The 121,896-nt window shown below is 40.3% G+C and overlaps 1 protein-coding gene and 1 long non-coding RNA gene across 3 annotated transcripts; one reads left to right on the plus strand and one right to left on the minus strand.

The window, feature by feature from the left end:
• Positions 1-27,189: 27,189 nt before the first annotated feature.
• Positions 27,190-117,550, minus strand: LOC148817600 (ski oncogene-like). 2 transcript variants are annotated; one of them, XM_088937908.1, is made up of 7 exons: positions 116,216-117,550; positions 38,154-38,273; positions 37,542-37,657; positions 35,720-35,883; positions 34,911-35,215; positions 33,726-33,956; positions 27,190-31,431 (listed from the first exon to the last, which is right to left on the minus strand). In XM_088937908.1, the coding sequence occupies exons 1-7, from the start codon at positions 117,119-117,121 to the stop codon at positions 31,252-31,254; spliced, it is 2,022 nt and encodes a 673-aa protein (XP_088794034.1). In that variant the 5' UTR covers positions 117,122-117,550; the 3' UTR covers positions 27,190-31,251. The 2 variants fall into 2 exon arrangements, with proteins under 2 accessions (XP_088794034.1, XP_088794033.1); XM_088937907.1 differs by having other exon boundaries at positions 35,720-36,006.
• Positions 32,329-37,650, plus strand: LOC148817601 (uncharacterized). Its single transcript, XR_016094579.1, has 3 exons — positions 32,329-32,402; positions 34,992-35,175; positions 37,523-37,650. It is a non-coding gene; the product is annotated as an uncharacterized LOC148817601 (long non-coding RNA).
• Positions 117,551-121,896: the final 4,346 nt, after the last annotated feature.

The raw sequence follows: 121,896 nt of genomic DNA on the forward strand, positions 1-121,896 counted from the left end.
ATTTTTTAAATGAGATTTTTAGTTAAGCTTTGTTTAAATAAGAAGATGCCAGCTTCTTCACAATTGCTGTAAAATACAGAATACAGAAGGAAGACTGATAATGAAGCCCCCACCATACACCATTACTCATGATTCACTATGAATAACACTGATTGCTGAAACTGATATTACATACTGTAATTGATTCTCCTGTCCACTTTGGCAGAAATACAGTGTATGCCGTAGTTTTGCTTGTAACCCTTCCACACCTTCACTGCATATTTTCAGTAGTAGTTACATTAGGTCTGTTTGTACTTTGAGTGCATAACTGAACTCAAGTTCCTTTCTGTAAACTCTAACAGAGTTAATGTGGAGAGTACCATATTAAAAATAATGCTGTAATGCTGCAGGTGCTTTCTTATTAAGTCTGATTACGTTTCACTCTGAGCTTGAACTACCTCTCCTACCAAAAATCTGGCTTAAAGTAAACGGCGAAGCAGTTTCTCATTTCTATGCTATATGTGCTGTGTGACAGGGCTGGTGGCACAGAGTGGCTGCTGCCCATCACCCAGATGAGCATGGCATTTCAGTGGTGGGTAAAGGGAGCCAGGTTCCCTTCATCCACATATTGCAATATTAGAGGATGAAAAGTGTTATACAAGTGCAAATAATCATTATTTTAAACACTCGTATCCCTTCAATGTCTAGCCTTTGACAACTAAGAATCACAAATGATATGGGTATAGTATGGATCACCAATCCATTATTTTATCCATACTTTTTGTAGTTACTTTGTAGTGGTTTCACTCCTTGTGGAGAGTTTGCCACTCTCCTTTCTTATATGATCTGTGAATTTCACTAGTCTGCCATCTGTACCAGAAACGTAATTAATAACACAGAGCGGCTAGAGCACTGAGCCTACAACGGATCCCTTCTGCACTGCTTACATCTTTCCAATTAGAGGTTGTGTCCATTAAGATGATGTGCTGTTTCCTGTTTGTTAACCAGTTCTTGATCCATGTGCACACATTACTGTGGATTCCTGCAGCTTTTAGAGAATTAAGCTTTTATGAGGGACCTGGAAGTTCTAACATACAGTATCACATTGTATGTTTTGGTTTTATTAGCTGCCCTTTCTGCTTGCTTAAGTGATTCTAGTAAACTTGTTAAACAAAACTTCCCCTGTTTTATCCATCTTGGCTGTCTCTTAAAATGCCATTGTTTCAAAATTATTCTGCTAGTTTAGCGTTTACTGTTGTTTCCATAGCTTTACCAGAAAAAAGGCTAAACTTATTGGTCAGTAGGTTAGCATCAGATTTACAACTCTCCAATCTATTGGGACAGCTCCCATCTGAAATGAGAGTTGAAATACTGTATCCTAGATAGAAGACTGTGAATAACATTCTTGGTTTCCTTTAGTTTGACTTAGAAAATAACATAAGGCCCCAGCAATTAATTAGCCAGCCTGGTTCCTGTAGAGCCCTAATAATGCTAATATTATGAAGAATATATTTTTTATTTGTCATTCTTATGATCATATCTATTTTTTTAATTATCTTTTAACCTTGACACTCCTACCTCATTTTTGTATTAATTTCAAAGTAAAGAACCTGACTTTTAGACACAAATGATCATTCCTATTTGGTCATATTCAATGAAAATCCGGTGAAGATCTCGTCCAATCATGTCAGTCCCGAGGTCAGCGAGTAAAATGCAGTTTGTGTGTGGGTGGTTGAGTGTGTGTGTAAAGGGCAAGGGCTGGGTTATAACCAAGGTAATGGTTAAGCAATCACAGCTAAGGGATGGGTTTTAGCTCTTTCTATAGTGCTTTTCATCTCAAAGGATCTTTAAATGCTTTACATACAGTACGTGTTGCATCTGAAAGACAGCAGCTACTAGCAAATCAGGGATGGAGCCTCCCTTCAAAATATGTTTATTAACCTTGATGGTTTTCTACACCACTTCAGGAACCCAAAATGTAGCTCCCTGTCAATTTGTATAAAAAATGTCAGGATGGCTAACATATTGCTGAGAGAGCTAAACTGCAATTAAGATATATTTGTACTGTTAGCCCGAGGTATACAGAAGAACTAAATGAATGCCTGGTGTGTTCTTCTCTGTAAAGCAGGTCTGATAGACCTGTCACAGACCTTCCTATGGACCTAATTAATACTATCTTGAATCAGCAATGAGTTCACAATGTTTTACTGCATTCCAAGTCAACTAGTCAAGACGATACGCCACTCTTTTTCTTACTGAAACCTAATCAGAATTATGTCAACAGACAGACTTATTTATTCTATATTATGACATTTTTTCCATAACATGCCTTAACAACACCCTTTGGGATTAAAGTCAATTTTGGCAGGGACATGCATTTGTAATTTCAAACACTTAAACACTTAAGTGCTTCCTGGCTGAGATTGCAGTGTCTTTTAAATGAGAAATCAGAGGCGTTCTGACACCATGGCTCTGAACCTGCATGAATTTTGGAAACCGACCCGTATATAAATCTTTTGGCTACAGATGTATGACTTCACACTGTAAGGAGTGGTCCTTAGCTTGTCATGATAGATACCATTTTCCCAATGGAAATTTTTTGTTGTGTATGCATAAGTACCTTGATAGTGCTGTTGACAATATTTCAAGTGCACAGTATAATATACTGTAGGTGTTGGTATTTTAGCTGTATACACTCCTTTCCCTTAGCCTGCTCATTACTTCAAGTAAACACAGTGCATACATTCAGTATTGCAAGTAGTTGACTTTTCACTGTCATATTTTAAGCATTTCCCTTCCACCACTATCTTTTAGTATATACTGTGTAATAAAATACCCCACTATTTTATATATGTATGTCTTTATACAGTACATGTATATGTGCATATTGCTACGGTATATACCGGTATATGAATATGTCTATGTGCAAATGCACAAATGTTGATTAAATTTGGCACTTTAATTTTTAAGAAATGGCATATACATTGTGAATATGATAAATTACAAAAAAAATACAAATGAGGAGAATGCTATAAATTGACATGTAATATGTTTTTTGAAAAGGGCATGCAAAAGTGACTGGTATCTATTCTGGCTGCTATAAACAGGAACTGTATTCTGTTTGGATGATGTTGTCAGGGTATTCCCTTGGAATCTTTTTATTATTGGCAAATTAATTAACATTAATCATTACCTTGCCAAAAGCAAGAATATCAGTGGTGGATGCTTAAGGTTGGGACAGGTGCCTTCCTGCAGTGGACATTCAAAAAAGTAGAATGTGAGTGAATAATGTTGGTCATGAATCACTTTATATAGTGGTCAATTGAAGCTTGCTGTCTTAGCTCTCAGTGGGCAGACATGCCTTATATCAGTTCAGTAATGTATAGTCCCTCTTCACATTTCATGGTGTAGATTTGCTACAGCTGGCATATATGATTTCACTTACAAAAGATTGTGGTGATGAACTGTGGCTGTTTCCGATCATTGGTTATGATGCTATTTGGCCAAAGTTATCCCAGTGAGCATTGTGAAATTAAGCTGGCCTCAATTTATATTAACAAGAAAGAGGCCCCTCCCAAATCCTGCCAAACTACTAATAAAACAAATGATCTAGTTCAAGAGATAATCCAGAACTGTCAGACTGGACCCAACTGAGCTTGAAACTGGTTAAAATCCAATGTGTTTTCTGTGGCTTTTAAAGCTCTTCCAGAAAAGAGTTCCAACAGAACTGAAGTTGAATGACGTATTCCATAATTCTTGATAAGACTATTGAGTGCTGAGAGAGCTAGTAACAAATAAAAAAGGTGCTGATCTAAAGGTATAGTAATTCCCATTTCACGCAGCAGAAGCAATGCAAATATGCCGCTTTAAAAGAAAAGGGGGGGGGTAGATACTTTTTGACTCAAAGTCGGTCGTAAATAGATAAGTGTGCACGTTTCTATTTTCATTTGTAAAAAGAAAAATAAAACCAAAAATTGCCTCTTGTTGGCAGCCAGTGGATTAGTGCTTTTGTATTCATTAGAAACACAAATGGAAGGAGGGAGGGCAGTGGTTTACCAACAGGCAACCATTAAAAACCAATTCAGGCCACGCTGCGTGCACATGTAAGAGCCCAGTCCATACACCTTCCTGTATGTGGTTAAAGGGAGGGATTGCAAATTGCTGCTGTCTCTTTTGTCTGCAGCCCCTCCTACTGTGTTTACGTTAATTGACCCTATTCAGGTGAGTTCAGAGCTCTCACCCAGGTCCCACCATAAACATATACACATAAGGGTGTCTTTTTATTACTTGCACATGAGGCCAGCTATGTTTTAAAGCCCTCATAGTAACAGATCACTGCTGGCTGCATACCACAGTTCTGAATCAGCAGTGCCTCCATAAATCAGCATAGCTGGAATATTTGCGGCCAGCTCCAGTAGATTTATGCAGGAGGTAGATCAGGGGCCGTCTATGGTTTTCTGGGGGAGAGGGTGCTGAAGGTTAGAGGTTAGGGATTTGAAGTGGAGGGGGTGGTTGGGTTTGATGGCAGATTTGCAGGAAGGAAGGATTTATATTAAAAGAGGCAGCAGCAGCAGCAGTCAGCCAAGAACTTGACAGAGGTGGAATTTTAAGAGACAGTGCCCCCTGTTAAATCAGTGCCATCACTTTTTCAGCCCAAGAAGTGTCAAGCCTGACTGGAGATAGTACAGCCAGGCGCATCTCTTCTCCATATCCATGTTCTGTCTGCACTGACAGAAAGCCTGCAAGAGGTTCTTAACTGCACATTCCTTGGGGCACCTTCAATGGTTTTTCCTGCCCTTATTCATTCTTTCCAGTATCTAGACTTCTTATATCAGATCTAATTTACTGGATGCTTCCTAGATTTGAAATAAATTGGTGCATGTGAATGTTAATGCAGTGTTAGGCAGATAAGAATTGAAAATGAATTAAGTGGTGATAGGTCAGAAACCTGGAAAAATGAGGTTTGAGGTTGGGCAACAAAAAACTGGAGCTGACAAAAGTTCTTGTTCTTGTTTAAGTAATTTCTAAACAAGTGTCAGTCTCTGAGGAAGCAAGTATACATTATTACTATAGCCCTAGCTCTGTTTGGGTTCTCAACCTTATTTTTTACTAATGAAAACATTTCCATCTACATGGAATGTATAGATTGATTTAAAATAATCTCCTTTATTTATTAGCTTTAAATAATTTCATTATATCTTTTCATCTTAAATAAAAAGGCATGTGTAGTTCAGCAAACTAATGCACAGAAATGCTTTAAAAACTGAAATCCAAGCCATACCGTTTAAGAGCATATTACCCATTTTAGAATACACAAAAATCTACAGTGCCAATAGTGAAAATTACTATAACATTATTAAATAGTTTTAAGTAAGACATGATGGTTTTTTTGGTGACATGAATCTTGAGGGCACTGTATATTGATTGCTGTCATGCTACACGTTGCGGATAACCTTTTGTTTTTCCCTCTCTCAAACCTTGTCAATTGCATTTTATATCCTACTAATCTTCAAGTTCTTCTTGTGTAGCAGTGTCAAGGAACATGGAGGGGTGAGGTGCATAGGGTTTGAATAATCATGTAGGCTATATTGAATTAAAAACCTTCTCTTACACATTCATTTGATTCCATATGTTTGCAAAGGAAATTTGTCTTCAGGAAATTAAACAAAATGGCAATTACTGGCAAAGTCATGTGACACATTATCAGAGAGCCAGTGCAGGAATGGCTCCATATGCCATTTCACTTATTTTAATTGGATTGCTTTTGAACCCTGTTTATGTAGCGTGCCTTCATTTCATTGAAAATTAAACACTAATACATTTAAACCTGTGTCATATTGGCAGGTTAGATTCCTTACATGAGTAAATTTATTAGGTTGTCGACCTCTTTCATGATCGCAGGAAAAAGCCAGATAGAGCTAGCAATGGGTGATGAGAGTCAATCAATTAACAAGCAAAGAAAAACTAGATCTAAAACAACCTTCTCATATTCTACTTTTTTTTCAGGTGGTTGACTGGTCCAAGTTGCTTTTTTTTCAGTAAATCCTGGGACATTGTAAGACATGCAACTGAAGCTGTTCTTTTGAGAGAACCCCCTCCAACCGGACAAACCTGACTGTGCTGTCATGCTCTGAACAGTCACTTAAACTTTTTTTGAGCTGGACAGTCAGAACAGGGCAGTGTATGTGTGTTGGGGAGCATAAGTCCACCTTTTAAACTATGATTTAGAAATGGCTCACAGGGCTGCAGCTACAGTTGAAACAATTTGACCATGAAAATGTAGAGAATGTTCATGCTGTGGTGGGTAGGTAAGATACAAAAGAAAAAAAAACCCTACAATTATTCCATGGTGCTCTATTTTACAGGTTATCCTTCTCCAGCCGGAGGCTAGCAGACAGAGGTCTGCTTTCCATCATTGTTATCACAGGGTCATCCATGTAAAGCACTGCTAATGCATTTTTGGAAACAGGTAGTCATATGCCCTGCAGGCAACAAACCCTCACACTGACAATTTCCACATTACAAGAAGTACATTAATCATGTTGAGCTTGGGCACCATCACTGTTCACCTTGTGCTCTGCCTGACAGGTTAAAAAGACCAAGATGAAGCGTAATTTATGCGTGCTAGACACTGGTTCACCATGGCTGCTGAGCTCTTACATCTAACATACACTCATAGCAATCTTTGAAAAGCAATGAAACTCTATATCTTATATTTTATTGGATCATATAATATGCTCATATGCATGAATATGTCTTTGCTACCAAGTGTTCTTGTTAAAATAGAATTTACCTTTTCTTTTTTAAAGTGAAAGTCAATTTCATTCTTTGAGAGTATTTTGTGGTTCTTTTGTTAGGTGGAACCATTTGATTGTAACAGGTGATTTCAACAAAATATTGTAGTTTAAAATGGGGGGTAGGAGCACATAATTAGAACCTTAATTTCATGTTTATGCAGCAACATTGCACTACTACATTACCACTTTTCCACTTTTCACTTTTCATCTTCAGTCTTTATTGATCCTGTGATGGATGAAGGCCTACACAAGACTCTGACAAACATTTCTCTTCAGCTACTCTCATCCATCTCTCTCCTGTGGATCTGCTCTCTTGCCATCTTATAAGGGTTTCCTTGGATAGAAATGTACAAGCACACACATTTCTACACTTGTGACCATCCTGATTGATTATATTTTGATTTTTATGCACTGTTCTCTACCCTGCCAAAATTTAACCCTACATACAAACAATACTTGGACCTTCAATTTTTAAGAAGGCGCCATTTGGTTTGGATTTGCGAAGACCATCTCGCTGGTCCTTATATGCTTGTTTCTCAGGAGTTATGATCTTTCTGACATTTTGTCACATTCGGTCAGGAGTGCTTGTTTACGTGCCCATTCACAAGAGATAGTAAGAAAGTAATGATTAATTAATGAGGTATGTATCAGGTTAAAATAAGCATGCTTGAAATAGAAAAGGTGTGTCACACAACACCAAGCATGAGAGTGGAGCATACTTAAACACAACATGCAGAGCCTGGAATGTCTACAGAATGACGATTCAGGTATGACAGAAAGGGGGAGATAGTTCGAAAGCAAAAGCAGAATTGGCAAACAAATTAACACCCTGGCCTCTCTCTGCTTTTAAATGCCGTTGACAACAGGCCATGCCTTCCTATCCCATCTCTTGAAAGTCCACGCAATTCATTCTGTTCAGGCTGTTGGCCAGGATTGTAAGCTAACTAGGATGAAAGGAAGAAAAGCAATATTTAATTTTAGCTGTAGTGCAGGTTCATTCCTGCTAAAGTGCTTAAAAGTGAAGCAGCACAGTTCGTTTATAGAAAAGTTCATTGTTTGTGGGGCTTTTTCTATCAAGCTGACAAAGCCTCTAGAGTCATGGAAGAATGCGAAGATGTGCTATAGTCACACTGGACACACATGCCCCCAAATAAAAAAAAAAGCATGGAGAAGTGTCACCACTTAGACAAACAGGTTTTGTGTTCTTTCAGCCAACAAGCTCAACAGACAAGTTGTATTTGAATGAGACTTTTCTCCCTGCCTGTTGCTCATGTAGCAGATTTGAGAGTCTTTTTAAAGTAAAGAAAACCCACCTGCTGAAGAAAGGATTATCTAGTCCTCATCTTGGAAAGTGGGCTAGCTCGCAAATAATGTCTTATAAGACATACAGGTATGGAAAGCTCACATTTAACCATCCTTTTGTTATTCTCCAATCAGAGGAATATTATAATATCTTTAGCAATGTAGAAAGAATCCTTAGGTATTATTCTGGGCTTCCAGAATAACTGTGTTTTCAGGGACCAAGGTGTTCAGTGATGTTTGCTATCCTGTGCATCACGTGTTTAGAATAAGTCTTTTTTTGGGAAGAAAAAACAAATGGTTGTTTTTGGGATGAATTCTTTTTTTTCTGGGTAGATGAACTCAAATTGCCATTTGTATAAGAATAAAGATATTTTTGGATGTTTTAAAACGTAACCACATAGTGGACCAAATGGTTTCCCAAGCAGTGGACAGTGTAACAATGTTTTCAGACCCGGTAGCTTGAAATGATGAATGCGCTTTTGCAAGGCCAGAAAAACATGTGTTTGACTGTGGTTCATGGGCTGCATATTGGATGTATTTTTGTGGTTCAGAGCTTTTCAAAGCCTTCTTTGACCGCACTCCCTTTTAACCTTTGCTGTCTGCTGTCCATTTGCTCATCCTGTCCTCCTGGAGGATTTCAGTGGTCGCTGTTAATTTTTTTTCTTACTTTATTGAGTTCTTGATGGTTCTGGTGATGGACTAAATTGAACTTACTTAATAACACGAAGTGCATCTTTCAGCCTTCCTGAGTAATGCATGTTAACCTGTGACCTGGGCACAGGAGGATCTCAACAGCAGCAGCAGACAGGTTGTCACGGATCACCAGGGGGGATGACAGTGAGCCAGTGATAAATGACAGGCACTGATTTCTTTAGAAACCTTGTTCTGCCTTCATAATAATCGGGACCAAACTGTGGAACACAGAGAACTCAAAACTGGTTTCATCTGGACACAGCTTGCTTCTTTTAAATGTCTTAACAGAGTGAGGTTTCTTCTTTTTTCCTTCAATGCCACATAAGAAAAAAAAATCAATTTCTTTGGCAACTAATGTAAGCCACAATGCCAGAAGTGCTACACAGCAAAAAAAAACAGCTCTTTCCACTCAAAGGCAATGATTCTTCGGTTTCAAGATGTGACTATCACTTGCAGAACTAGGGATAGTCAAAAAAGGAAAGCCAACTGAAATTAATATTGACTATTTTGAACAGGGTTTCTTTGTTCCTTTTCTTAAAATATAATATCAAAGGGCTCCATTGTTACATACTGTATCAACTAAGACCATATGTCTTTACACGATATGTCATAATATGTCATATTATGTCTGCCCTTTCCACCAATGTATTATAGCAAATGGAAATCAGAATAGATGAACTAATAGTTATTTTGGAGGGCTTACTGCTATACGCAGATAAACCCAGCAAGCCCTTTCATAACTACCCAGGCACTGAGTGAACCAAAATCATTCTACTTTCATGCTTTTTTATAGAAATTGAAGGCACCTCTATCCTATTTTATTTTCCTGCATGTTACAATTCCAAGAACATTTGTATCGACTCTAATACACCAGATTAACAACATATGCAGGACTTGCGATTGGGAAAACAAAAACCCTTTGCAGTTTAACTGTAAAATATGTGTAAAATGAGGAAAAAAAATGGATCTTGCTGATTCGCAGTACTTATCATTTCTGTACCCTTTAACAAGCCAAGATATTAATAGGGCTTGTATAGAAGAATGTTCCATCAACTGCTCCACTAAAGGCAAGGCCTGGAGGTTCTCCTAAATGAAGTGTATAATCCAATTCATATCACTGGTGAAATCACTGTAATGAGGCCCAGACAGATGTAGCTTTACCCGTTTCTATGGTTTCCATGACTGGCATGTGCTGAAAGTCTGACCTTAGCAATTAACACTGAAAGACTATGTCTGGAGCAAGAATGAACCGCGATTTGTGCTGAAAGCAAAGCAGGGAAAGAGAAAAAGAGGGAGGCATGGGCAGTGATGTTGTCCTAAAAGCAAAAGCTGGAATACTGAGGTCGAGCTGGTCACAGGAATGCAGGTGCTAATGACTGCTTGTGTCAGGAACTGGCTGCTTATCCCGAACTTCTTGGTGCCTCAAGGTAAATAGATACTATCCTTGACATGTTCATTGCAGGATCCTGTCACTGCCACACCTGCAGTTTCTGTCCCTTTATGCTGGTTAGAATTGACAAAATTTACCAAGGGTGGGAAAGGAATGCATAAGTGAAATGAATGAATAAACAGATCTAACTTTTATTTTAGCCCAAGTGAATTTATTGTTCACCATCAGCCAGCACTGATGTTGCATTAAGAGTGCCAGGACACAGTTTCAGTGTCATGAACATGCCTTTCAAGGCACCCACTGATATACAGTGCTGGGACTCCAACAAAAAAAAGGATATTTTTAGTAATATAGAATAATGACTTCTGTAGGTTCTCTTTCTGCCAAAGTCGTTGGAATACTAACTTGAAATAGATACAATCCAAGATCCCCCGAGGCTAATAGAGAAGTCCACTTTACTTTATTTTCTTAGATTTCAGTCCTTCAAGAAAAGTGTCCATCATCTGGTTTCTAATGCGGTGAGTGATCTCAAATGAGAATCTGAAATCAATTGGTTCTTGACCTTCCCTGAATTTTGGGGGTAAATTGGATTCTTTAGATCTTCTTGCAGAGCTTGTCTCCTGAGATCATATCAGAACTCTACGTTCTCATCAATGAGAACTTTAAAATACCCTCTTTACAGCAATTGACCCATGCAGTTACAGACTTTTAACAAACTTCTGATTTCATTTATTAGTCTTTTGGGAACTTTAGAAATACATTTGTCAACAGAACAATAAAGCAAGAAAAGGGAAGAAAGTTTAAAAAATGCAGTGAATAAATAAATGTTATGTTTATACCATCTAATGGGAATGATAATGGATTCCAAAGAATATAAATATCTTAACAGCTGAATATTATAAATTAGTCAATTGTGTACCTTTGATTTGTACAAAAATATTTGCGTTTTAAAGGGATGTGTTCTTTTTTATATGACGTAAAGTGAAATAAAACATTATGACGTTATAACCAGTTTTAGGTACGTAAACTTCTGTATGTTTGCTATGCTACATTTTCTCATTTCAACACTGGAAAATGTCTTTAATAATCATTTTTCTCTATGAGTGTTTGCATTACCATGAAGATAACTGAAGGATAGAGGTTTACTTTTTAAAACTGGGTTCTTTGCCCTTTTTTGGCAATATTGCTATTTATCCTAAACTCAGGTGTACCTGTAATGTTCAAAGTGGATTGGAACACTAAATCAAACTCCTGTACAACTCTTTATCAAAGCTTATTATTCTGTCAGAATGACTTGGATATATACAAAGTCATCTCCATTGTGAAAGTTTTTATTTTGCGTGGGTTTGTTTGAGATTTTGCTACCTACGCCTAAAATGAGAGAAAAGGTTCCCTGAACTCTCTGAATTGCTCGTGTAGAAGAAATATCTGTCCTTCCAGTAAATATTCTCTAAATATGTCCAACCTGGGAATCTAGTAATGTCAGTCAGGCAAGTGGAAGCCAAGGTAGCATTGCACAACATGTAATGATGATATGTTCTTTTCTGTTTTTAAGGTTTTTTTTCCTCAGCTCTGTTTTCTTTTCAACAAATCACTGTTACCTTTCACTCAGCAATACATAGGGGGTTATTTATGGTTTTCATTGGCACCGTTGTTATATATTGCTGTACAAATTCAGATCACAGTTTTAGTGTTTTCAAGAATTTGGTTTCCTGTTTCCTATTTAACAACTAAAAGGAACAGCCAATATCAGGCCTCCCCATGCTAGTGTACATTTCATATTCTCTTAAGCTGCAGAGCTGGCGTCCTGATCAGACCCAGTCTACAGGAGTGACCATCACTCTAATGGGGTGTAATACTGGCTCCAAAGAGTAATACTGGCTCCAAAGATTGACCTCAGCTTTCTTAACGTTTCAGCAACTAGCTGGTTCTGGTGTGGAACTTCACAGGTGCTGTTTACCTTTTACTCTTTAATTCCTTTGGCATTTGTTGCTAAGCACATTTATCCATTCCTGTCATTCTCTTCTGTTGTTTATGAAGGCGATCAAGTTTATTTGTTCTGCAGAACATGCATTAGCTATATCTCTCACCTCTGAATACGCAGAGCTGGTAGTTTTCTTGGATGGCACACAAATGCCTGAAATGGTTTCACCTGACAATGCTAAAGCCTGGGATTACAAACAGTGTAAATAAACCAACTTGGCCTCCAGACAAGACAGAAGCTGTAATTATGCATTAACATGCAATCCCAGGTGCCTTTTAATGGATTCTTTTGTGTTCAGAAAGCACTGGTATTAATATATTGAACAGCATTAAAACCTTCGTGAAATTTAAACAACAATAAAATAAAACTGTGCTCTCAGTTTTTCAATTCACAGATATTTCAGTGGTTCATTTCACTGTAGTATGTAGTATATCAACTTACCATTTTAATACAGGAAAGTCTCCAGATTACTTCAGCAAGAGGATCCCTTTTGTAGAATTATATTAGGTTTTTACATGTTTTCCTCACAGAGGATATGGCATATTTCACATTTCTGCCAAATCCAAACCAGTCACATATTCATATGTAATTGATATGTACTGTATGTATTAGTTCTTACTCTGTACGAAATGTGACATTATACTGAACTAAACTGCAGTAATATATTGTAAGAGTATCCATGGAGTTAGCCTGTAATATACTAAGCATGAAGATTAGTATTAGGCCTGATATACTGTAGTTTCTGTGTGGCTGTCATGCCATATTAGGTTTTAAAGAACTGCAGATAAGAAGGTGGTAACGTAGAGTGCAGAGCACTGGAGAGGAAGGCAAAATGAAATTTAAAAAAATGTTTAATTAAAAGTCAATAGATTTGACCTTCATACAAAAAAGTTTTCCTTCTGTGCTTATCTGTAGAAGTGTCCTTAAATGTGAGATTGCAACCTCCCATTCAAGTGGAAAAAAAAAATTGTATTGGTTTATATTTTAAAAGGCATAAAAACATGTGCTCTCCCACCTATACGTCTTTATTCACATTCCAAATGATTTAGGCTTCTATTGCTGCTCTCAAAATGACTTGCTATAGCTTGAGTCTATCACTGAGACACGAGTTTAGTTAGCTACTCTGGGTTATGTAGCCCATGCATTCACAATGCTGTTAAATATGTTTCAGATCCTTGCATTTGACATTATCATTGGGAAGTTATATAATTTTATTTTGTACACCACAGTAGAATAGAAGTAACTGCAGATAAAGATCAGCATATCAGCATACATACAGATTTGTATACAATGAAGGATGCATTCAGATCTTGCGGAATGTATTAATATGATCTGAACAGAATCTATTGCTGCAGTATACGACTTAGATGAAGTCTCTGGTGTTCACATTTTCACATGAACCACTTGGATTGCATGAGTTCTGCTTCTGCGTGTGTTTAAAATCTTCATAGTAGCGGGTGGATACCAGCTCAGAGCTCGTAGGCTGGCAGAGGGAGGTGGGTGAAGTGTCTTCAAGGTAAAATGCACTATTTCCTGGCACTTGGAGCTGTGCGTGTCTGTGCGCTTGTGGGGGAGTGTGGGTGTGCAGGGAGGCTGGGGATTAATCATTATTGCACTGGCCTTAGTCTTGCTGGGCAAACGTTGGCAAGGTTCCAGCCTGCCGAGCTCTGACGTGGCGGCTGATTCTGTTAAAAAAAAAGAACAATCTGTACAAATGAGCTCCCAGGGCTGAGAGAAAAACATTGCATTGTAAAGAAATTTTAATGCCCTCTGCAAAACAGTTTCTAATACGTGTAAAACAAAAGAGCTTTATTTTCCTATTTACGTTGAAGACACTGTGTTTAGAACTGTTGAAATGATTTTATCAGTCACATCCTTAATCATGTATTTATTGGCAGGGTTCTAGTGTGTCATGCCGCATGTATGTGCAACTGTCCCTCTCTTCCAAAAAAAACTATTTGAATAATAAGATTGAGGCCAATAAGTTTAATCATTCTGAATGTGGGTTGTTCAATTTTGTGGTGAAAATCTGTTCTGAAAATTGATTGGCTCTAAATCAATTATTAATAGGCAAATAAATGAAAAATAGACAAAAAGTAAAAGTAAGGACTAATGAACCAAATTGTTCAAATCAAATGCATTCAGTAAAAGCTCTATAACATACTTAGCTCTGTCAGGTTCTACCTATGCAACAGGTGTACTTCACCTTTCAAAACAGGGAGATGAATTACACTATAAAATCACAGTGACTGGCTTTTTTTTTTACTGTATGACATTCCATTGCTTTATTAATTTTTCCTTCACCCACAAAAGACATAGAGAAAGACATACAGTACATACATAATAAATAAAAGAAGAAAACTCGGCTTGTTTTGTTTTCTTCCCCAGGAAAGTATAAATAATAAATACCGTAACATCACCCCCTACTCCCTCACACTAAATAAATAAAAATCTATCAATTCCCTGTGAAGTGAAAAAGGGGTCATTAGCTGAGCTGTGAAATGCATTCAAAGATATGTGGAGAATCAAGATGTCACTCACTCAGGTTAATTAGAGAGGAGCTGGGAGTGTGCACGTGTGACAGTGGGAACAGAGTGACTGACATCCTTTCATATATGCTGTAACGGCCTTTCAAAACCAGAATTCTACCTTGTTAAGTTAGTTACAAGGGCCTATTCTTGACGGAGTAAAGAAAATCATAGCCTTTGATACATATTTTAATAGGCCCCTGCAGCTCAGATATGTTGCACAGTATTTTTTTATTTCTTTGCTATTTTATCGAACTGTATTCTCATTGCTCCCTTCTTCCTTCAGCTGCTGAATCCTTCCATCCAGCTTCCTGCCCCCGTTTCCTGCACTTTTAAGAAAGTGGACTTCCTCACGAAAGTCGAGTTCAGAAAGTAGTCCCAGCATTCTGAAAAAATGGCAGAAAAAAGTGTTAGAATTTCGTTCACGTAAGAAGAAAGCTTACTGGAAATGGAAAAATCAGAGTACTGTTTTTGATATTTGATATAGGGCCTCAGATTTAGGAAGTGCCCCACTGAACATCAAAAAAGTATCGATAAACACTGTTTGGCACTGAAATTATACAAATTTCCAATACATTCTAAGTCGTGAATGTATTGTTTTTGAAGTCCAATCTTGTGGTTTCAAACAGACTAAATTCTAAAAAAGGTTGCTGTTTCTGAAGGAATTTTGACCTCCTTTGGTTTATGCTACACTCTTTAGCAGACTGTCCTATAGTAGAGTCTCAGGTTGCTCTTCTAAAGCAAAGCTGTGTTTTTATTTGCTTTTCCTAAATGATAATTTCCTAAATATCACTTCTGTTAGAGGTGAATTTACAGTAGAGGTTTTATTAAACTTGTAAGTGCCTCATAGGGAAATACAATGTGGTTCGTTCTCATCCTGTCCCTTATACAAGACCGGTGCATGTTGACTGAAATGTTTTTGTAAGAGATGAATATGATAGAGTTGTGCTCTTACTTATTTGACACCAGATAGCTTCCTTCCAAGTTCTGTCCTGTAAGTATTACTGCAGACATGTAAGGAACATGATCCAGAAGCAGTATCCTAAGGCAGATTCTGATCCAGAAGCTTTGGAAGACCTTACCAAGCTCATAATTGTGATGTGTTCTCAGAGGGTGGAATTTTTTAATTCTCCCCTGTGGCCATTTGTGCCATCATAGGTACAGCACCTGGGAGTATGTGATGTTGAAAACATTGTATTTCAGGTTGCCCTGGATTAATTTGCTTGAGGTGTTCATCAGCCCTGAACACCTGTGTCTGTTTACACTCTTATGGTCGAGGAGACTCCTAGCACAATCACAAAAAGCTCTGACTAATGCAGACCCCGAGACCTTAATTTGTGGTTTCATATGTAATTAATATTCTCCCCAAACAGAAGTATGATTGCACCCCCAGAGGGGATCATTTCAAAGCATTTTAAGTTTACTTTAGGGACCTCAATGGCATTAAAGAGTGAAATGGTTGCAATGCCACAGAAAGCACTTTAATGTGCTATGTAAAGAAATGTTTGGAACGTTAGTCTTTATATGTATAAGTCACGCAGGCCTAAATTTCCACTTTTTTGCTCAAGTGCAGAACTTGCAGTTTGCTGTAGTGAATACAGTATTGTAAGGTATCAAAATGACAGTGAAAGCACATGTGCAGTACACCTCAAACACAATGCAAGAATTCATTGTGTTTTTTCTAAATAAGAAATTTCTTATTTAATGTTAAGTTAAAGAAAAAAGCTGGCGGCACAGTGGCGCAGTGGTTAGCATTGCTTCTGGGAAAATTGTGAGTGTGTGTGCTTCTGTGTCTGTGTTGTTGTGCGCCCTGTGATGGTAAGGGTGTACACTGTATTGCGCCTGTTACTTGCTGGGATAAGCTCCAGCTTCACTGCTACCCTGAATTGGAAGAAGCAGTTAGAAAATGGATGGAGGGATTCAGATTCATGGATTTTTACTCTTGCTGCTGTCCACAGAATGTTTGGTTTTGCTGCTAAGCCTTATTCAAAAAACCTTTCTGAAATTGTGGAGGTGGAATTGTGTGCACAGGATCCTGCCTAGAGGTTAGTACCCATTCCAGACAGTTTTAAAACTGCCATTAATCAGTGCCTTTTGATCGCCTAATGTTTTTGCTGAGTGATAAATCCAATATATTCTCCAGCAGTAGTATATTTCCACATTGATTTTTATTATGATGAGCAATTACAATGTTAATGTGGAACACTTTTACAGGTAACCATGTGACCCATTCTGGAATGACTGCCAGAAATCTATTACAGTCGGCTCACTTAATTATGAGCTGATTTATTATTTATCTAAGCCATTATTTATTTATGCTGTATGATGGTGATTACATAGTAAACTTTATACTTTGAAAACCTAGAATTTTAGCTTTTTTTTCCTTTGTGAAGGAAAATAAGGCATCTATTTCAATTCATTTGACAGCGTTACTACCAGCTGCAATAAGTTTCAGCTTTCTGTTTATCGAATAAAGTTTAGGAGTTAATTATATGAAACATAACAATAAAGTAACACGATGATTCATTTTAGAGGAATATGATCAAGAAATGCAGATGCCTTGTGTCATTGAAAATGACCTCAAGACACCCCTTTCTGTTGGATGAGTCAAGCAGGTCTGAACAGGCACTGAAGAATGGGACAGGTACACCTCCTTCGTTCCTGTATTCATTAAAGCAGTAAAACTAGCAATCCTCCAACGAGGTCAGCTACTTTCTCCCCCAGAATTCCAAGCAAACCCCCTACACACACTCCTCCTTATCTGTGGTTTTGTGTCCAAATCCCAGAGATTTTCACGCATTTCCTCTCCAGTGCTAGTCCCACATTTGTTTTATGGCACAAGCAGGAGGCATGCTGAGACCACCCAGCCAGGGGACATTTCATGCCACCTCGCTGTTCATTAGACTGGCACTGATTCCTGAGCTTCAGTTCGCACAGTCTGCCTCCCCCCTCCCCTTCCCAGCCCTCAGCCCTACAGCCTGCTCTTCCTAGGTGGAAACAGGCAGGGCAGCGAGGTGTCTGCCTGTCACATTGACAATGGAGCAAGGAAATTACATTTGGCTGGTTTGTAAAACATTGCCTTTGTGTATGAATCCGTGATGATTTTCACAGTTGGATGGGGCGGCTGTCCTTTTCTTTAATTTTTCGTACTTGAAGTAATTTTCCCTTGAGCTTGTTTTTCGCCTATTGTGGAGCTAAGCAGTGGGATTCTGTTTCTGTGGGAGATTTTTGTCCTTTCTGCAGGTTACAGTCAGCAGCTGAACGGCAAGCCCCTCAGCTCATTTCACATGGGGTTGCGTGAGCTTCGATGAATCCTCGCCATCAGGGGTGAAAGGTGACTGTGTTTTCCTGCACCACTGGTCATGATAGGTGACTTGTGCTGTCAATGGGAGCGGGGGGGTCAAGGGTCACTCCGTCAATGAATGCTTGTCTGATGCTACGTCTTTTTGTGAGAAAATGAAACTGAAGTCTTCTGTAATACGTTTGACCAGCAGGAAAAGCCAGCGGGAATATTGATCTATGTACACTGGTCCCGTTAACTGGAGAAGATTTGTTTAATGTACTTCAAACCAAGCTTCATTGGTGCTGCATATTATGGCGGAAACAACTTCCATGTTTGATTGTAACCACTGAGATGAACAAACAGTATAGCTTGACTTGGATCACAAACAGAGAGAAGTGTCAGGAGATTAAAATCCTATGCATTTGATGAATGCACTGCTTTGAGGGATCACCTGAAATTTTAAAATTTTAAAATTACTTGACACACATACTATGTCAGAGCAATATCAGCTGTGAGAACGAAAATGCTGATTTATTGAGCTAGAAAAATTCTAGCATGATGTCATCTTAACACTAGGCAGACACAGTTTGTCTTGGAATATAATTTAATAAGGATCAGATGAAATTCAATATTCACTTATACCTAAGCTTTTTGTGGGAGCACTCTGAAGTGTTGTGGTGTTACAGGAAATGCTGAGCTGTATTTCACTGTAGAGCTAAGTGAGGGACCGAGAGAACAAAGCAATGATTTTCTTTCACCATCTTACACTGCTAGTACCCAATTTAGCCTCACTGTTTTACTGATTTTGCTCTTTTCTTGTGGGGCAGGGGGGGGATTTACAAATAACATAAACTGAGTGGCACTGATGTGGAGTCTGTAAAAATAGTCCACTCAGAACATCACAGTTTCTTTGCAATGGAGAAGTATGAAAGCATCATGGTTTTTGAGGAACAGAGGCTAATAAAAATTCCATTACGCTATGCAACACAGCTGTGATGCCTTTGTTTGCTTTGACTCTGCTGCCAAGACTTACTTTACTTACGATGGCATCACCCGGTTCTCATCATCATTAACTGCGACACTCCCGGAAATTTCACTATTTCCACTTTTCCTACTCTCTTCCTTTGACTCTCTTCATACCAAGCAGATGTTAAAAGGAGCCAGCCAAAATCACAGGGGCGAGTCTTACTTTTTCCAGGCACAACACTGACCTTGGCAGTTCACACTGAGCCCCTTTTCCTGCCAGAGAGAGACGTTTGAAGGGTACTTTCTCAGCCACTTGTCTAACGAATTTGTAAAAGCACTATTGTTGTTTTTATATCAAATGTCCACAGTAATGACTGATGTAGAAGGAGCATGTCAGGGCAACATTCTAAATGAAATGTATTCTGTAGCCAATATACTCATTAGTTTACTCATTACTAATTATATTATCATCATCATTATTAGTAATGGTAATAGTAGCAGCATTTGAGCAGATTCTCAATTTGCTAGTAATAAATCTGGTCATTTCAGTTTCAATAATTTAAACCACATGGTAAAACTAGCTCTCATCTGAAGGGTCAGGTTGATGAAAGGGACAGCACAGACCCTACCACAGGAAACGGCCTGGTGCAACAAAGAGGAAAATGGGATTTGTGGATGGAAAGAAGCCACATTCCTCAGGTTTCTTGTCTTGTGCATCAAAATAAAGTCTCACAGAAATGTCGAGCCCTCATTTATCCATGAGCCGACATACAAAAGTGAAATGTTCTTTAAAATCAAATATGTAGAAGATGAAGGGTGTCCTAATTCAGGGTAAACCTTTTTTGAAGAGTTGGGGTATTTTTAGAGGAGACAGCTTTTTGCATTGATGAAAGTGTCTTCCCACACTCGATACGCTAATTAGCTCATTCTTTCAGCAGCAGCTCCGAGACGCAACAGATCTGACTGTTCTGGTTTCTGTTTGGCGACTGTCCCTCGCTCAGGTTTTCTAAGCAATGTCAAAATGACAGCAACTTTGTTGTCTGTATTAGTCTGACTTGGCTATGATCCACATACGCTAAGAGGATTATTATACTGGTTGATCATGCTTTACCTTTGTAGTAAGAATAGGGTGAAGTTTTATTTATATTTATCAGCATGCTTCTTCTATTCTGCAGTTTGCACATTTACCAATGGATAATGTATGTGTAACTAACTCAATTGGCACACAAATATAATATATACTGAACACTCAAAGAATGTATTATTTAAAACTGCAGCAAATTTACTTTTGATATTGTCAGGAAAATCCCGATCTTTTTACAACAGACGCACTGACTTGTAATTGAATAGATATGACATAGGTACATTTATTACACTGATTAACATTTGCCATCAACAGGGGATCTGCTGTGAAACTCACAAAGATTAATTGAGGCCAATACAAGCTGAACATGTGTGGTGTTTACTTACACCAGGTTGCAGAAGCTGTCTTATGGGATTCTGTCGCATTTCATGATAGATCCTGGGCCATTCGACTGTTCTCTGGCCTCTGAGTTCCAGTGGTCACACATCATCCCACCTCTTCACACAAATGCTAAACGAGGCTCAAGTCTGGTAATTAGGGCGTCTTCAGCCTCACTGTCATTTTTGTATCTTGCAACGAAACCATTGTTACGCAATCAGCATGAGGACTTGCTGGAAGGGCAGGAGATGATGGTCCCATGATCAGTAGCACCATGCTGTATAGTTGCCAACAAACTCTACAAGGGGAGTTTTATAACATTGTTATAGCCTTGCTCCGAACTTCACAAGTGGAATTGTGTTCTGTGTTTTACTTTCTTTATTTTTATCATTCTTGACATTAACAAGTTTAAATCTCTATGTACCCAGTGCCCCCTTCACCCTCTCACTAATTTAATGTAGTGATTATGCCACAATCAAATTCACTTGAGTGTATCCCTTTAAGTCATAAATGATTGATTAATCAGAATAATCCTGCAAATATTTAGTCATTATAAATTAAAACACACATGCATAAATAGTGGTTAATTTCTTTTGATGTTCACTATAGCTGATTTTATATATATATACACCTGACAATTGACTGCCGCTGGAGAATCAATGCAGTGTAGAGTGCGGTCTGATAAACAGCGTTCAGTTGGTATATCAGCAACAAAAGCTCTCATTTCTTTAATTTTTCCCAAAGGAAGCAATGGAGAACTGAAGGTTTAGCTACTTTGTAGACTTCCACACCTTATAAAAATGTATTTCTAAAGCCATCCCCATAAAGAGAATTGCTGTGGAGTAGGCTTGCTCCCTCCCGCGTGGCCCACAGATAACGGAGCTGTGATATGATCTGGGATTACATCTGTCTGGCCATTGCGGTGACGCCGTGCGGTGTGTGGCGAAGAGTCAGGTTGCTGCCCCATTGAGAAGGTCAGCATGTCTGTGGACACCTGGGTCGCACCAGCAGGTGGGGGGACTCAGTAAAGGGCAGGTCCCCCTGTGCTTGTTCTGCAGGAGTAGTGTCTGTGCATTGCCCCGTTGTGGCATGCTGGGAGGGAATTAACAGTGGGCCTCCACATAGCAGCCATTCTCTATCAACATCCACCCTGTCAGTGGGGTGTGTATGGGTCACTGAAGCAGGGTCAATAGGAATTGATTTTTCTTTTCTTTTCCTCTCGGATGGAGGAGCTAACTCCATTGTGGGTAAGCCACTTTGCAATGAAGGGGAGAGGCTGATCAGGACTAAAAACTGTGTCTGCTTTCTCTGAAATGAAGAACCAGGGAATTGTTCATAGCAGGGGATTGCATTGAAAACAGTCTGGACACATGGCCTCACACTAAATCCAGACACACTGTATTTATTTGTTCACACAGCAAAAAAACAGTGTAAAGAAAAGGTAACACAGTGCCCAATGCCCAAAATCATTTTACCTCTATTCAACCAAAGCTGTTTGTAATGTGGAGGTATAGGCCTGCATTCAGCAGAGCCTTCTTTGGTGAGAAAAAGGGATTTACTTTCTCAGAGAACAGAGAAGGAAACCAAAACACACAGGTCAGTTTAAAGTAAACTAAATTATTTATCAACAACATATAAATCCTTAGAATTGGCTTTTTCAAATGTCACTATGAAAAATTTGAAGAAGTTTTTTATGATTTATGGCTGTTCTTTACTGTAAATGTTTCCATCATATTATAGCTGAAGGACAGATTATGACCGTTTGGTTGAAGCTCATCTGTCTGTGCCACTTGGCACCCCACACTGGCTCATTTTCTCCCTGCGTTGAGCTGCAGACACAGTGAGGGATAAGAGGATGGGAGATCTAATCTGAGCCAGGCAGACAGTAATCCTGGTTCACTGACCACCTGTAAATGTGAGCAGAGAAGATCACAAGTGGATCTGAGTATTCGAAAGTCCTTTAGGGCATTAACAGAGTCAGTACAGGAACACGAAGACAGAGGACACGACAAATGGAAATGCTGAAAGCAAGAGGCCATTTTAATGAAGCCACCACCCCAGCTTTTTTCAAGAAACAGCTGGATGAGATCTACAGATCAATAAGCTACTAGCTACGAAATAGGCTAGTAACCATCCTTATGATCACGTTTTAAACACAACCACAATCACTAGACTGGACTTCATGGAACTGCAGGCTGTTATTATGTCAAAGAGGCAGAAGCCGAAGTTAATGGCTATACATTCTCCGCGTACCACACAGTGCATGAAAATGTATTCGTTCAGGGGGTAGGATCTATGGGGTATGTCACCCACAGGATTGAATCAAGTCAGTCTGCCAGTCTGTTAGTCTTTCAGAGGCAGCATAATGAAAATCTGCATTTATCCACTTACTTCTTTAATGCTCGGTGGCAAAGAAGCTCAGAACGGCTTTGCATGTTGGGCCTCCATTGGCAATTCCTTCTGTTTGAGTCAAGAAACGGAAAGCTAACAAGGTCTCTTCTTTATGTTTGCCTACGCTTGTTCATGGTTACCCTCTGTTTATTGCATACAGTATTCAGTAATCTTGGGATTTTTCCAGTTTTACATTTACAACTTGCCACAAGCTAAAAATCTCTTTGTGTGCAGTTTTCACTGGAGAAGGGAACAGCATGTGAAAAGGTAGAAATGTGTGTGTGGGGGTTAAGACATAAGTTTAAATTCTATTGAAAATACAACAGGAAAATCAGCTCTTCAAATTCACATTTCAGAAGACATTGTCTTTATATACCCAGGAAACTCAGGAAGATCATTTGCATGATTTGCATTGTGGAGTGGTGGGCTGAAACACTCACTGGAAAGTGGTAAACCATATCACATTCTCAGGTCTGAATGGAGAAGTAGAGCACTAAGTCCCTCAATTTGGAAATATGTTATTGAAAATGAAATAAGGAAGAGAAAAAGAGGTGGAAAAGAGGTGACAGTCGAGCGCCAGTTCTCTGTCTGAAGAGATAACTGCAGGCAGATTTTCCCTTCCATGTGACGTTTCGTAATTGGGTCATTCAGTAGCCTGCTTGCTGGAGAGGAGTTAAGTGCTCTGTTTGATGTGAATCTTCACAGTTGATGTTGATGTGGGGGCACGGAAACAGGCTCTGTCAGAGCAGATGCACAGGGAATTATGGTCTGAAGCAGGTCAGACAAGCTGTCGACTAAGCCAACCTGAGCTGCGATGAAATCCGTGTAGCTTAAGCTGGAATAGAGGGAGGAATGAAAAACACGTGAAAATCACGCGGAGTGAGCCAGATACTTTTCCAAGAGGAAACTCGGCATATGGAAAACAAGCATTTGGTCCTGACATTCTCATCAAAGGTCGTTATTAAAACCTTACTGTAAACGAAATGTTATGGTATTTTCAGTACTTTCCTGTTCTTATAAATACAGTAAGATGTTCCTTTGCAATCTCTTCAGTTCATATAATGCTATTATTATCAATGCACTTTTGATTTCTAGGTTTTTATTTAGGTTTAGTTTAGGTTGCAAAACAGATTTTTGGGGGTTCTGTATTTTACTTTTCTCTTCTCAAGAAGCCAAGCTTTCCTGTCACCAGGTGCAGGTATTGGCTGACGTTTCACGTAAGATGTTTTCAGTTAATGCCATGAGTCCCTGTGCTGAGAATTGTAAAGTGAATGAAAGGGAGGCCAGAGTTGTCCAAGCAATGCTAGAGTTGGGTGCAACTGAATTGCCAAAGGTGTCCTCAACTCATTCCAAAGCATATGTCAAAAGGAATATTGGACCACAAATTGGGCCGAGAAAGTTTGTTGAGTTTTTGGTCATAATAGACTTTGTTTAGGCCTCTTGGCTGAGGGCAACCTCCTGGCCATTGGATAATGAAGGAGGGATGAAGAAGATGAATTTGAAGGAGAAAAGGGTCTTGCGTATAGTATACGTACAGTAGCTTACACCCAAAGTAGGCTCCACAGCCGAAACGTTGTGTTTTCTTTCTTGTCTTTTCAACATGGAATAAACTTATTACTTGTTCCTTTACATGTAGAATATACATTTGTAAATGTAGGAAATAATGGCAGGAATTATTATAATTTAGGGCAGATTAGGAGAATTGAAATAGGATGCTGTCATCCCTCTTGAACTTTCATTGCAATGAAAAATGATTTCATTCAAATAATATGATAATTGTTTATTATCATATTATTTCACTTTTAAATTTTATTAAATGCTTTTACTGTGTTTGGTAGAGCATTAGGCTTATGCAAAACATTACAGATTTAAATTTATATTACAAATAACTGCAGGTTCCTGACTCAATTTTCAAATACAGAACCAGTGACTGAAAACTTTTCTTATTGTGTTTGTTGCGCAAGCACTGCATTACGCCTTTGCAACCATGTACTAGATGGTGGCTTTCAGTTGGCCTGAGCCGCCTTCTTGGTTTTCAACTCACGTTCAGGTATTGGTTTCGGAATTTGTGATTATAGGTGGGTAGAAGTCTGTATTTAATTTAATCTAAGCCTGATCACATGCATATGAATTCTCCATGGGATGAGACACAGACAAAATAATCACCAGGCCATCAATAATCCACAAGAGTTTAAGGCTTGTCTTTGATATTGCTTACTAAAAACCATTTCCCAACTGACATGCATTGTACACTGTGGTAAGATAATGATTGAATTACAATGTGGAGAGATGTTATATACAAGGAACAGCTAACAGTGTCCTTTTCCCTTTTTCAGTGTGTTTTCTGTAGGAGTCAAATGGAGTTGAGTCCATTGCTCACTGAGAGTTGGAGAAGGACAGAAGCAATGTACTGTATCTCTGTGTTTCGGTTATTGACTGCAGGCTTGAACAATGCAACCTCGATGTTCCCATAGCGACTGTAATATAAAACTGCTCTCAGGTGATTTTTTCCACTTTGTTGCCATTTAAGACACACACGTATGTCATCAATTTTATGTTTTAATAAGAGACATGCATCCATATGTCTTTTTTAAAAAGATCTTCTGTACTGCAGTATGTAATTTTCAGTAGTTCAGTCAATTCGACCAAACCAGACAAGAAATATAAAGGGATAATGCACTTAATATTTTGGCATAAATTCACCTAACTGAGGAAATGGCAGTCCCAGCTGAAGTCAGAGCAGTCACAACCCCCAGAAGGAACTATTGGACCAATATTCCAATAGTTCGAATATAGAACTATTGGAATTGGAATAAGTTGGTTCAGCAGCCAATTTTTGCAGCATTGTGTGAATGGAGAAACGAGGAGGTGGACTACAGCATGGTGTGAATGAGAAGACCGCATGATGCAGGCTAGAGTGTTGTTTGATCAAGTAGATTCAATAACACAAGTCAGCAAACAGGTGGCAGTACAACCACCCTAGCCCACTTGAGACTGGAAGTCAAATGGCCGCATATAATTGGAGTTCCAGGGATGGTGAATGACATCAGGGGGAAAGCATGGCAGGAGGAGAGGGCTGGTAGATGTAGATGATGACTTCCACAAAACCTTGACTCATTGGGGATTTGGATGTAGTGTTGGCAAGTCTATCTCAGGTTTTGCTGCAGCATACTTGTATCATACTTGCTGCATATTGGTGCCTTTCTGTGATTTTCACCAGTCATCTTGAAGAAACATGAGAGGAAAAATCACATCATCACCTGTGGCCAATGAACTCTTTCATAAGTGAATTAATTTAGTCACGGAAGTGTATTACAGTCAGTGGTGAATGAAAATTATGCCAAAAACATTTAATCCATTACCGAAATCTGTAGACTTTATTTTTCTAAATCAATATCCCAAAACTGTGTGCTTTGGTTTTTCAAAAAAGACCTATAAATAAACCGATTTTTTATGAGATTTGTAGAACAGACCAAAATGGCATGTTTACTGACTGGGATTTTTTAAAAATCTCACCAGGTGAAATTTTTGAATCATTTACTAGCATTGACAGTATTGATGAACAAAGGGTCTTTCACATTATTCTAGTCATGTATTCTTTGTTTCCAGTTAGGAGTTCAGAATCTTTTATTTTCTGTTTTCTTTTATGTTTGTAATGCCTTTCATGATATTTCTGAATTTGGTACAACGAATTAATGTGTTTGGTAGCTTTTATCTGCCCCTGTTAATAAATATGAAGGAAGAAAGAACTGCTGCAGTTAAGGTGGGACTCATGTGTTCCACTGGAACACATTGCAGTGCAGATAGTGCTTTGATTTCCTATTAGAACAAAGTGTATTACAATTTGGCACAATCTTTTTAATGTCATTCAGATAAATGTATTATGGAATAAGATAGATATTCTGAGTATTGAGGACTGTGGCTATTTACAGTACAGCACTTTACAGTAACAACTAAATTATACTGGCTTATTGGTCCTTCCAAATTCCTGGATACATACTGTACAACTAAGAGAGGGAATATAATACTGTTACTACTATAAGAAAACTATGTTTTCTGAAAGCGAACAAGTTTGTTTTAACCAAATAAGATTCATAGATGGCCCTCTGTGGAGTTGCTCAGTAATAAAGACAGTTGATGTTTTGAGATTGCGATTCACAAAGTGGATGTGATGATGCAGTCTGGGTTAAATGTTATAACAACAGGGGAATCGGCACTGTGAAATCGAGACACAATGGGAGCCCTTTTCTTTTCCAGGGTGCCTTCTTAACTTCTTTTCTTAAATATTACATGCATATGTTAAATGAAAATGAATAAACCCTTAACACAATATTCGAAATAAGTAAAGTAAAATTGTTCTCTTTCCGTTCTCAGCATGATGAAAAGAAAGACAAGAGGAGTAAAGAAAATGAAATACGTGGTCTGGACAAACAACTTTATTTCTGGTAATGCATCTATACACTGTACATTCAGTCACTGTGGTATATAAGCATAGCTATTTTCAAACATAATCTCATAAAGTCCTTTATTTTACAATATAGTCCGTGTCGTGACAGAGGGAGGAAAGGGGAGGGAAGTGGAAAAGGCGCAAAAAAAAAAGACAAGGTCAAAGGGCAAAATAGATAAATAAGCCAAGCTTTTTTTTTCATATATGCGGCATTAATAAACAAGAAAGCATACATTTATCTCTTACATAAAAATAGTTCTAGAATTGTAAAGTTTATATACTATTAGCAGCAGCATAGGGCTAAAAAGATATATGAGGATGAAAAATTATCTGCTGTGTGGTGGTATTTTTTTAAAACTGTTGTGTGACCACTGTTGATCAAAAGTACGTTTTTCAGCAATTTGTTAAAATGATAAAAAAAAATATGTATAAATGGACTGGTGAATAAAAACGATAAAAAAAGGTTCTACAGTGGAATAAAAGCCAAATAATGGGGGAAAGCTATGTTTATGTAGGGAATATTCACTAACGCACTGCAATAATTGTTTCGAAACTTTTTCTCTATGTTAAAACACAACTCATAAAACAAGACAGCTATTGTGTAAGAAAAGAGTTCTTTTTTGAAAAAGTAAACACCATATACAGTTATAATACACTTGTGTAAAATGAAAAAATATTTACATGTGTAAATTTATTTTTTTTCTTTACACTGGCTAGCTTGGTGAAATGTCAGGTAGCAGATATAGCTGTTCTTACTGTAACCTGTTATTGCTGTTTTATTGTCTTCCATTTAGAAAACATTTTTTGTGTGTTTAGAAAATAATCATGTAATTGATAACAGAACAAAATATTTTTTGAAAAGGGGAGAGTAAAGAGCCTATTAACACCTCTTCTCCCTTTCTTCCTCTAAAAAAATGTAAAGGAAACTAAATGTAAGGTTTTCTTTTAGTGTAAATGAACATCTAAAAATACAGCTTGGGTTCTTCTGTGCAACTACAAGGATACAGAAAATTATTTGCACATTATTTGAGACTTTAAATACCACTGCCTTTGAAAATGGAGAGTCCACATTGAGGTTTGATCTTAATGCCCTCTCACGATGTTTCTTAGCCTGAGATTATGTTTGGTACAGAATATTAGTCTGGTATAAAAACATCAATTCATATTACCTGGGCTTCCATATTTCTACACATCTAGCAGTATAGTTCGATATTAATATATTTAAGTCCCTGGAGTGAATAAAATGTACCTGTCATTTTTATCGATCACAATTCATTTTGCCACACATTCAGTATAATTGCATCAATATCTGAAACTTTTTTCAGAGATCTTTTGGCTGTACCATAATGTTTTTTTCTTTCACAAGAACTGTTAATGGAAGTTATACCAGAAGGTAAAGCAACCAATAACTAGTAACAAAGGGGGAAAAATAAAAACTTTGTACAGCCTAGGAGGGGAAAAAAAGGTGGTTTTGTCAAAATCTTTTGTTGTTAAGTTGCACAGAGGAGCCCAGTTAATACCGAGATAGAGGCAGCCAGTAGAAGATGCCACTTGATCTACAAAACCATTTACATGGCAAAGTAGGCATCACTCAGACAATCCTAGTATATCTGAGGCATCTTAGAGGCCAGAAACGCAAAAAAACCCCAAACAAATTAAAGGAAAACAGAAACGTCTGACAACTTCATTTTCCCTACTCTGGAAACCTTATGCCAAATTCCAGGCACTTGAGGTTGTCCAGCATTGTATTTGAACATTAAGCTATTATATATATGCATATATATAAAAAATAATAAAATATGTATTTTTTGTCTGAAACATAACATTAATGAGGTTTAGTTTCCTTTAAAAAAATGAAAATTGTTTGAAATACAGATTTTTTTAAAAAGACAAATTTGCTTTATATTGCATAACACAATAAAACCCTTTACATATACAGTATTAATGCCCAATAATGAATATACGTATGGCAGAGTTTTCTTAATTTCATGCATGTGAAAAAATATATATACAGAAGAGTTTGCTACTAAAAACAAACATACAGACAAGCAAGAAAAATGTCCCCACAAGAAAAAAAAACAGTATAAACACAACAAACATTCTGACTGTGTTGTACCCGCAGTGGATCTGGAGCATTTGGAAATACATATAAATAACCAATCAGCCTTTTACAACCAAATCTGTAGGTCATGTGTTCTGTCACATTTAATGTTTATTTAATGCTTTTCCCTTCCTGTTTCTTACTGTGCTGCAGTAATGCATTTCATTGTGTAAAATAAACTTACTTCTTGGAAATAGTAGAATTTTAGGAAAGACAAGTACCCAGTATTGAACATCTATTGTCCTGGGTTTTCAAGCTTTGCACCTTTTATAGCTAAGAAAATGCGGCAATAAAATGAACCATTTCTTTTGCAAATATTCCAAAATGTGATTTAAATGATAAAAAAAAAATCAAACACAAAAAAGCTTCAATTACAAAACCAAATCGTCAACTGATTTCCAGAAGCAGCCCACAAGTTTATGTGCAGACAACTGTCTAAGCAAGCAAACATATAGACACCTTTTTTTGTGTTTTTATTTACAATATTTAGCCTTTAACATGTAATTACATGGCATTTAAATGAGACATACTGATGAAGAAAAGCTTTTTTCATTTTTGTTTTTCTAAAAAGCACATTTTTTCTTGAAAAGAAAGGCAAAGGACAAGAGTGGGAGTAAAATGCAGTATACAGTATTTTGGACAAAGTGCGATTCATTACTGTAAAGTTTTAAGAAATTATACATAATATCAGAATTAAAAACATCATTTGCGTGGTTCTTAATAAAGGCTCGGCTTCCAGCCCTACAATTATTGTATTTAAAAATGGCCTTTTAACTTTTAACAGCAGCAAGGTATGTAAAGATTTTAGTATTCAAAAGAAAAACATTAAATGTAGTCATGCGTATTCTAGCACTGATTTCTTTTCAACAGAAATAAATTGATAAATACTGTATACAAAAAAGCATTTGTAAAGAAGGTACACTGACAAATTTCAGAATGAGTCCTATATGTTTTTGCTTCTTACACACAAACACACACAGGTGAAAATCTATGTGTCGGTGTGTATTTATGAGAGTAATATTCTGCATGTAATCTCTTGGACATCCTGCAGACCATATCCCACTGAAGTGCTCATTTGTTTAAAGGGGGCCCTGAACACGATAACTGATTTTTTTTCCCCAAAATAAGTATGCTAGGCCATTTCTAAAACTCTTCAGAAAGTAAAGCCAGACAGCTGCAGTTCTCCCTTCTGTTTCTGGTGTAAACCTCATGTTTGTATATTTTTTTAATAACAAGAAAAAAATCCTTTTATCCAATGTCAATGTTGGATTCTTCTCTTCGAACCAAGAGTTGGAAAATGGTGGCATTGTTGGGAGTTTGCCTTGCTTGTCAAGTGTTTTTTTTTTGAGGCTCTGTCAACACAAACGAACAACAAAAAATGTCTTTTCTATATATATATAAACTCAAGTCTCTGATGCAGTCTCTTAAATAGCTTATTACAAAATTAAATCCTCAAAATGTTCAGAAAAAAAAAACAAACAACGACGAAGAAAAGAACCAGCACTGAAGGCCCTCTTAAAAAGTCTCAGCCATGTTGTCTTGTGCCTGTGACTCCTGTTTTACTGCTGCACTTCTTACACTGTGCTCCACGGGGGGCGTTTGAATTTCTTTTCATGTTATTATTGTAATTAGTTATTCATAGAAAAGTCTGTATCCAAAATTCATTTTTTTTTCAGTGAAAATAGGCACAACAAACTTCTTGTGCTATATATAACATTTTCGTGCCATGGATTGAACTTTGTCATTTTTAATTAGAGGCGCGTCTCAGTGCTTATGTTAGTAACATGTTTCCTCCTGGTACTGTACATGTACAAGTCTCAATATTACTTTTCTGTGTGCGGTGATGCACACGTGCGTATGCACATTTTGAATATATGTTTATGCTTTGAATATCATATTAAACTGCGTTTTCTTGTCTGGCTTCCGGTTTAGTTGTCCAAGTCCTTTGCTGCCGTTTCCTTGCTCCCCACTTTGGGCCACAGTTGTTCCTGCAGCTCCTTGACCACTTTCTCCAAATGCTCCCTGGCCTCGCGCTCGTGGAGGAGGTCCGCTCTCAGCTGCTCTCTGTCCGCCTCGGCGTGCTGGAGCTTCATCTGCAGGTCTTCAATCTGAAGGGAGAACAGGGGGTTTCAATCTCACGCTGCAGCTAATGCTAAACTGGTGCCGGCTCTCTCTTGTGCCCGTCGTGCCATTAGAGATATGTGCACAAACACACCCTCACCCACCCCCTACCTCCATGATCTCTGAAGTCCCCTTTGTGAAAGTTACATTCCTGGTGTAAAAACCCACTCACCCCATCAGCTGCTGTCGTAGTGGCACAAATGCACTAAACTTTAACTCGACTGCACACTGCAATCAGCTAAGGGGAAATATCCTACTGAGCGGTATCCACAAAAAAAAAAACAAGACCAGCATGCTCACAGAGCCTGAGTCCTTTTTTGAAGGTCTATTTTCCAATTCAAGAAAATGGTCTAAGGCTTAGTAAACACTGGTTTTGAGGCCCACCAATTAATCCAAATATTACAACATTCATTTCCCCAATTCAATTCAAGTTCAGTTTTCAGAAAGGGGAACTTTCATGGCTGTCTAAAACGAGGTTTAAAAGTTGGCATTTTCTTCGCTTTAATGTACAGGAACAAAAAAGGTTTAAGTTTTATTACTGCCACCTGCGCTGTGACCTTTGGAACTGCCAAATCTTTTTTAACAGCAAGTTTAGGGATTGGGGTCAGAGACGCGTTTGGCTCGGGGCGAGTGCCTGTGTTGTAACGTGCAGAAGCCATGTGCGTGTGTAAATATTCTGTTCTTGGGCAGGGTGAGGAAGGCGCTGTCGCAGGTAAGAGTGAGCGGCTTTCTTTCGCCACAGACGTGAGTGCTCTTTCGCAACCTAGCGCCGCGTTTGCTGAGTCAGTCTCCCGCTGGGAGCTGAAATGGGCTTTCACTGAAAGTGCTTCTCTGTGAAAGGGCTCTCCAGCAGCCTGCGCGCGAGCAAGCCGGAGAGGGTTGTTGTGGTGACAGGCGGCGCGCGGGAACGATACCGAGGCTGCTGGCAGGAGGAGTGTGCCAGATCCTCCGCAGATGGGTGAGAATGAGAGGGTGGAAGGACACAGCAAACATGAGGGGTGGGGGGAGGTAGGGGTGAGAGCGAGAGAATGAGAGGAGACAGACTACTTGCTCTCATCCAACTCAGGCAGTATCACTATGAATGGCAGAGTGTGTGTTCACAGTCCTGCTGTGTTACAAATGACTTTGTTCAGAATGACAGTTGAGGTCCATCTCAATAGTGATGTACTTATATGGAATTTTCTAGTACAGACCCTATCAGACAGTTCATATATTATAAATATACCCTTCATAAACATGATTTCATGACTTAAATGTAAGCAGATATGTAACTATAAAAAAACGACTCAAATGCTAAGGGCTTATAGTGAATATTTGATGATTAATACTGTGTTTAATTAGTATAGATGCTGTAGAAATATTGTAAAATATTGGACAGTGACTGGGTATTTTTTTTTACCTAATTCATTTTAAAGCAAACTTTTAAAGCAAATTCGTCTAGAAACACAGGGACTGCGACAGTTCAAGAATATGTGAGTGTGACTTGCTTGTACTTGGAAGATGTTGCTAAAACACTTGTCTCACTCGCCTTTCCGTCTGTCTGCCACCTGTCTGGGAGACCGAGTTAGCGACACACCCAGCGTGCGGTTCCCTCTTGGCTCTTGTTTTGTCTCGTCTGCTCTTATCAGTAAGGCTTCCCATGATGCATACAAGGAAGTCAACTTCACTTCCTGTTTCCTCTTTAGGTTGCTGTTATCGCACATCAGTGTTCTAAAGGCGACACCCTTTACTTCTTTCCAAAATTGAAGGGAAAAAAAGCAACTGGCTAAGAAATGAAAGATTCTTTAAATGTGTTATTTTGGGGAAAAAAAGGTAGCACATTCTCCTTTGAGAATAAAATGAGAAGAGCAAAGCCATCTATTCCTTCATCCATTTTTAAAACAGCACTTAAGTAAAGGGTCAGCTCTGTTGCAACACTTGGAAGCCTTGGTGTATTTTATAGAACACTCTACATCTGTTTCCTTTTCATGTTTACAAAATCCAAGTTAACATGGCAAAGAACAATCGGATATGGAAAGTCTCCTTTTGTAAAATTTTAAATGTTTATTTAGTCATCATTTGTAAATTTGTAAATACAGTGTTTTTTTTATTTTTCCTGAGGGCACAATTTGCTGTAAAGGCCTTGAGATTTCAAGCCTGGACACCTGCCGTTTGGAAATACTGCGAGTGTGTGTGCGTGTGCGGTTAGAAGCACCTTTCACACCAATCTCACAGTGTACCAGCAGAGCAGGGGCCTTGCTAGCACGTGGTCACTGTCTCTGTTTGTGAGTGTAGTTCTTACCTGTGCTGAGTATTTTGCCCGCAGTCTTCCAGCCTCACAGCCCTTGTCGCACACCCTCAGCTGCCTGGCCTGCTCCAGCTCCCTCTTCAGACGTATCCGTGACTCATTCGCCTCCTTCATTTTCTTCTCGTTCTCCGCGCGCAGTCGCTCGATCTCTTTCCTCAGGTTGCGCTTCGCCTCGGTCGCCTCTCTCAGCTTCTCCTTCTTGGCCACCCTCAGAAACTCCAGCTCCTGCAGGGGGAGGGCAGAGGGAGAATGAAGTCACCTCATATCTGCGGTTGTTTTGTTCTGCAGAGAGGTGCTTTGAAATAGTCACCAAAGGTGTCAAAACACACGACCAGTTTCGAAATATGCCCAATTTGAAAAAAAAAACATGTATGGTTGTGTGGAGATGAACTGAAGTTTAAAACAGTTAAGGTGTCAAATTTCTTTGCAGTAATACCCCAGCTGGTATTCTCATTTCAAGGTTGCTCACGGATAGAAATTCAAAATCAATTTTTTGGCTATTCCTTTTACTCTTATATATATCCTATGGTTTAACAGTAAACACCAAAGAGTTAAAAATCTTCTAGAAATTGACACCGAGACCAGAAGTTGGGCTTCCTTCCCTCCTGAAACCAACCAGCTAACAGCTTGTTTCTTTGTGGTAACACCCTTGGCCTGCTCATGGGAAATCCTTTAACAGGACAAGAGCTTCTGTTGACTACCACAGTTTCACAGCACCGTCTTCAACTGAACAATAAGGCACTTGGCTTTTTTTTTCTGGCAGGCGTGTCATCTTGTGGGTGAACACTAGTTTGAAGTGTTCTTCTTTTTAGCTTACAGAGGCAGCCAGCTGCCCAAAGCTAACTGTAACCTTTCACCTCTTCCCCAGCCACAGCTTTTCTCTTTCAAATTAACTGGAACTCTAAGAGATAATAGCCACCAATCCCTTGCACGTCCTTAATATGTATTTGGGTGCATTTTAAATACCCTGGTACTTGCAAGTTCTAAGTCACATAGCAGATCAGCTTATTAAAAAAAAAGCTTTAACTTGGTGCTGAAAAGTAACCCATAATCACGCACCTGGTGTATATATTGCAAGAACTGTAAACAAGTGTTATAATCAAACAGAGCACATGCCTGCTTTAGGCCTCCATTGGAAATATACTGTGTGTAAACACACGCAACAGATGGGGGCCTGACCTGCTGGAGGCTGCGCTTGGCCTGCAGAGCAGAGCCCAGTTTCTCCTCCTGCTTCACCCTCATCTTCACTATCTCGTGCAGGAACTTCTCCTTGGCCTCCTTGGAATCCAGGCCACTGTCCAGGGCCTGCCTCAGCGACTCCAGCTCCGACTCCAGGCCCGAGCAGTGGGCCTCGCTCAGCGGGCCTTGGCCCTCAAAGGCCAGCACCACTGAGGCCGGCGCCTGCATCCCCGGGGAGCTCAGATCCTTGGCTGAACTCGAAGAGGTGAAGGAAGGGGACGAGAGGGAGGACAGGGAGGAGGTGACTGCCGAAGGCAGAGAGGAAAAAAAGAAACAAAGTTATGGCAAAGTCCTGGGGCAGAAAATTGAGAAAATACATTATATATGTATGCTGTGTTGACTCCAAGGATGTAACAAAACTACTTGTAACTGGAATAGGTTTCTTTCTTTGTTGGTAAAGATTTTATGCTTCTGTGATTTTAACTCTAGATGAACTCCCAAAGAAAAGATTGTATTTCTCATCAGCCATGAATGAAATGTGTGTGTCTCCTGCCAAAACATTTTATTTTTACAGTCCCGGTACTTTCTGACAGACATTTTACGCTAATGTTCGAAGGAAAAATGGCCTACCATTAAGTTTTCTTAAACATCTGCTGGCCAAGGCATGTTTGAGTCAAACAAAGTGGTGCAGAAATGAATCATGACAGAACTGAGGCTAAAGCTACCCAGTTGTGATCAGTGTGGCCTGGACTGAAAACTCCAGTCTGGGTTGAGAGCAGGGATGTCTAGAGGACCTGAAGGACACTCACATTCCTCACGGCTCTCCACCTCGATTTCACCCTCGGAGTCTTTGTCTTCCTGAGGGGCAGTGCTCGCTGGGGCAGTGGGGCAGGGCAGCTCCGCTGCCTGGTGGCTCTCATCAGTCAGCCTTCTCTTCCGTGGTCTGGAGTTGCCGGTGTCACTGGGGGCATCGCTGCCATTGGCATGGGAGACATTAGGTGTGGACGGGGAATGCTGCCCTACTTTCTGGTGAGGCAGAGGGGTCAGAGCCACGTTCGGCGCCACTGAGCTCTCTATACTTTTATAATTGTAAAAGCTGTGTAAGAAAAAGAGAAATTTCAGTGTTAGAAGATGGGAAAACAAACGAGGTGCCATTAATCTTCTACTGAGAAGAGGTCTGAAAACAGGTATGTGCTTTCTTTAAAGACATAAGAGAATGTCATTTTCTATGTATAACTGATAAGAAATTGTTAAACTACACTATATGAAAAAAAAGTTCACCCCACAACGCAGTGCTGACTAGCACATTTAGATAATTTTATACAATGTCCCAAATATATATATATATGTGCAATACAGTCAGCTGTTAGAATGTCTGGATTTCTCAACATCTCAAAGATCTGCTTCTTAGAACCTAGGAGAGTCTGTCAGTGAAAGCTAAATAAAAAACAAGCAAAGATGCCAAAAAGCTGTTATCTCATAAAATGTATTTTCCCCCTTGTACATCTATTTTTCTGGCAAACACTAGAGAAACTTAAAATAGAATTCTGTCTAAAAAGAGATTTATTTTTTCCGAAAAAAGTTTCAATTTATCTTCTCAGTGACCTTCCAAGAGACAGCCATATGTTAGCCTCTCCCGGTAAACAACTTTCTTAAGCATGCAAATATTAGACTCTCTTTCACTTTTTAATTGATCTTCAGTTAGTTGCAAGGGTCTATTTCTTTTTTAAAGAGAGATGAGAGTATCACAAGTATCATCACAAGAAAAGGTTTGTAAATAGACTGAAGATTGCTTGTGATCTGGGGACAAAACAAACATGACGTAACAAGTTTTGGTCCAAAGGAATGTTGCATTGTGGTTGTGTCTGGCATGAGAAAGGCTGGACCTGGACTGACTTTTGACTCCGTCTGATGTTCCAGACCTCAGGATTCTGCACTCTCTGCTCAGGTTCTGTTGCCAGTTAGGGAAAACTTTTCTGTTCTTACTAAAATGCAATGGGAGTCTGGGACAAGACTGCCCAGCCATGCGGTTAAAGGCAATAACCTGACTACTTTCCAGAAAAGGCTAATTGAGATCCAAATGTCCATTAGCTGCTACCAACCCAACAAGCTACAGTATATGAACTGAATGGTCTCATCCTTCCTTATGTTCTTAAAGGACACTTCAACAAATGAGCCCAACAAGTTCATTTTTTTGGAATACAAGAGCTAATGGATGAGTAACGCAGTGTAGGAAGATTATTCAAACAGTGCCTCAGGTCTGCAGTATTGACTATGTGGCTTTCCTAGACCCAGACGTATGTGTGGGTTCACTTCACACTAAATCCTGAAAGTCGGCTCCTTGCTGGGTTGACAGGGTTCACCTTCCGCCTTTGCATGCTGAAGCTATAGACATCAGTCTCTCTAACACTGCTGGCTTGGAGACCGGCTTGGAAGCTGCCTACACTGCACTCCACGGGAATGAATACAGATATGAAGGTGTGTGTTTCAGACCTATTTCAACGAACTTGCTAGAAAAATAAGCACAGAAAACAACTTTTTGCAAAATTTTATTTCTTGTGATATGAAGACTAAAAAGGATGATAATATTTATATTTTGTGTTTGCCTACAGCGTGTCTGCTCTCCCTCACCTGTCACGGAGCACAGCTGGAAGGTGTGCAGAGGTTTCCTTCTCGCTGGAGGAAATGGTTGGGGACCAAGGCCGGAATGCAGACGGGCGCTGCCTGGGGTGGATACAGCTGAGACTCTGATGTAGAGAGAAGAGAGCAGAGAAGTTGGCACTCTCTCTACTTTGTGCTAAGGACGCCATTTTAAAATTTAATCAATCAAAAGGATTATTTAAGAATCACATTTACCTCCTTTCTGTAATTTGTGGGCTAGCCTTAACATACAGATTTCCTGCTCATCAAGTCATATTTTCTTATTCGTATTGCAAGAACATCCTATTTTTCCCCCAAAGGAATACATCTTATCAGTAGAACAGGAGTTAAAATGTTGGCTTAAAATCAGAATATTGCACCAAAGATGTGAAGCCCTGCATTAGAAAAGGATGCCAAATTCTGACCAAGGTGTCATTTTAGAGCTACTGCCATTGAATATTAGAAACTCAAAAAATACTGTTCATTCCACTGATCCAAAATTAGCTGTGGTGATCTTCAATTTGATGCAGAGAGTACGTCATGACATGAGTTGGCTAAGGAGAGCGAGAAAACACAACTAGGTCTTTTGTTTGAATGCTTTACCTTATTTGCAGAAGAGGAGAGAGATCGTAGCCAGTCAGGGTGTTTTTCCTTATCAGTTGAAGGTGACTGAGAAGTGGGATCTTCATGCTTGGATTTCTTGGCTGGAATCGCATCACAAGACTGAAAGAAAAAAAAGATCTGTATTTTGGCAAAGGAAAAAATATGTATAGATTAAAAAGTGACAATTACGTGGCTAATTGAAAAATTGATTAAATAAAATGTTAAGTTAAACATACTTTGGAATATAAATGGTTTCTAATTAAAATGGCAAAAGTACCAAGCTTGTTTCCCATATCTGCATCTGAAGACAAGCCTTAATCAATGCAAAGTCTTACAGCTCAGCTTCCTGGCAGTGCTGCCAGTCTCAAAATGTCACTGAATTAAATATGAACCCATAACTGTCTGACGCCCCCTTTCAATTATCTATGTAAAATAGCTGAGTATAAATAGGAAGCAAATCTAAGATAACTGCTGAGACAGGTATATGGAAGACATCCAATTACTAAATTTGTCAGCGCTAACCTCAAAATGAAGTTAGTGGAGGTGGAGAGGGACAAATAGGGGACATATCTTCCTCTATTGTCCCAGCAGTGATATGGAAGCCTGCCAACCGACACTCCCATTTATACTCCAGACACGCAGCCTGAAGTCTTCAGCATTTCCCACACCTACTCCAGCTCTGACACTTCCAGTTAATAGGTCAGCTGTAGTGCTTTAGACTTGCCTGACTGTCATTTCTGAAAAGACTCTGCTTAAATCTGCTGAGAACAAACCGAATGGCTTGTGTCAGAGACTGCCAGCAGCAAGAAAGACACGAGTCTGGTGTGCTAAGGCACCAGGCAATGAGAGGAGGCACGTGTGATTCGGGGACAAAGGATCAAACCAGTGCCCCAGTAAGAGGTACATCAAGCTGGAAACAAGACTGCATTTTGAAAAGAAGGATTCAGGCCCACCAAAAACCATTTCAAAAACCGGCACTTTCAACACTCCTATTTAAACAAAGGGACATGGCTCTGGGGCGATGTACAAGCCTGCTTTTCTCATGCAGCAGTCAACAATTTCCTACTGCAGCACAATTTGGCTGCGCTGCTGATTGCTGATAAAACAGGGCCTTGCAGCTTACAGTACATCAATGCATACACGGCTGTGTTAGACACTGCTGTAAAATGCAACACATTTCAACTGCTTCTCAAAAGAGAAGAAAAACAAGCGATGATAAAACTGACATGATTTCTTCTGTGGGTCCACACTGGCAGGACCTTTCTATAAGACAAGAGGGGATTTGTTGTACGTTGTTTATCGCTGCTAGTATTTGGATGACTTCAGTATCTGCAGCTGTGTCTGTCGACAGACACGGGATTCAGCCTTCTTTTTCTCTTTTTTTGGCCTCGAAATGCTCGTCAGACATTTAAAGAGATATAAACCTTCTATTTTTTTTAGAAGTTCAACTAGACTTATTTTTTTTTTAAATTGTTCATTCCATTTTTTTTTTTGCCCTTTAAAAATAAACCCATTTCAGAGCAAATCACTTGCTGGATGCTGTAGGAATGTAAACTACTGTATATCTTGAAAAAAGTTTGCACTTACGTGCAGAGGCAATAGTTATTAGAAGAGCTATTAAATGTTATTCTGTTCTATTGCAAGAAAGGGCCTCCTTTACTAGTTAGCAGAAATATATACAATATATCAGTACATGACTATGATTAGACTAGTTTGCTATGGTACTAGGATTGAGGCCTATGGAGCTGATCTCTCTAAGGACTTGAACTGAATTGTGACTATAGAACATAACACATTTAGACACACCCCTTGTCTGCTATTTTAGTGAAGGGTTCCCCTTCGGAATTCCAAATACTAGAGCAGGAATGTGACTCAAACAGTATGGCAAATGTTCCTGTTTTAATATTCCTTTTCTCATGCACTAAAATATATCAACAGCATGTCAGTGAACGTGACTGGAGCTGGCATGTTATTTTGACAGATGCCAGTGTCTGGATTTCATGCGACTTTGGGAGACCAGACTGGGTATAACACGGTTAACTCAATCTCCAGTCTCTGGCACAGGGCTGGTGACTGCAGCAGGATGGTATTTGGCAAGTTCTTGCTGACATCCCCAGTCTGTCCACTCTTGGGGCAGAGGGAATAAGAGAGTGTGTGTGTGTGTTCTGAGGGGGGAGGATTTGGAATCAAGCAGAAGAGCTGCAACAGGTGGTAACATGCTCTGAGGGAAAACCAGCTCTCTCCCCCTGCCCCCCTTCCCCACTCTGAACCATTACCTCGTCTGCAAGCAGTGCATTTTGTTTAGGCAGGGAGCACAGACGACCATTTTGGGACCTAAATCACATGCTACTATAATAGGACTTGTACTCTGCAGGGCAAAGTGTAAAGACAAACGCTACCGGCCTAGAAAGGAGATTTAGCACACCATTACGGCATTGACACATTTAAAGAGATATCGATTTCATTTAATCGTTCACAGAAAGAACACAGAATGAATTCTGCAGCAATAGTTTATAGTCCCGTATCTTTAGGAGTCCGGCCACTAAAAGTAAAGAGCTAGTCTTGAGTCTGTCAGTGCAGAACATCACAATCGGTTGCTGTTGGTTGTCAGCAGGAACAGATTAGATAGCGAGCTTGTACCAGGGGCACAAGATTATAGCTTTCAATCTGGCAAATCCTGCACTAATCGGGGATCGAGGGCCCGAGGGTTAAAACACCCCAGCTGCAATTGAATGATTTTAAGGGGTGATCATGCCTTCCCTTTCTTGTCGGTTCCACGACAGATCTGATTTACATGGTTGTTAAAACAGTGGGATTTCAAGTGAACACCATCCTTACCTTGAACATGGTTATTACAATTTAACCCCATGCTGGTCTATTCTTTCCACTATGTTCCCAGAAACTGAAAACAAAGGCAAGTGCAACTACCGTAACAGCTCCTCGAAGATAAAGCCTGACCAATGCAACCCTCTTAGGAAAGAGCAACGTAGTTCATGTGTAAGCAGCAGGGTAGACTAGAAGGGAAGGTTATTTTCCAATGAAAGCCCACGAAACAAGGTGTGCAGATGATTACAAGGCCACGGCTCATTGGTTGAGTTAGCACCGCATGCATGCTTCAATATGGGACATGCTGATGAGCAAAGTGTGCAATATGTGCAAAAGAGGCCAAACCCTGAACAAGTGCCAGGCAGACTCCATGGGGCCACTGGGAATGGCGCAAGAGGGGGAAGTAACATTTTTGGGTTGAATTTAAGTTAATGGAAGCAACTCATGGTGACAGTTAAGGTGAATCATTGAACAAATTTTAGAATCCCCAGTACTGCTGTACAGTAAGTGGTGAATCATAGATAGTTGTGTGTCTGTTGTCTGGGAGTTTTAAAAAAGGATACAGGGGAGTCAGTTCTGAGACTGTGGGAGGTACTAACCAAGCCTAAGGAGTAGGGACTGAAAGGTCAAAGGTCTTTGGCAGAATCACTAAAGATTCATGAAACCTTAATCATGTGCTTCACAGTGCTGTAATAAAGGCGCTGCCTTTTACGACAAAATCCGGAAATTGCTGCAGAACACTTCAAAGAATTAACTCCCACGTTCCAGCCTCATAAGCACCCTGTGCTTTTTGTGCCACAGATAGGACGTTACGCCCTAAGATAAGCTTTTCTTTAACTTAGAGGTGTGTGAGAGATATGTTTCGACTTGCAAAAGCCCACATAATTCCACAAGATGTACAATTTGGAACTGCATGCTATCCAACAAAATCTCTGCTAGAAAAAAGGTCTTGCATGCAAAGAATTTCTCATGCTCGCTTGTGGCAGTGAAGCGCAGAGGGCAGATGTGTTAGGGGGTGACAGTAGCAGGTCATGGTGGTTTGGTCTGGGTGGGCGGCACATTGCTTTCAGCAAGTCACGTCTGATCTGGACCAGGTACTCAGTTTGAAACCAGCAACTGACTTCACTTCTTCCCTTTTCAAATTCGCTGAGCAATGCGAGACGAGTGTGCAGAAAGCAGAGGGGGTGAGAGGTCATTTATGGCCATCCTGCCTGGAGATTGACACTGTGAGAGACACGAGCTACCCTTGAGATTATATCAGTGACCTGAGTGGGGGGAAAAAAGAAGCTTCTTGCATCACACGATTCACTTCTGCATTCTACAAGAAACCAGGTTAAAGTCCAGGGAACGAAAAATAAAATAAGGAAAATAATTGAGGCCTGTGATCCCTTAGGGAAAGTGGTCAGTTCTACACCCAGAAAGGAGAAAGGGAGGACTTGGAAAGTACTGCTGTTTTCCTGATCGCTAGTTAATTTCTGTAGGTCTGAGGAGAACTGACAAGCACAGGGCAGGTGCACTGACTCAGAAAAAGCAATCACTGCCTTGTTTCTTGCTTGCGGTTGGCAGACAATTGATGCTTGAAGGCCCAGTTGGCCATCCCTGACACTGTCTCTCTTCTCCCTCATCCTGTCTTTCTCTTCCTTTTTCTGCCTTCCCGTTTTGCTGTGGTCATTGGGGTCTGTTGCTATTGTCTTTACAACTGAAGGCTGAACTCCCCATTAAGATGGCAGAGTGGCAGACTCTACTTCCTTTGACTTAGATCACAGGATTTCCTTTGCTAAACAAATGCTATTCCACTGCAAAAAAAAAAGGAAAATGAAATGGTGATGGTGGCTCTCTAGTGACTCTAGCTTTAAAGGTGCATGCCTAAACACAGGTTGAACTCTATGATTCAGGCATTGTGGGTTTGAGTCATGTTATGTCATTAGCCACATTATCTGGGTCAGGTCACTAGCCAACTGTGACCAGGATTCTCCAAATGTGGAGCACAAGGGGCTCAGAGTCGCTGAAAGTACAAAGGAATCAGCTGAACAGGACTTTCTCAGCTCTAGCCAGTACAATGACCCTTGTGACTTTGACTTCCCAGGTGTTTCCTGACAGTGCTGTCAGTGAGGGACACACCTGTCCTCCAATCACCACTGAACCTCTGGTATGGGGATGTGAAGCCTGATATGTTAAAAGATGAGTGGCTTAAAGGTAGGGCTCATGAAACTGATGATCCTGAAGCAGATGGATATATGACAAAATATAATTGCCAAATCAAAATGTTCAAAACCTGATTTATAATGCTCTGCATTTCAGGGTACGGGGGGTCATGTTGTTCCAAAGAGTTCTGTAAACTCTCAGTTTACATCAGGCTAACATGGCTGCAACTTGTTGCATGCAAGGCAAAATGCCGATATTTTATATGATTCTACACAGGTTTCTCCCAAGTACAGTAGCACTGCAAGTATTCTCTGTCCCCTTGCAATAGCTGAGGAGGCAGCGTCTGGCAAAATGAATTTTTGGCCTACGCTGACTAGATAAAGGCCTCAGAACGTCCCTGAGAGCAGCAGCCCTGTCAACTCTGTGCAGAGTCTGGCTGAGTCTTTGATATTAAGAAGATAGACGCGCAGAGTGCAGATGTAACCGGGGTTTGAGCAGGCTTTAAATTTGCCTGTCGTGGTTAACGCTTCTCTTCTCCACCCTGCCCGTGACCTGCAGCTGGCCTTTCCTCCGAACGCTGCGGCGGGGCCAGTTTGCGGAAGGGAGGGTCTTCCTGTCACAAAGCTCTGCGCAGCAGCTCAAGGGTGAAAGAGATGGCAGTCAGGTTTCTCACTGAGCACTAACCGCAAAAACCTAGAACCCTCAGTCTCCTGCCTCTTCTGAGAAGCCTACAGACAGACAGGCTAGGATGTGCAGGTGTGAGACAAGATATTCAAAAAAGTATTTTAGAAGAAAGCCGTCATTTTATTTTTTTTTATCTTGAGGTGCATACCATTGTTTTCTCCACGGAAGGTATTTTAGTTATTGTTCTCCAAAATGTTTCAAAACTGAATGTGATTTCCCCTGCTCTTTAAACCTCCAGCCCAGCTGATTGGTTTTTAAATGTATCGCTCTAGTTGCTTGTTTCCAGTTTCGATATGTATTTTCACAAAACATGTTGAGTAGTGCAAAGGCCTTGAGAGCTGATGCATAAAGAAGCATTAGGGATCCTGTTTTTATTCTTATGTAGTAAAAGCATTCACTTCTGCAGTATACAGTTAGACACTTAAGAATCCTGTACTGCAGTATTTTCTGCAATATTTAGGATCTAAGCTCCTAACAATCTAGAAGCTGAAGTTTCATTTGTATTCTAAGAGAATATGAAGCATTAAGAATCACTGTGTTTCGGCATCATGTAAACTGCATAAACCAGAGATAAAAATACAGTAGCATTCAGTCGGTATGGCAACTGAGATTACTAATAAATTGGGGGAGTTTAGTAATGAGTGCAGTATGCTTGTGGGAGAGCTATGTTAATAGGCTGGAGACTTGAGAGTGTAGTTACTCACACCATAGTACAAAGGTGTACATAGTACATCAATTATTTGGTAGAGAAGAATAGGAAATGAATGTACTTCTATATATTGTAGAATAAATAAAGATGAAAGACCTGAATAAGGCTAGGAAATACTTTCACTTCTAGAGCACAGCCCCTATTTCTGCAATAGAAAAAATACACACATATGGATCTCGTTGACTCTGCATCCTTTACCAAACTGGCACCAACTTGGACAGATTTAATTTAGACATGGAACATAAAACATAGTTAAAATTAAAAAAATTCTGGAAGAGGTATTGTTTCTTCCTAGAAAGCTTTGCTGTACGTTGGATCTACAGGAGGATTAAGCTAAAGAGTAACATCTGCAAATTTTTCAATTTCTCTATCGTAACATCCAAGTATTGTAAGCATTTACATGGAATACACATTGCCTGGTGTGTTGCTTATGTTTATTTCAAACCGTTTGAAGTGCTGAGAGCTCATTTTCATTCACGCTGTTTGAACGGCTAACCTCGATGACTAGACAGCAGAAGTGATGCATCAGACGCTGCAACAACCATGTTCATTAGTGCGCTGTGTCTGAATCTTATCCTTCTAGACAAAACAGGAATTTCAAAGAGTCTGAGGCAGCATGGAGGCTGACACTGCGACAGATGTTCAGTTCTGCAGGTAGAGTGCTACCTTATGGATGATTATTCAAGACTGCAGAACAAAGCTGCTATTAAATATATCTGTGCACTCACACTGAGCAAAATGCCCATTTAGAAGCCCCCCCCCCCCCAACGTCGCCTCTAAATTTGACTAATTGTTAAATGCAAATTGTCTAGCTCCTTAGCCAAACAGAGCTTTTCCAATCAAACACTGCCTCTTTCCTAAGGAGCTCAATGGAAATCCCTTTTCTTGACAATTTTTTTCCACATTGGCACATTTTTTTTCCACAGAAAAAGCGTATTGACATACTCATACAGTTCTCAATTTAAGCACATCAAGAATTGTTTTAATATATTTTGTAGTAATGGATTTGCAATTTTCTTATTACTGACATCTTCCACCGCATGTCTAGTCTTTACCTGTACCTCCAAGACCAAAGGCAATGACTTCTGAGAAGCGTTGTGGGCAGTAGGATGAATCTCTCATTACTGCGCTACCACATTTGGTTTCCCAAAAAGGGCCGTCTAGTGTTGTTCCTACCCTGAGGTTTTTAGTTCCAGGAAGAGTCCAAGTGCTAGACATAACAGTCTTTGACTGGAGACACTCCCAGACACCACAACAAGGGCTTAGCCAGCTAAATCAGGCTATGATCTCAGCTGAGAGGAACACTGACGTGGTCCTCACTCAGAGCCACATCAAAGGCTGCATGGGCTCCACAGCTGGGCTCGGGAGTTTTGGAAAAGCGAAACAAGACGCACAACAGACAGGCTGTGCCGTACTGCCAAGGACAGAACTGCACAAACACCTTCACTTCTCCCAAGGAAATTCACACCACAGAACGCAGGAACAGGCACATTCAAGTACCTTTTCTTATCATGCTCAGAATCCCTAAAAAAGTACAATTAAAGCAAAAAAAAGTATGAAATTACTTAGTTCAATTATTACCATTTTAGGTGATGAAGATGTTTTTCTGTTTTTTAATAGCTTTTCCAGTTTTCCACTGTGTTGTTAACAGCTTAAAAGAAGTGTGAGACATCCTGCATGCACTGTAATTATATTACGTTAATTAAATAATGAAGGTCTGTACCTTCAAGAAATCTACTAATTTGTTTTCTGCTTAAATCACAGAGAAAAGAATTATAATCTTTGAAGCTACATGTTTGGCACCCTGAGTCTTAAGGCTCCTCCTTTTAATGTAACCGATATGCATTGCTGCTGTAAGAGGAGAGGATCCTGAACTGCTTTCACATACCGTAAGGAGGTATGGAGACCTCCATAGGAGGGAGAAAGTGTTGACCTTCCAGTATACAAGACAACAATGTTCACAACACAACAGGGACTGTGAGCTCCTTCAAAGTTCTGGCCTGTCTGTCAGTTACAGCCTCCTCCCCTCCTTGTAATCCGACACATACACACAAGCACACACACAAACACACACATCAAACTGGATGTGAGCCACTGACTGAGACTAGTCTAAACCAGGTCTGAGGGATGGAGTAAAAGGAAAGGGCCCCACTTCCTCTCCATGAGTTTGCTTTGGCAAGTGCTTCTGTGGGAACCCTGCAAATCCGGTGCTTGTATGCATATGTGCGTGTGTGTTGGAGGGAGGGGGTGTAGAGAGGAAAGAGAGGGAGAGGAAGAGATCTACCTGAAGCCATTGTACAGCTCATACTTTCCATTCTGAACTAAAACGGCGCGTTGAGACAAAAAACTCTCCTGCCCTGTACCCAACCTGCAAACGTTGTTAACAAACACAGCTAGTATGCTTTTAGGCCTCACCAAATGTGAAAGCCTATGATTTAGATTAAGGTTTTTGTTCTTTTTTTGTGATTATCCTAACAACTACAGATATCTTTAGTTCAGACTGACATTATTTGAAGCCATGCAGTAATTAGTGGCCGGTGACATGCATTTTTCCTTGGCTCGTGAGGTTTGAGGTTACAACGCAGCACATGAGAAACTGCCCTAGTTTTTCACACAGCGCAGCAACCGAGTTGGACTGGCAGCTGTGCTTATGGAACCAGTGGCACACCACTGAAGTGTGACCACCTCTGAATGGGACATGTTAGGCCTGTCCCGAAGAGACCCGCAAAACAATTGTGACATAGTTCTGTGTGAGACCCAGGAGCAGAAACTGAGCAAAGAAGAAGTCATCAACCGCAGCACAAAATGTGTGGATGAGACAGGACCATGGAATCCGTTCTCTGACCAAAAATGGCACAAAAGGATTTCACAGAAACTTGAGGGAATTTGCAAAGATAATCCCTAATTGTGAAATTAGTCATACATTTTCCTCAGTATTGACATGCAATTGTTTCCCCTTCATAACATAAAACGGTACCATTAAATCAAAGCAAATGCCTTTATGAGACTTTGCAGGCACAGTGTACACAGTTCTTGTGCTCCAGTTCATATGGTCATGACAACAGAGGTACCAGCCGATATAATACTGGAAACTAACTTGGGCATTTTTTGCAACAGGCAAATTCTCATTTATGACTTTAATGGTTATTTCATGTAGAAAAATATTCAAGTACCATCTAAAAGCAGTTGAATTCAAATGCTGCATTAATGCTTCTTCTTACACTAATGCACATGATATTGAGATATTGATCTGTTAGTGTCTCCAAACTGCAGTTATTTTTGCTGGGTAAATTGCAGACTCCTTTTTTTGTTTCACTCACACAAATAATGAGGGAAAATACAGAATATGAAAAACAAATATGAGGGGTTATATGCTGAGTATCTGGTGCAAGCACTAATCACACATTGGCAGTGTTACCGGAGTTTTTAAAGTTAAAAATAAAAATTGGTTGTGTGGTCAGCTTGTGATTATTTTGTACATAAGGTTCACAATTAATGTTGTGGTTGCCTCTAAGTTTAAATTCCAGGTTAAAATTTGCAAACGAAAAAGTATTTCTGACTTCCAGAAATTCTGCTATACATAAATAAAAAGGAAGAGGAGTTGATACTGTAAAATTAAATTAAAGCAAATAAAAACACTAGCTAAGCTTTGGAAATCCCTAGCAAATAGCAAATGGCAGAATGATCAATCTTGGCAATGGTCAAGTAGTAAAACACAGCCACATACCATGGGAACAGAAGGGCAGATTGCAGGATCTAAGTGACAGTTTTTACTGTGGTATTTTTTTTTACGAAAGAAGAAACACTTCCCCTACAAATGATAGGATGGCTGTCATTTTTGGAGAGTCTTTTCATTCCCTGCTGGTCATGAGAGTTCGGGAAGCCCCAGGAGCACAGATTTTACAGCCAAAATACTTTCCTTTGGCGTCAGAGAGGCCCATTATGTGAAAAGGGTCTTCGTAAAAATATTTAAAGAGGCAATAGCAAAAAAAAAGCCTGTCTTTATAGTTCTACAAAACCCTCTGATCTCCGAATAAGGAAGGCCAGGAATGAAACACAAGGTCCTTGTTTGAGAAGACATCCCAATCATGGGATCCCGCCAAACTAGGAGATATAGTACTGCATTTACCTCCATGTTGTTATGTTTTCAGATATTCATTTACACGTTTTGAGAAAAGGAGTTTTCTCTGCCTTTTTTAAACGAAGTAGGGCAACCTTCTAAAGAACAAGTTAATGAGTCCAACAGTCTAAAAGGAAAAGGTGATAACAGGAATGCGAGGCGTTAATACACATCTAAAAGGCATGCTCTAAAAATATTCAGTTCCTATTCAGTTTAAGATTTAAACTCTGAAGGAGTGTCTAGCCGGCTGTGTTTGCAGGGCAGCACAGATACGCAATGCCTTTTTTCCTTCACCCTGTTACTTACAGGGCACTGGAACACCAGCAGGCAGGATTGGGCTCCTTGACAGGGCAGTGCGCACATGTGTGGCCATGTGACAGTAATACAGACCCGGTGTAGAGCACAAAAAAAAGGAACTAAACCGTCAGGCTAAGTCAGACAGACGAGCCTTATCCCATCACAACAAATCACTATCAGGGCACTAAAAGGAAGCATCCAATGGTTACTCAGTGCCCTCTTAAAGTCCTAGCAACCAAGCTTACTTTAGAATTGAAAATGCACAAGAACATTTTCTGTCGGATGAAAAAAGCAGGTGCTTTATTATTTTCACAAATTGCTGCATGCCCCAGAATGCTTCAGTGAACTTATCACTTTCTGCATGCTAAATGAAAAATCAGGGGTGAACGCATTTCTCAAAAAAAAAGGATTATATAACCTTCACAAGTGCACATTTGAAAAAGGAATACCGTCCGTCCATATGTAATGCAGAGAATATCACAGAAAGTGCAGGACCTACCCTACATGGTACCCAATCTATTGCTAGACACAAGTTAGAGATAGACATTAACCTGGCCAGCATGTCTTTAGGAGATAGAAACCACAATGAGAACATTCAAAGTTCCCACAGCAGACAATCCAACCAGAATTGAACCCAGGACCTATGAGGTACTCGCTCTAACTGCCATACCACAGTACCACTCAAAACAGAAAAACCTTTTCTGTCACTATTTTCTAACATACAAGCCAAACAGGCTTTTGTAATACACAATAAAAAGTGCCTACAATTAATAACAATACAGGGAACCAAAGAGTAAGGCACAGGAGAAGAACTGTGCTTTGTGTCTGCACTTTAGGATTAGCCTTGACTTTGAAAATCCACACCAATCCTGCCTTCTTTAAGGAACTGTTATTACTTTTAAAACCTCCCTTGAGCCTGGCCTCGCAGGATGAAGACAGACAACCAATTACAGTCTTAGCATTTCAAAAGCCTCTTTTTCTGACTTCCTGATAAATCTCACGTGCCGCACGCAGCAGACAGTTCTTCCACGCAGAGTGAGAATAAGAAACAAAATCTCAGAAACACCCATGGGCTCTTGTGTTCTCTAAATTAAGAGGACAGGAATAGGCCTCCTCTGTAGCTGTGATGTGCTAAACATTGGGTCTTGCACTAGGTACCAGTTGAAACAATTAGAAGTGTCAGACAGTGGCACTGCAGCCAGAAACTCCACCCAACAATTAAAATATTTTTTGATTTGATCTTAATGAGAAATATGGGACTGTTGACAGGGCACATTCCTTTGCCTATTTTTTTAATGCCACCTCCAAACTATTATGCATTACGCTAATAGCAGCCTCTGCCGTTAATTCCTGTGCTTTTTAAGTGGTCTTCTTCGGCACCGATAAATGGAATGTGTTTTCTTTCTATTAAGTAACACAGTGAACACCACTTGACCCAGAAAAAAAGGAAATGCAAATCTGAAAGCATAAATGTATGTTTTGTGTCCCTGTAATTACTCAGTGCATGAAAGAAGGCTGAGAGCTCACCTATAAGGCAGATCCAGCGAAGGAGAGCAGCACATGTTGGGAGAGAAAAGACGACGCTCATTAGTGCTTCTGAAAGATTTTCAGTATCTTCGTGGAGACAGTAAAACATGGCTCTGAAGTAAGACATCCTGTTACAGAGTGAGCCTTACATACTCTTCCTATATCTTATTCCATGTCGGTGTTGGAGAGTTAACTGGCATTAGATCTTTTCTTTGATAGCTGTCAAAGGCTGCATTAACCGCATAAAGTATCAAAACAGTAACCAGATTTTATGAAGGAGGGGGTGGCTGCAGCAGGTCTCTGTGGTTTACCAACACCTTGACAACAGCCTCTCAAATGTGTTGCAGTCCATACGGAGTGACTCAGCAGGATTCCTCCATAGAGTCCTTACGGGTTTGAAAGTTTTTATTAATTGTGTGTTACTCTAATGCGTTTGTCCAAGGAGCTTGGAAAATAGAGCCTGTCCCTAATTTTCCCAATGGGTCCAGACCTTACACTGAGATAGCACAAGCATAAGACAAACCACTGCATGATCCTATTACCATCCATTGCAAAGAAAAAAAATCCAACGTAAAAACAGGGCTGTTGATTTCTTTAAGGCTGCAGAAGGATGCTATGGGGAGATAGCAATAAAATATACATTTTGGCTTTTTATTTGACAGGGTAGGCTAATGCCACTGACAGCTGGAAATCCTCACTCCTGAGCAGATGACAGGAAAAGAACAGGCAAGGAAAGGAACTCTGGATTTAAAGTGACAACTCAGCAGCTACATGAGTAAGTGCAGAAACTGGGGTGCACAACTGTATAGGATGCATTTTTGTCTAAAAAATGAAAATTTATTACTTCATATTCCAATTCAGTTTTATAAATTGGATAGAATATTTGATATATTACAAAAACTTTCAAAATAATCATTCTAGCAGTCATGGATTAATGGTGTCTAGCAGCATCACGCGAACTACAAAGACAAATTGTGGCACTTTCTGGAATGCAGAAAATCCTCTTTTTTTTCCTTTTTTCTTTTACGAAACTGTTTAAGAACAATAATCCGAGGCATTTAAACTGGAACACTCATCTTTTCATTATTTTTCAAATGCTGAGTGACAACAGGAATGTGCTCCTAGCTTTTCCAGGGCTTTTGTTTTTTAAAAAATCAATTGATGTTTATCTATGTAAACCAGGTGTTGAAACATGCCAAACGTGCTAGACACTTAAGTGTTTTAAAACCTCCGCATGGCGCTATACTTTGATTTTTATTTTTTTCCCCCTCAAAAAAAGTCACATTTTCACAGGTAGACTTTTGTTTTTTTACAAAGGATGTAAGATGTAGTAAGTTGTCCACATTGTAGCCGAAGATATGTATTGCAGCAAGCATAATTAACTGAATGAGCTAAGGCTCAGGAAACTGCATAGCAACAGGATACAGCAGTGTCATCTTGAGCCTTTCTTCTCTCCTATTAAAACCTTGACTTTAATCCAGATCTGCACACTAGAAGGATGTGCCAGCCTGCTTGAACGCACTCCTCAGCTGACATGAGATGCCCCTGGTAGGGGTTTAATATGAAGGAAACAAGGGTAGTGGCATGGCAAGGAAGGCCAAGAAGGGGCACTGGTGGTTCTGCTCCAATCACTCACACAACTGGTATTGGGGAAGCCTGGGCTCAGCTACCCTATCCTGATGCAAATACAGCAAATGACCTAGGCAGTATAATTAGCTCTACAGCCACTGGGGGTGAATTTCTCAGACTCTTGAGAGCAGACTGAAATAGAGGTCTATTATCGGAGCAGCAAAAAATAGAACACCCCAGCACTGCGTGGCATGTCTGTCTGAGGAACTGGCAAAATCAGATTAACTGCACTGAATGCTGTGCCTGTGAAGAAGAAGCACTATGAAACTGGCCTGTGTTTTTGCTGTTTTTGAAGTTTCCCCCCAGGAGAAAAGGTGCGGACCGGGGAGGAGTGTGACACCCAACACTGGGCCACACCGATGGGCACAGCACGGTGGAATTTGTCTCCCTCTCCTCCATCATAGTAAGACCCTGCTTCTCTACTAGTGTAAAGAAGAATAGAAAAAAATCCTGTGGATTCTACTACCTAGCAACAGGCAAACGTTTTGCAAGCAAGCATGTAAAATATGCTTGCCAAACCTCGAAATATCATCCATACCACACATCAGAGGTCACAATAACGCTGTACAATGAAACCGTGTGAGAGTCATTTCCTGTGGAAGTAGCAGTACTCAGGAATAATAACATTATTTATTCAGTGTCCCGTTTTAGTAGACTGAATAATTCTGCATCTCTCTTCCTCACCATCTGACTCCTATTACACTACAATAAAATGTAAACTGTAATTCTAAAGCCAAACCTTCACATTTTAGCTTGTTGTCTTCCACTGGATTAACTCTTTTTTTCCAGTATGACAAAGAATCCTGGTCCAGATTTACAGGATAAGGGATTGTCGGATTGCTGAGGCACTCTGTCTGCTTTTGCATCATTTCATTCCCAAGTTCACTTTCCCAGTGTCAGGGCGCCATTCAGCTGGCCTAGTTGTGCTTCACTTAAGCGCCTTTGGGATTGAGGCTCCAAAGGGGTCTGAGCCCTAACCAGGACTGACCCGGAGCTGTGGTTGTTAAGTCTGGGAGACTGTCTGTTCAAATAAAAAGAGGAAAATCCAGGATAATTAAAAAGAAAAGCATGTCACAAGACGTTCTTTGTGCTTTTCACCCATGGTAGGACAAGTCCGGTGTCAGCAGAGATATAAGCCCTTTTGTATCCTCTGCAGCCAAACAGTGTGGGAGTAGAGAGATTAAAAATATCAAGAGACTTCCATCCCTAAATCCACAGGCATATCTTACGTGTTTCCCTTTTCTCTGGTTGCAAATGTGACAGGACATCAAAGGGTCAGCTACTCAAAAGCAAAACAAGGATTAAAAAAAACAATGTATATGTTGGACTACAGCGTAGAATCCAATTCAGGTCAGACTGAGTAAAGTCACCTTCATTGTACTCTCAATAAAAAAATGTGTTCATTTGATAGGTAATTGAAAGGAATTCAGAGTCCAACTTGAAGATCAGGTATGACTGGTCTAATATTCCTTCCAAGAGCTATAGGTAAAAAAACTTCCTGCTCATGTCTATTGAAGCACAGTTCAGGGAGAACAACATTCTACCAGCTGAATTGGGTTAAAGCTGAAAACATTTCAAGGTGATATTATAAGTGTGCCTTGAAGCCCCATTTTATTGCTAATAATAATACTGCACAATGGATGATCCAAATGGTACCACATTTGCAGAGAAAGATCTCAGTGTACTGTGATCTCATCTCACACTGTAAAAAAAGGTAACTGAATAGGACCAGTCTTTATTTTCTGACCCTTATAAGAAAGTGAGTGATTTACAAACTTTACAAAATAGTAAGGATTGGCAGGAAGCAGCTTAAGAATTCTACAAATATATAACATTTAAAAGCAATGTAATATGTCATAATAGATGACTTGCACTCTATTACAATACAAATAAAAAGACCAGGGGCTTGTAGGGGTATCATAAACCACAAGAATGTGGGCTCTGTGGTTTGCAGTCATCTGAAACTCCTTATTTTTTATTATTCTCTTAATAATTAACCACACAACCCATCTGCTCTCATTTATATTATACAACCATTTTAAAAACCAGGGAAAGAACATAATTGGCCTAACTCAATGCTTAGGGACAATGTTGGAAACAAGACACTTGCACAAGGCTATAGTTCATAGCACACTGGTACCGAGCAGACAACAGAGATACACACCAGCAATTCAAAGAGCAGAGATACCTGTAAATCAAGAACTGCAGCACCTAGAATTCATGGTAATGAATCGGAAATCCAGACTAGGTAAACAAATCACAGCAGGAACTATGTCACTGATATTGTACAGTATGTACACTAAAAAAGTACAACGGAAACATTCTATTTTTAAATAACTACATTTTTTACCAAAATAATCCAATATTCACAAAAAATGATTGTGGAATGAAAGCAGCATCATGCCACACACAAGGGGTATTAAAAGACATTACCCTTGATTTCTGGGGTGTGGAAGATTAATGTGCAGGTTATATTTGGAAATTTATAATGTGTCCTTTAAATTGTACTTTGAGAGCAGAAGTGGACATTCAAAAATAATTCATAACATCATTCGTTGTTCTGTTGTCTTTTACAACAGTGCAACTTGCTCATGATACACATGGAAATAAAAACACATGTTAAAAGAATGCCAACATGAGCTATTGACTTCACGGCTATAAGAACATTTGCTTTTTTACTTCCAATCCAAAACCACAGCAGGCAAGCATGCTGGGGTTGCAGTTGTGTTGGAAATATTGCTTCTCATTTCAGTCAAGGGAATGTTAATGTGCAGAGGATTATCACGTGGACATACTTTGCTGTTTGTACTGGAAGTGAACAGCATAATTCCAGCATGCCTTTAGTTAAAATTGCTACACAGCACCTTTCCGCCTCTGTTAACATTTAGCACACAGCCCAGTCAATACCATTGCAGCTGTAGTGCTAACCTTACCCTGCCTGACGGTGCCAGACATGCAGTCGCTTGAGTGAAGGGCGAAAGTTAAAACTGAATTAAAAGTCTTTCATCTATTTCTGTCTCGTCAGACACTCAAATTGTGTGGAAATGATCAGGAACTAAGATAGGAGGGGGTGTGCAGCTTTGCATAGCATGGTATGGCACAGATATAAGATTGACTTTACAAAAGGAAGCCAAGGGACGTTGCAGCCAGAAACGACAACACCAGGATCTCATTTGCAAACCACTAGAAAGCGGGAGTAGTACGACTCAGACCCAGACAAATAAAATGAAATGCAAAACTATAGGAATTTATCAGGCAGGAAATTAGCAAATTAGCAAATCTGCTCAAATTGGAAGGGGGACCCGGTAACTATAACAAAATAAACACTTTTGTTTTCAACTTTAAATCCTCATATAAAAGGATTCTCTTTACAGTTCCTCTGCAAGCCTTATGCATGCATGAATCAGGCTCAGGATATTTTACATGTCTTCTGTCAGAGGAGCTCAGAGGCAGAGCTCCAGCAGGCAGGAGAGTTTACAGTGCAGTACAGAATTCCAGGCACAGTTTTTTTGAATACATATATGTGAAAAAGTTGGGGTCACTGCAAGGAAGACACAGCTATCCTGGCATTTTTGTCTAGGGAGGGAGAGGTCATCTTGTTGATGCATCTTATAAATGTAACATGGACAAGAGCGGAAACATTTGGTAGTAGCCATGCTTTCAAAAACCACAGTATGGCTATGTGACAGCAGCTCTGCACCATTTTAATCCATTTTACTGCTGCCCTATTTCCTTATATACCATGTGTTTGTTCAGCAAAATTACTTTGCCGCCTATTAGAAATGCACCTAATGCTGCATGAATATACTGTAGATACACCGACAACGGCATTGCATGGTATATTCTGGGATCCAAGTTGCTGCAGTTTGCTTCTCAGTTCCATGACAGAATTAGAAAATAAAAATGATTGTGGGGAGTTTTCTGTTGCATTTCTGTGTTTTTTGTTTCAGTTTACACTAGGGTTTTTCCTGCCCTACCTTGCTTTGTCTCTCCTGCTTTCCAGCACACTGCTGGTGCATAGTGCAGTAAATTATGATAAGGGCTGTGAGCTGTGCAGGCGCTTTGCAGCAGTGCTCTTGGCATGCTAAATTTGTGCTCACTGATAACTGCTGTCGGCATCTGTCTCCTGTACGACTGGAGCTGTGGGACTGAGAAGGCAGTGTCTGGTCCCTGTGGCATTTTTTCTCATCTAAATACCATACAATTTACCCTATCCTGCAGACAAGCAGTAAGCCAGCCAGCAGCCCCAGAGCATCCTCTTTAGATGTCTAAACTGTGTCGACTCCAGGAGGAGAAATCAAGCCCACTGCTACCTCCCGTTCCAGATTCACACCATTAACTACTGCACAAGGCAGCCTGGAAGTTGATGTGCACACTTGTGTCAGGAATGGATCAATGTGCACTGCTGCTCAACTGAGGCAAGGGTGTTATTGTTAATCAATCACAAGCCAATTCATTTCCATTGATATGATTAGCCTAATGTCATGGAGAAATGAAGTGATAATTAAGCTTTATGAAGGAAACAAGGTCGCTAGCAGTAGTGGTGTGGATTTTGCAATTTCTCAACCCCTGATTTGAAATGGTGAACATTTAGCCACCAGGGCTAGTCCAAAAACCATTAAACGTGGAATGAAAATGAAACTCTTCAGGGGTTACACGTGCAGAAATCTAGAGCTAAGATACTTATTTCATCCGAACTTTTTTCCTAACAATGACACGTACAAAAAGTCACAGTGCCCAAAATCTGCTTTAGAACAGATATTTTAAACCACAGGATTTGTAAACAGAGCAAGGCTCCAAATCCCTTATTTCTATTTGTTTTGTTTTTTGCTTTGAATTGGTCATTTTCATTATGTCAGTTGTGTATCCTTAATTATCTGTGTGGTGCCAAGTTGCTTTAGAACTCATGTTAATGGAATCCCAGTGGAAGTCAAAGAGGTTATGGAATTGAACTGCATGAATGCAGTCTTGCAGGTAGGAGAAAGCACACGAGGAATACAATCCCATACAGACACACAAGGAAGGAAAATCACATTGCAGTTTCACTCTTTTTGGTCCTTGGAAGTTCACGTGCAGAATGCTGGAACGTTAATCCAAGAGATTTCCAGTGCAGTGAGAAGGCAGATGGGACAGAAAGACGATTAAAATATCACTGAATAACATCTCTCCAACCCAAACAGTAGTGATTTTAAATAAGGAGGGTTAAGACGATTATATCACGTTTTTGGTCAAGCTGGATTGTCGAGAAAGAAAAACACACTGTAAATATATCTTTATATGGCGATTTATTTTTTTTTCCTAACCAGACACTTTCTTTTCCCCTTCCTCGGATCCACCCAATGCTGAAAACAGGCCTGGAAATTACAGAGCGGGGACAGAGTTTGAAGTTAACAAACGGGATACACAGCAGGCTATGGAATGAGATGAGGGAAACCTACACATCTGTCTTTCCATCCATATGTCTATTTATATGTATACATGATGAAAAAACTATGCATGTGCTAGGGACACATTATCCTGGGCTGGATGCAGTTACAGACTTTGTGAGTTAGGCAAGCTATGGTTACCAAATTACCTTCATATTTGGTTCGCTTTCTTATGGGATATAGACACTTTAATGCAAAGTGCATCATCATATGAAAAACTGATAAATCCCATATACCCCCGACATTATAGCTACTTTGGTGCACCAAGTCTCTGGTTGGTGTACGGCACCAGCTGGGCACATCGTTACTGCTGTCTCAATAGACTCCATATCCCCTTCCACTTCTTGCTGGAGCTGGTAGATACCTTACTTAGCCACGTCTGAATCCCCTCCAGTGTTACCCTAGCCACAGATGCTGTATGTAACTCTCTGGCTGCAAGTGTCCCACGTGAGTGTTTAAACAGCTTGTGCCCCGAAAAGAGGATTGGTGGTGAAAACTCTTTAAAAGGCACGCAATGAATAATGGGATTGCAGGACTTCGAACCACTGGGGTTCTGCTGACCCTCAACTCACAGAGTTTATATGCCCTGCAGCATAACTATAGGACCAAATCTCGCCTCCCAACCCCACACCCCCCCATAATTTTCTTAGATTCTTAGATTTAACCAGCACAAATCCAGCTGGGTCTGGAACGTAAGCAAATTAGATATGTCAGGTCAGGTCCACCAGACTCTCACCAAAAGAAGCAAGAAATGTAAGCAAATACACTGGATATAGTAAGGCTCCCGCTACTTTAGACCACTAGGCGTCACGTTCACCCAAAGGAGAAATCTGCTAATCTGTGTCTCAACAAGTCATTTTCATTACTGGCACCCTCTCATTTTTGGAGTTTACTACTCTTCTGGGAACTAGAAAATCAAAACTATTGATTGCTCGCTTATTACCCCTTGTGCCATGCAGTCTGGGAAGCGTGTCTGGTTATATATTGGTCATATGCAAATGCTACAAAATGACAGCAGGATTATTTATACTACTACTAAAAAATGGTAGTTTAGTGGTTGTAGCATACTAATTAATAACTAGCACTCTGCAGATAACATCCAGACAGCAGGAATTAAATTCCTTCTTATGAAATTTGAAGAAAGCTCGCTCCAATTTTGTGCAATTAAAGCTTCCAGAACAATCTTCTTAGCGTTTAAGCCCCCTTTAATACTTTGAAACAATAACAATGCTGACACTGATGTTGATTAAAGAAAAACGGACAGCATTCCTGCAACATCTCCATGAAAAACACACACAAAAACGAGCACGTATGGATCTATTTATGAAGAGGGTAGCACTGCATCTGTCGGCTGTGTCTGAGATCCTTTTAACGAGTTCCAGATATCTGGCTGTAAAAACTCCCCAGGTTGCGGCAGCACTTCAAATCTTTTTTTTTCCTTGTTTTTGTTTAGTTTATGTTGAATGCACATTGAATTTGTCTGTAATTCTCAGGGTGAACAGCCTTCAAGGATGACCAGCGAGGGCTAAGGAAGATTGCACGGTACAACAAAGCTCTTCATTCTACAAGAATGGCACTTCAAACACACTGAACTGCTGACAGTGCCTTCACCAGTCTCTGTCTTCTCTGCTCTCCCTCCTGCACTGCCTCCTTCTTCAGACCAGAAATCAATTATCTGTCTAGCCTGCGATAGAGCTGAGCACACAGGGGAGTGCAGAGTGGAGTGGGAAGGGGGGGTTGGTTATGTGCCAGGGCCCTGTAGGGGCAGCTCTGGGCAGTGGTGTCTGAGGTACGCCTCCAGGCTAGAAGACTGAACCTACTCTACCATGTGGCACTGAAATTCTATTAAATTGCTGGGCTTGGGTATGGATTAAAAACAGCAGACAACACCAATTAGAAACTTATCTCAATACCTCAACCCTCTCACTTCATGCAGGTGACCAGCAGAAATGATATCAGAAGAGGGAGCCCTGCCTGCCTGTTTGTTTCAGACACATCTGCACGTTTGCATCTCCCTTGCAAAACCCAGCACCTTTTCCAGACTTGCTGGCCGCAAACCCTCATACAGCCCCGCTCTTCAGCTGTGTACTGGATGACTTCATTGATATCGTACTCTTAGCAGGCTCGTTCTTTACCAAGGTGCCCACAAAGAAGCAAACCAGGGGGGAAAAAAAGCCTTGCACTAAAACCACATCTTTCTTAAAGATGCAAACCTTTTATTGTGTGTCTTAACCACATAAATTGAAGAGCAAGAACAGCTGGTGCACCTTGTTTGGTACGGAATTTCATTTTGATTTTCACCAGCTTTTCCAGTTCCCTTCAACCATTAAAACAGCCGCACAGCTGTCTAAAAATGTCTATTTTAATAATATTCATTGCACAGGCAGTACGGGGATCCTATTAGCTGAATAAGGTATTACAAGCAATGGGGAGGGCAGGTGGGAGGCCAATTTGTGAAGATGAAAAGAAGTGGTAGGATGAATGTAGGGAGGGGAGGGTGTAAAAGCCATAAAAGCTCTGTGAAAGGACAGGGTGAAGTTGGGGTCACTTTCTCCTAATGCAGTTTCATTTGGGAGAGCGATTTTGTGTCTGTCATGGGAGTTCACATAGAGGTGGGTGCCCAGACACCGCCGCCCCCCCGACCATAAACAGTCTGAAGTTTATAGCCACAATTGTGTTTGTTGTTCCTTGGCATTTTTCTGTCTCTCTGCTGCCCTGGATTAGGGACAGAGAAAACGTGGGAGGCCAATAAAAAAGACATGTGGCAAGATGACAACTGGCCACCAGATTCCAGTAGGCAGGTCTGCAAAGAAAGCAAAAGGTCAGGAGTAATACTACCTACTCCTCTGGCTGTAGATCCTTCCAGTCTTATCCTAGCACTAATAACAATAAGGATTTTCCACAAAACAAAGATTCCAAGACTATTGAGTCTTCAAGCTGTAATCTTATCAGTGTGTACTTCTTCACAATAAGAAGCAGAAAGGTATAAGTAGCAGGGTAGTGTGCTCATGTGGAGGGGTGGGGTAGTTTTTTGTTATCTGTTTTTTCCTGTCTTTTTTAAGAAGGTTATGCCACTCGTGAACCTCAGGGTCCCCAGCATTCATCAACAGGCACAGATCTGTTCGAGACTTGCGAACATTTCCATCCCAAATGACAGGAAGTGTCAGAGAAATAACAAGAACTCCCTGCAAAAAAAAAGACAGGATGTTGCGGTTGAAAGAAATAAAAAAGCTTGGAGCTTTACGCACTGGAATTTGTCTTAATTAAAAAGGATTGGTTTTATGTTCCTGCCAGCGGCAAGAAGGGTTTACAGAAAATGTGTTTAGAAATTAGGGCTTTTCTTTCCTGCTGACTTGCTAACTGGCAACTTTGGTTTAATGCTAACGATGAAAACTTAATTACTAGGTAGTTTGAGTTTGGTGAGAAATCAATTAATGATTGGGTAAGACTTTACCTTCTATTAATCTTGCCCTGTGAACATGAGCAACACCTCCTGCAAGTCCCAGGCTTGCCTCTGGGGCTGGAAAGGTTATTGGTAACATTGGTTTGGGCTGATACGTCCCCCACTATTTCTACTTCTGCAACAAACTGGAGCCCCTACTTCAAGGTATGAAACTTTCTCTTCTTTTCTTCAAGAGACACATGCTACAGAAAGGTGCTCTGGTCACAAAGAACATGGATCCTTAATGAAGGTCATATATAGCTGCCCTCTCATTTCCTTTCAAAGCATTTTATACAGGCTTCTTAGAACTGTTCACGATATTCTAAATTTTCACTTATCTTGTATTTTCCCTAAGGCAAAAGCAATGCACTAACGGATATATGTTCATTCAAAGCTAGCACAACTAAAAATAAAATCACAAGTACCGTTAGCAAATAGGGATGTTAACCGAGGTCTCCTGGCTAAATTCTACTCTGAGCTTTTACAGTCCAGCCTTCCTAACTGTTCCTCTTCTTTCAAGTGGTGAAGTCATTTCTCACGTCTGTGCCTGAACTGCAGTGAGACTCCTTGCACAGACTGGTTGCCACAGGTTATGCACATGGGGACTTAACTTCAGTGGTGAATGAAGTGGGTCCCTCCTAAATGCACAGATCTTTGAAATCCTTTGTGACAAAAATGCAATACAAATGTGTTGGAAATATCATTTTTTTCTTTATTATTCTTGTTGTTGTTGAATAATTGGGTTATTGCATGCAAATCTTATTGGTTGCTGTATGTACTATGGTTTTTATCAGTCAAATCTGGTGATTCATGAACACAGCTTGCATGCTAGAAAGCCAGTAAGCAGTGAATTATTTGGCTTTATCTTAGCCATAGGCAGAGAATTCTGTCTTATAAAACATACAATATATTCATGTTAGCAGCAACATGTGAGGCGCTAGAAATGCATGCTATCCCCTCTTTTTTATGAAGCTGTTAAAAATGCAACAAAGTAAAAAATAAATACTACCCGGCTGCAGAAAACCTCAACATGTTGTTAAGTTTATTGATAATAATTATGTATCCGTGTGTTTTTGAGGGTGATAGAAAGTTTCTGCAGATCATACCCACACTTGGTTTATTTGGGGCTAAAAGAAAAGAGCCACATGTTTTATCATTGCAGGATGTCAGGGCGAATCGCCAGTAATGGTCTTGCGTTCAGAACTGGAATGCTGTTGGGGATGCGTCTGGTGCGCTTATCTGAGGCTGGTTTATGAATGTGGATGCCTGTTGACCACCGACCTCGACCCCCCGCCCCCCCCAGTCAGTAAACAAGTTGGATCCTTTCCAATACATTATTGAAATTATAACAGAGTACCCCTGTGCGACTTAATTACCAGGAAATTCTTTTAGCAGAGACAGGGTGCTAACCCTCTGTCAGCACACCCACAGGATGTGGCAGGCTACATAAGCAGCAAAATCCCCAGAGAGAGGGTCTGCGTGGCCAAAGCCTGTTTATTAAGCTCTGAACGCTGTTTACATCTTCATAGCTGGCTTTCTAATGGAAACAGGAAACACACTTATAACATCTAAGTAAATTTGCTCAAAATGTCAGCTCCCAGCACATGCAGCACTTCATTTCACCTGTTTTTAAAGAATATATTCACTAAAATGTTTGCTACAAAGCCTAAAGTATTAGAGCTTTGAACAACAAGGTCGACTGGGTGGAATACCTCAGTTCTGAGAGACAGCCAAGAGAACACTGCCTTGTGGGGAGCAGTCTTGCTAGTAACAGCTCCATCTGCAGACCGAGGCCGACACCCATTGATGACTCCGTATTACTTATTGATCAGAAAGAGTACCCATAAGAATAGGGTCTCCAAAGTGACACATTCAGTATTATGTTTCTTTAATTTTCTATCCATTATTAAAAAGCCATGTATAAGCTGGATCTGGGAAACAAGGTGCAACTGCCAAGTTTCCGTACACAACAAAACCTTTTTTAATTCTTAAGAGCAGCTTCCTCTCTTTTTATCCTCTTCAAGTGTTTCACAGATCTCTACAGCAGGATGAATTAAACACAGCCGCTGAATTATGAAAAGGCAAAAGAGAGATGGGGGGGGGGGGGGGGATTTAACCAATGGCTGGCTAAACTCCAGACCAAAAGGATTCATCATTTGTGTCTCATATTGTTCAATTTTGTTTCTATTGTCTTTTTGCTGGTGTTGGGTGATTCTGGTTAATAGCAAGATTGTACTGTGCAGAGATGTTCTAGAATGAGGAAATGGTGCAGGTTCCCCAACACAGGAAAATGAAAGAACACCAAGCATATATGCAAGCACCCAGAAGGCTCTGCTTTTCTTTAATTGTGATTTGTGTTGGCAAGAGCTTCCTCACTGCTGTGCATTACACAGGTGAAAGTAACACACACTGCTCAAATATGTTGCAGGATAACAGCTATGGAAAACAGGAACAACCACTACTGACTTTCAAAGCAGCCACCTCTCCGAGCACTTGGACAAGAACGGGCAGATCACCTTTTTGGAGGTACGTGAAGCGTGAGGGTTTAAGTTAAATTTAAATGAAACAAGGAACAGCACTGACAATAATCATGCTCATTTGCACCCAAATAAAAGATCATAAGGGAGTCCATTGAGCTATAACAGCACTGTTTCACAACTGCCATTCATAATTTTAGTGCACTTTTTCCCCCCCAATACAATTCAAACCAAAAACATACACATGATTCTGAGCATCTGTACCTGAAAGCCCCTTCCTTCCTTTTGGAAATATCAGCACGGAAGAGCTTCCAGATAATGAGCCTTATGGCTTGTAATTGAACCCACTGGGAATGGAAGCAGTAAGGTGTTTATTAATGACACAGCATGCCTTTAATATGTTCTTGCAAATTAATGCTCCTAAGAAAGGCAGTTTCCCAAAAAGACTTGCAGAGTTGTGACTGTCTTCCTTGGGGGGGGGGGGGGTTACTTTTATAGCTCCAGGTACTAGTCAATGCCAAACTATATTTCCATTCAAGCACTTGAGTTTAATTTTTTAGGATTACAAAAAGTATTTCCCACCCTGAGACTGGAATCCAACCACACTGTGGAGAGGAATGGAAGGACTAGTGTGGGTGCAATTCCTCGAATCGCAAACTGAAGAGGAGAGGTAAGATTATAAACATCATACTTCATGTGTTTTAAGGCTTCTGGGAACTCTAGAGTATTGACGACGTTTTTAACTTGTTTCACTCACTATCTTGTCTGTACTGTGCAGAAATTAGTCAAGTGACTCACAGCAGCAACAGAAGCACTGCATCCCAGTTTGATTGTATAAGTGAGTCCATACAAGGTAAAACTAAGGAAAAAAAGGAATTAGTAAACTTGACTATGTGTAGCCAACCCCTAGACTAAACTGTTGACATTGATTCTAACCAGAAACATCCAGTTGATCTATCAGCCGGACACAAAAAGACTTTCCAAGAACAGGCCAGTGACAGGTCTCCCACGCCCTTTTGGAAAAGGCTTCTTACCCTACTAACCCCGGATATCTAAACTAGCCACATCTAACAGCCAAGCCACAAGTTTTATTTCTCAGGAAAAAAAGGAACTCTATCTGGCTGAGAGAAAGTAATTTAAGAGTAAAAAGAATCGTAATGTGTCTCACCAAGATCAGCTCAGCTACAGTGGTCGGCTATGGCTATACCTCTCTCCCTTTCTCCCATTCTCTCTCCTCAGTCTGTACATAACGCAAAGTGTTCACTGTCAGACTGTACTCAAGGCTTCCTAATACAGACATAACAGAACGAAAGGTCACGCTGTCCCTCTATTGTTGCAGCACAGGGCAAGTCACATCTTGTAAAAGGCAGCTTCTTGGTGGGTCTGGCGATTCCTCATTCCTATGAGCTCCTTGATCAGGCTCTTAGGAATGAGCATGTAGTGTAAAAGCAGTATATTTGTAGTATATAAATCTGAACCCCTCTACTGCAGTAAGCTATGAATACCTGGACAAAACCAGGCTTCACAAGAAAAAGGCATGCAGCTGTAGGCAGGACCAGTAGACATTCTATGCAATCTGCTAAAACAATGCTGTACAAAGAATGGCAGAGCAAAGATAAACATGCTTATTGAAATGCTGCTCCAGCCAAATAAAGGATGTGATTTTCTATGAGAAAGGGTTTGCTACTGTAAGAGTCCCTGCAAATCAAATTATTAGTTTAAATAGTTACCTGACTCCAAAGCACGTACACATTAAATTGTACGGTTCCTTAAGAAGTGATATAAACGTTAACACAACAGGAATATCACTCCACAAATCTTTAGAATTAGTATTTTTTAAATGAAAGGGATAAACATTGACTTCTTAGCTGGTATCCATACACACATTTGAGCTCTAAGCCCCTGTATAGCATAACATCAGAGGTCATGCAAAGGAGCTCGGTGAAAAAGCTATAAAGGAAAGGTTAGAGAGGGAAATACAATATCTCACATGCATTTGTCAGAGACTGGAGCAGCTCACTGCTGGAGCAGCTCAAATCTAAGCTAGTAGGAATATCCAGCCATGAGTAACCTGTTCACTTGTGCAGGAAGGGAACATAATAAAATTGCAGGGTCTGAACAAAAGAGAAACGAAAAGCAAAATACATGCTATTTTACAGAAATGTGACTACTAAGACATTTTTTCTACACATCCTTATAGCACCAACATTACTTGACTGGCTTCGCATTTGCAACAGATACAGCTGAAGAAACAGTGGCTGTTCACTCTGTGTTGTAAACTCCACATCTGTGTGCCTCAGCTCATACACAAATCAGCAGTCTGCCAAAGGCCTGACTGGTGGCAGCCTCCCCCTGCTTAAATAGGTGGCATTTCAGTGGCTTCCGCACGTTAGATTAAATGCACAGCATTCATCACATGTCTAAGTGTCATAACACCCCTTATCTTTCATTCATGGTAACAAGACAGCAAATGAGCCATAATTCATTAAATAAAGAATGTGATCAGGTCCCCCATATTACACTGCTTCCACAAATTTCCAAAGGACTGAGTGCCGTTCTAGTGGCTCTTTCTTGTAACTAATGAAAAGACCTGGGGAGCTTAGTCTGGTACACAACATCCTTCTGCACAGACATGATTCAGCTTGCTCTGCTAATGGCCTGGTTTAAAGAGTTGAAAAAAAAAACTTGCGGTAATATTACACATACCTGACACGAAAACAGCACTACAGTGAAGGGGGCAAGGGACCCCTGTTTATATTGTAGCTTACATTTTGCAGCAGCCTTTCTCTTTGTGTAACCTCTGTTTCAAAATCGATAGTGAAAACTACAAATATCTCTGTTATATATCTGTTGTATGCTCTGTTTGGTTGTGATCCATTCTTGCTTCTTTTGCTTTTGGCAGAGCTGTCGATTTATCTATGGACGGGGAGTTATAACCCACTTTACTGTGTCTGCTAGAAGATTATTTCTTTAGCTTTTCTTGCTGCTGAAGATGAATGTCTGGTTTTGCCCAGAAGTCTGATGCGCCAGACTAACTTATGAGATCTTTCCACTCTTAGGCATATGATGATTTCTGGTGACATAGCCTAGTTTTGTTTAACAAGGGGCAGTTATGTATCTTTAATTAAAAAAAAGATCGTTCTCATGGAATGGCTGAAGGAGGGTGTTATACTTCATTCACTCCAATGAGAAGCACTGTCTGCTTTCACGCCCTGAAAATTCTTGGATCAAATTTCTCCCCCCGTTTTTTCAACATCGTTTTTTTTGTTTCTTGTACTCTCCTGAATCCGGCGCGGGCAGTGTTTCTCTCCATAGAAACCGACATAACAGAAAACAGAGCCAACCTCCAGCTCGACAAACAGAACGAAATAAAATATCTCATCCAAAAATTTAGAGCAAGATTTTTTTTTCCTTTGCGCACACATGTGAGGGATTTCGATTCAGATGGGAAAAGTTTTTTTAGGAAGACGTCATTGCAAACCTCTACCTAGAAATGGATTTTAAAAAGAAAATAAATGAGTCATAAACTGCTGCAAAGCTATTCATGTTAAAGTCATATAAAGTGTTTAAATGCAATGACAGCTAGACTTCATTTCTCAGATACTGAGTTTTATTATGTACCCAAGCCCAGATAGGGATACTAAAGGGAAAATGAGGTAGTGTTCAGAGAAGATGCCTTCTTTTCTTTCTCAAAGTTGGTCACACTGACCAGTAAGGAGGAATAATTACATCTACCACTCTAGCTCTTAGATGTAGGATAATCCATTATAATATAGAAAAAAATAATAAGGCCAAAGTTACATAAAAGTCTCCTCTGAATGTTCAGTGTGCAAAGGACACTCAGCCTGTACATCAGAACGAGCAGATTGACCCAGGGCAGGATTACAGTTCCATCCTCCTGCAAGCCTGATAAGAAAACATTGTATAAGAGTGTAATCTGCAATCCCTCCCCTGCAATCCACAATGACCAATGTCACTCGTCACCTAGTACAAGACGCTACAAGCAACGAGCAGTTGCCTTGGATTCAATTAACGTACTTTAGTTGTGTTTTGGTCTTGAATCTTGTAGGAAAGAATCTAGAGGCTCTGGAAGCTCTTTGGGATGATGCAGACAGGATTTTTTTCAAAGCCTGTTTTTCTCCTCCAGGGCAAAACCTGCTCTAATTATTTCTCCTACCTTAAGTAAACTTAAGATTTGACTGGGATAATTTTACCAAAAGAGTTATGGGGCAAAAAAACGAAATGTAAAAAACTTTCAATGCAAATGCTATTGCATTTTAAAGGAATATCTTGATTTACTGAATATATAACAAGCTAAGAACTGATTTTAATATTTTTACCACCAGAGACCTACCTATCTCTTTATTAATTTTGATTTGCTTTTTAAAATTTTGCTTTGCAACGCCACTCTTGGTCTTGAAGAGTACTATAATCGGCTTGCAGTGTAATTAGAAATTAGAAATGGCAGTGTAATTTAAGATACATTTACAGTCAACACAGGCATTGACAAAATCAACCCAGAACAGTGAAACATGAACCAAATGACACAAACGGAAACTAAAGGGAAGTGTATTAAGAAGAGCAGGCACACCATTGCACAAAGGTTGGCGGGGGCATGGAACGAGATACTTATACTTGCTTCTTTCAAGAAGCAGCTAGATGCTAGATGAAATCCTTGGATCAATTATCTACTAACTACCAAATGGGCTAGATGGGCTGAATGCCCCCTCGTTTGAAACTGCTCTTATGCTCTCATGAAGCACCAACAGCTATAAGTGGGGCATGACTTGCCTCAGCACTACAGATGCAGTATGTGCTGTGCTCTGAAGAGCATGTGAAAATGCTCACCAACTGTGTGCTGAAGGCCTACAGTGGATTTGCAGGGATAGGGCTTAGAGTACGTCAGCTCTGCTGGAAACTCCAGATGGTCTTATGGCACTGGGTAATCCTGCTAAACTTTAACCAACTGATGTAACAGGCAGGCTTCATGTCTTCGGTTTGCCCGCTGACTGAAGAGCTTGGAAAATCCTGCTAGTGGAAAAAAAACCTAACTGAAGGCTACCGCAGCCTGTTCTCCTTTCAGAACTAAACTTCAAAAGACATCTTGACTCTTGGTCTCCTGTGAGATACAATAGAGAGTGCTGACATAGTAAGGCGATTAGGAGCGAGAATTACAAGTGTAAGCGTACAGCCTGTATTGCTTTACAAAGGAGATCGGGGCAGCTACAAGCCCGCGTTGACCCTCCTGCTTCAGCACATCTACATTCTTGGTCCCAGTCAACAGCACAATTACATAACATGATCTAATAAACAACTCGCCTCTTTATTTTAAACTTTGCCTGAGTGTTTTGTCTGGGGCAGCAGCAGCAAATTCCAGACAGACTTATCACAGACAGTTTTTATAACATACTGTACAGACAGCCTCCCCCGTCACTCATTTTTTTCTTCGCTTCACCCATCGTTTTTTTCCGCTCAAAACGAAGAAGGAAAGGAGACTGAAGATTTGCCTCTGCTTTCTGAGCCGACGCTCAGTGCGAATTTGACATCACTAAGTGTGGTCTCCTACCAGGCTGGGTGTGAACCATGGCCAACAGGAGGGCAAACACAAGAGCAGCAGCCACAGTCAAATGCTCAGCCTTGCAAACAGCTATCAATGTGATGTTACTGAGGCCTTTCATGTCCTGTCCTGTGCTCTGTCACAGAAGGTGCACCTAATTAGTGGTCAGGACAGTTGCAATCCATAGGTATTACAAGAGACAGGGTGTCTGAAACATAATTATTATATACAGGGTACTCAAGCTAAGTCGGGGTTCGGGCTAATTTTTGGAAGCGACCGACTGCATAGTTTATTGAGTCAAACGTCTTTAAAGAAAGCTGGATGTAATCAGCCAGCGGGGAAATAAATCTCCCTCAAAACTTAACAGACTATTCCTGCAGCTTTCACTCATGCTTTTCCGAAACACAAAGAATGACACTTTTGTTTTGTTTCTAGATTCCTTGATAAGGGAAGTGCAGAGGAACAGACAGAACAGCGGTGCTTCAGACAGCTTGAGAAAGAAGGAAATAGAAAAGCAGTCTCCAGAGCTAGGATGTACCAGTTTCAGTTGGCAGGAAAGAAGATTTTCCATTGACATGTTTCCCCATGGTCTGTGTCTCTCTCCCCCCCCCCAGCATCTCTACCACATCACCCTGGCCCAGCCATTATGCAGCTGGAGAGTGAGACCGAGAGAAGGGGAGAGAGAGAGAGAGAGAGGGAGCAGGGAGGGGGAGGGTATTTCCTACATTTTCCATTTTCTGAACATTCTTGGCACGCAGAGGGAGAGCGAGACTGGGAGACAGAGACTGGCTCTGTACCAAAAAGAAGATGGAAGAAGAAAAAGACAGAAAAAAAAATTAAAATAAAAAATGCATCAGCACTGGGACAGGAAGTAGCCTGTGGGCTTAAGTGCAAGGAAATTAACATCAAACTGTCTTGCTACAGCAACTCACCAGAACCATTAATGTTTATCCTTTCAGTCTACATTAATGGAATAAATTAAAAAAAGGTTAAAAAGTACAAACTGCAAACCAAGTTCAAGTCGGAATTGCACGTATGTGCTGCATTTTTCATATGCAGTGTGAAAATAAAATGAATGATGTTAAGGTTTCAGTTCTATCAGTCAAGGTTAGTTAAAAAAAGAGTAATGAAATGTTTTTAAAAACGGATGCTGCACATTATAGGTGCTGACAGCCACAAGTAAATGTACTCTTAACAGGGCTGAACCTGGTGGAATACTACAAAGACAGGGTTGCTTACATAATTCACACACCGAGTTCCAGCTCTGTGATCCTGAATAGAGGTGATTACACCTTTCCAATTCAAGCCCATAGCGTGTGGCACAGAAGGCAAAGCCTTCTCTGCACAAGTGAGCCTACAGTTTGAACAGACAGCTCTCTTACTTTGGGTCAGGCACTGTCAGCTTGTGAACGCTGCAGTCTGGCCAAGACCTTTCATAGTACAGAAAGGTCTCACCTAAACACTGCAACCTCTGCAGCTCACGATAAGGTGTTTATCTATCCTAATCTGTCTACTAGGTCCATCGTCCAAGATGCAGTGATAACACACCTGCCTGATAGTGAACAGCAGGACAGCTTAGCACAGTTAGAGGAAGGAGATTTTAATAAGCCACTCTGCTGCCACTCTACCTGTATTATGTCTGTACCACATTGGTGACCTAGACTACAGCAAATAGGAGAACTGAGAAGAGACTCTGGGCTGCAAGGCACACGCAAGGATGGCTGTGTGAGTTTGTATCACCGCAGCAATTAGGCATTCATTGTTCCATTAGCCTGTTTCGCCACAGGTGAAAATGCGGTCAGATTAAGAAACCACAGCTGTATACTTGTGGCCAGCACAAATGGACTGAAGCCATGCTGTAAATAAGCAGAGCCTCAAACTCTCACGTCATCAGGAGAAATGAGGCCAGGAGTTGGCCAGAGGGAGCCGAACAAGACAAAGGAAATTAAATAAACACTTCTAAGGATATCAAGGAGGGGTAGTAACAGGCCGTTTTCGCGGCTCACAAACTTTCAGGGGAGTCTAGAGCGCACTGAGAGAAAAAGGGAACCCAAAGAAAAATGATTTCCAAGGCATACCATCGTCATGGACAATAAATGACCCCCTTTTCTGTTTCTGAGCCAGAAGGACATATGCAGGCCTGACATTGTGCAAGTGCAATCTTGTCCAACATTTTGACAGCTGTTACTATTTCTGAAAAATATTTGCACCAGGTTTAATTGTAAACAGTGAGCTCCTTCCCCTTGTAGCTATTACCAATTAACATTTGCTTTACAATTAAAACTTAGGCAAGTCAAAAGCTTTCAGTTCATAGCTAACTAGAAAGCCACAGAATGTCCTAGTTTGGATGTCACATCTGTCACCCAGGTAGTGTTATGATTAAGTAGTATGATCTACTCTTCAAGCTGTGGTTTCTTATTTTGTTAAAACCCCAAACCAAGACACTTCAGCAAGGGTCTGCATGAAAATCAGCATGAAATTCTGTACCTCTGTTATACCTGTTATGAATATGCCATGGAACCTTTTCTGTCATAGCTGTATTTTTATTCATGACACCATACAACTTGTTTAATTCGTTATGGTCATGAACAATTGAGCCAGACTTAGTGACAGGAAAGAAATTCTGTCTTGTGCCTCAGTCAAGCACATTAGAAGAATATTTAAAATCCTGGGGCAGTGCACAGCAGGCCAGCTCGTATCCGATGACAACTGTACATCCATCTTTGCCCCTCTTGTACTTATTATCAGATTTTTTTTAAGACACATAAACCCCACTGAAGGGTTTTTACAAGAGGCTGAGCAAGCTGTCTCAAATTTAAAGGCTTTCCAAGCACCTGAAACTTCCTCCTCCATGCAGACTGCATTCTAATCAGTCAGAAAGAGCAGTAAAATTGTAACTCATTATAACTTTATTGCAAGAATGATGTGCAGGGCAACAAAACTGGGCTTGCATCAAATTCAAAGAAAGTGCTCTTGGTCTTTTTCATGGATACGGTTGAGTACATTTTCTTTTTTTTGTCGTTTTTTGTAGGTCAGTGCTGATGATGCCGAAGGGTACAGTGACCATCGTGTCCTTGTTCTCTACCTGGGTGCGCCAGGGGAGACAGGGTAGCTGACAGTGGGTCGCGTGAGAAAACAGACGATGTGAGCAGGTGGTGACCAGGTGGGGGATTGGAGAGAACCAGACGCCTCTGCCCTTTTATTGCAATACCATCTGCCTTGGTCTGCTTGTCAGCACTATGACTCACCTTAAAGCAGAGAAATCTACGGCACCTTTTCCCAAATGTCACCAGGCAAATTTTACTGAGCTAATATTAACATGTCTGAATGTCTGGCCACTCTGTGCAGAGAATCATCTGCTGCATTATAAAAGCTTTGAGAGTGAATCCTGAGTAAAACCATTCACTTTTTTTTAATTCAACAATTACAGCAAAATTCTTCTTTATGGGAAACTCATTTAAAGACAGCTCAGTTTATTCAATACCGTTACCCTTAGTTGTAAGCTTTTACTTGTTGGGAAAGAACAAATGCAGAAGTCTAAAAATGGTCCGTTTAGCCATGTTTTTACAAGCATATTTTTTAGCAGTTTTCTCTACAGTACAAAAGTACTTTTGTCTGTGTCTTTATGGATGCATTAGACAGTTATACATATTCCTATCCGGCACATTAATTTCTCTTTACATTTTGAGTTTAAATGGTTGGTTGTCAAACTGGAGCAATCAGGCCAATCAGCCTCAATTAATTAACCACCATCACCCAGCTACCTTGACGACAACAACAATAAGGTTATATATCCAGCACCAGCAGATACATGAGGCTTAAAAACAATACACTTGCATATGGTAGATTCCTCTGTAGTACACTTCAAGGTAGCAAATCTGTATGGGTTTCTACCCTTAAGCTAAATGTGTACTCCTACCAGGTTCCAACCAGCTCCTGGGCACATTTGGTTATCTTAAACTGACACTGGAGGCAGGCTAGACACCCTGCCTGCCCCTTTGTTAAGGCTGAGTATAGGTGTAACCTGGATATACTAGGGAGGGAAAAAGAAGAATAGATTAGATGATTTTTCTGTTTGTTTGTTTTTTTGTTTTGGAAACTGCACTATGGCAAGCAGCCTATTTTCATTCTCTTGGCCAAAACCACCCTCAACCTGCTGCCTAGCATCACGGACATGAAAACAAGTTTTCCTTTTTAAAAGAAGCCTAAAATAAACTTCCCATTTAGATCCTTTGGTTTCAGTTCTCATACAAGCCTATCTGCACACTCCCAGCTGCTACGATGGGTCATCTAACTGAGGCACACCTTCAGCTTTACAGTGTAAAACCCAGTTACAAATGACTCACCTTTGCAAATACTGTACATCTAAACTAGAAACAACACATACACGCAAGCCCAGATTAATAACTTCAGGTTACTTTTTCTGTTAATTGGCCAACTTGTTTTGTGTAATTAAGACATGATATAAAATGATACCCTACAGACTAGAATTCACACAAAATAACCAGATTTTGCCAGAAAAACCTCCAGGTTTTCGTTACCTAACACTTCCTCCATTGAGCAATGGGGGCCGTGATGAATCTTGGACACTGTGGTTGATAAAAAAAAACACCAAATACACCAGAGAGAGGAGATGTTTTTCTTTGTATTATTTTTTAAGCTACTTAAAGGGAACAAGTAAAAAAATAAATGGCAGACATCAGGTTAGCATCAGTACCCTCCGGACTAATGCCTGTTCTATGGCCTTAGATACCCAAGTCTTTCCTGACCTCCCTGTCTGAACATTAGAAAGCAAAGTTGAAGAACCATGGAACCAGACTTCAGGATTTTGTTTTCCTAAGCCTGTGGACGATTGCGGTCAATGTGACATCTGATATCAGTTGGGAGTTGAGCTTGGGAACAGGCTGGTCATGCGTGTGTGATCTGCTCTGAGACTTACGCTCTTTAAAGTGCTATCTTTTGTTTTGAAAACAGGGGTTATGAAAGGCAGTTGCTGGGGTTAAGGTTATCCCACTAGTCTTTCAGTTTATCATGGGCTTTCTATTATTCCCCCCTTCAAAATAGAGAAAAAAAAATGAAATTCCTATGCGCTATTTGCAAGCAAGGTCACTGTGAAAGGGCATGGCGGGCCGCCAGCTCTTTTTTTCTCTCTCCCTCCTCTCTCCTCACTCTCTTTCTGTCGAGCGCAGCGCAGCAGAGACAGGCGGCGGGGAGGGAGGGAAGGGAGGCTGAGCTCAGGAACTCAATAATAAGTTTCAGCAGTCTAGCCAGGAGGCTGGAGGCCCAGACTGCTGCTGTTCCATCCTCTCGCGCTCCCTCCCACCTCCGCTGCCTGCCGTCCCTCCAACCCCCCCCCCTTCCCCCCACCAGCCTGTGTCCGCTCCACAGAGCTAATGCATTCTGCAGGCAGCCTAGCTCACTTAAAGCGACAGAAGCCACATTTTTGCCTGCTGAATCAGTTCAATTACTGTGACCACTAACTCAGAACAGAGCCACCCTTTCTTTTCCAACCTCTCTTTCGCTCCTTTTTTTTAATTTCCCGGAGCTCAAGAGACCACTACAGGACGGCCTGAAATATCTTAAAAGGTTTTCAATGAGTCTTGTACATAATTCCTTTCTTTGAAGGCCTTGCCACCTTGTTAAAGTGCCTTTTGATGTTTTCTTTAAAAGAAGACCGAAAACTTGTCAAGAGCAATACACAGCTCTGTCGATCAAAGGAACTAAATTTCCTTATTATGATAATTTTGGAAACTGAGGCCTCCAAAGCAATCCAATTAAACACTGGAGACCAAGCTGAGGACACAAGGGTAGCTGCCTCCCTGAATTTGGATAGATTTGCGCTCTCTTAAAAAGCAATAGAGGTCATGTTACTGGTGCCTGGTGTGCCAGCGATAATTATGAATCTAAATGGAAAGTGCTCTTACATTAAACTAGAAAATGGAACTCTCTCCTTTTGCCAGAACAATATGGTGTTTAAACCACAGCAAACCAGCCAACACACAGGCTTTTGCGGAAAATAAACGCTTCTTAATTGCAGACACAAGCAGTTGCAAGACGCAATACCTTCTGTTTCCCCTGCACATGAATTGACTTAAACTTCATTTATTGTTGAAAACTTCAGAGATTAATGGCAGGCAGCAGTCAAACAAAATGTAAAACAGGTTTTGCTTAACTACTGTTGGAGCTCAGGAACATACAGAGCATTTTGATAATTGAGTTCTTGAGAAACAGTTAGCAGGAAGTCTACCTTGTCTCCCTTCCAAACTGTCTCTCGTTCTGTTTTCTCCTCAGTGAGTGAAAAGTCGAGCTATATGCCAGAGAGAGGAAGCAATTAAAAATTAATAGGGGCTGAGTGATACAGAAACCTGCAAGGGCGTGCCCACTGAACACACTTTCATTCTGTGCTGTCAGCGCTTTTCTTCCTCTTTGAACAATACTGATGGTGTGGGAAGCAAAGAGGGCATGAACTCAAATTCAGATAGAGAGAGAGAACGAGAGAGAGAAATTCAGCCTCCAAAACAACTTCCTGAAAGGAAATACGGAAACGCATGTCTTATGTTCTGCTACAAGAGAATAAAAAACAAGGTTGCTCCTCATTCCTCTTCGTCAGGTGTGAGAAATGTTGTGACTGTTTTTTCAGTATTTCAATAATCCTTTAAAAAAAACACAGCATCTTGTATTTCATGCTCGCTCTGCTGCTTTGTCCTAACAGTAGACATTACACTGTAATTCTTGTAAGACCTTCAGCTTCAAGTAAAAGAATGAGGAGCAAAAAAAAGTCAACACAGAGAAAAAACAAAGTGTTCAGTGGATCTCTGTCATCTTACAACACAACTCAGACAGGAGCTTGGCACAAAATACTCAGTGGTTTTCAGTTCTTATTTTATGAAGAATTAGCATGTTTTGACCTTTTTGTAAGGTGCTTGAAAAGCAACTGGTCAAGCTTGATCCCTCTAAAACACTTACAACAACTAATGGAACAGTAAACATACCAGCAACAATAATGCTGCTGGTGACTTCCTCGGTCTGTGGCCGTTATGCCTTTTAAAACGTCCCGTGACGACAGCAGGATGTATAAAAAGAAACACGGACTCCAAGATGAAATAATTCTTCCTGTTCTCCCAGCTGGTTACAGAGCAATGATGTGTGCGGTAATATTTGTTGTGCAGATTTCATTCAATGTTAATAGAAAAGCGTACTGAAAACTAAAGAGGGGATTCAAAGACACATCAACTCTTGATTCAAGATTTTCACAAAGGCAAACCCTCTGTAGCTTCTTTCTAAACTTCACTTGTCATCCATTGTGCATGTTTTGGGTTGGGTCAGTCTCTGTATTGACTGGGAGCTGCTGCGTTCACAATGTGATGCTCACCATCCCCCCCCCCCATACCTTCTCCCGCCCCTCCTCCCTCACCTCTCCTCAAGCTCACAGCCACCTCTTTTAACAAGGCTAGGCTAGGGTTTGCTCTTTGTGAAGGACGTAGCCTTTGACCCCCTATAGGGACCCATCACAATATCCCACGCCCTTAGGGACAAGCTACCCAAAGGACCCTCTCATTTCCATCAAGGATGCCTCTAAATTTGCCCCTGCCTCCTCCCCCCTCCCACCTCCTGTGCCCCTCATCCCCCTCTGAAGCCCTCCTGTTCCAACTCCCCCCAAAAAGGGTTTTCCTGACCAATGAATCTACAGGCTGATTTAATGATTGCCAGGCAAATTGTCCGAAGGGCACAAGAGCCCACAATCTCTGTCCGGCACCGTGCTATTTGAATTAGATGTGGATCTGCAATGTGCGCCACTCTGGAAAAAAAGCCAGTCAAAGCGTTTTTCCCCTGCGGAAAAAAACGTACTCTGAACTGAACTGACAATAAGAAGCTCAGTCCAATATTCTCTGTAACCCTTAACTCTACATGCCTGCACACCCAACAGAGTACACGAACCAATGTTGACAAGACTTAAAATAATAATTCTGTGCATTGAAATAGCACTTTCCATCCCAAGGGATCCCAAAGCAATTAACATATAGGCGGGTAAGTGCAGCACCCTCCTCAATGAGGAGAAACGGGCCAGCAGCCACACCAAACATGCAGATAAGGTGGAGAAGTGAGAAATAACGTCACCAATTGAATTGCGCGGGAACTTTGGGAAGGCCAGATAGTGTAAGCTCAGAGAAGTCAGTACACTGGGGTTGTCACTTCTACTGTTTTTTATCAGATCTTTGATGATCATGTTGTTAAATCCTTGCTTCAATGTCTCATTCCCAGGAAGGCACCTCATTCAGAACAGTGTCTCCAGCCAGTAAACTGGCAAACTGAACTCCAGAGGGACTAGCGCCACCTACTGGTCTACCAACACCACTGGCAACAGCAATCTGACGTTCTTTAGGCTCTTCCTCTTCAGTCTGGAGATCCGCTTGCTGATTCTGAGATTGGACAAGATCTGGCTACAAGCTGGCAATGCTGCTGCCAATAGTTGCCAATAAACAGTCAATTGAACCTTAGGTTCATCCAGGAAAACCATCACAATTATGAATAGATCTGTCTTTTAAAGGGAGTGCCAGACCTATAAGAAAACCTCTGCTTCTTATTGAGCCAATTTGCATTTAATTTGCCTTCATTGTCTGAATTACTGTCATTCTTGCTCTCTGGACTCCATATGGAGGCAGGGACGGGATCATAATCCATTCCTGCTGCTTTCTTGTCCAGAACAAAACGGAGAATAACATTTGAAAAAAACAACTGCCACCAGACGCTACACATTGACTGCTTTCCATAGGACGAACACAAGGGAAAATATCATTTGAGCTGCCATCTAGTGCAGCTAACACCTAGTGCCTTATACTAAAGGCCCTGCTTGGCGTTGTCAGCTATCTAAACTCATTACCTACAGCCTGATAGGGTGACAGCAGCCACTTCTTTGGCTACTACTATTTCTTGACAATTTGTAGTTTTTTAACAGCTCCCTATGCAGATCCTAGTAGAAGATTACACACACACCCAGAACTTTAAACCCTAAACAAGCATTTCAAGAGCTATCTCCCAGGCAAAGAACACACAAACACTGATAAGAGATAAGTTTCCAAGCACTGAGGCACTCTATAGCTGATGCATCCTCCTCCATTCTTTACAAAATCACATATTTACCATGGTCCCCAGGTGGTCTACATACGAATTGTAACTATTAACCTTCAACAAGTGTTATTTTCTTATAAAAGTGGAAAACCTAAAGAACAGGTACTCTTAAAAGTGAAGGTTTACAGCCTTTCAAGACACTAGCTGATTTTATTTTTCTCAAATGTCTTATGTTTATTTGGGCAGTAGATAAAACACCTTGTAATTCACATGTACAAGCAGGATAAAAACAAAACTATTTTTATGACAGCATAATTATGATAAGTGTGTTTTAATCCTTTATGGCTAACTAGTATAATGAATGTTGAACTTGTTTCAAGGAAACCTGTAACTGCCTTTCGGGTCATACTTCTAGGCTTAATTGGAACAAACAGAAGTTAGTTCTATGCTGAAAAGTAGAAAGATAAATACAGCAAAAGCTGTCTTCAGGTGTGAGATGCTCTTAATCATGTGGCAATATTCCATACCCAAATCATTAAAGTAAAAGGCTCTCTTCTAAGGTAGGACTGACCAAGCTAGGTATCTGCATCTGTGTTTCTTAAGGTAGTTGTGGAAAGTGCCAGAAACGCGTGGTAAACCCCAATCAGCCTTCTATCTGAGCTGCTGCGGTGCTGTAGCCCACCATTTTTAAACCAAGATCCCTCTTGCTGGGTTTTCGTCGCAGAACTGCGCGTGTGCATGTTACAAACCCCTCACCACATCGTTTCCGCTTCCTCCCTCGACTTAAAACACTTTTGAGAATTTTTTTTTTTTCGATTCTAAAATGCTCACAGTGTACAAGTGACTGAAATGGAGCAAAACAACACAGAGGTCTGTCACAATAATAACACTTACACTTAAAAACAACGTTTTTGGTATACGTATAACGCATCATACAATAATGTTTTAGAAAAATCCAGCATTAAGAAGCTTTAAAATGTTGATAAATGACATATATTGTATTTCTATGGTATATTCAATGTTTACAATCTTGGTTCAAATATTAAAAGATTAAATTTTAAATAGAGGGTAAGGAATATGAAGTTATGAAATTACAGTTAAGACATGGGAGGTGGATAATTTAGTGAAATAAGATTTAAAATGGCATGGCACAGTGCTACACTTAGACATACTGACTAAGTTAATTGTTGTCTCTCAAACAATAATGGATGGATGATTTCAACTGGTTACTGAGATTGCACAAAGCAACACTGTCTGCCATTCACTCCTAATGCTTGTCAACAGACTGACCTGACGTAGTCTGTGAATACTACATTGTAAATGAAAGATTGACAATTTTCAAACTTACCTGTTGTTGTCAAGATCCAGATTAAAGCATTTTCAAGGAATCATGGAAAAAAAAAGAAAAAAAATACTTTGTTAGAATAACAGCACAAATATTAACACCCAACTCAACAGCTGAAGAAAGGTTCTGGAGATGATTCTGCAAAATTTTAAGTTGTCATGTTTCTAAGCAGAACAACAGCAAAAAAGTACTGGAGTTCATAGGGGCAAGAGCTTAACACAAAGGTTTATTTCTCAGCTTGTAAAGAAATATGAACTGTGCAGACCCAGTCATATGTGAAGTAAAAGGTGCACCACATTACCTTTCTGGTATGTAGTAATCTATGATTTTTGTTGTTTTTTAGGGAAGTTTAAATAACACCATAAAGATGTCCAGTGAAAATATTCCTCTATTAAAAGCCCCCAACCTTTTCCACCCCACAACCCCCAAAAAAGAGAGAACCCCCAGCTAGGCTTAAAAGAGATAATGACCTCTGAGCTGGCTAATACCTTTCTCACATACAAACACACACACACAGACGTGCAAACAAAAAAAACCCTGGGTTTTGACTTTTTCAGCTTTGGATCGTAAAAAAGAAGGGTTGTGACCTTTTGAACTGAATAATTCCCCCCCTCCATTTAACAAGCCCGCCCTCCCACCCCCCTCCACTACATAACCATAGCCAGAGGGCCAGGGTGACACTGTTGATCTGCTTCATGAGCAAACCAGGGCCTGACTAATTAGCTGAAGCCTCACCAAATCTGTTTGCTTTTCACACCCCGTACTGTTAATTGGCTTCTACTTCAGACCCACAGTTAGTATAATCATCAATGGTGATACACAATTATTTTATATGCACGTCTTGCAATACAAGGTTAAGAAGTAAAAGGCTGCTGTGCACATATAATCGACAGGCTCTCCACCTCATGACATAGTTGGCAGCATTGAACACCCTGTAATTTACTAATAGGAATCCATACCACAAACACAAGCAAAAAAAAAATTAAGTAAAAATGAACAAACTTAGTTTTTTTTCAGACGAATAAAATAAAGGCAGGAATACAGCATACAAAACAAGTGCATGATCTTTGTATGCATGTATTGCAAATTTGGACCAGTTTATGTAAAACTATTCCAAGCCTGTGTTTTCCGTGAAGCAGGGGCTTACAATATTTTAATTAGCTAATCTGAACATTTGGAATAGGTATTACTGTAATGCAGGCACTATTTACACATGTTTCTGTGTTCTGGAAAGAATATGAGAAAAACTTGAGTTTTTTTCCTTTGGTAAGCATGGGTGCACACTCTATTGCTTTCCAAGAGTCAAAATGTAAATTAGCTTAGATGAAATATGTAACAAATAAATAAGTTCAAATTTCAAGGTGGATCACTGTCTTCAAAGGCTTCACTTTTCATGCAGATTAATCATTTAAGCAGATTGTCTTCTCTTTTTTTAAAGTTATGCAGCTAACAGGATTGGCCCGGCTAATGTTCTCTGCTTAACATATTTCCATCTAGCTGAAAAGTGTTTTCATATGAAGAGGGCAAAATCAGAAAGACAAAAAGAGATGATGGCTCGCAACTTTTTCTCTGTCTGAACAGGTCAGACCACCCCCTCTGCCTGCCCACTCTCACCACCGCAAGGAAGGGGGCAAAACTCTCTCTTTGGCAAAAGGATAATCTGTAATAATGACAAAAGGCTGGCCAACCCACTAAGGTTTTTGAGACACGACATTTATTTGCAATGCAAAACTAGCAGCAAATCACACTTCTGTCCCTCTAAAGTAACAATACACTGTCCCACAAAATATTACTAAGCCTGCCTGGCCTACAGTTTCTAGTCTTTTTTTGCATTCAGAATTATAAAGGAAATGTTATCCAGACAAATTTGGTTAAGTTTACTATATTTTCTCACAGCTTCATCGGGATTCTCTCCCTCTAACAAGGGAAACAGGCATCAGGGTTTTTAAGGGCATAAGCAATTTAAATAAAAAAGACAGCCTTTGTTTAATTTATCAAACTAACCTTTGCACTGTACTTGTCATTATTTATGCAAAGCGTAGTTATGCTACCACTGAGAAAGTTCACACATTTCCTTTCACACTGTCTTATCTGGCAGTCTACATGGTCTAGTCTAGTTAAATATGAAAGTGACGTTAAAAAAAACAGCTCTTGAGAGAAAGACACTCTACAAGTGAAGAGAGGAAATGCTGTTCTTGTGAATTATCTACCAAATATGTCATCAAAGCATTGCACCCCTTAAAGACTGAAAGTAAAATTTGAAGGCTCAAAGACAAGAATGTTTTATTAAACGTTGACAAATAGATATGCCTTTGTCGATGACTAGTTATTATTATTAGATGAGATGCTGATACTGGAGAGCCCTAGCTCTATAGGCTGCCTCTAAATCAGCAATATCTAAAGGCTTGGAACAAAATAACTGCAATCAATTAAACAAGCAGTCTGTTCAATGAAACAACTTAAAGATCATCTGTAACAATAATCAGAATATCCTACAGCCCTTAAGGACCAGTGTTCCCTTCACTGAAACATTACTTGCTGAACTGATCTATTGCTTAAGTAATGTTCCTAATCTTTAAATAACAGGTGATTTAGGTTGACCTGTATGAATAACCTCCAAGATCAGTGTCGGAGAACCTGCTCAAGAATTTGACTCAACTTAAAAAACATTTTAATTAAAAAAAACGAAATTATGCAAGTCATATTTGTTGCATATTTCTGCACAATAAGCCACGTGTCATGGATGTGCCTGTTAGTGCAAAGCAGCTTTCAGGCGTTGTTTAGCACTCTTATTTAGGGTTGGAAGTCTGCCTCCTAAAGCAGTTTTACAGCTTTTACATTCCACTCCCTGCCTGCTTACCTTCTCAACCGTCTCCCAACCCACATACACACATACTCAGAATGAACGAAAAAAAATAATAATAAAATAGAAACCCTGAACTTTTGACCTGCAGCGTGGCCATGCTGCTTTGAGAGAAGGTGACTGTTCAGGGGCACAGCTGACACTCCACAGCCTTTAACTCACCTCATGCTCTCTCTCACCCTGCAACCCTATTAAAGCTCACAACAAAGTAAAGGCTTACTACCCATTTTATGGTTGCCAGATGGTAAGAGAGGCCTTGTTGCCTGTGGACTCACCGCCACCCCTGTAAAATAGTGACCAGATAACCTCAACCACATAAAACTGGCATCTAAGACAACAAGACTCCACTGTTGAACTAAAACATACAGCGCTGGGTTGGTTCCCATAACCAGCTGAGTCTTTCAGCCATCCTATTTAATTCTGTGTGCTTTCTGTCTTTATTTATTTTGGAAGCCCCAGAAGCACCAGACACACATGATTGCAAATGTATTCCCGAGAATTCGTTTTCTTTTTTCATGTAGTGATAAATCCTGCTAAACGCCCTCTCCATACAGCCACCAATACATGTTTAAAAGCCAAGGCAGTTTCAATGGGTAATTTCCTTGTTTCTTTCATCCACTGCAGTGAAGCTGAAGAATATTTCTTTCACCCCATTGCCTCCCAGGCACAATATCTATTGGCATGAAGTCCATACTTGATTTACCTTATCCAATGCTGTACAGCGCATGAGTTTTTAAACATTACGTTTTGGTACATGCACTGGACACAGATGTATACATTGCACACAAAATTCTGCTATTCAAACTGGCGCCATTTGAAATGGTACTTCCTTTTACAGAATTCTTCTAGCCTAAGGTTAAAGGAAAAGTCACAGGATAACAGTCTCATCACAAATCAAATCCACATTATTCTAGGGGACCATTGTCTGGGTTAATGTTGAGCAACACCAGCTTTTCTTTAGTCACACATGAACACGTAATTTGAACTTTTGATGATATTTTTAGGTTTTGTGTAGATTTAACATGCAAAACATCTCTCCCATAAAAAAAGTAGAATTGAATGAGGTCACAAAGCTGACAGAAGAAATTACCCATCAGTGGGGACTTTGCAAATTAGTTTAGCTGGCACTTTAGTGCTGTTGGAGCCTCACATTCAAGACTTGAGAGACAGTTTCCAGCATGGACAAAGACCGGCTGGAAGGAATGAAACCTTGTAGATCTACAAGGCTGGCCGTTTTTGTAGAAATCTGTAGAAACTAAGAGGGTTCCTGTATCTGTTTCATCATGTACAGCAGACCCGGAAAGAGCTTAATGGTTGGGATCAGAAATTGATGCATGAGTGTACATCCACGTAACTTCAAAGTCATTCTGCTTTACGTGAGTTTTGTTTTTGGGAAGGCAGACCATGGCTAAGACTGAGCGAGAACTCTTTTTTTGCAGTTTTTGATTCAAACATCTGTGTAAAGATCAGGCTACATAAGAGTAACATCAAGAAGAGACCTCAGAATCTGATCTGGTTCGGAAGTACTTGGGTACACTGCACCCGTCTGCACAGCAGGGGTGGGGGAGGGAAGAGTTTATTGTGTTTTTCATGCTGTGAAAAATACAGCATAACAAGAGCAGAGAATGTTCTGTGTGGCACACTATCTTATAATTACACAAGAACTGCTCTCTTTTGCCTTCTGAATTGCGTAGCAACACTGACGTTGTGCTGTCATCCTGTATCATTTAAACAAGCACATGCATGCATTTTGTGTATACAATCCAACATCAATTGCTATATTTTTAAACTTGATACTATGCATCAAAGGTAGTCTGCCCATCAAACGACAAGTGCTTTTCTCAGCTTCACAATGTGCATTGGTGGCCATTCATTTCAGATGGGATGTGCAGAGCTATGTGTGCATTGTTAGGCAAAGAACACCCAGCTGTGTGGTACAGTCTGCTTAAAAACAAAACAAAAATCAGGAAAACCGGTGCATTTTACAGCAATGAAAAGGAGGTAGTGTACACATAGGGCTTAAATGTGGTTAGAGATAAACAATCCATGGATTTATTTTATTCCAGCGTGTAATCAGTTGCCCTACTTTGTAAACAATATGGCTTCCGTGAGTGCCAGGCAAACATGAGTCGAAAATGTTAATTTACAGTAATCCAATCCTGTACTTTTCAGTTTTTTTTTGCAACATTTTAAGCTTGTCCTCGTCTGTGCCAATGCTAAAGGGGAGAAAGTGTCATGCAGGATGATACATGTTCCATAAATAGTTTCCCTTTTTTTGGTAACAAAAAAATCCGAAGTCAATGGATTACCATCCAAAGGTCTGCCTGTTTCTTCCTCTGGTGCAAAGCATGGGCACTGTAAAATCTTTCAAGGGTTCGTAACCTCCTGACCCTATTCTAAAATACCCAGCCCACTCTTCCCTGTGCTGTGACACTATTTACTGCCTGTCCCCTCTGTTGCTTAAAAAAAAAACTTGTCTGGACTTCTTTAGAATGCAGCCTGAGTTTTAACTGCTATCTTGAAAAGTGATCAAGGGAGACAGTTAACCTTAATTACACCAAATGCCTCTTAATGACTGAAGTCACAGCCTCCTTAATAGCCAGGGAAATCACACGGGAGGGGTTGTGAGGGGGTCAGGTTGAATTGCAGGGCATAAACTTTGGTTCCCTTCCAGAATAACAAATCAAGAAGCAAAAGAAAAAGGGGGGGGGGTAGTAGTGGCTGTGTGTTGGGGTGCAGTGACGTTATTAATGGAAATGAAAATAATCAGTTTCATTGATTAGTCTTTGGAGAAGATCATCCTTGCATTTTGCCCTTTTGGCCTTCCTGAGCTTAGTGTCCGAGCAGCCTGGTCAAAAGTAAACAGGAAAATGTAAAGGTTTGTGATTTGCTGGCCTGTGCTAGCCAACATAAAACAGTAATCCACTGCACCTGATAAGCTTAGCTTCAGTAACTGGCCTGTAAATCAACTCAAGCCTCTTTCTTTCTCATGTTTGTTGTCTAAGCTTTTTTTCATCCTACACTCCTTTAAAGGTGAGTTGAACCATTTTTGATTGTCATCCCCAAATTCTTTCCCCCAATTAAAAAAAAAGTCAATCTAAATGAATCAGCTGAAACCATCCAATACAACAGCTTTAAACTTTTTCTTAAGAAGGTTTTTAACTTACACTACCATGGATCAAAAGTCTTTCAGAACTTCAGTTGTCTTAAGGTAGTCTTTGCACTGAGACAAGTTGAATAGCAGACTTTTGTTAAACAAAGTTAATATTAAAGGGAATTGTTTTCAGATGTAACATCCCATTTCTGGCAATGTTCAATCACAGATGTTGTTTTAATTGCTGCTGGTGATAAATAGGTTCAGACTAAGTCATTAGTTTTAAGTGATGGAAGCACAGAGAATAAGAGAGCCAGACATACTGACAGTCTGAGGAAAAATGTTTGCATTTGTCTTTTTTTGAGACTTCTATCTTTCAGCACCCCTCTCTTCTCCCACCTAAATTTCTGAGTCCAAATGATTCCATCTCCAAATAAATGCATCTTAGTATTAAAAAAAACAAAGACATAGAACTAAGAACAGAAGGGGGTTCAGTTTGTTAATAAATCCACTCTGGAAGGGATGGTAGTAAATTCTTTGCACAAATGGCTTTCTGCAGTTTTCTTCCTACTCTCTGCCCCGTGCTAACATCTGGTGAGCAGAACCAGCTCCCCTATCGACTTATTTACTGCGCTGACGTAATTTACATCCTATCACAAAATTGAAACCACATGAGTTGTGCTGCTGGGGGTGGGTCAGTGGGAGGGGTGGGGCTGTCCATTCTGAAATCGGATATTTACCCAGACAACCCCTCTTGCGGAAGGCTCTGCATTATACTTTTGGCTTACAAATGCTTGTTTCTGGTCACCTCCTTTGTGGTTTTCCAAATATCTCCTAGGCATGGTCAGCGGTAATACTTTTCAATTAAAATGTCCAGCTTAACTTTTAATGGCCATTAGTTTTCCATTTGTCAAAAAAATACTATCCAAAATGTTTAAACATATCACCTGGTCAGCAAAAACTGGGAGTCGGGCATTATAGTCTTAAGTAGCTGAGCACACTCTACCACATTTCATTTTTATACATTTTACATTACAGGTGCCAATTAAAACCAGGCCATCTCAACCAAAGCTTAATTTTTGTGTTTTATGGGGAGGAAATTGCTGAATAATGTAAAAATTCTATAAAGTTCTCCTTCAGAATGAAAAACAATTTCTAATTATGCCCTTATTGTTTTTTTTTTCTTTTGCCAAACAGATCTGCCAGATGCAGAGCTGTGGAGAACCATCAATTTATCGAGGGAGCCGATACCTTCTTTCTTCCCTCGTTTTCCCACCGCATCTCGGATCGGGTGGGTGGATTTATTTTATTTGGCTGAACAGTAGGAAAAATTTAAAAAAGGCTGCACATTCTCAGGCTTATACTTTTAACAGAACAGAAAAAAAAAGTCCATTTATTTTATTTTAAACCCTTCAATCCAAGAAGCCCTGCAGCCTCTTAAATGAAGACGTGCTAGACAAAAAAGAAATACCCAGCAGTGCCCTGAGGAAGCAGAGGGCAGGAGATGATAATGAGCGATAACACTGTATCTCACCCAGTGTGTGCAAGCAGAAATCCCTTTGTCCAAGAAAGAGCCCATTTATAACCAGCCAGGGAGGCGGAGATCTTGTTTTCTCCAGATACTCAAACAGTTATTATAACACTGATTTGGCGTTTACCAGAAACTTAAAAAAAAGAAAAATGCACTTGTGCAGAGCCTTGCAGCTCTTCGATCCTGGGTTTGACTGTGGAGTGTGGCACTTTCTCCTTCGCTTGTAAGGTTTCTCCTGCTGGCTGGGTTAATTGTCTCTGATTTGTCCCTGTGTGTCTTATGATAAACTGACACCAACCAGGACTGGGACCCACACAGGTTGAACTGTTTGCACTAGCCCTTACAAGGAATAAGCTGCTTTCTTACAGTGGATGGATGTTGGGTCAGTATGTAAAAACTGGAAAGATGTTTTTGTTTTCAGTTCACGTGCAATTGTTTTTTTATACAATGGCTGCGAGATAGATGGGTTAATACGTGGTGGAAAATGTATATGTAAAAACTGGTGTACCACACAAAGTGCATAATGTGCACTGTGTCATAACAATGTAACCTCATGCGCTACATGGGTACATCTTATATAATCTCTAAAAGCACTTTTGTTGGCAGAGCAAAATATAAAACTGCCAAATCCGTATTACTGATAAGATTTTATCCCTATCACAAAATGCACAAATAGCTCTTTTTAAACCATTGTTTTAGCTTAGTCAAGCTTGCTAACAATCCTGTATCCTAACAGTGTTGTGGTCCCCCTCAAGTATTTACATAAAAGCTAATGAAAATGGTGTAGATATGCATATATATATTTTGTATATGAGACAAGTACATGAGGATGTTACAGAAGGTGAATGGTTTCCTTTCATTCATGAGCTTTTCCTGTTTTATTCCATGCAGAAGAATGAGTCAGTGAACTAAAACCTAAGAAAGTGAGGTTTGCTAATTCTGAGCAAAATAAAAACTGACCAACCCATTTCCACACAGTTACAGTAGGGCCTCTGTCACTCACTGTTCAGAGACTGTATCTGCCTTACAGTTTATGCAAAACAAAATCCATCTCTTTCTGATGTGCTCAGGCATTCCCAGTGTTTGACTTCCACAGCCTTTACTGTAACATAGTAAAGAGCAATCTGAAATTTAGTGTAAAAGAATAACAGACTTCCTCAGACAGTGTCAAAACTGGGCACAGTCCGGGGTTAAAAAATATATTGATCAACAATTCTAAGATTTTTAAAACATCTCAGTGTGCTGAAACATCTAGTGAATTTAGACTGTCTTCTGATTTCCTCTCATCTTATTTGCCTGAAAAAAGTATCTGTAGTTGGCAAAATCTCTTAAAAGATACTAATAATATATTTGTCTCAAAATGCTTGTTTAACGATTGCTGTCTTTTGGTTTCTTACCTTTTATTTACCCTTTAGCCCTGGTTTTAGTTCTGGTTTCCATGAAAGCAGAACTAAGAAACAAAGTGTATTTCTCTCATATGTGATATATATATACATTATAACCAAACTGTTCTGATAAACTGCTTGTGAATTTGAAGCCCAGGCTCTTTGTTTTGGTATTCTTCTTGATCAGCAAGAGATTCAAAAAATTATTCTAACAACATCATACCAGAACATAGTAGCCTGAAGCCCATTTTTACATTTCAAAAGACCTGTTCAGTTTCAACCCCATTGCAAAAGACAACAAGGCTAACACACAAACATTTGTGTCCTGCTAAGTCACAAACTGTTTAGTGTTTCATCTGTCATTTGCTTTTCTGGTATTTTTGTCCACAATCAAGTCACACTTAGCAGTTAACTACAGTACTTACAGTAATAAATACATAGAGAAAAATCTTTGATCTGTCCGCATCCAAATAAATGCCTAAAATAAAACAAATCTATCCACATGTGTGTCAATCCTTGCTTGGAAATTTCACTATAAACCAATTACTTCCTAAAATCTGTCCTTTATATGAAAGAACCACAGAAAGGGTATTTTGCACAAGTACAGTGGCGAAGAAAACTGGAGCAAAAACTATGGTAAGACTTTAAAAATAAAGCTCACTGCAAGATCTGAGTGCGAAAGTACCACTAACACCACTAGTGATCTGTCTTTCCATGCTGCCTTCACAGTACATTTAAAGAAGGTAACAGCTGTCTAATGCAATATTGTTTGAGTGAGCTTAATAGGGGTTTCTCTTGATGCAGACAATATAAGCTTTTATAATGCCGTCCTAAAACTAAATTTAAAAATAAATTCTGTTGTCTCGGCTCCCACCCACCTGCACTGACGAAGAGTGACCCTGTCGTGTCAGGGATTTGTAATTAGCTGCAAAGCCGTACCACTCCTCTCCACCCCCTCTATAGGGTTCTGCAGTGTATCTAGAGCATTCGCGCAGCTCCTTCATTCTCAAATTTAGAAATTTGGGGAGGAAAAAAAATCCAGAACATCCTGCCATCAAAATAGAGATAACAATGGGGAAAAAAAACGAAACATAACCTGATTATCGCACCTTACAGTGGGCCAGGGCTGAAAGCTGATAAGCTGTTCCTACCATGACAAGAGATGATTACCTAGTTTGTGATGGTAATCTGAAAAGCAGCTTTAAGTTTTTAAAGATGCGGTATAGCACAGCCCTGAGTGTGCTCACCAGTAGCCCTGTGGGTTGGGGATGATTACAGGACTCCCATCAAGGCGTAAACAGCACTGTTTTCGTGAGGCGCTATTTTATGCCACAACTCATGTGCTCACTGGAGAGCGAGGCCATTACCGTGTTATTGTGAACTCAACCACCTTCGAGGTACTTTGGAGAAAAGTGTGAGGGTGGCGGCTGCCTCCAAACCCCTCCGGGGCGGGGGGGGAGGGAGAAAAAAGTATTTTGAAAAGCCCTCAGGAATCAAAGGCAACACTTTCTGACTCTAATCTGAGAAACTGCCTTAATACGCCCCCTTTTTTTTAAAAAAAAGGCCCCAAATCCATCTCGACAGGCGTAGGTATGGGCTCTCCCCTGCTGGAAAAAAAAGTGACATGGCCAGATTAAAAAATACACTGACGTCCTCGTGCAAACCCTTTTTTTTTTTCCAAGCTGGTGAGACAGTTGCATAAACGCAGACAGCGGCAGTCCCAATCTCATGGGTGTTTTTTCCAGGGAGAGAGAGTGAAAGCGAGAGAGAGAAAGAAAGGATTAGAGGGACAGAAGCAGAGTCCCACAAGGCTGAGTAATTCGAAATGACAGGCTTCTGATGCCGCATCAGGCTTTTGAACAACAGGAGTTTCTGTGAGAGAGAGCCCCCCAGTTCTTGCAAGGATGGGGGAAAAAAAAGGAAAGAATGAAGCACTAGACGCACGCTAGCGTGAACACAAAGGACTGCTAATGTTTTAAAATTGCAGAAAATCTGGACCAAAAAAGTCTAGAAGCTCCTTTTTAGGCAGGGGTGATGCTTTTGTGTTGCTTTCTATGTCATGTTGGTGATTAAAAAAAGACAACATAAAGAATTCCACACACAATTAAACAAACCACCGGTCAGTTGTTTGGTGGAGCTCACTGTCCACCAAAGTCACTGGACCTGTGTGTCACACTACACAGTGCAAGGTAATGACAATCTCCTGTAGGTGTAATTCAGTACCCATTTAAGACTAGCAGACTCAATCTACTTCTCAATATTACCTGCAAAAGGCAGGCCAAATTCCTGCAAGTGTCTTTTCCTGCACTTGAGTTCAGCGCTAGTTCATTCTGGGCGAAAAAGGTGACTTTATTGAAGTGCATTTTCTATGGCTGAGGATGAAAGGAATACATGCATAGGCACCATTGCACAGGCCCAAGCTTTTTTTCAGCTAATGCTTTTTGTTACACACATTGGACATGATAGCAACAGCACTTAGAAAACACACCTGATGCGTACTGGACAGTAAAACACTCCACAAAGTGAAAAGGTAATGTGGCTTCATAGTAGTTAGTATTAGGCTTCGTATCACTCAAGCATTATTAAGCTGGACTGAGTAAAGAAAAAAAGCATAAGTAATTTACTAACATCTTCCATTAGGAAAATTCCCACAAAAGATAACTATTGCAGAAAAAAAGCCTACTCCTTTTTCTTTTTAAATTCCCACATCCAGGTTTTAAAAGTCATAATGGACAAACTGCATTGAAAACAAAATTAAATTCAGCTGAGATTGCCCATTTAGGTGATTTTTGGGGGGGAGGTGGGCAATTCTAAATGCAGAAAACGATCACCCTCATTGACATACTTGACATACTGCACTGACTCAGTGCACCAAACCGGACTTTATGTGCAGTAAAGGGTCAAACATTAAGAGAGCACAGCACAGGAAGGAAACACCATGCCAGATGAATTGACCTTTGTGTTTAAAAATAGTGCTTCCCCAAACAGACCTGCATTTAAAAATAGATCCTTCTTCCATGGCTGGACTATTCTTCTTCTCTTTTTAGTGCTAATTACTAAACTGCTGCCTTGCTAAGATCTCTCAGATAGGGCAGTACAGTACAAGTTAAACACTGGCCCCAGGCATTGTCTGTTAATTTAATTAAAGGTTCAATGCGCCTTGCCTGACTGGCAATCTCTGATCTCACAGGACCTGCGGTTTTCATTCTGCAAGGCAACGACAGAACCCAGCCCTGTCTCACCTCGGCTGCCCACCTGCCGTAGCATGGGTATCTGAAAGGCAACTATAAAGTGCAATTTCTAAAGGAATGCCCGCAAACTGGCCATGGAAAAAACAATCCGTGATGGGATTAAAAAGAAGGTAGGCTTTCAGCTTTTGGCTTGCTTACACTGGACCAAGTTAGTCTTCCCAGCTGCCTGTTTCTCGATCAAACTGTACTGTACAGCAGAACCCAAGGTGGGGACAAGGAGGATAAGTCATCGCTGCTGTTCAGCTCACCTGGCCATGTAAAAGTTCTCTCAATTTATAGAAAATCCACACTGCTCACATTTACAATCAATTGCAGTATGGTTCTCCATGAAACAGAGATCCTGCCAGAAAATGACATGATATTTAACATAAAAACAGAGGTATCGCTGCAAAGGCTTTAGTTTTAGAGGAGAAATTTGAACACAACGGCACTTCCCTACTGTCTGAAGACCTCCTCCTTGACTCCAGCCCTTCAGGTAATGCAATTGCTTACTGTGTTACTGCTAGTACAGGCAGCCTGTGCACCATTATTGCCTGTAAAGCTAAAAGCAAGTCTGGGTGTCTGCGGCAGTGTTCTGTGTGCTCAAGCTGGCATGCTTTCCAGCCCACCAGCCAGGAAACAGCACATTCTTATTTAGCACAGGAAGAAAAGCTTTGCTTAGCAACCACGTTAGCTCTCCAATCACATAAGTATTTGGGATAATACAAGTTAGACATGCAGGCAGAACATTAAAGTGCACAGCAACTCCTTTACTTAGAAGTATTTTCCTACTGTTGGTCCATCCTAATTACAACAGAACCTTGTCTATTTAAAGGCATAGCAGGGAACCAAGTGAATCAAATTTTCTTGTTTTGGGGGCACAAACCAACTGTCCTTGAGCACAACGTATTAGGAAAATATTTGTCCAGAAAACAGATAGAGAGAGAAGAGTGATGGAATGATAAAACAAAGTTGTGCTCCCCTCTTTTCCTTTGCTAAGGAAGTGAAAACACACTATCTGAAGGATTTGTTTTAAGAACTTGGCAGAGCCTGAGAGAATAAGCTCAGGGATTTGAACTACATATACACATAACTCTTGGTTCCACAAAAGGTTAAAAACTTAAACTTGTAAATGATACAACATCAAGGACTGTAGTGTTGTAGCAAAAGGGAGCTTTTACTATAAAGAACAGCTTGGCAGTCTTGTTATCAGTAACTAAATAAACATTTTCTCTGTGTATTTGTTCTGTTTACTACTGGGGCTTCTGAACTGATCCAGAGAACTGGCTTGTGTTACAAAGTTCAGCTTCACTAACATGACACCGAATAAATAAATACATAACATGCATACACAGTTGAAGTCTGAAAAAAACATTCCACAGCCTTTCTCTAGGGGTCAGTGAAGACAGGTATCTAAGAGCTGGGATAAGATAAACCCCTTGTAAAATGAACTTGTTTGTTGTTTTCTGAGAAATACAGACTCCTGGAATTCACTGTGATAGCTGTGACTGAAAAAAACCCCTGGGCATCCTCAGTCAGCTCAGATCTAGATGAGAACTGGGCAACATACTGCTTTGTAATTAGACAAAGATTACACTCTTCACTATCTCTGAGCCTTAAAAAACAGTACAGATTTAAAGTATCAAAAAACATTTTAACTGCAATTAATTACAGTAAAACTGTATGTCCAGCTACACTTGCTTCCTATTTAATCAGTGTTTGACCTACTCTTTAGAAATAATGCATTAGTTCAAGAAATTAGATCAGCTGGTTGATTATATAAAGCAAATGAACAATCGAGAGTGCCAACTCCAAGAAAAAGGCTCAGCTTCTGGCTACCTGATAAGAAAAAGGTAAAAACTATAGGCTGCAGCTACAAGTACAACAAGTTCATACTTCTCTGTTCGTCTGGACGACAGAGACGCACTCTAATTAAAAACTAAATTCATACCCCATCCTCTGCCATTGCCTTTGGCAGAAAGAAAAAATCAATTACAGTGGATGGTTTTAGATAGATGGGGTTATTGTAAGGCTGTCTAAGGTTTCCAAAATTTGATTTTTGTGTTGTAGTTTGTGGCTTCTTTTTTTATCCTTTTGCTTTCTAGCAATTTACTAAATTGTACATCTGTATTGATGTCTGTATAATCTGTCTTCAAAAAAGTGCAGCTTTTCTCCTGTTTGTTTTCTAGGCAGGCTATCTCTATGATTGGACACACAAAGAGGCTTTGCTTCTAATGGCACTGGACAGCCCTCACTGCGCTGGGGTGGCCAGCACATGTTGGTTCATTCGGTCAGTGCCTCGAACATTTTGTTCCAAATGAGTTGAACTCCAGGAGAAACTTGGCTCTGAAGCAAAATCACAAGGCTTACTGTTCGAGTCTTAATAATGGGGAGTAATGGGACCAGGACTGGAGAAAGACCCTCAGAAAGGCACCAGGACTGCTGGGTGTGGTGTGGAAACTACCTCCTTGGGTAACATGGAGAGATCAAATGTGATCCTTTACAAATACCAAAAGGCTGGATGGGAGCCAGGTGTTGTGTTGTCAACAGCTTTGCATCTGAACTAGGGTAGACTTGGATCCAGGAGTATTCACTTAGGCAGAGCAAGAGCCTGCATTCTGCTCAGTGAGAGCAGACAGACTTTAACTCTGCATGCACCAAGGCCTTGACAGGCTGGCAGGGCCTGCTGCGCTCAGCAATCAAATGTTGCAGAGGTCCGTTACTAAATCTCCCCAGCCCTTCTAACCCCAGAGCCGCCTCTTAACAAAGGGGGGAGGGGAAAGCAAGCGACAATCGCTGTTCAAAACAAGGAAACTGGCCGTGGCCCAGAAATTAAAATCTGCTAGACTATGAGGGAATCGGATATCAGTTACTTTACAATTCAATACACAGGCTGTCTCGGGAGACATTGCTTACCTGAAAAAAAAAAACAGACAGGAGATGACTCAGATGTCAGGAGATAAGCAGCGGCAGGCAGTGCTGCTGGACAGGGGACAGGGCCAGGCTCTGTGCGTCAGCCTGCCAGGTGCCACAGACAATGACTGGCTTCATCCAAATATTCTGATAGGGCCCTTTTCACCTGAGCCAGAAGGACCACCATGCACTGGGGTTAAGAGGTTATCTTCTAAACCACACTCCCTCACAGTGACCCCCCTCCTCATGTACTACAGTCTTTCTCCAAGGACCCTTTGCTTCATTAAAGCCATTTACTATTGCCAGGCACAGATAGTTTCCGCAGGGGTAGGAAGCAGACCCCTTTAATTAAATAATGCTTTCTGAAAGGCTCCGCCGACCCCGAACAGTGGTGTAGCTGAATTCACATCTTAAAACCTAATAGCGCAATTTTGTTTGTTTTTCATTTCAGCACAGCACGGTCATATCTGGTGGTTTCCAGAATCAGCAAAAAAGAGGGTACGAGATCTTGCACTTCTTCTGGATCAGCTTTTATCTATATGATTTATTGTCCCATGTATCTTTTCATCCAGTCACACAATTAATTAACAGCTAAACTCACCGTAAGCAGTTAATGTCATAATGTAATAGTTCATATATTAGTAATTGTCTATAGATCAATGCTTGTGGAATCTGGAAAAGGCAAAAAGGAAATAAAGCTGTCTCAGTTTGGGGGGTTTTGAATGAAAATGGTCTGCATCTGTGAAGGCACACTCTCCCTTTAAGGGTTCATACAGCTGTGTGTCTGCTGTTTGTCCAGCAGTGATCACCCCACACAAGTCATGTGACGCGCGCACAAGCAGGACAGTGTTTGGGAGGGGGTGAGGCGGCGTGGAGGGGGTTGGGGTTAGGATGGTGGCTATTGCACTTGACTGGAACAAACTCTCTTGTCGGGCAACCTCTGTCACCCTTGAACTAGGATGTAAAACAATGGACTTTGGTTCTTCCTGATCTAAAACTTTCAATCCAAGATAAATCAGACGTTTTCAAGGCTTTTAGGAAAACAACGACAGAAATGCAATCATTTTCGCTACACTACATGGGATTATTTAGACTGGTTTTGAATAAATTAAAATAAAAATAATCTAAACACGCAAAAATGTAATTTGGATTGGGCTGTAGAAGGTCATGAAATGTTCTGCCATACATTCACCAGGTCCTGATCTAGGGCTTCACAAACAAATTCCAGATGTAAGGTTTGGAGTTTTTAATGTCATATGGAATATATATTCTTATATTAATACTATATTATGGGTCTTATTCCAAGTTTATGAACATTATTAGCATACCACTTTGCAAAGTCATTCACATACCTGAACACAGATGATAAAGATCTTTGTAGTAAAAATATGAGTGAACAGAGGCTGTTTCCTAAAAGAAGTTGTGTTGGTTTATCATCTAAAAATCACAAAAACCATGCGCAGAAGTAAACAAAACAAGATCGTAAGCCCCTGGCCCATTGCCAATAAAGGTCAAAGGAAATCACACCAACTGGTTGTTTCCGTGTGAAAATGAATGTCATTCGTTAGCCAGCTTCATTATTTCTTCCTCTCTTTTTTCACTTGGCAAGTCACTAATGGACGCATTAGTTGGTGTTCACTCAATCAAACCAATTAGGTGCTACTGGAATGATCAATTTACTCCTGGCCTGATAACATCATGTTTTTAACACTTCATTATTGTTCCATGGTTGCATCAATCTGCTTAAAACTTGGTGGTGTTGTGATGGTGTTAATTTTAGTTTTAGTTTTCTGTGTAGAACAACTGAAGTGTGACCTAGCAGCCTTGTCATCAATTCACCTTTCAGCTAACCAGTGATTTTGAGTTCTCTTGAATGTTTGGGAAGAACAAGATAAGATTAAAGGCACACATTTCTTCAGTGCCATAGGCCACAAGCTGAAACAGCAGTCTCAGAACTCTGCACCAAAAGCTACCTCTATGTGTCAAAATGTTTCCAGTGCACCCAATCTGTTAACACTTTTAACATGCAGAGTAATTCCTTGCTTTCATTTTAGACCAGCTACCAGCACATTTGTGAACCAAAACTGAAAGAAGTAGGAAGAACCTTTTTTTCAAATCTCAGTCATAGAAACACTCTGCAAAATGCTGTTGTTCTCACCCCCAAAATGCTTAAACTACAAGGGCACTTTGTTTTTTCAAGACTCTTTGGGGGGGGGTTCCTGTGAATGTGAGTAGAAGACCCACAAGCAGAAGTTTTATTGATTGCAGGAGGAAGTGCAGTCTGATGTTACAAGGAGCTTCCTGAGTAACCATGATGCCTTCTCCACAGACTGTATATGGAGGCCCTGACAAGCCTCAGTAATCTCAGCACAGAGCATAAGACATAACATCTCTCCCTCTGTCCTTCACTCAAGACAAAACAGCTATCAGATAACACTGACTACCGTCTAATTCTCTTAAAATAACATTGCTGAGCTACAAGAATGGAACCAATGAGAAAAACTTGTGTTTTTTATTAAAAATGTGGACCCCTAGTTCTTCAAGCTAGAATTTATCTTAAGAAAACCATAAAGTGTTAGCTCTCAGAAACATTGCAGTTTGAGACATTTCAGATTTGACTTTCGAACTGGTGAACATGTGTGGTATGTAACAGGTATGTTCTTCCCCTTTCATACATTCATACAGTTTGGACAGGAGTATTCAGGTCATAAATGAATGAATGAATGAATCAATTAATTAAACTTGTTTTCAATATGATCATCTGTTATACATCTCCTTTTGGATAAATACAGGTAGAAGTGAAACAGGGCTGTAACTCAGAAGTTCTTTTAATACGTTGATAAACATGTGAAGACCTGGAGGAAATTATATAATTCATTATTCTTACCACTGAACTTCATAGACATAAAAAGATGTTTTTTACAATCGATACAGCACTTTTGCAAATCAAGTGTTCAGATTGCAAAAAGATTATTGACAAATGGCACATAGCTAGACACAGTTTATTAAGACCACTGCTACTGTTTCGTTTTATTGTTTTGTTTCAACAATTTATTATCCCATATAAGCAGAAGCACGAATGGAGCTGTAATATGTATTCTTTAATGTCCAATAGTAAGTATATAAGGCACTGTCCTCAGACAACGACAGCGCTGCATTTCAAATAAGATGCATAGGCAGCAGTAATAATGCCAGACATGGTATTAAATTATTGTCTGCTTATTATTGCTCTTTACTGTGAAGGGCAGAAAGTTCAGTTCCAGTCCTGACTCAGGCTGTGAGGCTGTCAGGAGCCGTGGTTCAGCGCCGTCTGCAGATAATTAAACAAAGCAGACAGATGGGTTGATGAACAAATAGATGTCGTGGATAAAAGTGATAACACAGAAGAGCTGGTATATGCATGCAGCTAGTCTGACAGGAATATATATACAGAGAGAGAGAGACTTGAGGGAAACTAATGTATAAATTGCCACTTACTTAAGGTATCCTTGACAACCTTTCTTATAGAAGGAGGAGTAAGGTGAAGAAAGCAGGTGGGTTCAGAGAAGGGGGCTGATATTCTTATTCATATTAACCCTCTGTGCTCCAAGGGTGCTGCTTAAATGAGGACAGTTCAGTCATTGGATGAAAGTATAAGGGGTTCTGATCATTAATTTCTATCTACGTGCCTGTGTGTACAGATGGAAATACAGGGAGGATGATCGCCAAAGGGTAGAAGTCAGAGAACTTCCTGGCACTTAAGAAAAAGGAACTTAAGGAGTACAGAAGAATAAAGAAAGGAGTCGTGCTTCCTTAACCTGAAAACGAACGCCTGGCCAACAGCAGAAACTCCAGTTTCAACATTATCTCTGCTGCTGTTTTCTTTACAGACGTGGGATGGAATGGGGATTAATTGAAGAGATCAGTGACTAAGGGGATGGATGGAGGGATCTTTCAGGCAAGATGGTAATGATATTAAAAGCCATTGTTTCTAGCACTGAAATCTTGAAAAGAAAAATAAGCTCAAAGGGATCGTTGCCCCCCCCCGAGAAGGATTCCTTAAATCCCTCCACTGATCTCCACCTCCACTTCCTTCACTTAATCCTTTAAGGTGTGACAAGCCACAAAACCCAACTCCCACTGAGCAGGGAGCTATTCTTGCCTTAGTTGCTCCAACAATACCCTCGAACCCTTTCACTACTGTTACCAGAATTCCTCGTCAGCCGATGCTCTCATTGGCCCAAACCCTGCTGGAGCCTCGGATCTCAGCCTACTCACAGGAATTCCAGCGCCAACGGTGACAGCCGGCCATCAAGATCACAACTACATGACAATAAACCTATCTTACAGCAGGGCAATTCTTTAAAAAGCCCAAAAGATGAGCCTCATCAGAACCACATACTAGGACTGCCAAGGGTCACCATGTTTGGCGAAAAGAACAGCTTCTCGGAGAAGCCAAAACTTCTTTCCGTTACAGTTCTGCCAATGTGCTCTAAAACACTGGCCTATCTCATCAGCAGCACCCTTCTCAAATCTACAGCAGCTGGAAACCAGTTTTTACTCCCTTCCAAAAGAGGGATCACCTATCCCTGCTAGACAATTCAGGCCAATGAACAAAAGGCAGTCATTCCCTATCTCTGCTCTGCTATTTCTGCTCACCTTTTCATGAATGGATTTTCCCCCCTGTCTAGTCCCCTGTGACCTAGTCTCTGCCTCTATTTAGTATGAAGATTTTTAACATCACAGCATTTTTTTAAAGACAAATAAAAATTAAAATAAAAGGCTGCTTCCAGACAGAAACAGTAAAGTTGCCTGAATCCCTTCATTAATCTAATGGCAAACATTCCAGACAGAAACATAGAGCCCCTGGAACCAAACCTGCAATCTTGTTACTAGCATGTCTCAGTTGGAAAGCCTGTCTCATAGTAGGTGTATTATTACACAAAAGAATCAGAATTAACATCTCATTAGAAGTCAAGACCTTTTCTTATTCATCCATGTCTTCCAATCATTCCTATATCACACTTTTTGTATTATCTGCCTAAATGTTACTAATTCAGGCTGTCTTAACTTGTACATACATGCATGTCCCTTCAGATGAGATAAAAACAAATGTAGCCATTCTTCCACTGAGGATGCTAGGAGAAGGAAAGGAATGGTTAAGAGATTTGAGCAGAGTCTGACATTCTTTTGTAGCCTGTCCAGCAAACCACACAGCCCCAAGGCTACTGACAAGTAACCGCAGTGGCAAAAGGAGTCCTGTGAGAGGAGGGGATGGCATGTCTCCTTCCTCTCACTACACACGCATTTTCTTCTCTGCCCTTAGGCTTGTGAGAAATCCGTACTTTGAAAAAGGAAAACAGAGTTTTCCATCGATGCCTTCTTCTCGCACTCCTGACTGTTTTATTTGTTTATTAATTTTAGCTGCCGGGAATACACTGGCCTTAATTCAAATCAAATATTAAACTTTGTCTGAATGAACAATCACATTATGTCATGGGCCTTGAATGAAAATGAGGATCTCTGTGGACTGATCTAATGTAAATACATTATATGATACGGAAACAAATAAAACCATAAACAGAGGAGCCAGACAGCATTATGAGTCTTAAGGTGAAACAGAATGCAAATCAGAGAACATAGCTGATAAACCATTATTTCACAACATTATAAAATGACTTTCTTGGTAAAACAAGCACCACAGGAATCATGTTATCCCTCAACAGACAAACAGGCTAACCTACATACTCATAAAAAACAAACTACTCTCAATTTACGACAGACTTTCAAAGATATTTATGCTTTCTGATGATCATGTTAAATTCTTCTGCCCCGAATTCCTATGATCACCCCCATTGAGAAAACAGGTATGGTCACGAAACCTAGCATCATGCCATTATTTGTTTATTTACCCAAGCCTGATCAAAGGAAGTTATTTTAATTTAATGCAACAACCCTCTTTTATTCACCCTGGAATACACAAATACAAAATGTGGATAAGTGTGTGCACTGGGATTAATGTTTGGTTAAAGTGTGCCTAATCATAATAGATGATCAGGCTTGGGCTCTCGGCAACAAAAGCAGATCAACCTTTTTAGAGGAAATTAAAACACATTTTTCACAAAAGGCACAATTATTACAGACAATTTTTATGCCCCTTTTTATCATTTTTAAAATCTCAGAAATTAAATAAATGTAGGAAAGACTAAGAAAATACTTTCTTTATAGAACAATTAAGTTAAAAACTAATATTGCCTGCCATGTAAAGGTTTGATTTGTTCTGGAGTTTTGTTTTTGTTTTAATTTAAGCATACTTTTACTGTCACCCACACTGGACAGAGACATCAATAATGTGGGTAAATATAGTTTAGATATAATCTAAGTATGGTATCTTAAAAATTCAGACTGAATTTCTGACAGTAGTGAGAGTTGTCTCTTATACTCTACAACCTACGTACTGGCACTTTGCTTTGTTTCTGAAATCTGACCAAAGAAGGACCTACAAAAAAAAAAGAACAAAAAGGGAATGGAAGAAAAATAAAGACAGACCCTCAAGAGCACGACAACGTGCAATCAGCCGATTCTGTGGTTCTGAAAACTGACGTCCAGGGACAAAGGAGTTGGCAGGGAGCTTTGTCTCTGCGAATCTGTCCCCGTGACTGTCTCCCAGCTGATGTCATTTAAACAAGGGATGACAAAGAGCTCCGGGCCAAGCCTGGAGAGGAAGGCAGGACCCTTTGCGTGCCCCCAACTCCCCCAAAACAATACCCCCAGAGACAAGGGAGAGCCCTTCCACGCTGTGGATGAACACACCCAGACTCCCTTTTTAATATTCAACAGCTCACATAAGAGACCAAACAAAGGGATCCCAGTACTCACTTGACAGCAGAATGCATCCAACTCTTTTAATATTATAATTTCTGCTCTGTGCTGGCTCCAGAACGCTTGGGAGTCAGAGAAATGTCACTGACACCCATTTTAAACCCAGGGCACTGGGCAGTTAAATGAGCAGTGTCCTCGCTTTTGTTTTGTTCCCAGAAGGCCCCAGATTCATTTCGTCCACTGGTCCTGTTGTTCCCTGGACTTGGAGGGTCATTTGATCCCATCATTTCATGACACAAGCAAGGACAACAAATCTAAAACAAGCCAGTGATGCTAAGGAAACTGGTTTCACAGGTGGAAATTAGTGCTAATCCGAATCTTGCCCACCTAAATTATCATTAGGTATCCAAAGAATAGGGCTTGTCAAGGTCTGTAAAGTTACATCTAGACATTGTGGTCTCAGTCTTGATATTTTCTCCAGTTGCTTTCTATACTTGCACCCACCAGCTACCTATTCTCAATCTAGACTCCAGCCTGTGCTCTGGAAGAGGCAAAAGCAGAGATTAAAATCGAAATGGGATTAGGGAGCCTTTCTGTTAGAAACTGCAGATCAGGATCTTGCATTATTTTATCAATTAACCTGTTATCTACTTTCCCATTATCTCCATTACCAGACTCCACAACCAAGGTGGCATGTTCTACCAATTTGTTCAGCACTTTTACACTTGTGTGTGGAGATACAGACTTACTACGGCAGCGTTTCAGTGCTACAAACCTCACTACTGAGCATGGGCTGTGGGACGAGAGAAGCCCACGTCACTGTGGGAGGCAGACAGATGGGTATGTAAATGAGTAGGCAGTAGGCTCACGGTAATCAGTTCACACAGCTGATACAGCAGTAAAGCAATACACAGACTACACCACATAAAAAACGAACGCGATTCGTTTGGATTTCGTGGTTTGGAAATTCTGTCCGTTGCCGAAATTTCTGTGAACTGAACATTTTTTGAGGGAAGTACGTTTAAATTTTAAAAAGCACACCAAAATTCAAAAGCTACGGAAAAACTAGCAGTTTTAGCATCAGTTTGGATTAAAAAAATTTACACTCTGCTTTTCTAAACACTGGACACTGCACTATATCTATCAAAGGGCTTTCAGTCCATCTGTGCTGTTTTTCCACTAAGAAATACAAAAGAATAAAGCAATTGATAGAAATCAATAAATAAAGAGGTTAGAAAATCCTAAATAAAATGAAGTACAAGTAAGGAGTTCAGTTTACAATAACAGTAGTAATTTTTCCTGCTTTTCATTGAAAAATAATTGTAAGTCTGGTACCATGGTGTATTAGCGTTCTTGTAAAATAAACCCTATGGACAAAAGGGCTGCAACAATATGTAAGATTAAATAAGTAAGTTCACAATTATAGACATTCTTCAAAGCACAAAAGCCTGAATCAGCACACATAATCAATCCAACTACCTTTTGCTTAAAACTGATTACTGATTTTTTTTTCTTCCAGATGGCATCTTCCTTGCTTTAAGCAAGATTTCAGAAAACAGCCTGTCTTTACAAACAAATGGTATTTCTGCATATTAAGGCCCCTTAAAATCATACAACAAAGTTTTTTTTTAATCTATTTAATTTGAGGAGTGAAGCTGTGTAAATATCTATTCTGGTTAAGGCCTGTCTCCTGCACACAGAACAAAACATGCATGACTTAAAATCTAAAGCTGAAGTGCTGGATCAAAAACACGGCTGCTCCTTTTGACGGCAGCAAGTATTTATTTTGTGTGTGTTGTTTTGTTATTTATCTGGGATGTGCTAGCCCCCCGCCCCCCCCCCACACACACACACCCTTCTTTATCAGCCATCTGTCCTGTGGGAGCAGAGTTTCTGCTGGAGATTGGATGGGATCAGTGAAGAGAAAGGGGGGAAAGAGATGGGGGATGGAGGGATGGTGGTTTTGGAGCAGAGGTTATGTGTCAGTGGCCTTCTTGCCTGACAACACATGGGAATCTAAATCCTGATATCACGATACAAAGAACAGCCTCCGCTGACACGGCACAAATTCTCTGAATGAGGCCTGAGCAGCACCGTTCTAGCAACCCGCTACTCTTTAAGAACAAAATAAAAACATACTAACTCAGCCTCGGAGATTGTGGGACATCGGTGATATTGCACTTATCTACAAGCCCCAATACAAGCAAGAACAGAACTACTTTGCTCTACATGAGTAGTGATGTTACTCACGATGTTACTCTACATGAGTAGTGATGTTAAATATATGCAGGTGAAACCTTTGTGTAATATTAATACCAAAACTTTCCATTTTAAAAAATGAAACTAAAGATTTAGCTTCCCTTCTCTTAAACTGTGAATCACATTGTGATGCCTGAAGAAACCTCTTTAAAAAAAAAGGAACATGAAAGAATCAAGGAAACATTTTGTAATTGTTTGTTTTGTAATTTGACTTCTTTTACATAAGATTATTTAATGCACTTAGACCAAGAACTTGAAAATGCACAAGCTGTGTAATATATATAAAGGTGTATTTAAAGTCAAGTTGAAAATCTAGATGCTATTTGCAAATAATTTGTATACAGTATATGGCATGGGCTATTTTAATACCACATGTAAGCTAAACATGAGGAAGATGCATTATTACAGCACAAAGCAGGATCTTTGAAATAGTGTGCAATAGAGATCTCTTCCAAAATGGCAAAGAGTTACAGGAAGACTGTTCTCAGCGAGCGCTCTTTTCGGCACAAAGACTCTTCGGTCTGTTCAAGCCCAGACAAGAATGCATGAGCCACTGTGGTGCTATTCCATGGATAAAATAAGAAGAATTTTTGCAAAGCTGGGCCAAGTTGATTATTTTTTTTGTGCTTTTTTTGCAGGAACAAAAATGTTAAATATAATTAAAGGGCAACTCTGTCTGGTCTTTCGCTGGTTCACCCTTGTCAGGATGATCTATTGACACACTACTGTGGGCTCCCTAGAGTCCTGCTGTCTGCTAACTGGGACACTTCTAACAATGACCCACGCTGGACAGACTCTTATCCAGGCATACTCTGAAATATTGTTCTATCTATATCTCACACGCTTTCACACGATCCTAAGACACCACAAAGGTCGTTTGGAATAATCGTATATAGTTTGACTTGGGAAATAAATGTACCAGGCAGTGCCTTAGGGCTGTGTTTAAAACAATGTCATGAAAAAACAGGTGAACAAACATCCACACTAGTACTAGTTTAACACTAATATGGATGTAAAATTAAGGTCCTGGGCCAGCCATGGTTTTCCGACTACATAATTGAATTTCCTATAGAAATCAGGCAGGTTTGACCATTTCGGAGCCAAACAATATCTACAAAAGTCAGGTGTGGACTGGGGGAGATCATTTTCAATTTCTTTTGTACAGATGGTGGGGGAGGGAAGGTGAAAGCAAATTCAAACGCCTCTTTTCTCTTCTAAAACCACAAGACCTGTGAGCGGCACGTGCTAACCTTCAGCAAACACAGGCGTTAATCACTGCCTTATAATTATGCCTGTGCTAAAAAATACAAGACTGTCTAGATGGGAGACCTTTTAGGTAAACTGTACCACTGCCTATATGTTTAGGACAAGGTTACCTATTGCCACATTACTCAGTCAATTTATGATTCCACTATTTCAGTTAATGAATCCTTTGAGCTAGACTTAGTGTCATTACATTAGAAAAAGTCCACCTTAATCCATGCTTGGACTTCTGGAACAGCTTAGCAATATAATGGAACTGATCTTTTGAAGAGCAAAGTTCTGATCAATTGATTGATCTTCTTGTATCAGATTTTCTAAAGAGCTGAAGGTCTTCTTCTGTCTGGGAGAATTGTATCTGTCAGCTGCATTAAGGCTTCCTATCCCACCTCTGCATCTCAACCGACAGTGTAAACACTCTATTCGCCTCCAGCCATACCTGCTCAGACAATGCTGTGCTCTGATTCTTATCACTTACAAACTCTCACGTACAGAGACATACCAGGAGACGGGCACACTGCACACTTTTTTGTGCACCTAGGAAAAACAAAAGAGCATAAGCTCTCTGTGTCAGCCTTTCCCCTGCACACTAATTGGTTGTAGCATTTTGCCACTTCATGTAAAAGGTTAAATATAAAAGCAAAGCCCTGAGTGTAAAGGGATTTTAGTGTTAACTTTCCAACAACAACTCATTAGCTATGTGCTACATAGGTCTAATATACAGTAGCAATGAAAGATTTTAGGTGAAAATCAGTATGTAGAATTGAAATCTATCAATGATGTAAGGGATGAAACACACTTATGAAAGAGTTCTACTCTTTTCATAGAATTACTTTCTTTAAGTATTATACTTCCAGTTTTATTTTAAGTAATTAGAATTTACTAGGACAGCAATAAGGTAATGTGTAAAAAATGTCTCCCATTAACACATTATTAGGTTTAATGACTCCCTTCAAAAGCCAAAAAAGATTCTCTTCAGAACATTATCCATGTAGTTTCTGGGTAGCTGGGAGAACAACTGTAAAAGTTTCAGAACCGAGGTGCGAATATGCGTTTGATCTCGGATGGGAAGATCAACTCTCACTCAAGCTTAGTAAAAAGGATTGCAAGTCGCCTTTCAAAGAATGTATCACATTAAGACACTACATACAATGACCACTCAAAAGAGATTCAGTACTGCTACAATAGTTTTAGAGTGCTATGTAGTGTTTTGAATAAATACTACATACTGAACTGTAATCTAGAATTATAATGAGTAATACGTAATACAGCTGCAGATCAAGTGTTGGCACATGGTGTTTCTAGAGTACATTTTTGCAGGGATTAATTAAGGGGTTTGCAAAAAACAGATTTGCAATCTGCGAATCCACCAATATCACACTTGCAAACACTGAATGATCAAAGACGATGACAAAGTCAATCTAGTGGTTTCCTCTGAATTTGCATTTAAAAAATGTATTGGGAGACACAAATGGAAGAGTTTAAAATTGAAAACAGGAGACACTTTCTTTTTGTACAAAGTTTGGAACAAGCTGCCCAGCCATGTGGTTGAAATGGCTGGATGAAATCCTTGGATCAATGAGCTACTGACAACCAAATGAGCAAGAAGAGCCAAATTGCTTCCTTGTGACCTTTCTTATTTACTGTCCACGGCTACAGAGAAATAATGTATATGGGTTTATAACGTGTAGACGTGTCTTCAGTTTTCATCAGATTCCAAGAAAGCAGTCTCGAGCCCCAATTAAAAATGCATTAGATGTAACAGACATCCACATAGAGAGGTTAACAAGAAAAGGAAACAGAGATGTACATATTCACCAGGCGGCAGACAGAAAGACATGAATTCAGGCACACACACACAATCCAGGAAAATCTCTCGCCAAGGGAATAGCTGGTGGTTACTGACCCAGTTTAAAAAATCCAGTTCAGGTCACAGGAAACCAGCAGGCCAGAGCTGGCTGGCTAATGGGTAGTGTGTTCAGTAAGAGAGAGGAGGTCAAAACACACACCGTGCAATCATGGAGGCACAAGTGGTCCTCTCCTACAGAGCAGCTTGCTAAGGTTTTAATTTACAAAATAAAGACTTCAAGGAAAACAACACTGGCCATGAAGTACTCACATGTAAAGATGTAGCCGTGTACATTTACGAGCTGGGTTAATTTTGCCTAAAATGTAATCACATGGTTAAAAAAACAGAAAACAATTGCCTCATTGGTAAAAACAATTTGTGTGGGATGGCTCCCGTTGGCTTAGTATCACTCAATGTGTACTTAATGCTACATCTCCAGGTGCACAGGCATTTGTGTGATAAATATTTGAAAGCCTGTGACATCCCACAAACTATCTCTCTCATTAAATAAACAAGGGACACCTTGCTGCACATGGTAATTTATCATTAATAATAAATAGTGGCAGGGAAGAAAAAACATTTCTATAAGTCACGTACAACTCCACGGTCTTTTCATTAAAGAAAAGAGCCGCAGTTGCAATAGACTTGATATACAGTCTGGTGGTGATAAAAAATAAGTGTTAAATATTTGTATAAAGAAAAAGCATGCACTATATATTTATTATAAGGGGGAGGCAGAAAAGGAAACTGAATTTATATTTGTACAGTGTAATTGCAGTGTGTTAACTCTAGAGAGATCACTCGCAAAGACCTCTGGTATTTTCAACATGTTAATCAGGAAAGGCAATGATCTCTCTGGAACTGGAACCGATTAACTTAAAGAGGAGCTCCGAATCTGCAAAGGCAGTCAAGTGACCAATCCCACTTCTTCTGGTCCCCTTTGTCTTCTCCTGCTGGCTAAGGCCTTCAACCGAAACAGCGGAGGCAGATTTCAACACAGCTGTGGTCCCCTGACACAGAGGGTAGCCCTGGTAACCTCGAAGCTTTCAGAAGAGCTAGAGTTAACTTGCCCCCCCCCCTTCCTCTGTCACATACACAAAACATATATACACTTGTACAGCCACCTCCCTTCCCCCCTCCCAGGGTATATAAATGGATTCTTTGCCCCTCTTTGCCCCCGCTTCTCATAAACTATATCCCGGTGCTTCCATTTGTCTTCTCCAGATACCCTTGAATGATCTGAGAGACTGTGGTCTGCTAGGCACCAGCGAAGGCAGGAGTCGGGGGTGGGGGCCGAGACAATGGGCTCTGATGAATGCTTGAACTTCTCTTCTTTCTGTGAATAGGATTTCGGTAATTGACAACCAAGAGTGGACGGGACCCAGGGGATAAGCTGGAGCTCTGCGTACGTGTCAGAGTGCGCTTGTGTGTGAGGAGAGGGGAACGCTGGTGTGGGGGCGCTGGCAGGGAGGGAGCAGAGGGGGAGGAAGAGAGGAAGCACTTGGAAAAAAGGGTCCCAGACTCACCTTCTGGGGAAAAAAAATGGATTTGACGGGCTAATATAAAAGATAATTATTGCCCCTGTTAACGGGAAATAATTTAAAGGTAAGTTGGTCACACTGCATCACCAAGGTGTGTGGAACCTGAAGTACTATTATGGACGACTGTTACTATTGTTTGTAATCTACCTGTACCTTCCCCCAAATCAACTGCAAATGCCCAGAACTCCACACACATCCACCTCCTGTATGTTTTAAATCCCCAGAAAGCTTTTTCATGACTACCTTCTTTTTTTCTGCCAGAGCAAGTGTAAGTGGAAAAGTGATCAAACGACAAGTCTTTCCAAAGCTAACCTAAAAAAAAAAAAAATTCTGTATCATCCCAAGATTTGTCGCAGAAACCCTTGTTAGGTTAAGATTAATTGTTTCCTGAGCAAAAACAGAGAAGCTTTGAAAGAACAAACCCCTTTTTAAGCATTTCTGAAAGGACGTCTGATGAAATGGCTCGAGGCAAGAAAACACAGACACACCTAATTTATTTTCCAAATCATTTATCAAGCCATTTTAAAGTGTTCGCCAGATGCCAAATCCCCCCCCCAAAAAAAGTGTCACCCAAGCCGGCATTTCCTCATCTTGTTCAGAGCGTGGCCATGTGTCTGTGCCTGTGTGTGCGCCTTTTTTAAAGTCCAAACACTGTCTTAAAAGTGATAAGAAAAAAACTGCCTCAGAGCAGAATTTCATACTTAACCAATTCCCCAGCTGCTGTAACGACCCCAGGAAGAAAGAAAGCGAAACGCACGCCTGCACCAAACAAAATCACAGTTTTGATGGGTCTGCAAAAAAAGCTCAGCAAATTAGCAGCGTATGTGGCAAATAATTAGTGTGAGGCGCTTCACACATGAACCTAACTGCTAATTAAAAATCCCCCTCTTAATTGACTCGCATTTGCATACCATTAAAGCTACAGAGCAATTAATGTTGAAATTGTTCTGGGGAGGTTTCCCCACTGCTTCTACAGAGAACGGTGGGACAAGCTGAAATTGCCCCACTGATCACCAAGGAGCTGATATGGAGTCTGGTGGGTAAATGTCACACTGTAGCAAAGACCCCCGCTCTTGACTGACTTTATTAAAGCGCTATACCCTCTGTTATATCCCATTCAGACCAGGCCAAAAAGACAATACATGCCATTCATCCTGTTTATATTCAGAGAGATCCAGGATATTTTTCATCAATTAACACCAACAGATCTATTAAAGCTGGCTTTCGTCAGCGAAATTAAAGGAAATGTGATGCACTGCACTGTAAACCGAACTGAATTAAACTGGAGCCTGACATTGCATCCACACAGTTGACCTTTACAGTAAAAAGAGTTCAGAAATAAAATGTTTAAGGTTTCATTTCTGCTTGTGAAAAGAACTGGAAACAAAACATACAACATATCATGTGCACAACTAAATTCAGGTCCAAGTACGTTAATTAAAACTTATAAAAAACCGCAGCACTTTCAATGAAGTGAATATCCACCTCTGCTCTGTGGCAATGTTTTACACTAATTGTTGAAACATGCCCATTTTTAACAGTATTGTACATCAACACAAATGAATTAACTGGAATTCACAAACGGCAGCTTAAGTTCTTCTTTCTGACCACCAGCATTTTGGTATGCTTGACAGGTAGATCTGCGTAAAGCCAGAGGCAGCTGTATATAGAGGATTCCCTGGTGTCAATTTAAATCGATGCCTCTGAACTTAAATAGTAGTCCTGGAAGTGTGGTGAAAGTGGCACAGAGGGTAATAACAATTGTTTGGGGATTTGCGAGGGGAGGCTGATTTGGCCTAGGTCAACAGATTCTCTTTCCTCTGGCCTTATTAAATTATTCCACTCTGTATTTTTCAGCACAGGGACGCTGTAATAACAGGATAATTCCTTGGGTATCACAGCAATACTTAAAACTAAATAAATGTACAACCAGATGGGACAGGGATTACATTTTATATGCCCGAATGAATTATGAAGAAGCATCACACCAGATTAGTATGATTTCGGGGGTTTTTTCTCCCTCTCTCTGCCTCCAGATTTCTCCATTTTATTATCAACAGGATTTTAGTTGAGAGCAGCTGTATCTGTACTTAAAAAAAAGAGGTTACTGCATTTTCCAAAAATTAAATAAGAACGGATTTCGTTGTGGCCATTGATATGCAATCCTGACAGCTGTTCTGCTATCCCCAGAATGGATATGGCTTTTTGTCGGGAGGGTTTAAGCCCAATGTGCCTTGCATACGAAACAGGAAATACCCCATAATCCCTAGGGGAACACACTTCCTTTACCCTCAAACAAGCAGCCCATTCAACTGTGGATGGGAAATCCCACAGTGCATTGGGACAGTTACGGCACAGAAAGAGAAAGTTTCAGCTCACAGTCCAGCAGGCTCTGGAAACCATCCATAATTTAGAACATGATAGCAGAAACAAAACAGCAGGGCCATCAAAAACCAGACTACAATCTGAGATTCAATTTAATTTGTCAAACAGAAAAGAAGGTGGAGATTAGAGAGAGATCTTTTTTTAAAGTTTTATATCAGAATTAAGATCCCAAATGTAACAAAAACATACAATGGAGGGGAAGATAAAATTGCAAAACGCTGTAAATATCTTCACTAAATTAAAACAGAAAACAATAGGTACAAATAGTGTAAACATGAAATTCAACACTGAAGAAACAGAAGATATTTCTTCTTTGGAATATTGTCAAGGTCTTATTGCCTGCCATTAAGTGCAATTTCTTTGTCTTAACCTTTTGGTACCACACCAATAAAGAGGAGTGACAGCAGGAACTTGATTTTCCATTACGAAGAAACCACAAAGTCTGCTTTTAATGTCTAACAGGTGTGTGGACATGTTTCATTCATGACTTTCAAGACACTTGCATTATCAGCCACCTCTCCAGATAGGGAGTGACTTACACTATTGGAATTTGGTGTTGCAACTCCCTTCAGAAGCTCAGTAATGTACATTTGTCTAAAGGGTATCAAAGTACAATATTCTTTCTAACACAAACCTCAAGCAGGCCTCCTCTGCCACTACTCATACGGTACTGCAAAGTGATACCAGCTGACAGCAGACATGACACCAGAATTGCACCTATTGATCTCAAAACTGCAACATAGAAAGATTTCAGGCCACAGCCTCATATACTTCTTTTCACCACTACATGCCAAATGTTGTAAAGTCACACCATATAGCCAGGCAAGTCTTGTGACATAACTTAAGATCATACAACCCTGATACCGGAAATGATAAATGTTAGCCACCACTTCAAGTTTACTGAAGCCAATGCTTGTTATAAAAGTCTAATATTGGCTTTATAAGTTAAGAAACCAGTTCCACACCCTACTCATAAACTTAGAGATGTTCTGCTACTCTGCTGGTCTGACTCATTGCAAAACTTAAAAAAACTTAATCAAAAGAGCCTGCATCTAGAGACTAAAACTGCGTAAGCATTAAACTGATGGCGTTTTTGCTAAACAGAAAGCAGCATAAAATGTAGAAGAATTTAACATTGGTTACATTAATATGGAGGAAAAATGTCCATCTGTTTTGGGGATTTTTGCAAATAACTCTTGGGCATGTGATGTTGCAATAGGAGGAGGAAATCTTACAGTGAAAAGAGTCTTAAGTTAACAGGCGTTTCACCTAAAGGAGCCCAAAGGCATTTATCACAGACAGGCCAACACGTGAAGCAAAACAATCACAGTGAGTAAAACAAAGCCCCTTTCATTCCCAGGAGCCCTTGACTAAAAAGGATTTCTAGAGGAGACCAATTTGACGCCCACTAATTACAGCCCACCACTGACCAAACTTAAAAATGACTCACTGTTTGTAGAATGACTGACAGCACTGCAAAAGAAGATTATAATTCTTTATCATAAAATATATGGAAATATAAGTAGATACACAAATATAGCAATACATACAAAAATGCATTGCTCAATTTGGCTCTCGGAATACTAACTGTCTCATCTTTCGAAACACCCAGATAGACACATTGCAGCCATGGGACATCCTGTCTGCCCTTACTCAATGCTACAGACAGTGAGACATCACATGCCGACGTGCTGTCAGACGTTAAGAAATGCCTTAGAAATCAGTGAGTATGTTTGTGACCTTTCCCTGCAGCATGTCAGATCAGAACAGAAACAGAAACGATTCCAGGATCTGTCTCTCTCGGACATGACAAAAATCGGCCTTTATACCCCAAACTCCCAATCAAGCTGAGATCACTGGCTTACTCTTTGCTCTTGTATTTTTTTTGCCCTTTCTTTGAAAAAGAGGCAAAGACACTTATGAGGAAATGGAACTGAATTGTTTGTACTTTTTCAAGCAAAGGATTACAGTAAAGTACAATGGATCCGATCCAATATACCACCCCCATATAATGTAACTGGCCACTTGCCAGCTGGAACAAATGACCAAGTTCATTATCTCACTAGATTTTATGGTAGGAAATGTAGGTACACCGCAGACACTCAACATCCAAATAGGGTTTTTTCTGTTTGTTTTGTTTTAGTCTGGTGAGCTGAGCTGTGTCAGTTCATATGTTAAATATTTAACCACAGCTGCTTCTAAACAGCACAATAGTCCATCTAATTAGTCTGCAGTGTTCTCCAACAAAAAATATTAAAAGGCATCACACCTATAGAGGAGCTGTGAATGCTGTTCCTAAGATCACGCACAAATAAAAAAAACTACACAGAAAAACAAAGGCAACAAATGATGATCCAATATCAAGTGTATTTGACTTTCTTTATCACAGAGCAGGGTCTTTGAGAATAAGAAAGACTTTCACATATCCCTTCAATGTGGGCAACTCTGAAAAAAATAGCCTTTCCTTGGTGAAAATAGAAATTCCAATAAAATAATCTGTAAACCCATCAGATAACCGTGGCTTTAAAGGAGAAACAAACTTTAGGAATAAAATTTAATTGGGACCAACAGACTTGTCATTTCACAGATGCAGATGGGACATTAACTCCCCCAGTTATGCCCCTGCACTAAGACCCGACTGTAGGATATATGACACAGTGCCACAGGACCCTTAACCTGATTCCTTAACCCCTGTAACAAAATAACTTCAATGACTTCTGGCCTAGAACAGAAGCCTGGCTCCTCTTGCTGTGGGAATTTGGAATTCCTGTTTGTAAACATTTACATTTTGTTTGTATGACAGACCACCGAGTGCTCTGCCACCATCACACCCCCTAGTACTCATTTCCCAAAAGCAGAAGTAGTGAGGGGGAGAGGAGGGGAGAGGGGAGATGCAATGGGGGTGGGGGGGGGGAGCCAGTGAATGTGAACCATTGTTAGAGCATATTATGTTTCGACCACAATACTCCTATCCCTGCTTCATCAACTCCATTCAAGTGTAACAGTTCATGCAAATGAATGTGCTTGCCTTTCATTAGAAGGGGGGGGGGGTCTTTATCTGATTGGTTTTATTTTGGGGAGGAGGGAAAAGCACTCTGCCCTGATCCCACTACCCACCCCTGTTCACAGACTTAATCCCCCTCTAACCCTGCAGATACAATTGGACTTCTGTCCTCAAGCTGGTAGCAGAGAGCTCAATGTAAAAGTCAGGGTTACACGGGCAACAAAGCAGTAAGAAGCTAAATAGATGTGAAGATGTGAGGGAGAAGTCCTATACTATGTGTTTGTGTTGTGTGTGGGGATGTGAAGTACAGCCAAGAATTCCACAGCCAATATACACGACACTGTTTATCCGGGTATCTCCCTTTCCAAATGAAACAAAAGCATTCTCAAAGAAATTAGCATTGCAAACTAAAAATGTTGATTGTGTGAATACACTGAACACAAGAAAAATGCTAGGTATTGCTTCTGCTTTAAAAAAACTTATCTTTAGCCACACTTGCACAGAAACTGACCACAAGCTTTTACACACATTTTTTCTGAAGCGCAGTTAGATTATCAGAGAGTATATGTGCCTGCTGATCTGTACCACAGTCGCTGCTATAGAAACTGCTGAAGTGAACTGTACAAAACAGTCAGAAAACACTCAGAGTGCAATTTCCTTGGCCCTGAAAGTGGTCACTTTGCAAAATAAAAACAAACCTCTTTCTCAGAACTTAATCAGGGGGCCCACCTCCCACCCCCCAGGCCTCCTCTTCAGAGAATACAATAATAAAACCAGAACAGTTATGTTTTCTTATCGTAAACTTCCAAAACAGACATGGTGATCCTTAAAAATATAAGACACAGTGGTCCTAGTGTTGCAGGTAGTTAAAAAACCTGAACTTTTGAAAAGCATATGCTTCTCATTCTGAGAAAGGTCTTCATTCTGTCTCTTAAATGTGATATTTGAGTCTTTCAAATGTGTAGCTAATTAAATGCAGACACATATCTTGTTTGGCTTACATATGTCAGATACTGTGAGGTATGCAAAAGAAATAAAAAGTAAATCTCTTGTCCTTTTATCGTCACCTTAGTGGACTGGTTTGGCATTTTAAAAAATTCAGTTAACACATACAGATATTTTTAAGGACATTAATGGCGTTTTATGTCTTCTGTAAGTTTTTAAAACATTTTTGTGGCTGAAACATTGACGTTTCATTTTCACCTCGGACAATAGAGAGAACACAATAAAATGCTAAATTCTGGGATTCTACGGTCAAATAAAAGGTTATGTGGGGCAAATGACCTCTGTGAGCTATCTACTCACCACGTTGTGTTAAACTAACACCGAGGTTCAGGACTTTCAACGAGCCCTCGTGGCAGACACAACATTTGGCATCTTTCCCACCAAAAAGCACCGCTGTTGACCACCCTCCGTGAATCCAACCTTTTCTAAGTAGCACATCATTAAGCGGGGATGGGATCGTCATTAAAAACACATTCACCTCCGAATACCTGAGATTCCGATGTTAAACATGTTCACATTTTCAAAACATCGCAAAAGGGCGAAAGGCAATGCAGAACTCGGAGAAGAGGGAGAGGAGTAAGTGGGCAAGAGTAACACCTTGCAGAGGAAGGGTGGAAGTGGTATTTTTTCTATGCGAAGCGTTTTCAATAAAAATATCCGTTCGTGTTCTTAATATAACATATAACCCGCTGTCAATCCTCTTATCTCTTGAAATAAATGGAAAACCCAAACAAACTGTGCTTCAAGAAGAATCAAACTATGATTATTATTAAAGGCTACTATTAGAATACATTCATTAATGCATACTTCTTCATATCAGATAGGCGTCTGTGTTTACCGCGGATTTGAATACTCCAGGAATACGAATGCGCAAAAGAAGGCTTTCACACCTACTCAGACAGGCTACTACACAAGCAAATAATGGCTTTATAACCGTAAAGGCGTTTAGTTATTCTTCGTAGCTAATTAGTAGCCATATGTTAACTTTAAATTAGGTCATTTCAGTTGTCGCCCGAATCTTACTGCTTCATCCGTTTTCCCATTGAAACGTCATGAATGGTTACATAGTACACATTTGTTTTTCAATGTTTTGGATTTTCAGTACTTAACAAAAAACAAAAATACTCAAAGTGACAACTGTTTGTTACATTTGATAATGAACTTCACCACAGCTTGCGCCAGCACACACTTTAATGTTGTCAAAGTTACTGCGCTAGGTGTCACGGTGTCCCGCGAAAACAACATTCTGACTCGCACCCGCGACGGGTAGCCAACGGCGAAATATCTTTTTGCACAAATTACGAGAAATGATTTAAGCCCCCATGGTTTGATTCTTCTCTGCTAAAGCGACGAACACAGCACATCGGACCCATGCATTACGCGAGGTACGTGGAAGCCTCCAACGAGGAAAAAAAGTAATAAATTCCGTCTATCAGGAAGAGGTGAAGTTCTGCACTGCGGTGCAGTATTGTTATTTAGTTAGGAACATTTCTTGATACGACTAAAAAAAGCATTCGTCACATACATTTCGTGAATTAAGCTTCAGAAGAACATTTGGGCGCACTCGATCGGTATAATCGGACCAAGCTGTCCCGTAAACCCCGTATTGCTCCACGCACACCAACACACAGCTCCCTGTCATAGCCCTTCAGTGCAAAAGGTCCGAGCTTTTAACACGCCGAAACTTACCCTTGAGGCTTTCCTCTTGTATTTGTTCGCGAAGTCGAATTTCTCTTTAATTTCGTCTAAAAGCTGCCCGAGGCGCGCCTTCTCCTCTTTGCCCGTGTAATCCTGGCTGAGGAGGATGTATGCCCTCCAATTGGCGGAGTCGAAACCCCAGTGGCAAGTCCTGTTTTCCAAGGATTTGTGACTGTGGACCACGAACTTGTGGGTCGGGTACATGAGCCTACAGTCCATGCACTGTATACAGGCTGCGTTCGGGCTGGTGTACAGCTCGGGTACGAAAAGTCCCCTGCACTTCCCGAAGCACTCGTGGTATACCTTGAAGCTTTTCTCCGTCAGCTCCAGCTCCAGGGAGCCGGAGAACTCCTTTTTGCAGTGCGGTGGAAAGGTACCCCCGTAAATCAGGGCATTACAGAGGCGCTCCGCATCCGTTTTGGTGATGAGGCCGCACGAAGGTGCCGAGAAGGGTAAAATCCCCATGACTTTAAGAATCTCCAGCTGGTCCGCCGTGCACCTGGAGCAGTAGATGTGGAGCTCGTCACACACGGAGTTGATCTGCTGAAGGGAGAAATCTCGCAGGACGGTGTTGAGAATCTGGGGCAGACAGAGCCGCTTCTCTCCGCCGACTACGAAACAAGAGATAGTCTCACTCTCCAGCACTGTCTCGCACCTTTCCGTGGAGCGGTCTGACGGGATGAAGAGGGGACCCGGCATCACAGGGGGCGGCTGGATAGGGAGATGAAGGACCGGCTCTGGGTCCTTGCCATCTTTCTTGTACAGCATATCCTGTTGCCATCTAGCTGAGAAGGCTGCCGGGCCGCCGAGAGAGCTCATAGAACTCAGATGAAACTGCTTCAGAGTTTGTTGCAGTCCTGGATGGGGTTGAAAGCTTGGTCGAGTTACAGTCTCCATGTTTTACTTACAACTTGAAAAGCGAAACTTCCTTTTGCCGGGGGAGAACTAAAGCAATAGATAACCCACACTGGTCCCGGTTCCTTGTAAATCCAAGGTCTCCCAGAGTTAGCAGAGGTGAAAAGGCGCTTCATCAAACATCCAGAAAGAAGTCCTACACAGTGCGCGTCCAGTCCCCCGACTAAGCGTACGGTAACACCGGCGAGTCTTCCCCTGCAGTAGTAGGTTCCCTACTGTCCATATCCACACCAGTGCTTCTTTCTCAATCCACAATAAAGAAAAAAATAAGCGCCTCTCGCTTCCACAAAAAGTATCCACCTATACTTCTGAACTTTGTTTTTCAGAATTTCCCAAAACTGTAAAGTCCGTACACTCTTTGCCTCTCTTTTTCGTTTCTGTTTTGCAGTGGTAGAATTCACATCCACACTGTCTGCCCTTGCAGTATGATATGCCTGTGCAACTACAGCCAGTCAGCCAACCTAGCTAGGCTTGCTCACTCTCTCTCTCTCTCCCTCTCCCTCACAGCCCCCCTTTCTCAGTGTTTGTGTGTGTCTGGCTCAGTCATTGAATCCCAGCCAAGTATGTGACTGACTCCCCAGGCTGGCTCTTCCAAGAACATGTCGTCACTCCCCCTCTTCTCTTCTTAGCCCCGTGCTGCTGCAAAAGGAAGGGAAAAAAAAGAGAGACTTGAGCACAGGGCATGGTGAATCACTTGGTTCACAGCTCAGAATGTCTGCAGCTAAACCGAGAGGAAGGGTGGAGTTTGCAACAGACGTCTAATTTAGACGTTAAGGAGAAATGCAAATTCTACGAGTGACTGCGGTTTATTTATTTTTATTTAAATAGACCAAAGTAGTCCTTTACAAACATTTAGTGACAGAAAGGAAAGCAATAATGTCTGATGTCTGTCACATAAAAAAAAATATTTTTTAAAAGTCGTGCTTACATTTTTTTTTACATTTTGTTTAATCAGTTCCAGTGCTCAGTAGGTTCTATGTTCAACGCGCTTTTAATCATTAAGGACACACGCGTGTAACGCAGAGGGGGAATCTTGGCCGATTTTTATTTTATATTTTTTTGCACGAGGCTGCTCCAGCAATTTTCCACATCTTCTAGGTCTGCTAGTTCTGAACAAACCATTTTATTGAGTTGCAAAGTCCCTTCATGATGATCATGGTAAACTACGGGGGCTCATTTTGACCTTCAGGGCTTCATGAACCCCAGGCTTTTTTCAGACCCCTCGAATCTGAACACAGACCAGACAGTGCAGCGAAACACAAGGCGTATCAGCGTTTTTACATTCAAGGAAAGCAGGGATTTTATTTCTGGATGTCTGTGCTTAGTGTGTACTGCGGTGTCTCAGCATGCACTTGCCCTATAGGACTGTAAACTGCAAATGCATTTGCACCCAAGGCATGTCTAGCAATACTTTTCGTGCGGAGATTCTCCTTTGCTCCAGAGATTCTTCCAAAATGCTCCTGCAAAAAGCCAAAAATAGAGCCGGAGTTCACAGAAAACCCTGTCTTGCCCCAGAGCTCCTATATGTGGTTGCAGGGAACAGAACTTTTTGTGAGGTGGCACACCTTTGACTTCAACTGCCCTGGACTAACCATTCCTGATGACTTCTGATTATCACGGGAGGGGGGGGGGGGGGCATGGAAATTATTGCCTGATATCAACAGCTGTTGACCATTCCGAAAAGGAGAAAGGATGCCTGCCTTTCTTCAAATCAGAGTGAAGAATGTAACTTAAAACATAAGTCCCCCCACCTACCACAGCACACACACACATGTATCTTCAAGGCCAGCTTAGGAACACACATGGACTCTAAACTTCTGAACCAGAGAATGAAAATGGTGGGTGTTTTGCACTTTTATAAGACCAATCCACCCACACATTCCTATTCATCTGAAACCAAGAAGAATTTGTTTGACTAAATACCTCCTAAGTCCTTTAACGACTTAAAGTTTGGTACAGTTCCTTAAAGAATTCTTTATTTTGGAAAGGGTCTGGTGTTATTATTAACATGCTCCTCGTACTTTTAAAAAAAAATTGAGTTCTCTGTTATTGTTCTCACTTCTTTTATTGTGTCTTATGGGCCTCCCCAAGTAGAGTTAAAAACACCATAGCTAAGGCAGTCACAATGTACATTGATATGCGTCGCCTTTTCTTACCCGTCCAGTTTTACGAGTTACACAAAAAGGGGGTCACAGCAAGCATAGTCAAATAAAGCCTTAGAGCTGGAAGGTTTAAAAACCTGGATTTTGTCAAAGACACGCTCGACTACCTGGGTGGACTGGGTGATGGATCGTGTTCATGAACTGCCCCAGAACACCTTGATTCAGGAGTTGCCCTTGCTGATGTGCTGATTATTGCAGTGGGGGACTAATCTTATAATTAAATAGCATTTCTAGTGCTGTTTCATTTAAAGGATATGATTACACAAAAATACAAAACCGTGTCATCTTAGGATTTTTTCTTGGTTTTTAGGTATACCTCTATCACCCCGAAAGCTCTCTATGCAATTAACAAGTGCTGCTATTTCTCAGATGAATTTAAATAAATTTCAAAACTTTATGTGATAGTAATACATCAGAGTGCATGTTCTGAGCTTTATTAAATCTACAATGTACAATTAAGGGAAATAATTAATACTGAACACATTCACATTTATAGCCTATTTTGTGCACATTTTTAACAAGAAAAACATGTAGAACATTTCTTTCAATTAATATTTTAAATGAAATAAAAATGTTAAAGAGTTTTAAAGAAAAGTATTACCTTTTAATTAGATTTTAAAGCTTCACAACAACAAAACCATAAAAATGTCTGAGAAAAAATGCATTCCAATTTCCTCTATGCAGTGAAATCATTCCTTTCAGCCAGTTACACTGGAAATACATCCAATTGTCAGAGACAATAAGTGGTATTGAGAAGCTAAACTGATTTCTCTGTATCATTAGCTCCCTCTAGCAGGACGGTGATGTAATTGCACTGTCTGTGGCACTGGGACACAGTCATTATGAGGAAATGGGGTCACCATGTCTAGTCAGGAAATACAGAGTGGGAGGAGTATATGGAGACTGATCCATATTGTAGTAGCACAGCAGGTCGATAAGGTACATTTACTTTTTATCAGGAACATTTTGTTGAGCTTCAAATGAAAATGCGCCTGTATAAATTTAAGTCATATTTTGCCAGCTATTAGCACATAGATTTGTCTTTTTAGGATATTTCAGGTGACACTGCTAAGCGCTGCGCCATCATGCTGCCCGGAAATGATTATTAGTATTATTAATTTTTGTTACGATTGCACTGTTTTCACACATCCGTATATAAATGATTGACATAGCACTTTTTTGGGTGAAATAGTACATATTTCTGCTAAAGAGTTTCATGACATTTTTTCTCATAACAAGATGTAAGTCGCCACATGTTAATTTGTTCCTTCACTTAGTGATTACAATGTGCTTGAAAATGGTATTTTTATTAACATTGCACACGGAAGGCAACAGCAATAAAAACAAGCTTTGCAACCTCGTGGAATTTTTCATTTCATAAAGTGTACATTATTAGGAAAATACTAAGAGAGACATACCCAGCAGAACACTGGGATTCAAAATTCTCAAATATCCTTTCACGAAAAGATAAACCCCTAATGGATAAGCAGAGTTAGAATCAGAAAAACCTCTGTTGCTTGGGACCACAACTTCAAACCAACTGGGGGGAAAATCCAAGCTGATATCTGTGGAGACTACACATCTAAAATCTCAGATGTATTGCTTGATTCACATGAACTCATCACCCGAGAATAATACCCGTCAGCAATTATTATTAAAAGGAGTGGGTTTCTTCACAGTGGTATATATATATAGTAGGTCCCTACTGAATGGATTTTATTAAAGAGAAAATAAATCCTGGTCAAAGCAACTATCATATTTTCTTCCTTTGTTCTTTTATCTGATATTTTATTGAAAACATCAAATGGCCTCCAAGCATTGTGTAAAACCGATGCAGAAGTGCTCTGAATTACTTAATAGAGGATAGTTTCCTGAATTGGAGCAAAGTAATAATTTCCCCCAGAACACATCATGATGATGATGGTGATAATATTGTATTTTTCCCAAGGATCTAATGGGTCTCTACAGGCAAAAGAGGACTTACTGTATCCACCACAGAAGTGTAGCTATCCCCTGTTAAATGGCAGCCAATTGACAGAGTTCCAACAAATTTATTAGCCAATTAAATCACATGTGGAAATTTAAGGGAACAGGAATACCAAGATACTAATATACGGATATCAAAAGCACCAGCTCTGGGCATTGAAATATCAAAGAACATAAGTTTATTAGTAAGGTTATAAATGAGAGGAGGCCATTTAGCACTTCGGTTTCATTTGGTTGATAGCAGTTAATTGACCCAAGGATCACATTCGGGCTTTTCTTTGATGAAGCTATGTTATCAGCTTTGTCAGCCCTTATGAGTTGCTTGTTCCAAATGTCCAAGTACAAAACATGTCTTCTACTCTCTGTTTTAAACACACATTCCCTGTGTGTTCCAAATGTTCCACTGTTGATTCTTAAGAAGTCCATTCAGTTGACTTTATCGATGTTTTTGAGAATAAAAATAGGGTTCCCCCATAGTCCACTCTGCTCACCACTAAAACGATGAACTTCTCTTACCATATCAGTATAGGACAATCTATACTGGAATACATGGGAATGTATTTGGTTGCACATCTCTGGACTGATTCCCAAGCAGAAATATCTTTGTCA

Source organism: Atractosteus spatula, chromosome 20 (genome assembly GCF_055471065.1).
Source record: "Atractosteus spatula isolate fAtrSpa1 chromosome 20, fAtrSpa1.hap1, whole genome shotgun sequence".
Lineage (NCBI taxonomy): Eukaryota > Metazoa > Chordata > Actinopteri > Semionotiformes > Lepisosteidae > Atractosteus > Atractosteus spatula.

Bases quoted from the DNA above. Each gene is read 5' to 3' on its own strand.
- LOC148817600 (XM_088937907.1), bottom strand. From the start codon at position 117,121: ATGGAGACTGTAACTCGACCAAGCTTTCAACCCCATCCAGGACTGCAA. The intron at 38,274-116,215 runs GTAAGTTTCGGC...TTTTTCTTTCAG, and splicing joins ACAAGAGGAAAGCCTCAAGG to TCTTGTGATGCGATTCCAGC. The intron at 35,216-35,719 runs GTGAGTGTCCTT...TGCCTTCGGCAG, and splicing joins GGTGGAGAGCCGTGAGGAAT to TCACCTCCTCCCTGTCCTCC.